General features: G+C 39.0%; 3 protein-coding genes and 1 pseudogene across 5 annotated transcripts; 1 reads left to right on the top strand and 3 right to left on the bottom strand.

The window, feature by feature from the left end:
• Positions 1-280: 280 nt before the first annotated feature.
• Positions 281-20,304, top strand: GYG2 (glycogenin 2). The gene is made up of 10 exons (XM_026102370.2): positions 281-395; positions 522-694; positions 6,461-6,602; positions 8,360-8,534; positions 9,840-10,002; positions 10,584-10,710; positions 11,690-11,912; positions 13,107-13,247; positions 14,966-15,076; positions 16,691-20,304. Exons 2-10 carry the CDS (start codon positions 688-690, stop codon positions 16,850-16,852), a joined length of 1,251 nt encoding a protein of 416 aa, XP_025958155.1. The 5' UTR covers positions 281-395; positions 522-687; the 3' UTR covers positions 16,853-20,304.
• A 4,606-nt stretch (positions 20,305-24,910) lies between these two features.
• Positions 24,911-50,420, bottom strand: LOC112984472 (arylsulfatase D-like). Of its 3 annotated transcripts, XM_064501089.1 has the most exons (12): positions 50,222-50,419; positions 49,932-50,040; positions 47,149-47,218; positions 45,959-46,099; positions 44,825-44,946; positions 43,790-43,912; positions 41,855-42,278; positions 40,625-40,761; positions 38,635-38,769; positions 34,433-34,595; positions 33,325-33,437; positions 24,911-25,813 (listed from the first exon to the last, which is right to left on the bottom strand). In XM_064501089.1, exons 3-12 carry the CDS (start codon positions 47,199-47,201, stop codon positions 25,443-25,445), a joined length of 1,782 nt encoding a protein of 593 aa, XP_064357159.1. In that variant the 5' UTR covers positions 47,202-47,218; positions 49,932-50,040; positions 50,222-50,419; the 3' UTR covers positions 24,911-25,442. The 3 variants fall into 3 exon arrangements, with proteins under 3 accessions (XP_064357159.1, XP_064357164.1, XP_064357171.1); XM_064501094.1 differs by lacking the exons at positions 33,325-33,437; positions 34,433-34,595 and having other exon boundaries at positions 50,222-50,420; XM_064501101.1 differs by lacking the exons at positions 44,825-44,946; positions 47,149-47,218 and having other exon boundaries at positions 50,222-50,417.
• A 2,316-nt stretch (positions 50,421-52,736) lies between these two features.
• Positions 52,737-68,109, bottom strand: LOC112984475 (arylsulfatase D-like; annotated as a pseudogene).
• Positions 68,110-84,922: 16,813 nt separating this feature from the next.
• Positions 84,923-103,152, bottom strand: LOC112984473 (arylsulfatase D-like). Its single transcript, XM_026102364.2, has 11 exons — positions 102,871-103,152; positions 100,533-100,582; positions 97,643-97,792; positions 96,320-96,441; positions 94,750-94,872; positions 91,273-91,696; positions 90,314-90,450; positions 89,225-89,359; positions 88,419-88,581; positions 88,013-88,134; positions 84,923-87,362 (listed from the first exon to the last, which is right to left on the bottom strand). Exons 2-11 carry the CDS (start codon positions 100,556-100,558, stop codon positions 86,992-86,994), a joined length of 1,773 nt encoding a protein of 590 aa, XP_025958149.1. The 5' UTR covers positions 100,559-100,582; positions 102,871-103,152; the 3' UTR covers positions 84,923-86,991.
• Positions 103,153-121,896: the final 18,744 nt, after the last annotated feature.

Below are 121,896 nucleotides of genomic sequence, written 5' to 3'. Positions count from 1 at the left end.
ATAAAGATCTTAGTCCCGGTAAAGTCCTCCAGGATCAGACATGCCGCCGGGGCTCCTCCTCGGCGGGCTCCACGCAACGCCCAACAGCCCGCGGAGCAAGGAGCGACGGCGGGGGTACAATTGCCCGCGCTTCCCCACGCCCCCGCAGCCCTGCCGGGCGGACGACCCGAGACAGGGCTCGGTAACGGCCCGCGCTGTCCGGAAGCCGGCCGGGCGCAACGGCCTCAACGGCTGCGGCGGGGCGGGGCGGGGCGGTAGCTGCCGCGCGGCGGCCAATGGGGCGGCGGCGCTGCGCCGCGCCGCTAGGGAGCGCCGCAGTGCCGCGGTCACGCGTGGGGCGCTGCGCGGACGCGGGGCGCAGCGCGGGTGGCGGAGGCGGCTGTGCCCCGCCGCGGGTGGGCAGAAGGAGGGCGGCCCGCGGGGAAGGAGGGGGGCCCGTGCCAGGAGAGGGGGGGTGCAGGGTCGTGTCAAGGCTGCCCGGTAGTCCCTGTTGCTAATGCCATTTCTCTGCTGCTGCGCAGGAAGGCTGGAGTCCCCGTGGACATAATTCGCCTCGCACTGTCCTCAGCAGGAAAGAGGCTAATCCCCTTGGCGACTTTCCAAGTGCGCCGGGGCGCCGAGGGCAGGTGACAAGGGCGCAGAGCCCGGCTGGTCTGCGACAGGGCAGCCCGCTCCCCGTCCTGCAGCATGTCTGGTGAGTACGCTGGCCGCCCGAACCTTGCCGAGCAGGTGAGATCTGATTTCCCAGCACCCTGCTTCTTAACATGCGTTGTGTGTTAAAAAACAGGACTGTGCGCACATCGGGCTGTGTGGGAGTGGGCTGGGTCCCTTTCGGGGAGCCCAGGCCCTCTGCGGCCTTTTCCCTTGCAAAGGTGCTGCAGCGCAGGCGAGGGTTTTCCGTATTCTGTTAGCACAGAGTACTGTGCTGTAATTAGCTGTCTCAGATTAGGATTTAAACCATCTGGCTGGTGGGATGAAAGAGCTAAACTCATTTATCTATTCTGCTTATAAATATAAATTAGCCTACCCGGCTTTCTGTGAACTTTCCTGACTGGTCACGACATATCATGGTGATACAGTTGGGGTGGGCATTCTCAGTCTGAATTGGATTGAGAAAACGCATGTTATATCCCACCAGCAGCAGTAGTGATTTTGTTTTAAATTATCATTAAAAACATGAAGCTGGTTTAGGGCTAGTCACGTGGGGTGGGTGGAAGTGCTTTTTTGTGTTTTGATTGTGCTCTCAAAATTCAGGGAATAGTTGGGCAGCAGCTCCCCAAAGTTGGTTTTGTTGAACCATTTGAAGGGTGTCACTGACATACATTAATTCAAACTTGGAATTCACCAGGCCCAAAGACTGAGATGTCTGTAGCCCATCATCTCTGAATTAGAGGTTTGTTTAAGACTTTTTCTGACAGGAGGATGGAGAAGCTGGAAGCAGCTAACTTCCTGTCTGAAGTTCTCTATCCTGTCCTGTCAAAGACAGATTTTCCAGGAATGGCTTAAGCAAGTCTTGCTATTTTTTCAGACTGCTATATTACTACTTTGGGACCAGTTTTGGGTGCTATGCATTATGCCTATTTGCATTTTATAATATTGGTGCATTTTATTTTTCATGAGATCATTTATTGTCTGTTGAATGAAAAAAATGCAAGGTCTGGAAGTAGAACCTAAGTGTTCTCAATTGAAAGATATTTAATAAAAGCTATACAAAATGAGAAATACTTCCTCTCTGTATAGCCTTCCAAGATAATAGCAGGAGCTATGTCAACTAAAATTCATTGGTTTTTTTAATAATGAATGGTAGAGAATCTGTTTTTCGGTCAGACAGAAATGGTTAGACAAGAGAAATATTGCACTTGTCATCAAATGTCAATTTGTATTCCTTCTTACAAGGGTCTGTGTAAAAGTGCTGGTTGTGCCAGCATGATGTTCATCAGTAATGTAAATGTTTCTAGTATTGGGCCTAGACTGAGGAAATTCAAACATAGAAACTCAAATTGCCAGCTATCACTTGATTACTATGGCAAGAGCTGCCTCTGTGCTGAAAACTTGTGTAAGGATTTCTGAAGATGCTATGACATAGCCGTTTGCATCATTATTCATTTTACCTACTTGGAGCAAAATACTTCCTACTTGCTTCTAAGATTGTGGATGTCATCTGGAGCGGAGCTTTCTATTCCCCACGCTTCTATCATAGTTGTGCTAGGCCAGGGAAGTGGGAAAGCCTATAACTTTCTTCATCCTTGCAGTAGACTAACACATCTGCATTGAAATGTGCTTTTGGGGGAAGACGCTCGGGGACCTGTGTGTGGGAGGGAAAGTAACAAAATTGTTGCAAAAGACTCTGCTAGTTGCAGCTGTTATGTTGCTGTCTCTTGGGATGCCAGAAAAGTGCATTGGGGCTCACCAGGCACAGCTCCAGGCCATGGTGTACTCGCCTTGCAGAGCTTGTAGCTTTGTTATAAGGAGGCAGAGGTGAAAAAAGAACAGCAGATGGTAACAGAGAGAAATTTAAGAAAACAGTGAGAGAATGTTGGTTAGCATGCAAGGCAGTACATACTACCAGCCTGCCGGAGATTTCTAGCTATTGAGTCATCTCCTCTTACTTTTATGATGAAGTTGAGAATGGAGAATTTGGAGAATGCTTGTATGAAAGTTATAGCATGAGAGTCTCTGGTCTCCTGTTGCAGTTCTGGAGTGGGCAACTTGCTGTATTTTGTTAGTCTAGAAACATTTTGATAGCACGAAGCTGTCATTGATAGCATAGCAGCTATTGCTAGAACACATTTATCCTTTTTCTGTCTACCAGAAGAAAGACAGAAATATGTTTACAAATCAATGTCTAGTGGATTACAAAAAGCTCAGACTTGTCTTGAGGCTGGCAGGTGCATATGGTTCATTTGGTGCTTATTACTGTGAATCACTCTTGATTCTCACTGGTACCTGTTTTTCTCTGTCTCCGCTTTGTTTTTCTTTTTTTTTCTTTGAACATCAAAGCGAACACCACTCTATGCCGAGCTGCCACAGATTCTAGGTAAGGTTCTGAGTAATGCTGCCCTAGAATTGGTTTTCAGGCTAGTTAAAGAATTTTACCTCAGGCAGTTTTGTAGGACGTACAATCATGAGTAAGTAGCACAAGAAGTCAGGGATCTTGGATAAAAAAGCTGTAATTAGTTTCACATAAATCACCCTGGCTGTTAGGGTGATTCACATTATTTTTTGCTGTCTTTTCTGCATTGCTGTCTGTTCTTGCAGAGTGGTCACTGAATAATTCACCAAAGTTGTTTACTTGAAAATCCTTGGTTTGTTCTGACCAACTAATGTTAGGTATTAAAATGGAGGAGTCAGTGCTGACCATGATGATTTTGAACTTTGTATTTTCATATGCTGTGTGCTAATCTAGACAAGAGAAATCAGCAGAGTTATAAATTCATATAACATGGTTTGAATATGTTTTTAGTCATCAGCTTACTCTTCTCATAATTCACAGAGTCAATGATATTAGCAATAGGGTTCCACAGCTTGAAAACAATTTGCTTGAAATGTTAATACAGTTCGCACTAGGTGTTTTCCATGAAAAATCCCACTGTCAGTCATCATGAAGAATTGAAAGTTTTACAAAAGCTGCATTTGTTGCTTAAAAAAAACAGTTGCAATGAATTTTAAATACCCACACCCTTGGCCTTTGAAATTAAAAGATCAAATATTGCTTCTTTTCCAGTTTAAAGTCAGTGAATGAACTCCTGGGTACGCTATATTTAATACAAAAATCTCCTTGATTTCAGTTTAATAGGGATTTCAGGCAGATGGTTAATTTTCACAAATCTATATGAAAATCTTGTCCTTAATTTTCAGCTTTGAAAATAAAATAGTGATAGGGACAGCGTTTCAAAGAACAGTCATTCTAAACATGGAAAGTCAAGCTATGCTTCTTCCTTGAAAATACAGACTAGATGAAAGAGCAAGTAGTGATAAAATCTTTTGATTTCTACACCTCCAATGAATCCTTAATGGATTAGTGATGGCTCTGTATGGTTTTGAAATAGCTAGCATATGCTTCTCTCTTTGCACCAAAAATATTTTAATATTGTATGGTTTCAGTCAGTGGTTTGATTATCTGTTTAATTATCTCTGTAATGATTTATTCCATTAAGAACGCCATAATATGTATTTCAAATTTGATTTTCAAAAGAGAAAATTGGTTTCTTTTCTTTGAGAAGTATTAGCAAAAATTTCTTAGAAACTGTGTTCATTTGGCAGTTCACTTCCTTGTAGTTCTTACCACAACTTTGGCCTGAAAAATACAGGGCATGAAAGTGCGTGTAGGATGTGGTAATTTGCCATACCAGCTTGCTGAGCTGTTTGATGAGTAGCCTGTGTATTTTTAGATTTATTTTTTATATGTAAATATTCAGCTTCTGTAGGTAAAAGAATTTGCAGAAGCAATAAGAAGATTATGTGTTTAATTTTATGGTTCTTACTTAAAATAGTATTTTAGGATTTAAACTGCTACTTGTGTCATGGTTGGCTTTTTGTACTTAGCTCACCCATACTCCTCTCAGTACTTGTTTTATTACCCTGTTTTGGTTGAAGATGTTTCTGTCCTAACACAAAAATGGCTTTCTTTGCTGAGTCTTTGTATCTTTGTCGTTTGAGAATTACTTTATTGCTAAAGTAGCCTTCAGAGGTTTTTTTTCCTTGGGTTATGCTTGTATTTATTCATTTAACCTTTTGGAAAGTTGTAGTAGGAGCAGTTCACTTGCACAGCTGTCCTTTCAAACCAGTCCACGTAAGCACCTTCTTATTCATTGTTTCTTTAACACCCATAACTTGCTGGAGCAATTATGATAACAGGAGGTTCAGATGCACCCACACTCAAAGCTCCTTTTCACTTTATTTCCTTCCTGCAGGTATCGCGATTAAAAATGCTATTGGAATTTGCTTAGTTGAGGGATCTGCAAACTAATTTAAATTTAGGACAGGTGATTCAATCTTTTGGCTAAGGTTAATGCTAGTGGGACTCTCATCAGTTATAGGGATCTGTCTTAAGATGTCAGCAAATGCACGGTGTATTGGGCTTGATCAGAATTTGGGCCTGGCTGGAGATGAGTGGGAAGCAGAAAAAATGCTGGGAAAGAGGACAGCGCCCCAATGGGTCTTTTTCTTGGGGAGTTATCAAATATCCAAACCTGTGTTTTGCTCTGGATTTGAAGAGCAAGAAAGATATGAAAATATTTAGTATCTGAGAGCTTATAGCCATCCTTCATGACATACCTTGCTGTTAGGTTGGAGGTTTGGACTCCCTTATTTTGGCAGTCCCTGGCTGAGGCAGCTGTGAGGTCATTTGCTGGGCTCTTTGCAACTAGCTCTGTGAGATTCTTTTTGAGTGTCTCTCACACAGCCTGGAAACCATGAGACAGGGGATATTTTTTTTTTAATGCCTTAATAACATGATGGTGGTTTTAAACAAGTAGTTCAAAGCAAGTATTTGTTGAAGCTGTATTACACTCTGTAGAGCTCAGCAGAACTCCCCTCATCTGTCTGACCCAGTGAGCTTGTTTTGGTTAATTTTGTGGCCTCTAACTGCAGTATTGCTTCTGGTCCGAGACATACCATTCACTTTGCTAGATTTTAGATTCGAACTCTCTCCAGAAGAAAACCAATGAGGGTGGTTCTGTCAGACGATAGAGCTGAGGAAGTGGTTCCTGGTGATACTGCCCCAGGCCTGATGTCTATACAAAATACACCATGTCTGTTACTGCACAGGGCTAGTAGCTTGCTTCCTTTATCTATCATAGCTTCTTTTCCCTGTGTTTCTTGAGTCCGAGGAATGGTCCCACTTTTCTTGGAGGTACTTGAGGCAGGGGTCCTTAACACCTCCCCCAGTAGTAATTTCTCTGAATTTGTCAGTAGGTGCCAGTTCTTCTCACTGCAGTGCAAAGAGGGTATAACAGAATTATGCCTATTTAGTTGATTCAGTGAAGTCATGGAAAGATGGACATTTTTGGCTAACACTTAACATCCACTGTTTTTCTCAGTTTTGGCACTGTAAAAACAGGAAAATCTTGTTTATCAGTTGTATAATACTATGTTAGTTAAATGTGATATCCAAATATTTACAAGTCTGCTTTTATGATTTGGCACTGTGATTAGGCGGTAAGACTTGAGGGATTATTTGTTTAAGGTTAGTCTGAAAACTTCACATCTGGTATTATGAAAATCAGGCAAACAAAAAATAACAAAATTGAGAAATGTGCATTCTACAAACATGCTCATTGGATTTTCTATTCAGTTTTGTCTTCTGGGGGAGTTTGAGAAAGAAAAGAGCTTATCACAGGAACGGCAGGTTGTTATAAGCTGTAGCCTGTTGGTTAGCCAGAGGAGAGAGATTGTAGGAAGCTGCCAAAAGAGCTTGTGTTAAAGCTGTAAAGTGACTCTTCTGAATATTTGCTCACAGTAACAGATCAAGCCTTTGTGACCCTTGCTACCGATGATGTTTATTGTCAAGGAGCTCTGGTTCTTGGACAGTCCCTGCGGAACCATAGGACATCTAGAAAATTGGCAGTACTAATTACACCAGTGGTTTCCAGTGGGATGAGGTAAGAATTCATGTGTTCTTGGAGGCTGATAATATAGAAAAATGAACAGTGGCATGAAGGATTTTAATAGGCTTCTGACAGATTTCACAGAATTATGTCAAGAAGTTCCCTTTTGACTAGCAGTTTCTGGTTGGGGTCCCAAATAACATCTGCAAGTAACATGGCAAGCCTGGTAAGAATTCACTGGCAGAAGTAGAGCTTGCAGTTGGAAGTTGAATCTCAAGCCCTTAGTTGGGAACACCAGTTGAAAGTTTGGGAATTATGGATTTAGATTCTTGCTTTTGGGCCAAAATAAAGGCACTAGAGATTTTTTTTTTTTCCTCCAAGTATCTCTATTTTAGAAAGAGCAAGATACTTACCACATGAGAGATAAGACCCCTCCAAAAACCTTAGGGGCTCAATTTCATGTGACTGATTGTTGTAGAATATCATTGCACAGCTGTCATGATGGCAAAATACATTTTTTTGCCCTTTTTTAAAGTCTTTCCCTAACTTGGGCCGTGATTCTACAGGCACTATAGAATTCTGTGCGCAGAAATCTCATTAGATCTGCTGAACTCAAACCCTGTTATTCAGAGGATCATGTTGCTTGTGGAAAGGAACATGCCACACCAAAACTACTTGAGCTCTTGGTTCTGCTGTGGTTTAGGAAGTATGCAAGCTCCTGATCTTTTTTCATGCCACATGAAATTATGTGTAATAAAGCTGGCTAAAGAAACATATTTTCCTTTTTTGCTGTGACTAGGGGTAAAGAAGTCTACTTTTCCAGGATTTTTAAAATACGTATTTTGTCAGAACAAGGCAGTTTTCCAGAGGTAATACTGGTGGAAATATATTTGGGACCTGAGTGGCTACTTTTTCTAAATCCATTAATTTTTCATCTGTTATAATGTTTTTTTTTGACCAAGGATAATATCTGAAAGAGTGCTTCACTGAACTGTGCTTCTGAAAATCTGTACCTGCTCTTAATTCTTTCTCAGTTAACTCTTGTCCCCTGAAGACCAGACAAACAAAATCTAATGACTCTGATAATTCATCATAAATGAATCTAGATAATTGGGGCAGGCTTTTCTTTTTCTGTGTTTGTATGACATCCAGGACTTTGTGAGTAATAGTGTAATGTGAATAAATACGCTATGTTTAAAAGACTCTTTTTTTTTCTTGTGCTTTGAAGGAAAATTAGCTACTTATAGCCTATAAAATTCGCATGGAAGGTATGGATGGAAGAAAGGTGTCTTGCTTAAAAGTCTCATTTGAGAGAATTTGCAAGAGTAATAAAGTGTATATTGTCTGTTTTTAAAAGGTGTAATTTTCTAGCTTGATTTACTTAGGCATAATACATGCAAATAACTATGCTGACATTGCATGCCACATCCTGTACAGTGTACAGGGAACACAGCATGTTGCTTGTCTTTAGAGATAATTGTACAAGATGAAAGCAGCTTTAATTTCTGTGGTCTTTCTGTAGAAGATTAGTTAGCTACAATAAGGTTTAGTTTCTCCTCTGTACAGCATCTGTCACTTTTGAGATGCACAGGCCCCTTAAAGGAAGAGGTAATAGTTTATGCCCTGATAGTTATCACTGCACCAGACTGTCTGTTTACAAGGACTCTGCACTTTAGATTTCTCTTTCTAATCAATCTATCTAATCTTTGTTACAGTAAATGCGTGCTGTATGTCACTATTTTCATGCCGGTAATGAACTCTGATGAACCTCTCTAAATTCCCCTGTTTTTCTCCACTGCTTGCTCTGGTAGGTCTGTCCTCCACAGCGTGTTCGATGAAGTAATTGAGGTAGATGCACTTGACAGTGCTGACTCGGTCCGTTTGGCTCTGTTACAGAGGCCAGAACTGGGTGTAACCTTCACTAAGCTTCACTGTTGGACTCTTACTCATTACAGCAAATGTGTCTTCATGGATGCAGACACTCTGGTGAGTACGGCAGGAGCTGTGGCAATGTCTGCATGTGTCTTTAAGAGCCACTCTGAGCATGGGATACTTCCTCGTCTGACAACGTATTGGCATATGAAGTGATCAGATTCGCTCAGGGTCATGAAGTCACAGAAGCTCCAGCTGGCATATTTTGGCAGTGCTCAGAGTTTTGCTGTCTGCATGAAAACTAATCTAGTTTTGCAAGTAGCCTCAGGACTGTCCTCAGAAGATCCCATAAACATACTGTATGCAAACTGGCTTCTGATAGTTGTTTAAAATACATCTCTCTTATGTACTTCTGTCTGGTCAGAAAGGCAGGCCAGTTTTAAAACAGAAAAAAATCAGAAACAGTCACGTAATTTTTTTTTTATAGATACCAAGGTAAAAATAGCCATAAATTTTTGCAAGGAGAATCATGTCAGTTTTTCCCTGCACTTATGTGGTTCATTTTGGAACCACTTGTAATTGAGTAGAATTATGTCTGATTTTGAAACAAAATTAAATAATTCTTCTCAGGGGATAAGATGGAAAGCCTATGATTTCCTGCTTTATGTTGCAGTTAAAGGAAGAAGGCAAATACTTCATGGAAAAAAAATCCAATGAAATAATGATCTTCCCAGTAAAATGATTTATTCTCTTACTCTTCTAGGTAGCTCCTTTGACAGACATTATGGATGGAGCCCAGATTTTCAGTGATTGTAAAGCTGTCTTTCCATCAAATTTAAAAGTGATTTGGGCCTTAATCTGATTGATCTTTCCCACTTCCTTGTGAAGCTTAAAAAAAACCTCCAAAACAAACCTCTGAGCTTAATTTACATTTGAAAACCAGTAACAAGAGATGATTTATTTCTGCTACTTCTGTAGTCAGGCTGTTGCTAACTCAGATTAGTTGGATTCCCAGCTTTTACTGAGCTCTGTTGCAGTTACTGAGAATAATGGGCTTTGTTTTAGGTCTGGAAGGTTGAGCTAAGAAACAAGGAGATAGTGTGTGTTTTCATGGTATGGTATAATATTTAAAGGGACCTGCTGATCAGCTCTGAAGCTCATGAAGTAATTTCACTGGGCTTGCACTTTTTGTCAGAGAAATCATGGAGAACCATATTTACCACCACCATATCTTATTTAAAATAGAGGTTTTGACCCTTAGCAGATTTTGCATTGCCGCTGCTTTTATGCTTTACAGGCATAAAATACAGGCTTCAGTTGGCCAAACTACTAATTTATTCTATCAATGCTGATTTAGCTACTTGCATGTTCTAGAAAAAAATTGCTATAATGATTTTTCCTCTTCCTGCTATCTCCAAGGTGTTATGCAACGTTGATGAACTGTTTGATCGAGAAGAGTTTTCAGCAGCTCCTGATTCTGGCTGGCCTGACTGCTTCAATAGTGGTGTATTTGTGTTCCGACCGTCTTTAAAAACCTACAACCTTCTGCTCCAGTTTGCGGAAGAACATGGCAGCTTTGATGGTAAGGGGCAAAGATGGTAAGGGGCAAGGCATAGGAGGTGAAGTGCAAGAAATCAAATTCGCTTTTGGTCAGCCAGCTCTCCACAGCTTGCATGCTATTTAGTGGAATGGAAGAAGGAAAAAGTTCTCTGGGTTTTAAGAAATTCTCCCCCCACAAAAATTTAAGGTGCAGGTCCTTGCCTCTTTATAGTATTTAAGGCCCATTGACTTACTGTGGACTGTGCTTCCTAGAAAGTGTAGTGTGAAGAAACATTATTTCTGAGTCTTGCTCAGTAAGTTTTAATTTTCCTGACTCATTTAAGAGGGAGGGAGAGAAAGAGCCAATCTTCAGTCTTTTGCTGTGAGAGAAACCAACTGCCCTTCCTACTCCCTTGTTCTTATGCTACAGCAGCATTCCAGTTATACTGAGATTGTACTGGACTGGAAGTGAGTGGTATAGTAGTACTCATTTGTATCAGCTCATATGGCTGTATCATGCAGTTCAAGTTTTTCCATGAACACTCCATCCTTGGACATGAGATTCTGAAGTAAATTTCAGTGTATGCAAACATAGTAATGTTGTTTTATAATTTTATTCTTCAGGGGGTGATCAAGGCTTGTTAAATAGTTTCTTCAGTAACTGGGCAACAACAGATATTGACAAACACTTACCTTTCATCTATAACTTAAGCAGCAGCGCTGTATACACCTATGTTCCTGCTTTCAATCAGTAAGTAGTAACACTTGTGACTGTAATCTTCTGTAGGTTATTAATAAGTGCTTTTTTATAAAAGAGAGTAATAATAGCCCATTCTGTTGCTTATAAATTACAGTACTGAAAAATGGCCTACTATGTAAAAATCATGCAGTGGAAAGCTTAAATGCAATGTGAATCTGCGTCTGGACAGATGCAGAAACCCAGAGCTGAGTGCAAAAATGAAAAGTGACTTAGCAACATTTGGGTTGCTACACTGTCTCATACACTGTTTCAGTGAAGCTTTTCTAATATTTGACAGTATGTAGTATGTTACTTTAGCATTAGGTTCTGAAAGCTTTACTTTGAAAATAGTTCATTCTGTTTTTCAATCAGTTACATAGGAAGCAGTTTTTGGGTTTTTTTTCTTTTTGTTTTTTAAAAAAAGCATTCCCAAGGTGGTTCTTTGAAATAAAATACATACTAATAACTGTATGGCTTTAAATACTTCATTTAGAGAACCCTTCCTGGCAGAAGGCAGGTTGTTTTAAAGACTTAATGTGTCATGAATTTACTCTTCCAGTTGCACAAAACACTTTTATTGGCAGGTGAACTTACAATGGTGTATTTATGAGTCATTTTAAATACTGGAACAGTAATAACCAAGTTTCTTGATCTGGTGTTTGAAGTGGTATTTACTGGCTTATGAACACAGTGTACAAGAGAGCTAGAAGTGGGACTGCATGAGCCTTTTATTTTCTTTCATGAACTTTTTTTTACTAGAATTAGCAGTTGGAAGGAAATGGCAATGCAGCCTTTTATTTTCTGTGTGCTAAATAAAATAGCTTAAATTAATGAGAGGGGAAAATGTATTAAAATATATTCATATTAAATGTGTCACTCTGACAAAATGTCAAAATTACCTGACCAGTGAGAGTTAAGGATGTTTCTTCAGCAGTGTGTGTATTAAGTCATTTTTCTTTAAGATATAGATTTGTATATTTCATTTCTACAGTTTTGGTAGAGATGCCAAAGTTGTTCACTTTTTGGGGTCGGCAAAGCCCTGGAACTACAAATACAACCTTCAAACAAGGAGAGTTATGCAGGATGGCACCACCTCTGGATCTTTGCATCAGCTGTCATTTCTTGCCCTCTGGTGGAACATATACAGTGCCAGTATATTGCCTTTGTTAGAAAAACCTCAAAAGATGGAAGAGTCAGAAGCTGAGGAATGTAAGGTAAGTAAGGAGGAGTTAGTGGGAATCTGCTGAAATCACAGCAACAAAAATTCTGAAAGTTATGTATTTGTTATGAGTTTTGGGAAAGAATCACACAAGAAAAGATGATGTTTATTCATTGCTAGTAACAGTAGTGACTTTGTTGAAGAGTCTAAACTGACAGTTTAGGAAGGATTTTTAGTACTATTGGGTTTCCAGACATTTCCTTCATCTCTCTTTTTAAGGAAGAGTTTGTATGGGAATGTATGTGTGTAAATAATTCAAATTAAGCATAAAGCATGATGCAGTTTGGTCACAGAAGGTGATCATCAGGCTATGAAATAAACAAGCTTCTACTGATTTTTGAAGCTAATCTTATTTAGGCCATAAAACTGGCCCTTGAAATACAGTGAAGTTTACCTTTTCAGAACTGCATTGTAGCTTGTTTTATGATGGTCACAACAAATAAATTAGACTTACAAAAGCAGTGGTAATTATGTTGGGATATTTTATGCTCTAATTGTACATCCTAAAGCATTTACTGGGATCTTTACACTTTTTTTCTTCAAAGGAAGTGCGGCAGTATGCGTTTTTCCTGAATAGGATAAAATATCTGTTGATAAATAGATGACTTGGAGACCTGCAATATTAAGTAATGAGTAGAAAAAGTAGGATATGGTTTTAATTTATTATCCATAAATTACAATTTGGGTCACCTTTACACATGTGTAAATACATTTTCTTAATGGGGTTTTAATATTATGTTGTTACCATCATTAAACTAATTGCATAGGCCCATAAGATCTGTTGAACAGTTGCTATCAAAGCCTCAGAGAGGAATTTGGCTTATAAACCTCATGACAAATGAATCGGAAAGCAGAGGAGGGAAAGGCAAATTTTTGATCTGATATTTCTACATGCTTTATTTTTTTTGTCTTTAATTGTATAAAGAAGTAGTATTTCAGCTGAGGCAGCATAGCATGAAAATGGAAGTACGTATTAGTCACCTCCTGATGATGGTGGCTGTTCTCTTGAGTTTCAGAAACCTAAACTGCAAGATGCTCTGGTCTGGGAGTACAGACTTTGATTTTATTCACTTCTTATTCCTTTAATGTTACAATCCCTATAAGGAAGTGAAACTGTTTTCAGTAAATAGGATACCAATTTTTATGCAAAATTTTATTTCAGTGGTGAGATGTTCTTGTTTTTTGTTAGCACACATTCAATGGAGTTGAAATTATACTAAAGAAGGTCGATCGTCCTGTGGCCAATTCACTGCAAATGCCTGCGCTTCCAGAGTGGACATATGAAACATACCCCACAACATGTTCACCTGAGGAACTCATTTTCAAAGCGGTAAGTATGTTGTGTATTATTATATGTAATAACAAAATAAGTTGATACACTAAAAAAAGATTTTTAATTATGCTTCTGATCCTGGAGATTGTCATCTTCAGATAAGAAAATTCAATGGCTGTAGCTAATTAGCACCAGAAATAGCCTCAGGAAAATACATTGTCTTTAGTCATGCATGCTTGATACATCTGGAGGTTGAAAAAGTTTGCACTGAATTTTGCAAAGAGATTACTTATTGAAAGTTATTAGTTACTAAATAAAACGGAGTATAAAGAAGTTCTGTTACCAAAGTGATCTTTCAAATATGAATACTCTACGAATGAATATATTTAAAACTAGAATCCTTTATTTTACTCCTGTGTAGAATATTTTTCTTTTTACAGAAGTGTTGACTCAGAAAAATGCTCTTTACATTTCTTTGATTTGGACAACATAAATAAATTCTTAGTATGATACTCATGATCACTGCAGGGGTCTTGGTTCTCTTGTTACTCTTCATATATTTGGGTATTTCTATTGCACTGACTCCTTATTTTATGCAGGAAGTAAATTGAACTTAGTAGCACGATGTTTCTACAAATGTAAGTCATTAAATGTTGTATGGTAAACTGTGTTATGCCAAGGTAGGATTGGGAGAAAATAATGTTTACATTTGTAATGTCATCTGCTATTTTAACTTATGCATTACTCTCTAGTAAGGTCAACAGACGAAGAAGGTTTTTACCATGTCCATTGCCTCAGCACTTCAGACTATAATTACTCCATAAAATAAAACCGTAGTCTTTCTTCCTTTTTTTTCCACCCATAATGTGGAAGAGCTGAAGAAAAATATCAAGAATAAACTCCCAACCTTATATCTTAAGAATAATTTATTTGCAAAGTGTGTTTTGTCTTGGGCACCTGATATATCTGACATTACTGGAAATGCCCAAACAAAATATGGACACATTTTCCAGGTGTGTGTTTGGGGCAAAAAGTAATAATACTGGCTTAAAATAGTATAGTTCAAATTTGAACAACTTTTATTTTTTAATTATAGCACAGTAGGATTGGTTTATCAGAAGATCATGTTAATTAAGGATTAATAGCCTGATTCTCTTCTCTCTCAAGCACTATTATTCCACTTCTTGTTGTAATGAGTAATCTTAAGGAATTGTCTTCCTTTTGGTGGAAGAGACTTCAGAATGCAGGCTGCTTATTCACTTATGTTTTGATAAGTAGCAGAGGCGAATATTTCAGGCAAGATTTTGCAGTCTTTCTATTTACCTCTCTTCTGGAAGGCATTGCTCTGTTTTCATTCTATACATACAAAAAGCTCTTGAGCTATGGAGCAGGCTAGTGTGCTAAAGTGAGATTTTTCCCATTTAAGTTTGGCCTTGTGGAAGGTAGGTATCTAGTGTAAACTAGCTTTACAGACTGTTTCTGTAGTCACTGAAGAATGACAGGCACTCTTGAACTTATTTCAGGATAAGATGAGCTGCCTTCTGGAGGTATTTAGGCTAGAATGATTATAGTAGGAGCTTAGATTCAATGCCATTTTGATAGCTAAAGCTAGTTGAGATGAATTTTGTCCTTGGTGATATGTTCATTCCTTTTCCTCCCATCCACTGCTTTCCTGTACCCCAAGACTGAAATTGATTTGTTTTGCCTGAATTCTTGTGGTAAGGAAACTCTGGAAAAAGTGTTCTCCTGATAAAACCACAGTGTCTGTATTTTAGCAACCTGTTTGTGAAGTGGAACAACGCAGTTCTAATGCGCATCTCTCTGAGCCTGACAGATCTTCAGAACAACATATGCTTCATCCAGCATTTCAGAAAACCTCAAAACTGGTACATGTGACTTTCTGCATTGTACTCTTGCTGATAATTGCATGCATGTCTTTGCTGCCAGCATCATTTCGGGAAAGATCAAGTACTTATGATGCAATGTACAAATCATTTTTTGACTCGTTTAGCTGTGCAATTTCTTAACCTCCAATACTGGGGTATGATCCCTTCTTACTGGTTATACTTTTTAGCTATTAAATGTATTTTTTCCTGCACCAGCCCCCAAATGATAAATGCATGGTGTTAATTTTAGCCATCTAATAATACAATCAAAGCTTTTTTCTCTCCCTCTCTCAGAACATGAATATAGTGCAGCAGGCATGGGACCCAAGCTATTAAGCTTTGCTTTGTGGTCTTGCACTAAATCTGTCTGAGGGCAATGTGACAGCATGGCTAGACTTGGGACTGATGAGGGTGGCAAGGTGTCAAAGAATTGGACCTTGTGAAATACAGACCACAGTTGTTTTCCTAATGAGGCTTTTTTATAGGTAGGTTAGGAAGCACTATGATGAAACAGTTCAAGACTGAGAAACAAAACTGCAGGTGAAGCTCTAGCCCCACTGTAGTCAGGAGTGTTTTGGCCCTAGCTGAAATTCTTCACTACTAAAAACATGATGTTTCCTCTCCTGATGTTAATAACATCCAAGGCCGATTATAACGCATGCTATTGGTAACTAAAGGAGTTTTCATGTGATACTGGAGTTTTATTTATATATACACACACACACACACACACACACACACACCCCTTGAGAATTAAATACCAAGTATTGTTGCCTATTTGCATATATAGGGAGGAAGTCTGAGTTTCTCAGAGCGTTTGTTCATGTTTCAGGTCAGGTAGACAGGGACCCAAGCAGCCTACATATGGTAGGATGCAGTTGCCTAAGCGTACAAGGTATTTCATTGAGCCAGCATGACATTATCTGGTCTGCAGGTATAGGTCTTGTGCAAGTCCTATGCCCTATTTGCTCAGAACTGGCAAACGTCATAGATATTCCAAGGCATTTGGGCAGTTTAGGCAGTTGGTTTCTGCCCATTAAGTTTTATTCTGAAGCATCTTTATAATCAATTTGTGAGGGCTTCACTTGAAAGGCTGATTTACACATTATTCTTAACATGAGATGAGTGGTTTGCTTTTGAGCCTCTCAGAGTTAATTTATATGGATAATGTGATTCATGTCTGATAAATAATGTTCATCTCATTGGAGAACAGTTAAATGCTTCACCACAAACTATAGATACTTATGTTCATGTGGAGGCCTGTTGAAGACAGAATTTGCACAGATACTGGCTTAGACTTTGGAGTAGATACTCCACTCCAAACAGGCCCTATTTATGACATTCTTGTTGCATCTGTTGCTGTGTGCGCCAAGTTGTGAGTTAAGACAAGTAAAATAAATGTTTCTATGTGCAAAGATATGATAAATAGTAAATCTGGGAGAATGAGATCACATTATCAAAATAAGAATGAATATTTGAATACTGTTCATTTGTTAGCTTGTTTTTTATTGGGACTATTAAAAGCAGAAGTTTGACTTTTAAGGTTTCACTTCACGGCACAGAAGTGAAAACAACCAAATGACAGTTTTCCCACTGTTCTGCTTCTTCCCACAGAATGAGGTTACATATGCTGTTTCAGAGCTGTCTATTCACCTCAAACCAGAAGAACCAAGTGCAGAAGATGAACGGAGAAAATGGGAGGAAGGGCGAATGGACTATATGGGGAAAGATGCTTTTGAACATATCAAAAGGAAGTTGGACGCATTTTTATATTAAGATGAAGTGTACTGTGATGGCCATCATCTATGTCTCTTGTATAAATGCAGTCCTTAGATATTTGGTTTTCTTTGTAGTTTATTTGACACTAAAGTTAAAGGTAGATATGGGTCATTATATATTTTGAGAGAAGATGAGCAGATACAGACTGCCGGTTTTTAACTGTTTTGTGTGCCTCAACTTTATTGTTCTCCATAGTGCCTACTAAAGTATAATGCAGAAGTGAAATCCTCTGAATTCAAAAGTCTCATATTTATCATTCTCCCCACCTCCTCCCCACAGTGTTCTTTAGTAATGGTCATGACCACTGAGAAGATGCTACAAAAACTTTTTTGAGTTAAAATCTTTTTTTCTGGAACTAAGTTAACGAATCCAAGGGCAAACATGATGTAGACTTTCATGTGAGAGAAAAATGAGCGAGGAGATAAAATCCTGGCCTTATAGGAGTCAGCGACAAAACTCGTTCATTTAAGTATAATTATAATTAGAGGAAATTAGGACTTTTTGTCTGAGATCACTAGTGGACATTCTCCCTGTTTTATATGGAAGTTGATCAAGCAACAGGATGATTAGGAGTGGTCTAAAACTCTTAAAATAGATCATGTATGTCAACCTTTTATATCATCACTATAGGATATTGTTGGTTTTGTGTATATGTTAGCTCTACTTGCATATTCAGAGTGGCATAGTCAGAGGAAGAAATGCTGTCACTGTGGTGTAAACTTTCTGGTGCTTTATATTTGTTTACAATACTCCAAACTGCAGTTCATAAAGGCACTATTCTCATTTAACAGAGTTGCAGCATATTGCAGCCAGTTGGAGTGCAACTGAAAACACAGTTGGTACTTGTTTTAGTAAATAGGCCCTTTAAACAATCTTCTAAAGAATAGCTGTGTTTGGGAACCAATACATTGGTGAGTATAGTTCCAGAAAAATCTATTGATGAGCCTCCATTACATTAATTATACTTATGGGGGATTGCTTTGTGAATTTGGGTATTTAGATTTGACTAATTTCAGCAAATGTAACAAACAAGTGAAAGAGAAATGCTAAAAGAAATGCCCAGCAAATGATTCATCTCATTTCTCCATTGATCATAACGTTAATTCACTTTTCCTGGGAAGCTAACCTTCGCATGCTAACACGGTAGGTGCACTCCACCTCCTGTTTTTGTACGGCACAACGTGCCTATGCAGAGATTGCAGTATACTAGCTGCAGTGTACTCATACACATGTGGCATTTGATCTGGGCTAACTATCCCTGTCTCTTAGAGAAATAATTTGTGCACTTCTGAAAAAGTTCTTAGTTTTTATAAGAATTGCTGCTAATATAATTCAAACAGCTTGAAGACTGTTTAAAATGCCAGTCAACAGTGTGAACTAATGCTTCATGCAGCTGTACTTTTTACAGCAATTAGAATGAGAGAAAATTACTGACTTCAAATCATTAACCGAAAGGTTTTAGAATAGGCATGCTATTGTAAAATATTTAAGTGAAAGGAGCAGTCATGGAATACACTTGAAAGTATCAAGATGTAAAATGATATTGTGTGTGAACTGTGCAGTGTTTTGCAAAGAAATACAGTAAGATTAATGATTAGCAAGTCCTTGCACCAAAGTTAGTTATGCTAATATAACATATAGCTCTGGAATTATTTTATTTCCTTGAATTCATGGAAATAAAGTAGAAATTGACATATAAAGTCATGTGCCCATCAGATGATGCAGGGTTAGAGATTTTGTTTTGTTGTGCCAGGGAGTATTATTCTTGACTGACTGGTTACTTTAATATACCTTTCAATTTTACTAAATTGCATTTGTGACATTAGCACTGCCAGCTGAGCAGAATTAAAAGGTGGTGTGAGTTATAATTATTTCTACAGACACTCATAAGCTTTAGAATCTCTCTTGAATTAGTAGAACACTAGTTGGTTTATTTTGTTTATGGAAAAGCATAGCAGTAGTTTCAAGACCCAACGAAGTTTGTGTGCAGTAGGCCTTCACGTAAAGAAGTCTGTTGAAATAGTTAAATGTGGTCTCCCAGTGGATTCTAGCACAACACTGTTGTCACCAGATAGTGAGAAGGGAGAATGCTTTGAATTAAATCCAGAAGTTGCAAGTGCTGTGCTTTGGGCAGTAATGTTTAGTTCTTGCAGGCCTCATTTGAAATCTTCTTGGGGCCACAAGCAGGTTTGGAGGGTATTATGGGTAGCATGTTGCTAAGTTAAAAATTACCTGGAAGTACACCTTACTCAACTTCAGCTAGAATTTCTTCCACATTAAATCATGGTGTAGTCCCAGGTATTTTTAGAGTAAAGAAAGTTAAGAAATGCAGAATTTCGGATGTGCGATTCCTCCTTAAACAAGACACTTTCACTTTGGCAATTCGGAATGCCCTGTAGAGCAATCACTTTGTCTCTGTTCAATTAAATGTTGTAAGATAAAAAGTTGCAGAGACAAAGTGAGTATCACAAAATATCTTGTACTGTCTGGTGTGTGTGTGTGATTTTGTGTGCAATTTTGTGTTTTGTCACTGTTGTTTAAGCCCTACTGATGTGAGAAGCAACCAGGAGGGTTTTTGAAAGGACAAACCCTGAGCTGTTGGTGTCTGTGTGGCAGACTTCTTGACTTCTTTTGTATTTAAAGAGGATAACTTGTGTTTAAATGAAAACCTGCTGATTCTCTCTCCTTCTCTCATGTGCTTAAGAGAGTTATTTCCAGCTAGACTTAAGAGGGTAATTTCATTTGCAGTACAACAATTTTATGGGGTGCTGTTCATGTATAAACAGGAGATAGTGTGGGTGTGCCACAAAGAAAATTCTTGAAAATTTTAGACGAGTGGGTTACTGCACTTTGCTAGTCTACAGGAAAGGAAGACTACTGTTCTTGAAGCATCTCTTTACTTGCTGCCTGGTGTCATGTGAAGGCCTTTGCAATTGCATGCTCTTGGGAAAGCAGAAGAGAGTTTTCTTTGTGTTTCTAGTTTAGTCAGCGCATATTAGTTATGTTTTGTATGGCTGGGATTTGAAAAAATGTTTAGTTATTTCTCTACCTTGATTTTTCTGCCAGGAATGGAAAATTACATTAATAGCAGGTGACTTTATACATTTTCATGCTTCTGAAAATGTATACTTGGTCTACAGAAACAAGTCTACAGCATGCCTGTCTGTTCCTTAATAGATCTGAACCTATTGTTTTCCTAAGCTGTTTCAATTCATGTGACTTTGATAATAACATGAGTCTGTTTTTCTAACTTACATCTCTAATAATTTCACCTTTGTGTGAGAGTATTTAGCTCTGTTTATTAAAGAAAATGATTTATATATTTCTGTTTCCTTTTGTCTCAGTTTTCTTTTTTATCATGGTGGTATTTTTTAATTTCTGTATGTTTTTTTTTCTTTTAATCAGCTCTATAAATGAAATAAAATGCACAGGAATCAATTATCAATTGACCAGTATTTTTGTAGGATATTTAATACTAGTCATTGAAATACTCTGCATTTTTTAGTGTATTGGTTGCAGAATGCTTCAGGTGAAATTCTGTTCATCCTAACTTGGCTGACTCATAAGTAAGTCTTTAGTGCTGACAATTAAAAAAGGTGACACTCAAGCAGTTATCTTGCATCTTGGTATAAACTTTCAATAGGTTATAATAACAGCATATCATATAGCAAAGCTAGTTTAAAAAATTAGCATGATATATAATTTATTTTAAAATCATAAAGGCTAACTGGAAAAACACTAGCAATGGCATACTATGAATACAGGGGAAAAAGAAGAAAAAACCCACAGTTCCAAGAATTTACCTTAATTTTACTTTAGCTGGTGTAAACAGCCTTTAAACTCTCAGAAAGTGGAAGAAAAAATAATTAAGAAAGCCATGCTCTGTTTTGTTGATTATTTTTAATACAATTCACATGTCAGGGCAGCATGATGTTAACTGCTCTGGAAAAGCATGTGTTCCCTAAACGCATTAAGATAAACTGTAGGTGGTTGCCTTTTAAATGTGTAATGTCAGAAGCCAAGTTACAGCTGGAAAACAAAAAGTTTAATGAATGCATATGGTAAGGTGATTTGTTTTATTTTAGGCCTAGAAAACTGATTTTCAAAGCCTATTAGTATTATTTAATATAAATATTAATATTCATTATTGAAACACTGTAGAAGAGAAATACAATAATGTGGCTAAAGAGCAATCCTTATTTTAGAGCTTTTGTTTGAAAATGATTGTATTACTTCATTTGGAGCAAGAGTGATTGTATGTGGTCAGTGGGTATCTGTTATAAGTTTTGTTCAGCTGCAAGATGTATTTTTCTTGAAACCTCCTTAAATTATTTGTCTTTCAAATCATTTTACTTACAGCTTTTATACAAATGGCAGAAAAGAAGCCAGGGCCATCCAGAACCTGAAATATCCCACTTACCTTAGAAATGTGGGGTTTTTTTTTTTTTGCCTTCAAAAAAGAAAAGTATTACAATATAGTAAAGCAACAAGAAACTAGTTTTTTTAATAAATTTGATTTTTACAAAGTTGTTTTGAAGTAACATTATAGTGAAGATATTTTACCAAAAACATCCAATTTTATTCAGTTCAACTTACTGGATCAGTTTAGAAACTTGTTCACATATGCGTGTGTGTGTGTGTATAAACTTGCAGTCTGGCTTTGAGCTAAAGATTTTGATTTTACTTCTTCAAAATTCAAAGTAACAAAGGAGACCCTCCCAAATCCCCCTTTTTGGGGTGGGGGCAGTTATGTAAATGCTGTAAATATACAGGCAGTTCCCAGGAAAATTCAGGCTGAGCTCAAACTACTTTTCTCCTTTTATCTGGTACGTAATTATTTTGCTTTCCCAAAAGATGGGACCCTGTGCACTGGCATTCCACTGGGTCCCAGAAAAGAGCAAATCGATATGTCTGTTGTATTTAAACATGGTGAAGCAAGGTATCCTTAGAAGTTTATTTCTCACTGCTGTGAGACTTCTCATTTACTTTGACTCAGTGTAATGTAGTGATTCTAAATGTCATTTAATAATGATCAAAACATTCAGCTGGACATCAGCTTCATAAGACATGAATGTCAAACATTTATACAATTCAGCCACAGCTCTTTCAATAAAAAGAACCTTCATTTGTTACAGTGTTGCTTCCTTCTTTATGGTGTCTATATTTAACCATGTGTGGGCACATTCTCCTATGGTTAACACTGGCTTGGAGGTTTGCCAGTTGTCTTGGGTTTTCTTGACAGGTGATTTTATGTGGTGGTAGGTTTTGCCCCACAAAGGGAGAAACAAGGGCATAGGGAAAGGGAAGGAGCAAGTGCTTCATTTAACTTTTTATCTTTATAATTTTTTTGAAAAAGCTTATTATAGATGATTTTTCAAGCAAACCAAGGAAACACTTAGGAGTTTTTTTTCCCTGTATTATTCAAATGCAGACAGTTTTTGTAAAAGCTTTTTATGCATTATGCACTTTATGCAGAAGTGTGCACTCTGGACAACTCTAAAGTGTCAGATTCACCTAGTTTATGGGAAATACACATTCCCCAGGAGATCATAATAATTGGTTATGCAGAACAGGCATGCTCTGGTTAATGTGCATGAAGAGGAAGAGATCAGCAACCACTCCATGGCTGGGATTTGCAGGAAACTTAGGTAAAGCAGTTTACCGGCTTTCCCTGCTTACCACTATCTCCTCAAAAACTGAAAATCTGATTCTTTTAAAATTCACCAGCTTTAGCTGGTGAATGGAATTTAGGACTGAAAATATTCCTAATAGTTTGCTTGGGTTTGGCTTTTTTGGGAGAGGGGGTTATGCTTTGTAATGAAATTGTGCATCCTATTTGGTGCTTCCCATTACTTTGTTCTCCTTGTCATCTGCTAATTACTTCTCTGTGAAATGTCTGACCTTTGTGTGTCTGTATGGGGACAGCCCCTTTCTCCATGTCTGGCTGAGCTCTCTAGCAGTGATTTGACAAGTGGCAGTTACTGTATGTTGCCAGGCCTGCCCCTGCAACCCCCAGCCCCTGTAGCTTTCCACAGATGCCAGCCAAGGTGAAATCACCTGTATTTGGGTGTCAGGAAAACAACACGTACATTCACATGAGTCCTTAGCATCTGACTGTGTGACAGCTGAACAAATTCACCTTTCAGGAGAATGAGGTGTTGTACAAATGTTGAATATTTACCTTTTTACAGGGTGATTCTTTCTTTTCAAATCTATTTCAGCCCCTAAGTCCTTGATACCCAGGTGCCCTTTACACTTCCCGTTGGCCAAATGTCACTGTCAGTGCTGAGGGCAGGATCTGGACACTCCCGCAGGAGTTTTTATCTCTCTACGGGCAGGCTTGAGTGATGGGACTTGGTATAAGCCAATCTGTGTGTACCCTCTTCACATGCTAGTTCTTCGTCTGGCTTTCAACCTGGATGGAAAACATTCACCCTGTTCAAACAGAGTTCAGGCTTTTTGCTAGTACACCGAGCTTTCCAGCCTATTAACAGGAGTTTGGATCTATGCTTAGATGCTGTGTGGGTGCTTGAACACCCTCCTGTCATCTGGTAAACTCTTTAATCAGGGCCTAGTCTGTGACTGGGCATGTTCATGTGTATAAACAGTGTGTGTGTGCAGGGGGGAAGCTGATCTGAGAATAGGCTTACACTCAACTGACAGTATGGATGTTACCTAACAGACTGGTGTGACTGTAGAAAAGAACTTCTGCCTTGGTTCCCCACTGAGCAATAAGATTTCTCTCCATTTCTGAATTGGCCAAACTGGCTTTCAAATTAATGGTCTTCTATGCTACTTCCCTTTTCTGTGAAACCAGTGAAATGCAGCTGCTCTGGTTTTAATCCCTGTCAGCCACAGAATATGCCACATCTTCTGACAAGTTCTTAGCAAATTTGAGTAGATTTAAATGCTATCAGGTAGTAAGAAAAAATGCATTCTTAGGGACTTCTGTCAGGTCTGACATTAATCTGTTCTATTGGTTGTCACATTAGCCCTTTGATCTATGTGGAATAATTTCCACATAATTTGCATGGTGAGCTTTTAGTCAGAAGGAAGGTAGTACAGGAAATAAAGAAATGCCCATTTAGCTTTTGGGAGACTTGTATTTCATGCTACACCATGGTCACAACCTGTGCTGTTTAGAACAAAATAACGTGGTGGGAGAAGTGACATATCAAAGAGGGGGTGCAAGCCAGGAGCTCGCTTGAAATTACTGCTAAAAGTTCAAGGAAACAAGTCACCTAAAGCATCTGCTGTGCTGCTCCTGCCTTCCCTTGTTACCTGTCGACCTTTAGTTATGTGGCAGGAGTGAACAGCCACCGTTCAGGAGGCCTTGTTTGAAGTTTGAATCCAACTCTCTGGCATGCAAGTCACTGGAAGCAGAAAATATAGGAACCTCTGCTTAAAAATGGGATTAGACACAAAAACCCTGCAAGAACATAGTTAGAATTATATATAGCGAGATGAATTTAGTTAACCTGAAGGCAGCAAGAGAGGATTAGATATTTTAATTCCCTACCTTTCCTTAATGACTGCACAGAGTGCTGACACTTGTGTGGGTTGTACAGTATGACCTATACACTGAAGTGATTAGTGTGTGCAGTGATTTTATTTTTAACACCTTCTACTGAAACCAGACTGCTGTCTTCCAAAACAAAGCCCATTTTTTGTGGGGCAAATTAGCTGTCATGAAATCAGGAATGTTATCACTAAAGTAGGACTCGCAGTTTATTGAATTAATTTCACTGACTGTGAAATTTGAGAGCAATCTTGTCAAGGTGGCTGGTCATATCCTCCTGGATGATGATCTTCAGCACTCCTGCAAGTGAGAGGGCTGAAGTCGATATGGAAAATGTATGTCAGTAGTAATTGCTGTGGTTTAGCATTTTAGAATAGCTAGACACTGAAGTGCTGAACTTGAGATTGTAACTTTAGCTACCCAATTTTTAAACATATTTGTCAGTTTTTCCTGGGAATTCTTACCGTGACAAATAAATGTACTGATGAGGCATGTAAACAAATGCATAGATGAGGCAAAAGATTGCTGACAATCAGTAGGTGTCCATGTCTAGTAAATGTTTATTTCTTAGAAGCTAATGTGTTTTGGTATGTTTCCAAACCAAATGCACAATTTTGTTTTTATATACAAGACAGTTTTTATAGTAAAAAGAAACAGCCTGAAGTGGCATCTCCTCCTGGGCTCAGGCCTGTTGCCTTAACAAGCATATTACTTGTACAAACAGCTGTCCTTAAGGTTTGATCTGCTATCATCAATAACTTACTTGAATTTAAAATCAGCAAGGAAAGAAATTCTGGTTCACTATCTGGGCACTTAATCCAGAATGATGCACTTGAGGGACAGATTATACAGGTGACCCTTAGGTAGAATATGTTTGGAGAGGTTTTTGTCTTTTTTTTAACTACAGGCTTATTGAAAAGGCTGAACAAAAGGCATCAGAAATGTCCCTTTCACTTATTCCAGTGTAATTTGAACCAGATCTCTGTATTTAGATTGAAGTAATTTGAATGTGAAAATTATATCCTTTTTTTCTTCTTTTTTTGAGCTAGTCCTTCTTTGATTTTGGTGTTAAAGTATATCCTCTGCCTTGTTGCTTTCTTTATCACACCAACAGGATGGGAATGTCCCACAGCATGGCTGCAGCCATGGCTTCCACATATTATTGTAATGAGACAGTTGCTGTGGGACTGGAGTCAGCGTCTTACGATGCTCTTCTACGGCGTTTCCTATTCTCCTTATAATGGTGTCAAACAAGGGCTCGGTGTCAGCTGATAGAGGATGGGTCTCTGAAGGGTCTTGTGAGAGATCAAACAGCAATGGAGGGTCATGATGGGTTATACCATCCCTGAAACATGGGCAAATTCCTCTTCTGAAACAGCCTCCAGAATCCTTTGGTTGGAATACTGGAGTAGTGTAATGAGCTTTCCACACAGTGCCACCTGGTATGAAAGAAGCGCATTTTATCAGTTTAATGGCATTAGGAGTCAGGGAAGGTCCCTAAAAGATTGGTTAATGTTTTAAGTTACATCTGCTTTGTTGTTCCTAGGGCAAGCATATGCCGTGGCTATTACATTTGGCAGAAAGGGAGCTGGCCAAAAGGCAGGGATTCAGAATGGTTTCTGTGGCTCACAGGCCTGCCCAGGCTTTGGCTGCTTACTGGGCCATATATACTATCTGGATAGCTAGGTCTAATATTTTGAGTCTCTGCTCCTTTGCGGTGTCCATTTTGAACCCCACATGCCTCCTGGGGGAAAAACAGAGGATGTATCACTTGACTTCTGGGTGTAGGTACTGGTAGGTTCTTCTCTTGGCTCTGTATATCTGAGCAAAGAAGAGCACCTGGGTGGGAACTGATCACAGCTTATTTCCATGCTCAAGTAGCACACTTTCAAACAGGGTATTATTTGCAGGCCACAAAACCAACAAAATCTGGAGTATAGTTTTTAAGTTAACATGATGAACAGCTAGATTGCAGCTTTACATCTTGTATTTTAGCAAGCCGTTGTATGGACACACTGGGTTTCCAAATGCAGATCTGTAATTCGAACAGCACTGAAGAATTAGAAGGAAATAAAAGGAGACTATGCTAAGAGTCTGGCTTATGATGAAAAATGATAAGGGGCTTGGACTAAATTGGAATGCAGCTCAACAGCTGAATTTTCCTTCCCTTTGTTTCTTCCTTCCTTTTCTCCCCATTCCTCACTCTGGTTAGAAAGCACTACACTGAACTCATTCCAAGATGAGGCAGAAGATATGCCCACCAAGAAGACAGGGATTAGACACTGTGTCTGAAAGAGGAAAGGAAAGGGGACATTCAACATTTGCAGACATTTCTGTAATGCACTGAGCACAAAAAGCTGACATTTTTGTTCTGCCTACATGGCGTTTTCTTTTTGGTTCAATGGAATCTGCTGACCTGTTCTTCTGTTGTACCCTGACCTGTTCTCTATGACTGGGAGTCTGCAACTTTGTTCTTCTGTGTCATGTTAACTACACCAGGATGTATTTTATTAATAAATAAAAAAACTTCTTAAATGTAGAGAGAAACCAAAAACAGATATTAAAGCACAGATAATCTTTTAAAATCTCCAGTGGCAGGCTGATTGGCTGTCTATTTATTTCCACTCTGTGGCTTCTACTTGCTGCTAAGCTAAGCTTCTGGGTTCCTGCGGAGGGATGCTGTCTCAATGGTTCTGAAATGTTTTTGCATAATGTTATAGATTTACATGTCTCCACTTCTGAAAATGTGAGAGGAAAGATGCAGAAGCTGGATTCTATAAATGAAATAGGCTCACTGTTCCTTATAGCTTACTATGACTATGTACTCCTCAGCTCTGTTTGGGTATGCGCTTTGCCACTGGCTGGGATATGCTCCCTGTCCTTCTGCTTCAGCCTTTCTCTGTCTTGTGACTAAAAGTGCATTTGTCATTTGACAAAAATGCAAGCATCCTCTATCACATCAGGCTTCCCCAGCATGAGATGGGGCTTTTATGTCTGTTGGTCATGTAGCACATGCACTTGTGACAAAGAGTTAGGAAAAGTATTCTGTGAGTCATTTGCATGCTTCTGGTTAGGTGGCTCTAGTCTGCTATTGATAGTATAGCCAGAATGACTATTTAATAGACAAATGAGAGATGGACAGATATCTTTCTATCTGTAGCTATATCTAGCAATTCATGTGATCAGCAGTCAGAAAAAACAAAGTAGTCACTTATTTCTTTTTCCTGTAATAGTTGAGCTGAATTCCTCATAGTCTATACTCACTTCTCTGAATTGCTATATAGTGTATCTGGGGAGAATTAGTCTGATTTAGCAACATTTTCACATCCACTTTTCACAGCTGCAAATAATTACTGGAGTTGCAGAGTGGGAGACAGCTAGGTCCTTGTTAGTTCATACCCAAGGATACAGTGAGGCCAATTGTAATTAACCCATGTTGGTGAACTGAATAGACAGCTGAGTTTAAAAGAGATCCAAAAAAAAAAAAAAAAAAAAAAAAAGGTGGTGGTAGAAAACAGCACTGATGGAACCAGCAGGGTTTCAGTCATCTCCAAGATGCAAAGGGGGATATAAAACTTGAAGGGAATTAGCTCTGACAGAATTTGAAGGATGTATGTGAATGTTAGGGCAACATGTTAATGTAATATGTCCAAAGGAAAGAAAACCTGCTTCTTCAATCCAAATATCTCTCAGGCCCATCTGGTAACAATCAATCAATTTAACGAGCAGAAGGAAACAGACTGTCACTAATAAGCCTTTTTGTGCTGTAGTAGAGGAAAGGACTCTTTAACATAAAGACAAAGGATTCTTCTGGCTTCAGTGAAGGACTTAATTGATGAGTCCTGCCTGGATGACATCAAGACACAATGGCTTTGTATCTGGCCTATGCAATAGATAGAAATGAACAGATATTAAATATGTAATGTGAATGCAATACACTTTTAAATGAGCACAACTATGAGAAGACTAAAACAGACTCTTAAAAAGTCTGCCTGCCCGGTAGAAAGGAAGAACAGTGTGAACAAAGGATGAGAATTTCAGTCTTGGCTGAAAGTTTAGCCAAACAGTAATATTTGATTAGCCAGTCTTTCACTTAGCTACATTTTGAGAGGCTAAATTTTGGGTTTTAAATATGCCTGCTCATCAACACCTTAATGGCTGATGTTTATACAAGATATGGGTATCATAAGATATCATATCTTATCATAAGATATATATATATTCATATATAAATACATAAAAATATATCTATATTTTCATATAGCTTTTTTTAATTCTAGCTTGCATTAAGAAGGTTAATTTGTTTTGCTGCCTCCTTATTTAACTCAGTGCACATTCCATTAAGGTATTGCGATTGGTTATAAATATGTAGAACATTCATTTTTTTCAACTCCCACCCCCAGCAGTTGTCTCTTAATGGGAAAATTGTAGAAAGGCATGCCTGTGAAATCTAGCTGTGCTCATAGTTTCATAGGAACACAGGCAGCCTCCTGCCCCCCCACACCCCTTCACACTGTATCTATGTCTGCATTAGCTAGTGTGGCGTATTAGGAATGATCTGTAAAGGTGAAAGGGTGGGAGAGAGAACAGTAGTTCTTCAGTCCGAAGTGCCCTGGCTGCCTCTGCTGATGGAATATGCATTTACCATTCCACTAGGGAGGTGCAGCAGTCTGAAGGCTGTATGAGCTCCTGCAACAGGAACTCATTCCAGGAGTGAATGTTCTCCAGGAGTCTCTGCAGCTGGACAAACCTTATTCTGTTAGGCAAATGTGTATCACAGAATGGTTGAGGTTGGCACCTCTGGAGATCATCTAGTCCAACCTCCCTGCTCAAGCAGGGTCACCTAGAGCACATTGCCCAGGACCTTGTTCAAATGGCTTTTGAAATCTCCAAGGAAGGAGACTCTACAACCTCTCTGGGCAACCTGTGTCAGTGCTCTGTTACCCTCACAGTAAAGAAGTTTTTTCGTATGTTCAGATGGAACTTCCTGTGTTTCAGTTTGTGCCTGCTGCCTCTTGTCCTATATATGTATATATGTATTTATGTTTATATAAAACAAATTGAAGAGAAATTTCTGAGAACAGTGATTTGAGTTTCTAATCCATGCTGTGTTTTAGGTAATGCAAGCAGGTGAACTGACTCAGTTAGATATGATAAAGCCTCAAGCTCCTCGCCATTCTGGAGTGGGACCAACTTGGAGCTGTGCTGTATTAGTTGAACCTCAGTCTCTCACATCTCCCGTGACAGCTCTGAGAGCTGGACTGTAGTTTTCAATCTCCCATTCTCTGGCCTGCTGAGTATTAGACATACAGAGAGAAAGAGAGTGTGTGCAGAGAGAGAGCAGAGAGACAGACAGACATTTAAAACAGTAACCCATATTTCTGCACAGTGCACTAACTGTGGGTCTTGTGGAGTGCTCCAGCACACAGCACTCCTGGAGTGCGGGCCACGCCTGGCCCTGCTGGTGATAGAAGTAAAACTCCAGACCTGAGCTGAGGTTGTGGCTTAAATGGACACTGCCATTGAAAGCAAACTGGAAATGAAGCCACTACAGTTGGGGGGTGGGGGTGGGAGGGCAAGGAATCCTCCTTTGGATGTGGTTATTGTGGATGTTTACCTTCTGTGCTCACAGCCATGCTGGTGTTGTGGGCCAGGTGAGGGATCCCAGCAAAATGAGCTGAGTTGGGCTCCATGAGGAGCCCAGTGTGGCAGGCTGGCACCCCTCGGCCTCCAGAGGGCCTGGGCCATGATCTCTCAGCACCCTTACATTTTGGGTGTCCTTTGATATATGGCACTTCAAAACTGGAGCTTGAAAATCAGGGATTTTAAGCAGACCCGAAGTACCAGGCAAACTTTATTTTTGTTAAAAATCTGTCTGAAGCATTCATTTAATGTTTGCCTCGCGCAGAGACACCCCTGAGGCTGCCCCCTCCTGGAGTGCGAGGCGGCCGTTACGGCCGTTAGCGGCGGTGGTTGGCGGTGCTGCGCGGTTGGCAGCGCTGCGCATCCTCCCTGGCCGCGCCTCCCCGTGCCTGCTCCGCTTGGTCTTTTCCCCGGCTGCCGTGTGGGAGGGAAGCAGCTACCGCTGGCCCCGGTGGGCTGCTCTAGAAACCTACGTTCAAAAATGAGAGCTTCATACCTGCCCCTCTGGTCTTCGTAAAAGTTAGGCCGGAGGGAAGCCTATATGTGTGTATATATGTGTATATGTGCTGAGCTGCACAGCACAACGCCGACAGCATTCCCCTGTGATGCATTTCCCTCCTTCAGCAGGCAAAGGTGAAGCACACTCAGCTGTGTGACCCAGCCTGTTAGAAGAGCTTACAGGAGTAAGAGCACCAGTCCCTCCCACTGGCATCGTTTCTGTGTTTTACCAGGCTAATGTGCTGTGTAGGAATGAAGTCCTGACAGCAAACACCAGAGGTAGCCCCAAAATGAAACTGAATGCCCAAATTGTTAAGTTTTGGCATTGGCTCAATGAATCTGGATTTATAATTGCTGGAGAGGCCCACTTTTCACAGGAGGAATAACGATACAGTCTAGTGATTTCCACATGTTGCTTTAGCGGTGATGAATATTTTGTATCTGCTCAAGCAGAGGACGGAATCAAACACCTTTGTCTCCTGAGGGGACTAACCACTAGGGATTGCTAAACTGTTGGTGTTGTGTGGTTCAAATGTGATTCCCTCACTGGGATCACTTCCTTTGATAGGCACAGTTATCTGGGTCCATACAAAGCCCCAGCTTGGGAGAAGAAACAAGCTAAGCAAGCTGCAGGTACCAAGAATGCCTAGCTGTGATGGCTCTGCTGAGCAGCAGTCCTGCAAGTAGTTCTGCCCAACTCCCTTTGTTCTCCATGCTACACTAAGGATGCTCTGTGGCCAGAGGGAGATACACATATGTGGACTGTAGGGTTGCAAAGATCTGGCCACTGAGCTAATAGGTAGAAGAGAGGCAGTTGTGGCATCTCTTTTGCCCGTATTTTAAAAGAAAAAAATGATCCCTTTCTCAGTTCTTAGACAAAAATTTTATAGGCCTCTTCCCTCCAGAGAAAATAAAGAATTGAGGTTCCCAAAGGAAAAAAGCCCTCTCCTAGCACTTGGGGAGGAGTGTCAGTGCCGATGGAAGAAAAGGATTTCAGAAAAAAAAAAAAAAAACCCACAAAACCTCAGTGTTTCCTCCCACATGTCTCCCCCTGAGCAGTATGTACACTGCTCTGGAACCTCACCCTGGAGGGATTAATTCAAGTACTGTATGAATTCTATGCCTTACACATTTTCCCTTGGAAGAAGTATCTAGATTTATCTCTGGGGATCAAGAATCTAAAAATGAAATTCCATCACAGCACCTAACATCACAGTCTCTCCAATTTAGTCTTTGTCCCTTTCCTCCATGTTCCCCATCGGCCAAGCTCAGTGACTTCCTGCTCAGGAGCGATGCTTCTGTGGAACTTGGTAAGTGATGCCTAGACACCACCTGTGCATCGATAACTTGGGCACTGACCCCAGGGTTAAAGTGGCAGTGTGATTAAAAGTTTGGTGTTGCAACCCTGGCATGTATTTATGCGCCAACATGAAAGACTGCAAAGTTCTCAGCTGTTATCCTAATACTCGTGTGTTTCTAGGTGAATAGAGAAGTCTGTTCTGGAACATTTGGAAGTACAAATAAGTTTTGTGGTCTTCAAGTATCTAATGGGTATTTGAAAAACAAGTAGATTCTTGGCTTGATACTATTAATCATGGTATCAGAAAGTATCATAAAGAAGATGCGAATGGTATGAGAAAGATTACTCGATTAACACTTTGACATAAGAGGGTTTTCCCACTGAGCTGCCTAAGATGATCTCAGAAAAGGTGAGTACTGACAGTACTGTTCAAACAGACAGCATATTGTCAACATAACAACAGCTAAATTTGAACAGCTGGAGATGGCAGAATGCCCTATGATTTTGTAACTATTATCTAATTGCAGTTCCACAAGAACTCAGTATTTCTTCTCTCACTTCATAGAGAAAACAAAATGGAAATTAAAGAGGTTCATTCAAGTCTCTGAAGGATGGGAAGATGGATAGATATAGCCTACTCCATTGCCTTCTGCAAATCTCCAGTTGTGCTGAATGAAATAAGTTGAATGCAGCATCACCACTAATTCATCAGCTTTAATCATACTCTCACATCATTCAGTCACAGAAGGGGCAATTCATCTCAACTAACTTTAAGTTAATACAAGGAAGATTTTTATATCTGATCTGGTCATCCTCAGCTCCCTTTACAGCCAATGGAGAGAAACAGGCACTTTTAGGGGTGACTGATTTGGCCCAGGTGTCTTCATGAGGAGGTGATGAATCACACCCTATAACCATCTATTTCTTTTCAGTGACAATAAAGCAATAAGCTCAGATGCAGACACTCGTGTTTGGTTACATAAATGCCTTCCTCCATGCTGGGACAGGAATTAGGACACAGCTACCAGTCACTAGCCCATTCTCAATTATACCTTAATGGAAGGTGTCATCAGCAAAGATTGGGTGCTTGTTCAAAGCTAAGAAAAATATTATAGCTTCTGTCAGCTTGCCTAATTCCACAGCTGAAAAACTGAAAAAAATAACATAGGACTATTGAAAATAAACAAACTACTGCTTAAGATAAAGACCCTGTGTGTGCAGTTCCTTTTTTCTAATCTTACACTCAAACTGATACCAAATACTTTCACAGCAAGAGCAATAGATACACAACAATATGGAGCTTCTTCGTGCTACCCATAAAGCAGAACCCTTCATCTCAGGGAAATCAGGAGAGCTAAAACCCCAGCCCTTCTGCATCTTGCAGAAGAACTAAGACTTTGAGGTTCTAAACTTACCCCCAATGTTTTTTTTAACCTGTTACTCTGTTGGAAACTAGAGGCCATTACATCATCTCCTCTGATAGGCAGGAGAGGGAATGCTTATACTCACTGTCCTTTTGGTGCCAGCGCACTGCGTGCAAAAACACACCACAGTAGTGAAACATGAACTCGTGCTGAACTGTGCCTTGCAGTAAAGGCAGCAAGGAGCGTCCATCAATTACCCTGGTGGAGAGAATGGAAGTCACCTAACTGTTTTAAGAATTTCAGTTTGTAGTTGGAGTGTGAGCAATACTCACACTCTACATATGTGGCATTAGGATTTCAAGCATCATTGATAACACAAGCTGCTATTTAGCTAATGAGCCCTGAGATTTTTAATTGTGCGGATGGGTGGAGACAAAGGATTAGTAGTTACTAGCAGTTTGTGCATTTACAGTAGTACACACATCCTAGAGAGATAAGTTATCATTACTGTAATTTTCCTGGGAGTAAGTATGTGATAACCACAGAGAAGGCAAGGTTCACCCTTTCAAACTTGGCTGCCTGAAACTGAAATCACCAGTAGCTTTGTGAGCTCAGGGCTTCATAAAAGAAGTTATTCTACTTACTTAATTGAGTTACTGCAGGTTTAGTTACCCAACGCAGGGACTTTTGTGCTTTTTGCTCAAATGGTTTATCCATACGTCATAACTCAAACAGGTCCCTTCTCTCATTTGCTCTTTAGAAGAGTCTAACAGATGCTCAGAACTGCTTACTACTGAGGAGCCTACTTCTCCCCTCCTGGCATCCAAAGGCAGGCCATGTGTGGGCCCCTCCCTACACCCAGCTTCCTACTCTTCGAAAGGGCATAGCCTATTTACTCTAACAAGGCCAACCAGCCTTGTGAATCTCTGTGGATTTTTCATGGAAAGTATAATGAAAAGTTCCTAAGAAAAGAAAGGGACTTGGAAAATGATTCCATCCCAGTGATCCAGTCAACCAGGTGATCTCAGTGATTAGAAAACTGGCTTCAGGTAAATGACACTTTTAAAAACATATTGTTTTCCTTTGCCTTTTCCATAAAATCATACAAGACAGGGAAAGCTAAGCAGAAAGAAAGCTAGAGAACTATGCGGTTTAGAAACAAGCAGAATTTAACCTGTGAATGTTAGGCTGCATGATATTCTCTCTAAATCAAGAAAGGGAAGCAAAAATGGTTTATGAAGTAACTTTTGCACCTGTCCTGAGGCACTGCCCCTCCAGCCAGCTGAACCACTGTTGGGAAAATGTCCATAAGGCTTGTCAGTTCATCGATAACTATGTCTGCAGGCAACACTCCTGGCCATCTAATTATTCCTGGGACACGGATCCCTCCTTCCCAGCCTCCCATTCCTTTTCCACCTGTTAGAGAGAAAAAAAAAGGAAAGTACTAAAAGAGAGATGAGATGAGAATGAAAGATATTATACATGCATAGTAATTGTCTAATAAAGGGTTTTAAACCTTTCAGAATATTCAAATACTTCTAATGAAAACACACTAAATCCTGGAGAACAGGGAACAGAATGACCACAGTGCAACTCCGTTCTTCACAAATAAGTATTGTTACTCTCTTTACATTACACTACTTTCTTCTATGGCACACATGGCAACCCATCATTACGCAGCACTTCTGGCAGAAGAGGAACAATTCTACCCTCTGATGCACAAGAAGACTTTCTGACCCATACAATTTTATGTCATATAAGAGAATAATCTCTCCACTGCCTAAGAACACGCACAGGAAAAAGGTCTTTTATTAACAAAAAGCAAATCTGACTCAATGTCAATGGAAGACAGCTTGCAGTCCCACCTGGTGCCTGGGAAAGGAGGCTTAACACAGGGAAGCCTGATTGTCAAACAGTTGAAAATTAGAGGTAACAGGAACATCACAAAGGGATTTGCAGACCTGGAGTGCAGTGAAGGTGATTAAGATAATGTTTGATGACCCTCCAGGAGCTTATAATCCCAGGGATGCTTTCAGGTGATCCCAAAACGAAGAGTGCAGAACCCATGCAGTAAATGAGGAAGCTCCTTAAATAGTCTACAGTGACAAAGACTTTCTATCTGCATTTCTGTTGAAATAATCCTGAGATAATCCAAGAGTCTTTCTTTCTTTGTTTCCTTTGCATTCCTCTTATCTTCTCCTAAATTCGGCCCCTCCCCCCATGCATTAACTCTCCTATAACTTGAAATATTCATTGCTTTGAACATTATTTCAGAGTGAGAACCATTCATTTATTATAAATATATATATATTATTGATGTCAAGGATGGGCATATTAACGAAGCAATGTGGTTTAAAGACAGAACTCTGACACTCAACAACCCAAAGTTAATGGTCCAGTTAGAAAACAAAAATTACAAAACGTGAAGCTCAGGTAGCTACATAACCTTTACTCTGCCCTGTTGCTCCTCCTGTCAGGGACAGAGAAGCAAAGTCATTGCTGGAAAGTATTGCAGGAAAAATGGCAAGCAAAACTTGAAGCTGGTTTATTAGTTCAGCTAATAAGCCAGCAGCTGTGGACTGCTGGCTGTGTAGTTTAAACGAACCTCTTTGGCTCTGTTAGGCAGTATAGGTCTTTGCTATGGAGGAGATGGTGCTCATAGTCAACAGCTGAGAGGTAGGGTTCCCAGACCGTGGTGTAAAAGGCTGACAGTGTGGCATGATGGATTATAAAGCAAGTCCAACCACTTGTGCAATAACTTTTGTGCTGTGTATGATAAAGGTTAGTATCTTGTGGTTTGTTATTTTGTAGTGGATGTTCTCATTAGCCATATGCATGGCTTGTCATTTGGGAGTTTTATTGTTTTTTTGTTTATTTTTATTGACTGTTAACAATAATAACATCTTACAGCAGTGAGTTCTATGGATATTTATGAAATAAATAAACTACTTTTTTATAATCAATTTTCAGTCCATTGCCTTTTAGTTTAGACTGTGTATTCTGTCTAAACAGAACACTGTTCTGCTGCTATGAGAGGATAAAAGGGAATGCCTTTCTGTTATTTATTTCTAGGCTGGTATTGTATCTCCTGTTACTTGCCTTCTATCCAAGCAGGCATAATTTCATCATAGCTGTCATACTGATATCTCTATCTAATCAAATTCATTTCTCTGGACTCTCCTGTTGCTATTATACTTGTTGTAGGATAGTAGAAGTGAATACCCCCAGATTCTGAGGTATACAAATGAACCTGTTAGCCTTTTTTGGTCTTTCTTGTCTGGAAATTTCATATCTGGAATTGAAGGTTAATTTAGCATTTAGAAACATTAGTGGGTGAGATCCAGAGTATTCCAAGCTCTGTCAAACACTGCTTGTGTGGCTCAAGGTAACTTAGCACTAGACAGACAAAGTGCAGTTTGATGCTGAGCACCTGATTTTTCTTCTATAGGGAAATAAATGATGGCAACTGATCTCAGGCTTCATTGTGGAGTAAGTGCCAAGCTGCCTGAGCTGTCATGGTGACCATGCTGGGCATGGGAAGGTTTTGCTTATGGGCCTGGGCAGGTAAAGGGATAGGTTCTGAGGATCTCAGTCAAGGTTCAGGAATCTCGTCAGGTCAGGTGTCATAAAAATTTTATGGGTTTGGTCTCCAGCCTTTGATGAGTCGCTGTACACTTTCATGCAAAAGCAGCACTCCCTGAGTTCACTGTGTGCAGTGAAGTACAGAGAAGGGTGAAATGACTTTATCCAAAGGGGATGGAAGAAAGAGATCAATGACAACCAATCTGTGGTGTCTCTTCCTTGTTATTCCATGAGGAAGACCAGCTTCATTTCCTAATATGTGACAAAGGAGGTATAGAAAGCCAGCAGAAGGGAGCTTTTCCATTTAATAATAAGGAGAGAATTGGCAGACAATGTCAAAATGATGAGAGTGACCATTAAAAGCTAAAGATAGCAAGGAGGAAAACAGCAAAATAAAAACAATGAATTCCAGAAAGGCAGACTTCAACAAAGCTAAAGAACTAACAGCTAAGAACTCCTAGGAGACTATTTGTGTGTGTGTGTGGGGGGGGGGGGGGGGGCAAAATCATGTAATGAGAGGCAACTAATGATGTGAAATAGAAATCAAAAGTAGCATTAGGAAGAATGAAGAAAATGACTAGTTACTATTCAGTGGGGAAGCAAAGCCGACAGAAAGTTGAAATGTTTAATGATGCTTCGGTGTAAGCCTTTGATATAAAGATGAACTGTTATTGGGTAACCAACATAGTCAGCGCTATTGGCCATTAGGTAAGATGTCAGCCTTGACTAAGGATAGAATGGTATAATAATACATAATATAATATAGAATGAAGTAGATATTTTCAAATGGACTAAAGCTGATGAATATTTGGAGCATTTGATAGCATTACCTGATGGCATTGCAGATTTGCTAGAGGTTATGTTTGAAAAGTTGTGGAGGATGGCTAAAGTATCAGGATAGAAAAAGGCAAGCTGTGATGCCTATCTTGGGAAAGAAAAACAGAGAGTAATAGACTCCTTGAATAAATTCTGCTACGAATAATTGTATCATTTTAAAGCACCTAGAAGGAAATGAGCATATGAGTAACAGTTCTGTTAAGACCAAATCATGTCAGATAAACCTAATTATTGATTGTAACTATGTTAAAGCAGCATATCATATGAAGGGAGGGGAAGCAAGAGATATCATAGATCTGCATTTTCATATTGCTTTTGACACTGTCATAAGCCAGTTATAGAAACATAGTCTAGATGAAACACCTATATAATAGATGAGAAACTGGAAAGCTTTATCAAGAGAATAGTTATCAGTGACTGTGATCACTGTCAGTGTTGACATAAATAATTGTCCACTATGAAAATAGAAGGATGTTTGGAGTAAGACTCCAAATGGTGTGTCCTGGATATGATACTATAACATTTTCAAGTAGTGTCTTGGGTTGTGGAATAAATAGCCTGCTTACTATATTTGCAGACAACATTGAGCTGGAAGGGATTACACATGCACTGGAGTCTAAAGAAAAGATGAAGGAGAGGGGAAAGTAACAATCTGGAAATACATGATGGCCTTGAAACAACAAGGTGTTGCAAAGAGGAACGAAACTTGTCCGTAGATTGGTGAATAGGGCAAGATTTCCTGCTTAAACTGCAGCAAGGAAATCCAGGCTAGGTACCAGGAGAAAATATTCTAGTAGCATAGACAATGAAAACTGGTATAGTTGAGGAATTACTGGAGGTCTGTAAGAACAGCTTAGACGATATAGCTGTCAGGAGTAGCTTTGGTGATCCTGTCTGGGGACTGAAGGATGACTAGCTGATGTCCTGAAGTCGGTCTAGCCCTACAATACAAGATTGTTATGCTAGCATATAGCTTTGTGAATATAGTCTATCTGGACATAGTTTATATCATTTTATTTTTAAGAGAAAGTCTTACCTTTATAGATACCATTCCATCCACCTAGCTGGGCATTTCCACTGTGAGCCTCCAAGGATCCTCCATGATCAGATGCAAAATAAATGAATGTGTTATTCTTCAAGCCTTTTTTGTCGATAACGTCCAGAAGCCTTCCTAAAGACACAGTAAAACATTGTAATTATGTCCTGATTTTTTTTAGCTCTTGAGTCAAAATACATTGAAGACAGAGTCTTTCCGTTGACTTGAATGAGAAGATATAGACAAAAGGTCTTCTTCTATTTTTCTGTTACGAGCTACTATGAACAATACAGAGAAAAATCATGCATTATGGGAATAATAAGGGCCCAATGGAAAGCAGCTAAAGGTGACCTAAATTTGGTTGTGGAGTCTACAACAAGGAAAACAGAAATTAAAAACAACTGGAAAATAAATTGAATTAGTGATCCCTTATTCAAACTGCTTGGCATACACTGTCATCTTTATGCTGTAAATGCTCAGAGCTGAGGACTGCCTCCATTGTGTAGTTGCAAGCATCTCAAAAGTGCTTAAGTTACAAATAATAGTGCTGTCTAGACTCTTAACTGTAGAAAACTGCTCTGTCTCTGTTTTCATCATGAATTAAACAAGGACTTAGGTCAGGCTGCATGCTATCAACCAAAATCTTCTCCTGCTGTCACTGGTAAAAACTCCACAGAGTGCAATTCAAACCTAACTTCATAATGGTTTTGGTACCACTAGCAATAGAAGTTTATACAGAGTATGATTGTTCTTCATCCCCACCCAGTGCATGAAAGTATCTTCACCAGGAACAGCTTCTGTAGCTACAGAGGAAACAGCAAAAGCTGAAGTACGCAAGGAAAAGCATGAGCTAGTGAGCAGTTCATTTGTCTAATCTGTTCTGCTTTACAGACTTCCTGTGTCTCCTTGGTCAAATTACTTAGTGTCCTTAGCTAAAAATAGACAGCTGCCCAATAAAGAATTTGAATTGAATCTAGGCATCCTGGTTCCAAATTAGACCCCCAAATTTAGCTGTCTGACCCTAGAAACTTCTGTCCTCAGTAGCTTCTATCCTGTTTTGCCTGTACATTCCTTATGCCCTGGCACTTTTGCTACCCAGCTCTGAGCAGCTTGTGCCCAAAGTTGATTGATGCCCAAAACTTAGGTAGATGAGTGCCAGAGTCCTCTAGTAGGGCTAGATCTTGCAGGGGTTCTCAGGCTGTCCATTACAAGCAATTGGGCTGCTCACAAAATACCATTTTTTAGACATGGTTATTGGAGGAAGAATTAGTTCAGGGAGCTTGGCTGGGACAGGAGGTGAATACTTAGGCTGTAGGTCATTCATTTACTATTTGTAAATGTAAATATTAGCTATCATCTCCCTCCCTCCTACTGAAGCAGAAGGGAATTACAAATTACAGCTCAAGTCTAAATCCAGGCTCTAAGTGCGAATAATTTTTTAAATGAGCTTAATGAACTTATTAAGTGAAATTCCACAGCTTTTTAGTTTGAGCTTTTGGCTAGGAGGGAGGAGTCTGGAGTTGTGTTTTCTGCTCCCAGGATTCTTCAATAAAAAGGAACAAATATACAAACTGATGACTATCTAATGTAAAGTCATCAGCAGCACCAGGTACAACTTTTGAAACTAGATGCTGGTAATTTTTTTAACAAAAGGGAGCTGGGGAAATGTCAAACATTGATTAATAACATGATAAAGCACATACTGGATTATTTGACTGCATTTATCACTGTTCTGAATTTATCAAAAAGTGCAGCACAGAACTGTGTTAGTTGAAGAAGAGAAAGAGAGAACAACCCTCACAAGAATAGGTTGCACTTTTATCTTAAGAAAGAAGGGTGGTAATGGAATGGCCATCTTTGGAGCTGGCTGTATATCCAAGGCAAATTCACTGATTTTTGTCATATATAAATAAGGACTTCTGTAACTGCCTCTCTAATTTCTTTTCCACATTCAAATAAAGGAAGGACTTTACTGAAGAAGACCACTCACCCACCATCCAGTCCATCTCCTCAACATTATCTCCATATAGGCCATGTCTGCTTCTTCCCAAAAACTTCTTTGTGGTAATGAGAGGAGTGTGAACATGTAAAAGGGAAACAAAGAGAAGAAATGGTCTATGCTTGTTTCTGAAATCAAAGAAAATAACAGGAGTCATTTCTCTGCAAACTGTTACTCAAAACAAAATATGGAAAACCCCTCAAAATGTAGCAGTGACACAGTTGTGATTAGTATCTAAAATAAAATTTTCAGATTGCACCATCTTTGCATTTTTGAGGTTTTGGGAGACAGAAGGGATTAAAACTCACCTTAAAGATTTAGGTTCTCTGTTGAGATCAAAATAGTAATGGACTTTTTTTCTGGTTCTAAATTAGACATGCGTAGCATATTAAATAAATAAATCTGGAAGTTCTTAGCCAAAAGGCTGACACACTGTCAGAGACAAGGAGAACAGGATTCATTTGCTTAAACCTAAACATGGGTGTCACTGAGCATCTCAGACATCCTCATGGCTTTGGCAGATATGACACTGGACCTACAAGGGAACCATATCCCTTCAAGAATGGCAGCTAGAAGCCAGGCAGGCTATCCTAAGACATCTGAAATTATCTATATTCAGAGTTTTACAGAAAAGAGATTTTTCTCCAACCTCCAATTTCACATAAGAAATAAAGTCTTAAAGAAATGATATAATCCTAATCAGGGATATGCCCAGATTTGACACATGGCAGAACTGAGAATTAAATGCTTAGTTTAGTTTTAGTTGAAATTATCAATGTTTGTGTAAAGGAAGGACATCTTTGGAAAAAAGGCAAGACAGAACAAAACTCAGCAGCACTCTCCTGTTTGTAAAAATATTAACCTGCAACACTTCATGTGACAATCCATCCATCAAGTCAAGATCATTTTTGCGTGCCTACTGCCAGAAGGCCCAGTCTTTGGACAGGACCCCTTTGTATTATGTAAACAAGTCCTGGAAAGAACAAAATCATCTTCCCATTCCTGAGGAGCTGACAAACAGCATGTAAGAAAAAAGACAGCAGTTGGATGCTGACAATTACAGGAACATGCAGAAACAGCAAATTGATGCTGGCCAGCATGGAGTGAACTAGCCAGGAGTAGCTAGTTCAGCATGCCACCTGCCAACCTAGTGCTGTATGACACAGCAATAATATAATTTAAAAAAAATCATGAAAAAGTAATGTGATTTTTGCTGGTTACCTTTCAATGAATGAAATTGCCTCCTTAAGCATACTAGAAGTGATTTTTTCTAGCTTCATTGGTTGTTCAGTGATATCATGGTTTCTCATCAGGATACAGTTCCAGTACTTGGTGAATCCATAGCTGGAGAACCAGGAAATGAAATACAGGGAACCACAGATGGCCAGACATATAATTATTTTCCATTTTACTGAGAATAAGTTGGTAAGTTTTCCAATCAGAAGCGTAAGCACTGCAAGAATGATTATCTGTGTGTATAGCCAATAGGTATCTTGCAATGACTTGGCCAGTTCAGGTTCATCTGTGCCTTGACATTCATTCAAAAGGGTAAAAGGCATGCCATAAAAATAATCAAAGCCATGATTTAAAGGGTGGTGGCAGTGATCATAGCGGGATTTGCAGTTCACGCCCAGATGCCACTTCCCTGAAAATATAAAAGAAAGATGTTAGATCCAAAGGCATTACTCCTGGGTACTTCTGCCTGTATCTGTAACAGGTTGGTGGTGCTTCTCTGTTATGGCCCAGCCACGGAAGGAGCAGGTGTGGAATGCTCACACATGCTGGCATTATCTGACTACAACAGCTGGTTTTCCTCACCTATCTCAATTAAGAAAATTCCACGTAGGGTAAATGGCCCAGCTTGGAGGCCTTCCTGAATGAGAACAAATATGGTTGTGATATTTGGTGTTTTTTATTTCAATACGATGACCTAGCCTCGCATTAGTCGTGGGGGGGAGGAGGGGAGAGCGCAGGGGAATCTTCTGTGCCAGAAGAAGCAGCTAAGTGCAAAAATATTAGCTAATTTACACACCAGTTCAATGTGACCTTCGCATTCAGGAAGAAGTTTCAACAAGAAGGTGTACACATTGGCTTTACGTGTCTATATTTATCTTAAAATAAGTAGCAAAAAATGGGCCATTCTAATTATCAAGGACAACAGGAGTGATCATGTCATATATTGCCAATGAGCCTTAATGAAGTCATATTACAGAACAGTGTAATTATCCTGACACTGAAGGACAGTCTGTAACCATGGGCTTAGGGGCTATGAACCAGACAAATAACTTCCGAGGACTGCTAACCACATCTGTGCTCATGTATATGGATGTATTTTATAGCATCAGCTAAACCAGACTGCAATGAGCTAGGGCAAGTCCTCCCCTTTGCAGAGTTTTTTTGAAGCCAGTACATAACGAAGACTCACTTCAGTCCACAATTTAAGAACTAAATTACACCTCACTGTGGGGGAACCCAGCAGAGGGATGAAATTCACAGTAATTATAATTAAGCACCTAACACCTTTGACAACATAGAGTTTAAAAATGAGAGGTGCTTAAACACACATCCTTTAATTGCTATTCAGGCAAAATTACCAAAGAGTTAGTACAATTTTCTTTCCTGAGCATGGGTTCTGATCCCAAACCCACTGAAGTGTATGGAAGTCTTTCAGCCTTTTTGTCTCACTTAGCTGAGTTGCTTTTTGCAGATAATGAAGGTCTTTTTAGAGTCAACTGTGATAATAAGAAGAATGCCTAAGTACAGAAAATCCAGCTATCAGATACAATTAAGAACACTGTAGTGTCTGACTACCAACTGGCAGACATTTTTCTGCTTTAATAGATCAGTTAATATCTCTGTGTTTTTTTTCCTGAAGCAGTTTATACTGAGCAAATAATTTTTTTCCATTGCATTTATATCTGTTTGCAGTGTTTATCTATGCATTCCATGTGTCTTCATTTTGGATTTATCACATATGTTGCCAAGACATTGGAGGTTGTGGATGGGATTTTAAAAACCTTGCTGTTTTTGAAACTTATATAGACAAGAAACTGTAGTTATCTGATCCTAGACATACTGTCAAAGAAAAATATTTATGGAAACAGCCTCATCTGAATAACAAACAATGAAAAGGTGGCATATTGCTATGCCTCATACCTACAAGTGCTGTCGAATAACCTTGCTGGTGCAGTATTTTGGAAAAAGTGGTTTCATTTGGTGGGAGCCCACCAGAACACCCATTCCAAAAAAGAATACGCCTGTCAGTGCTGGATGCCATCCCTGGAGAGGAGTAACAGCATTTAAATAATTCAAGTCATTTTATCTCTGTTCAGATGATTCTTTCTAATGAATGTAAGTATGGGATTCAGTTCCCTAAGCCTAGTACTTTTTTATAAGTCATTTTATATGCCCTAGGTTATTCTGATTGGCATTCAGAAGGATGTCTCTTCTAAGTCTTGTGTCGTATGTGCTAGTCCAATGCAGATATCTCACATATTCTAGGGTGTCTAAAATAGCACTAAGATGCCTAGGTTTAGACAACTGAATAGCTGCCTTAGGTATCCTTGTCCTTAAAACCAAGGTTCTATCAAAATACGTTGTAAAAGGCATGAAGAGTTTTATATAGAACAGCAAGTTTACAGAGCCAGCTGTACATACTTCCTAAAATTACAGTTCACGATTACATTTTCCATAAATCTAACTCCTTAGCAAGTCAGGATCATACCAGAAGAGCTACATTGATGATTACTGACATAGAAACTGGCTGAAGTTTTCTATCGTGGTTTTGAAAGGTTGGAGTAAATCTGTTTTAAAACTACCTTATTGACAGCTGTTCCATCGTCTGACATATTTCACTGTATTTGTCAGGATATTCAGAATATTATGCTTTTCTTTGCTTAATATAATCTTAATACTACAGTGTATACTGTGCTTGTACAATTACCTTCTTCATCTTTCCACCTTCAGGTAGAGTCATCTATGTCTGTGTTGTTATATAGCTACATTAAAGGTATTTAATGTGGGGATTTTCTCATAGAAATCAACCAATAAATCTAGTCATCTTTGTTTTTGCCCTTCTCTCTGAGGCCCAAAAACATCAGATTAACTAATCTTTAAAAAGTTTATCTAAGGGCATTTTTAATAGCAATAATGGCTAGAGAAACTGCAGTGAACCATTAGGGAGAATCCAACCTGATCTGATGGGGTATCTGCCCGTGAGGAAGGCTGCTCTGCTTGGCGTACAGACAGCAGCTGCAGCAATGTGCTGAGTAAATTTCACTCCTTCCTTTGCCAGGCTGTCAATGTTAGGGGTCCTAAAGAGAAAATCATGTCTCTGACAACATGTATTACGCAGATGTTCTTAGTATCCCACTCATTGTCCCTAGTTTTATTAAGTACATCACCACCAAAATTTCAAATCTCTTTTTAGCTACAACTCAGCTAGGAAAGCTTTATGTTACATATTTTTGAAGACGCCTTGATTTTTCTTAAAAATGAATTTTCCATTGACGAAGGTGTTTTTGTTAATAACTACACAGAAAGAAAAGGCAATTCAGGTCCATCCCATATCAAATGCTCAAGCAGCAGCGTGATAAAAGACTGCAGTAATGCATGGAGGACAACACAATTTGGAAGATGATGGTAGGTTAGATTAAGTAGAGGATATTTTGCATTCCAAAAAAGTGGTTTCATTATCATTTAGTCTGTGGCAAAAATAAGACTTTGTTATTTTTAAAGTTTAAGAAATAAAACTATAACTTACTGTACCTTGAATGACTGAGAACAAATATTAATAATTCTCTTTGCAAACTCAACATGTGCATGCACACAGACAGAGTGTTTATTGACATTTATTTGTATAAAGATTGATAACTGCACTAGGGATGAATATATGATACAGACCGAGCTGTCATTCCATCACATGCCTGCTAGAGTTGTTGTTGGATATTAAGGACTGAGATTAAGATTTGATATTTTAACCCTTGAGTTGGTGTAACTTACAAAGTATACATACCAGGAAAATATAGTTCATGTGTACCTTTACAAAGTTCTGACTGTATATGATGAAAATTAGAAGTCTAAGAAAGTCACTCAAGCATGCTTGTATAATTATTATTCCACTAGCACCTGCTGTAGAACATTTATTTTTTATGCTTTGAAAAGAAATATGTCTAAATAAATTAATCTGTTAAATTCAAAATATGTATGTCTGGTGTTGCAGTGGCATTAATTAATAATAGATTTTCTAGTACTAAGTGTCATCAGCATTTTTTACACTAAAATTCACCAGGAAGGGATAATTTATTCTGTTGAATACATCCTTACCTTATTGTATCATTCCCATAGCAACCTACATCTCCAATACCCAGATCATCAGCCAATATCAGTAAAATATTGGGTTTTGAAGCATTTGATACAAAGGTTCTTGGAAAAAGGCATAAAAGTATCCAAATTTTTAGGCAGCTCCTGAAATTCAAAGTAAAAAAATAATATTACAAGAAGTATTTGTAAGCTTTCTAACATTTTAAACTATTAGTGTTATGAGGAATCAACAAAGATGCAAAGAGCTACCAAATACTGTCGGCAGATGGAGCTCCTGAACACATAGAAGAGTTCCTGAGTTTTCTAAAAATCTGTAAATTTTTTTTCTTTTACACAGGAAATAACTTCTTGTGTGCATTTCTTTATTGAGATTTGCATCGATCTCAGCAGGTGTTTCTGACAGAATGAGTGGTTGGATACTTGCAAGTTTAGTGAAGTACCCTTGAGACAAGCTGTTGTGTGTCATGCTACATACTTCTGCTAAGGCTCCTTGAGTCAGCACAACTGGTTTGGCTGCACACTTGGTTATGGTATTAATGGCTCGACTACTGCACCCAGTGCTACACACAGCATCTGGAAATCCAGGCTTCAGCCATGCGGCCATCTGCAAAATCAAGGTTGCAGCAGTGGGCTTAACCTTGGGCATCTTCCTAGAAGAACCTAAGAATATTTCAGCACACAGCTTAACTGCTCAAGGTGTTTGCAAGAGACAGCTTAAAGACCTGAAATACAAAGTATATTCTAGAATATATCTACTGACTGGTAGATAGGCTTTCAAAGTCCAGGCTGAGTTCACAGATTTGGCAGGTAGAAACACTGCCCTTTCAAATTTATAATTTTTTTTAGGCTTAGTAGTTCTCCAGGGGGAATAAACATAATGGTATTTTAGAACTGTTTCTGGACAGTGATTAGTAATTCATATTAAAAAGTACTTCCTTGAATGTGTTAGATAGTTTAACAGATACCACAAAGTGATGAATTCCTTTTAATTCTGTTATATTGTACATTATAAATACTCCTAAACCTCCTGTCTTATAAAAATAGGGTAGTGGACTTCAAAGGCCATCAGTTGTAAATCTTTATTATCTGCTCTTAGATTCTCAATAAGCTTTTAAAACAGAGAAATCAGTTAACATTTTCTTACACACAACACTTGAAACCAGGAAAGACCCTCAGTGAATGTCTTTTCTTACCATTGTTTTCCCTGGTAAACTTCTTGGCTTCCTCTTATGTGTAGCAGGTGCATAGCTGGTTACGTAAATTCTGGTGAAAAAGGGAGAAAAAAAAATCAGAGCCAAGCAGCTCTGGTCATCTTGTCTGTGAAGTTAGCCGTTAACTACCTCGCATTACCACAGTCATACGGCCAATGCCTGTGGCTGGTAATCGTGGAGATGGACTGAGCCACTAGGGTTTGCTTAGGCAATCCCTGTGCTCCTGAATGCTTGCAGAGCCCTGCTGAACTGCAACTACAGATAGGGAAGAGCACTTCTGAGGACAAGGAAGATCAGACAGCACAGGGCTCAGTTGTGCAACATCCTGACTGTTCTCAGCTGCCATTGACTTCAGAGGGAGTTGTGAGTGTTCAGCAAGAAGGCTAAATGCCCAAGATTTTAAACAAAAGTTAAAGATGGCAATTATTAGAACCATTGGTGATCACTGAAAGGAAGGTTTCCATTAAGTTGCAAACAGTAGGCAATGGTAAGTAAACCTAATTGGTCAAACTTTGTTTTACCTCAAATTATCTTTTAAGCTCCAGGAAGAGAATGCAATCCTTATTGTGAGCTTAGAAACTATAAAGCACTCCTCAAAGAAAAGCCAGCCTGGAAAGTAATCTTTACAGTGAATGTTTAGGGAAAGGATTGTCTTAGGTTTGGAAAAGATCTAGTATGTTCAAGGAGGTACTTCAGTCTAAATGTTGCTAATCATTCTCCAGCAACTTAAATATCATTATGATTATTGCCTCTGAAGAATTTCTAAGCCTGATGTCATTTACAAGTTTAACAGGCCAGTGTTTCTACCTGCCAATTCTATGAACTCAACCTGGACTTTAAAAGCCTAGCCTTTTAGTTCCTAAATGTTTATTTTTTGTCTGGGAATTCTATGAGTGGAAGCAATTTCCTATGCTTGTCGAAATAACCAGTATAACTAATCTGTTTGGACAAAGAATGGTTTTGGAAATGCACTCTTAGACTAAGGTGTCTGCAGAAAATGTTGCACTGAAGATGTAAAAATCATGCAGAAACACATGATAAATTGGTTCCACAGGGACTGGCACAGGCTTATCTTAATGCTGCAAAGTAAATCAGAGGTGCCTTTTATTTTCTTCCGTGTGGAAAAAGATCAGAATTTTAAATGTCCAGTCCATGGGAAATTCTTACTTTCCCACACTTCTTTCCATTTCAGACCAGCACAAGAACAAAGATGTTCTCAGTTCCATTAAGGAATAGTTTGAAGCATAATAATAAGCATACTTAATTTCAACAAAAAAGAAGATGTTTTGCTTCCATTTTGATTTTTTTTCTTTTTATAATTGCAGAAGACACATTTGTAATCAAGAAGTCACTTCTAAACACAAAGTAAAAGTTCCTAAAAGGTTCCCTCTTGACTTATGAAAGACTTGTTCTTCCCCTCCCCCCCCAAATCAGTCCATTCTCAAATGGGAAAAAGCAGCATTTTCTGAGAGAATTTTTTTTCCACCTTTAATGGTATGTAAGAATGCTATGGTTACTTTGTATGCCTGCAAAATGATAAACTGGGCAGAGCAGGACATAATCCTGCCCTATGAATTTCAAAGAATGAGCCATAGGATAATAAAACTTACTAGGAAAACAGTATAAAAGGGCTCAGATCTCAGTCCACTGATGGCTTTTACAAGTAACATCTAGGTGCACATCTGACTATGGCCAAAATGATATGCCTTAAAAAATTATGCTTCTTGTCTGTACCCCTGCTTCTTATGTGCTTAATCTCTGTTAGATGTAGCATTTTCCATATGGTTTATGGCACTCCTGCCTCTATGTGCAGGTTCCCGAAACATACTACTGAGACTCTATCCTGCCTGCTCACCGGCCGACTCAGAGGTTCATGGAGAAGCAGACAGCCCCCTCTCACCAAATGTATTGGCTATGTTTGAAGAAAGATTTTGTTGCCAATGCAGATGCCACAGGGCTAGTGTCACGATTCCAAAAAAGGCTGTATTAAAGTGAAGCAAAGGACTCACTGCTAGGAGTTATTATCACTTATTTGGATGATACTGGTGCCTCTGAATCACAGCCTAGCAGCAATTCCCACTGAAGCACCAAGGAACTAATAGCCCCATGCAGCACTGAGGTAAGGATAAGGCAAGTGCACAAAGGCATTAACCTGGGAGGAGGAAGAGCCAGCAATGGCTATGGCCATTATCTGTAATGAAAATTCTCCATGGTGCTTTAACAAAGCCGGCAGGGCTCTGCCTTCCCAGCAGTTGGCAGGCAGCTTTGTGTTTAAAAGGACTGGGGAGTACCTGAGTATAAGCCCAAGCTATTGCAATGAAAATGTTCTCAGTCTAGGTTGAGTAACTGAGGATCATTAGAGCTCCTGTAAGCTGTAATAGCGCAAAAGTGCCAGACAGATCTGAGCGTCTAAGAAAACCCTAGATATCCTAAAGGTGTTCATAAGTTTTCCAACCTGGTACAGTAGCTCTGCTATTTCTGCTTTCTCGTAATAGGTTCCAGTGGCACAGCCACTGGTGCCAGCAATTACATTGTTATTTAGATAGAGACTTTGTACAGCCCCATAGGAAAGCTGTGAACTTAGAATCAGGGAGTTGCAGTGGTCCTAAAAGATATTTGGGTCTTATGCGTGTGATTGTGGCATGCTGAAAATTAGTGCTGTCTGGTTTACTGCAAACCATTTCAGGAACACTACTCTTACGGAGGGGCTAGAAGAAATAGAAAGCTTGTAAAAAAAAAGAAAACATTTAAATATGCATATTCACCTTTTTCTTTTAGGCGCTGATTTGTTTTGAAAGTAGAGCTCTCACTGACATCACTATGAGAGCATGGCAAACACGGTCCTGGGCCCTAGAGCTTGTTCAGTTTCCTTATCTGTTAAATAAAAAAAATCCATAAAAGCTAACAAACACCTGCCTCTAGAAATAAGCACAGTTACTCACAGAAATCCAAGAAAACATCAGACTCTAATTCCCTCTCTAAGCCAGCAAAACACAGTAAACAATCATCAAGACTAATAGAGGCCAACCCCTTTTTAACAACATGGAAAACAAACCCTTGTCTTGATTAATCTTCTTGCACCAAAATTCCTCTCACTCCTTGGCTTGCTTAGCAGCACCGATTCACTAAGATCACTGGGAGGAAGTGAGACTGACTTGATGTTTTTTCCCTCACCGTCTCTTCCCCCAGTCTTCACACAGCAACTGACTGGGATCCTCGCCAGGAACAGCAAGCAAACTGCAACCACCGTTAAAGTTTTACATGAATTCCTGGCTGACCGAGGGCAAAGTATTCTCGAAAACCTGGCATAACATGGCTGCTGCCGTTCCTAGATTCCCTGTTCAGTTAATTCTGTGCAGACTTGTATAAACCCCATCACTGCTCTATTTCGGTGCCACCAAAGAGATGCTATAAATAATGTATGCCTATAAATAATAATGCCTATTCATTTGTTGACATTTCAGGCCCCTGAATACCTTGAATATTAATACCGTGAATGCTGAATTTAACACTGTATTTGAGAGAAGTCAGTAGAAGTCAGTGTGACAGAAAGATGTAGCAGCTTAAACTATGAGATTTGTATAAAAGGGCTGGAGGGAAAAGCATGGTTTGATTTGTTGATGACATTGCTCACGTAGTTTACATTTGGCTTGGTTGATCACTTTGCTCACATTTGGTTATTTTTATATGAGACAAATTGTCAAATTTGTCTACTTTTACCGGTGCCTATTTGATTATAATACTTATTTGGTATGATTACATAACATGTTTGTGATATTTCCCATGCAAAGCTAGTTTCTTGAAAATTACGTCATGCTTTGGGAAAGGTGATTCTTTAAAAGTTGCTAATACTGTAAATATTAATCTACATCTGTCTTCAGTCCCAGTTATAACTGAAGTCTTTTAGCTTTTCTACACTGTTTCCATCATTCTCACCATGTGATCACTGCTGAAGATGTGCCCATGCTGTTGCTGGACTGCCTTAAAAAAAAACACCTTAAGTTTTTCCCTGATAATAGAACTAAGGATTTGGAAGTGGAGGGGGCATTCTGCTAGTACGAACTTTGCATCCTGTTACTCACCACTGTGTTAGTCACCCAATACAGAGGTAACAGCTCTGATTAGTTATTGACTTCAGTAGAACTAAGCTTTCAACCAAGATCTTTTATTAGAGTTACAGCTTGGTGATAAAGCAGAAAGGAGATTATTTTCTCTCTGCATTTTGAGCCCTGTGGTATTTCCTTCCCTTAAAATAACCTGTTTTTGACTGTGCCTAACCACAGGAAGCTGTTTACTTGCTGCTGCCTACAGATAAATTCTCTGCCAGCAACCACATAATTTTGATTCATGGCGTGTTCTATGCTGCCATTCTCTATTTGGCTATTCTCACGTATCTGACTTCTAAAAGCAAATATTGGCATTCAGATGTTCCTTCTTACATGTGAGAAGGTTTCTGAGGGAACTTCTGAACTGGCAGAGCAAGTAAAATGTTTGCAGGAGCACTCCTAGGGGGTGGAGGGGAAGCTATCAATATCAATAATCAGTTTCCATTTACTTTTCCAAACCCCAATTTCTCTACAAAGTTTTACCAGCATGCTTATAAAAACCTCTGACTCCATCTATCCTCTGCAGAAAACAGTCCTTAGTACAGATCAAGGTACTAAAATCTCCGTAACTTCACTGTGAATTTCAGTGTAAGCAGAAAGTCACACATCACCTTAGAAAAATCTGGCTAAGGTTACACCACTAATTTTTGGAACTCATGTTGTCAAGATTCCTTTTTCCAAGTGGTGGCTTGTAAACAGTTTAAAATTAAGTATCCTGCTACTAAATATTTTTACAGATTAATTCCAATGACTATCTCAAGTGAACCTTATTTTTCTAGAACTGACTTTGAAATAGTGTAAGTTATTTATCCAAAACATTTTTACTGGCATCTTTTATTCAGTAAATTTGTTATCCACCAAAGTAGTATACAATAGGACCTCATTCTGAGAAGTAAAACATTTATCTCCTTGTTATAACTGTTGTAGAGTTATTTTGGACTCCAACATTTTGTACTTTATACTATCTGTGATATGTTATTGTTACTCAGCTAAAGCCACAGATCTGTTCCAAAAGCTCTTTACAACTTGAAGAATATCCTTCACTAAATCAGATTCACTGTCTCATGTGTTTAAGTGTACTTTATACAGCAGTATTTTTATATTAGTAGACCAACAGAATTTAACAGTATTTTTGCAGAGACAGAGAAAGAAGAAGAGGAAGTAATAATGACTCAAACTCCTATGCTGGCTAGAGTATGACCATGACTTGGGGGGCCCATATGTAAACATCCAGGGTTATACAGAAGTCTAATATTTCTTACTGGCTGCCTCCTTACCACCATACACTATGCTCTCTGCAGAGTTTTCCAGTTGTCTTCCCTGAGTGGGCATAAATTAGACACAGTTTAGGAATATACCTGTACAGTTGTCCCTTAGGTGCAAATCTGAAAAACTGTTCTCTTTTCAGGCCCTTTTCCTCTTAGACCTTTGCCTACTTGTGAAGGGAAAAGGAAAAAGTCTCTGTTCAACATTCCTTTTCTTTATTTTCATGTACTTTGCTTCCAAGACAAAAAATATTTTATTGGGCCACAACATAAAGCTTTGTCAGCAGAGAGCTCAGAGCCACAGAACGTATTAGTAGGCATCCATCTCACAAACTGTGTATGCTGTCACCTGCTTTATCACACCAGCAGAATGGGAATGTCCCACAGCATGGCTGCAGCCACGGCTTCCACATAATGTGGTAGAAGGAGAGCTGCTCCGGGACAGGAGTCAGTGTCCTGCGATGCTCTTCAATGGCTCTTCCAATCTTCATTATTACAATGTCAAAGAGGGGCTCAGTGTTAGCTGCTAGAGGTTTGGCTTCAGAAGGGTCTTGTGAGAGATCAAACAGCAAGGGAGGGTCATGATATGTCACACCTTCCCCAAAGCATGGGCAAAATCCTCTGTCATAACAAGCTCCAGCCCCAGGTGGACGAAAGACTGGGGTCACATAATGAGCCTTCCAGATGGATCCACCTGGCAGGAAAGAAATGTTATGGAACAAGTAGAAGACAATAGAGGAAAATGGAAAGTGTCTTCAAGCAATAGCAATACAGCTATTTACGAAGGACGCCTCCTCTCCTCACTACTTCTCTCACCCACACTCATCAGAAATCAGGTTCTCTACACTCAGTACTGATTTTGAAGATGGCAAACATTAGAAATATGAAGAAAACAACAAGACCCATGTACTATAATGCTAGATAGTCTGTGTTCTCACTGCACCTCCTATAACCCATTTCTTGTATATTAGTTATAAATATTTCTGTCCTGTGAGACACCTCCAGCTGGCCAGAGTCATTGATATGTCATGCATAATAATTTCAAGAATATCAGAGGTCAGTATTGATAAACATCCATCATACAAGAAATTTATCAGCTAGGAAGATGGCTATCAAGAGGAAGAATGCTTATTAGGTTTTGCAGTTAGCATGAAACAAACATTTATACTCACTGTCCTTTTGGTGCCACCGCACTGCATGCAAGTAGGACCCACAGTAGTGAAACAGGAACTTGTGCTCTGACTGTTGAACTCTTCCTTGCAGTAAAGGCATCAAGTTCCGTCCATCGATTACTCTAATGTGATGGGGAGAAGGGTATTCAAATGGGGGCAAACCTGACAGAATGAGCTGCATACTTATCACTGTCCTTGCATTGGTTGTGCTAGAGAGTGCTAGAGAGTTTACATAGTAATTTGGCCATACATCAGCATGTCAAGTTAATATTTTAAATCCCTAGGCAAAATGCTATTAAAAAAAAAAAAAAAAAAACAGTAGTGTCAACTCATTCCATTTAGCAATATGCAAACAATCTATATTTAGAGTTTGATCAACAGGAAAAAAAGTCCTTTATTAAAGAAGTCATTGCTGATCTCAAAATTGTTTCAATACAGCAATTTTCAAAGCAGCTTCATGAAAACTCTTGAACAAGGATAGGTTTAATGACTTTAGGAGGAATTTGGAAATTTCCATAATTCAAGAACTACTCTGGTCATGTAAGCACCTGTGGGCATATCTGTCAGAGTTCACTAAAATCTTAGATACATTAGGATTGAGGCTGAGGAATATTTGTGGGATCATCCAAGGATGATAAGCTTCCTAAGAAACTCAGTGACCTTGGGGCAGTTAGCTATCCTGTCATACTCTTCTGTTGAAAACATCTCACTTTATGTTAGTCTCAGTGTGAAGGTTTCAGTCTCAACTACAGCAAATATTAAGCAAGCAAAAACCTCAAACAGTTTCATCTAAAGATAGAATAATCACAGCCTGGAAGATGCAGTTGGAGATGTGGGTTCAGGTGTCCTGGAAAGAGGTCAGTGTGTTTGACCCACGTGACCTACATATACACTGAGTGACATACTCATCTGGCCATCTCCTCTTCATGGTGATTAAATATTAAAAGCTGAAGTGCTTCAGGCTGAAATCACCAAGTTTACTTTTTTCTTCCTGTTGAAAAAAAATTTGAACAAAACCAAAAGAGATTATCTTTCTATAGCTTTTCTTTAAATGATTCGCACACATATTTTGAAAGCCTACAAGAGGCAATGGTTCCTGATTTCACAGCACTAGAAATGGCAATAAAATGACAAAGTCAAAAATGTTGTCTTTTCAAGACATCGCAACTAGTCCTTCAATCACACATGGCATGTATTTTTTCCTCCATTAGACTGGATTGGGAAGGGTGGTGAGAAGAAAAACAGTTAAGGGAAAAGCACTCTTGAATTTCCTACCTGTATTTCTGTTCCCTCCCTTATCACTATACCTGCCATAGGAATTTTCTGCAGTCAGGGACCTTTATGGTGTCCAGTGGTCAGTAGCCTGCTCTTTTTAGTTCAAGCACTCAGCAAATGTTTTTACACACTTTGAGATATCAGAATCTTTCCTGCACCTATGAAATCTATAGCTTACTTCATCTCCCTATTGTGTGTTGTAACACACACATCACTGCAACAGGTCAGCAAAACCCACTGTTTTTAATACTGCAAAACCCACTGTTTTTAATACCGACCTCATCATAAAAGCATACACAAAATAACAATCATTGACATCACAGCAGATGACAGAGTGAGTATGTTTTCTTGTCTCCATACCTGTCCTGAGGTAATATACCTCCAGCCAGATGAACTATGGTGGCATAAATGTCCATAAGACTTGTAGGTTCATCGATAACTATGCCTGCAGGTAACACTCCTGGCCATCTAAATACTCCCGGCACACGGATCCCTCCTTCCCAGCCTCCCATACCTTTTCCACCTGCAGTGGAATAAACCAACATATAGCAGTTCCAAGGCAATCACGGAATTAAATACAAACCTATTCACTGGTTTGTTATGTTTGAATGTACAGAAAAAACACAGTAATACTCTGCTTATCCAGATTTGACTCTTTGCACTGGATTTCACATACTTCAGACAGGCTGAAATGCAATCTAGGAAGATGGTAGGAATAGCAAATCTTCCTTTGAAAATCATGTACTCCTCAACAATAAAACAACTTACATCTGTTACCTTCCATTTTGTGGCCTGCCTGCATTCACCTGTATTATTGAACAGCTTCACAGCAAAAGAGAAGAGGGGTTACTGCAAACTGGAAGAACTCACAAGACTGGAGAAATACTTGATACTCTCTTTAAACATAACCAAGATTTAGGAACTATTATCCTGTTTTAATAAACACCTTCAAAATTTTATTGCTTCTCTTTCTAGCCATGGTTTCCCTTCAAAATATATATGCTTAACATTTGCATTTTCCTATGTCTTATGCATCTCCTCCATTTTTGAAATTGAGATTTGGACCTGACTTTCTCAGTGCTTAATGCAACATCTCCAAACTTGGAAGCAAAAATTTGAACCTATGAAATCACATCATACACCCCTTACTTCAAAGGGCAAGGAAATGCATTTTCCCAACTTGTTACGAATAGAAACTAGCCTAATAAAGCATCTTGATATGAGGTGCATGAAGACTATTTATCTTACTCTCAATGCAGAAACCAGCTCTAATTCAGGTGTTCAACATGGCAAAAATATTGTCCTTGCTAGATCCCATCAGGCTGATGTATCCATCTTGTCATCCAGAAAGAGAAAAGAAGCAACTTCTCATGTAAAGACAGGAAATATGAAATGAAGAGGACCAATGTACTAAGTGAAAACCTTTCCCTTTCATAAGGGCCAACAACCTCCTTCGCTCAGCAGTGCATAGCATCTGCCTTCTGGAAGCCAAAATTCCAAGTCTTTGACTTCCGCTGTGCACTGGGGTGTAGTTCAAGTGCATTTAAATTGGAGGAAGCCCGATTTAGGAAAATTAAAACATCAGAAGCTGTGCAAGAAATGGATGGTTCACCGGTGATAACAGGGCCTGAGACATGAATCCTCCCCAAGCGTCTCTTGTCACAGCTTCATGTCAGGTCACAGGATGAGGTGGTCTGACCAGGCAGGGCTGTCAGGGTGGGTGGGAGGATTCATACTTTCTTGGCATGAAATAGAGACATATTCTCTTGGCATGAAAATGTCACTGCACTACACACCAGGCTGAAATGTGTGTCACAGTCGAAGGGAGATGCAAGAAGTAAAGGGTAAGGTCCTCTTTGACCACCAAGGCCAATGTAAATGGCATTTGAACTTTATGCCAATCACTGTTTTTGGGTAGAGTATGAAGACATACAGGGACTAAGTTGTTGTTGCACGTCATGGCACAATGTGCCCTTACTCTATTCCATACTGATTAGCTGGGCAGGTAAGATTTCTGGAACATAATGAGAAAAAGAAACAAGCAAATCAGGAAGAAGTCCTATTGTGAAGAGAAGAAAAAAAATATATATGTATCAACTAAATAAATGCCAGGAACTTGCACTTTTTTCTGTGGCTTTCATTGAGAAAAATAAATGTCTTAGAGGTATCAAACTATAAAACACCTTCATCATGGAGATAAGTAATAATGCTTGCATCTTACTGAAAGGAAAGGTGACTTAAAGATTAAAGCACCTCTGCATGACACCTGTATTTCATCTAGAAAACAATGCAACTCATTCTATCCTTGATGGCTTGAGCAAGGCAAAATCATTATATATCTGTTGCTAATCTTCACATAAAGTTATACTGTATTTCCTACCTTTATAGATACCATTCCAGCCACCTAGCTGAGCAGATCCATCCTGAGCCTCCAACTGTCCTCCATGGTCAGAGGCAAAGTATGTGAATGTATTATTTTTCAAACCTTCCTTTTCAAGAGAATCCAGAATTTTGCCTTAAATTTAAGAAAAGATACAGCAAGGTTCCTATTAAGCAAATACAAAGCTCAAGACATTTATAATGTTTTAAAAAATAATCTTTTGCCATGCACTAGAAGTTTTTAATAGTTTAGACTTCTTCAGATACCTTGGCTTTTACTTTCTCCTGCTTTAAAATACACAAGTATACATCTGAAACAAATCTTTCATGACAAATATGTACCCACCATACAGTCCATTTCTTCTATGTTGTCTCCATATAAACCATGTCTGCTCTTCCTCAGAAATTTTGCCATAGTGAAAAGTGGGGTATGAACATGTAGAAAGGAAATGAAAAGAAGGAATGGTCTGTGCCTGTTTCTTTAAGAAAAAAAGTTGTACACTTGGAATATTAAAAAAAAAATTATATTCATTCATGCACAGACACACACATTGGGTCTAGACTGTACCCACATCCAACATATCTCCATTGATCATGGTTAGCAGTTTTCTTACTGCATTAAACATAGGAAAGAAAGAACATGCTCAGTCAGACTGATTATTTTAAAATTCCAATGTGTGGACAGGCATAGCATGTACAGAGTGCTTAAGTGAATTAAATGCACTACTCTGATGCCTTTTTAATTAAATGCAACTGGATGCAATCTCATATTTAATATTTATACAGATTTTCTAAGGGGGTCACTTACAGTTTTCAGCATATTTGTTTCCACAGTCTTGAAGAAAAGAAGTTACTTTCCTGTTTTAGAGACAGAACTGATATGCAGAAATAATTACCCAAGGCTGTGCAGGCAGAAGAGGAACCTGAGGCTAGAACATGGACCATCTTAACTCAGCTTTCTTCTCAAGTGTTTGAATGCCGTGAAAATGATCTTCAAGCGTTTTTTTGATTTTTAGCAGGAATAATTGTGTAACGTGCAGCGGTCTATCTAGGTTTTTTATAGGGTTTATGAGAAACAGCACAAATGAAGCTTGTAGAGTGAAATGTTTAATTTAGCTGGTTAATCTTGGAGCAAATGTATTATTTACAGATTACAGCATATGGTGAGTTGAAGCAGTTTCCTAATCATGTATCACTTGGTTAAAATCCATCTCATTTGCTTTAAGTTCAGATTCAAGACAGTTGCAACTGAAGTGTGAATGAATTGGGTTTCTAAATAGAGAACTTTGGTATGAGTTTCAAAGCAGTTATCAAGACACAGCTCTAGTTTCTGGAGAAAATACTCTATTGCAAGAGCCCAGAGCACTCTGCTCCCTTTAAAGAAAACTACAGACAATCAGTTACCTTTCGATAAATGACACTGCCTCCTTCAGCATGAGAGAAGCAGTCCTTTCCAGCCTCATTGGCTGCTCAGTGATATCATGATTCCTTATCAGGATACAGTTCCAATACTGCACAAAGCCATAACTGGAGTACCAAGAAATGAAGAAAATGCAGCCCACCAAAGTAAAACAGGCAATTATCTTCCAACAGATGGAAATCAAACCAGTCAGTTTTCCAGCAGTGAGAGTGAACACAGCAAGGGCAATTATCTGACTGTAAAGCCAAAGCTTAGCTTGAAGGGCTGCATCCAGCTCTGGAGGTTTGTTTTCCTGACAGTTGTTTAGAAGTGTGAAAGGCATGCCATAGAAGTAGTCAAACCCATGGTTTAGAGGATGGTGGCAGTGATCATCGAAGGATTCACAGTTTACACCTTGATGCCACTTCCCTGAAGGTTTTAAAGCATGAAAGAAATTAGAACATTAATGTAGACAACTCAAAAGGAGCCAAGGTAACACCGTGAGCAACCGTTTAGGAATTAGGTAAAAATGTTTTGGATAAAGGGTATCAAAGCACTCCCCCACTGCACAAGGATGACGGTTAAATTCAATGCCCGATCAGGTGAATGTCATAGCATAATGTATGATTCCTCAATTGCCTTGCAATAAACAGAAAAATTCGCAAGATGCTCAGGTAGTGATGAGGATCACATAAGGATGGGGTTTCATTGGCCTTCAGTTAGAGGATTGAAGGCACTCTAATTTGCAGACTTCTTTAATATAGTCCCTTTCTAACTTTCAAGTGCTTGATTTGCAATTTCATTAATAATCATTAACATAATATTACAAACTTACCAGAAGATCCAGTCAATTTTTGGCCAATATTAACAAATATCTTAATCACCAGGCTCAGGAAGATGATTTCCCAAGCATGTCTCTACTCCATATGAAAGAGACAAAAAGGTGTAAACCAGCCTTTCACTCTACTCCTGCCTTGTCCACCAAATTGAGTGAGCAGACAAAAGCTGTTGTCTGCTTGGAAAACCTGCTGGATCAGAGGACCCCAAGGTTTGTTGCGGTAGGTAATCTCAATGTAATTATAGGTTCAGTCAGGAAGACTGCACTTAATTAGCTCTTGATTCAACATAGCCATGTTTGTTTCCTAACACCGGAGATGGCAATGGATTTGGCACATCTGGCCCAAACACTGGTTTTAAGGAAGCTAGTGTTGACTCTACTTAGTCAATTCACATGAAGGGGTTCTTTGCAGAAGCCTCTATCACTTGAACAGTAATGAAAGCTGAATAGAAGGGAAGAAAGACACTTTGCTAGTAGATTTTAAAGATATTTGACAGAGGAATGATGGATCTTGAAGATCCTGAGGTCTGATCCAGGTTACAGACAGAAGGATGCACTGGAGTGGTGTTTCCTTGACACTTCTGCAGCTTAGCTTCATCTGAGGAAACTGCCACAAGACTCAACCTCACCTGCGAGATACTCATGCTTTATGAGCACAAAGCTCTGCTCTGTGGGTACAAACTTTCTTGTTTGTACCAAGAAAACAAAATTCTCTGAGTGGACCAAACATTGAAAAGTTTTAGGCCAAGCAAAATAAATGCTCATTCATTACAATCATGAGTCAGTTTTTAATCTCTCCTGTTTCAGGTGCCCTGTACCATCCTTAATATTGTTATAAAGTCTAAAGTGTAGAATTTTTAGTCTTCCTGCAAATATGAGTATTTTATCCCCTCCATCTTTTGGAGGATTCATATCTATGAGTAATGGACCATTTTGGGTGAATACAGCCCCCAGATTTCCTTCATATAACTAGGTCATTCTTCAAATGCATGATAAAACAGTTTCACTTACCTATCAGTCCAGTGGTATAACCTTGTTTCTGTAGCAGCCTGGCAAAGGTTGTTTCATTTGCAGGGAGCCCTCCTGACCCTGCGTTCCACTGCAGCGCTCAGTACCAATTGCTGGAGGCCATCCCTGACAAAAATAATCCAGGTCATTCTGTGCATGCCTTTCCCTCTGTGCGTGCAGACTCTGGGCTGCTCTTGTCAGCCTCTGACTCAGGTGCTTCACCTGAAGCTAATGGAGCTCCTCGTAAGATGTAAAGCCAAGCATGTCTTGAAGGCAGTCACATCACATTATCAATACTGTATCTATGTACTTCACGTAGTCAGGAGTTGTATTTTAAAACAAATATCGTTTGACACCAGTTTTACCATCAAATTGAGAATAAATCAGTGGTGACAGTATATAGTAAGTTTTATTTTCTGCCTTTCTGAACAACTGCGATAATTCAGTCTCCCTGTTCTTCATCTAAAATGAGAGATAACAGTTGCATTTCCCTATCTCAGAATGATGTATTGAATATAAATACATTAAAATCTATGATGTACTCAGAATAATAAGGGTTATATGCTTGAAATAAATTTCCTCACCATGTATCTTTAAAGTCTTACAAAAAGGCTTGATTTCATTGTTGCTAAGAATTTGAAATAGAATTCCTACTCTGCAGGTGTAAATCTCAAACTTTCGGCGTAGCCACAAGGGTAGACTGTCTTCTCTGTATAAGCTGTAATTGTGGAAGTCAAAGGGAAGTTGAAGTCAACATTAAATTAGCATGACTCATGCCGGAGATGTAATGACTACAGAAGTGACATGTTTAGATGAGACACAGTTCACCTGTTCACTGATTTTGCACTTAGTTCTCCTAAAGTAAGCATATAAGTTTCCTATATAGCTCCTAGCGAGAGAAGGATACCTATAAAGTTCTCCAAAAGGTGCCTAAATAGGTGTGGAATGGATCCCATGTTTCATTTTCGGTGGAGTTTTGTGTCTTTCTGCACTATGGTGGCACTGAACTTGCCCTTTTCTTTTGGGACCCTTGTTTCAGCCCCTTGCCTCTAACCATCACTGCCAAGAGGAGTTCCAACAGTTAGCACCATGCTGTGTTGCAGTAAGGAAGTAACAGATATTACTTAATGTTGTTGGGATTTCTCCATACTAATCTATTTGCATCATACACATCTCCCACATCTTATAAAGTAAGGTTAAAGGTCTGTCAGCTGGTGAGGCAGTGGTTCCCGTTCGGAAGTCATTTACCTAAAGTTTGAGCCACTGGCAAAGTATTTTCTATTGCAAGCCAAGGAATAGCTGATTTATCTTCTGTTCCAATACATATTGTGTATTTTAGTGCCTCTGAACTGTGCATAGAAATCTGTAATTTAAAAACAGGCCCAACCTGATCTGATGGAGTATCTGCCAGTGAGAAAAGCTGCTCTGCTTGGAGTGCAGAGCGGAGCTGTGGCAATGTGCTGAGTAAGTTTCACTCCTCCTCTAGCCAGACGGTCAATGTTCGGGGTCCTAAACAACAGTTTCATGTTATTAGAAGCAAGGTAATATCAAACTTATTTTAACAGACTGTCAAGAAAAGCTAGAGATTTTGAACAGTTCCTCAAAAAGCTCTTCTCTGTACATGCTCCAGGACTGGTGGGCTGTGGCCACTGGAGAATCCATTCTTGGGACACAGCCATAGAGTGTATTTGGCAACCTGAAAAGGAACTTATAAATTGTTGGCACTGTTCAGGTTGAAAATAAAACTGAAATGGAGAGACTTACCTAGAAAAGAGATGGTACTCCTCTATTCCAATAATTCCAACAGGTCGCTTTCAACAGCCTATCTGCACCCTGAATTTCAGAGTTCATTGAGCCAGAGAATCTTCCTGGGAATCTAGAGCTCTTGGAACTAAGACTTTTTTGTTTCATGTTGATAATGCATGCTATTTATTTCATAATACAGTGATACCTTTACATATTTACACTTATATGGGACCCTAGCTCTCCCAGAAGAATGGACTACATACAACATCATGACAAGTGTAACAGGCCTCTCAACCTGTCTTCACCACCAACAGTGGAGGACAACAGAGTGCCAGACACCCATTGCTCTGCACAACCGTATCGACATCACATTACAGACAAATACCCAGAGAATCACAACAAAATGGTGCAGCACCTCTTGGAGGGCATCAGTCGAGGTGTGTAAGAAGTGCTCCCAATGCCCATTCACTCTAGCTTTGCCTTTTTAGTTTTGAAGGAATGCAATCACTAGTTTTGAAGGAGCATCATCATGCAGTGACTCATATGGCTCAGTCCACAGGAGTCAGGATTGGAGGGTATCAGAGGAGGCAATGAGCAAGTGGATTAGGGATTCTGGAAAAGCACTGGGTGGATAGCATAAGGCTAGACTATATACAAAAAAGAATGAAGAAATTCATGCATGAGAAGGAGAGAAAACAGTAACCGTAACACTAGAGTCTTTGATTAAAAGATTAAGAATGTTTCTTATTTTATAACTAGGTTTAATTACCCAGGATAGATGTTTTATAATGTTAAATATATTGTACCGAGAGATCTTTTACCTTATGGTATTGTTCCCATAGCAACTTATATCTCCAATGCCAAGATCATCAGCCACAAACAGAAGTATATTGGGTTTAGAGTCCATAGCTGCAGTCCTGCCAAATGTGTTCCAGAATAAACACGAAATCAATGCCATTACCAGGTATCTCCTGAAATACAACAAAGTAACTTTTTACATATATGACTTGTAAGAAGTTGGAGAGAGATGGGAAGTGCTGGCAGGAAACCTGAAGCATGAAACACAAAGTAGCAGAAAACTGCATTTCCCAGCCACACTTTCACTAGGAAGTGGGAGGGTACAGTTGTACTGGTTCTCCTTCTTCCATATCCTTCAGCTGGATGACTCTAGTCAGAGAGGTTGCGGTAGCCTTTCTACAGCTCAGGGAACGAGGACATAAGGGAAGACTATCATCTTAGTCTTCTGGCCTAGGAATTTTCATCTTGAATGAGTTGCATACATTTTAAAATCTATCAGAAAACTCTGAAGAGCTGAGAAAAAATGGTACTTCTATGATTCATAAATTACATGCAAATTGGGGTTACATTCCAAAATCGTTTTGGCATTTCCTGAATATTTTGTCTCCAGTGAATAAAGAAATTTAAGCTACTTTTGGAACAGAACTGAAAAAAGTTAAACAACTCCCTGCCCCTCAACTCAAGCATACTTAACCTGAAACCATCTCTCCTGCTGCCAACTCCATCCCATACCAGAATCACCTATACTAAATATCTGACAAAAACAGAAATTGCTTTTTTTTACACATACACATCACACTTTTTACGTAGGTATGTCTAGAACATTTGAAGCTACCTACTTCTCCAAATAAGTATTCAAGGTTGCTAGATCAACAGTCTTAAGACCTAATCTGGGATTGGTTTTGCATTTGCAGAGAGTTATCATTGCAATACATGCTAATTTTGCCAGACACAGGGCAGCAGCAGCTCTCTAGCACAGAATGAGAATGCTCCTGAAAATCATTCCAGGATTTGCAGTTTTGGAGTGAAGATCTTATATAGAAAAATATGCTTTTGAATAAATAAGTAACCATCACCTCAAACTGGCTGAACACAACACAAGATTTTTTTTGTAAACACGTAAGAATTTTATAAACATAAGAGATTAGTGAACTCCCAGTAGTAAATATGTAACCAGTGGCAATAGGAATTTAATCAGAGCAAAATTCCAGCTTTTTTTTTTTTTTTTTTTTTTTTTTTTTTTTTACAGTCTACTAATAAGTTACAGCAGTGATTTGCAGAGCTGTGATGAAAACTTGCTTTACGAGCAGTTAGGGAATTCTGTTCTATACTTGGATAACTTATTTTAAGTAAGGGAGACTTTCCTATTTGCAAATGTAGTATCTCCGAGGAGTTACACAGTGATGTACTGGTACAATGAATGCTTTCAAAGTGCTAATTGGTTCAAGTTAAGAGCTGCAAGGGGAGTTCTCTAAAGAGCACTGGAAATAAGCAGCCCCTGACAGCCCATGGCAGTTACTCAGGCATCCTTTCCACAGTGAGTACAAGACTAGTGGTCTCCTCCTCTGCTTATCACACACAAAAGAGAAAGAAAAAGAAATCTGCTTTCACTGATTATTAGAGCAGCATCCTAGTGCTTTGTTTTCTCATGGTGCTAAGATGGATGATGGATATTTTCAGATGCCAGCAGTAATCCTACATGTGGGTTAAGATAGGGTCAAGGACAAATTCCATCTCAGGTAAACTACTGCTTATAGTTCCAAGTCTATATGCTAAGATGCTACATAGCATTACAGTGCATTATAAAACAACTGCGCTCAGAGCTCAGTGATCATCTTTTGGCAATACCTGGAGCAAGAGTGTTTAGTTACTAAACATTAATAAACCTTGAAAGCAATAGGGTTGAAAGGAAGTAGAACATAACACATGCATATATACATCTTTTCAGGATTACCTAGAAAGCTACTCAGCAGATTCTGGAAATGACAATGTTAAAAGGTATATCCAGAGAATTTCACTTGGGAGACAGACCTCATTATTTAAAAACACTAAGACATTAAATCAATATGTAGTTAAGATAGTCCTAAGAATCATTTTGGCAGCTATTACTACTAAATGATTTAACAAGGTCGGTCTAATGAATCAAGTAAGTGCAAAAAATTTGGAAAATGCTGTGTAGCAGCCCACTATTTATGAAACTTTTAAGTATGAGACATAATATGGATTTACAGCATAAATGAACTCACATAGCTTTACTGACAATCAATGATCTTTGAGTACAAGTTAGATACCATTGGCATAGGCAATCAGATGTTGAAAACCTACTGAGCTGTAAAATTTTGTCTCCTATACTTGCCTTAGAAGTATTCTCTATGGTGATACTGCTGTGCTTGGTGCACACCTAGAGAATTAAAGCATTAGGAGATTATAGCATCCTTCTGTTCAAGAAATCTGCTCCTCCTCCATGATTTCACAGGGAAATGAACACTATATGAGAGCCTGGCACTTTAGACTACTCACCTAAGGACTTGTACAGAGGGAGAGGCCATTTTGGGACAGTGTGGAGCTCACAGTCAGAGAGGGAGAAAGAATAAAAAGAGAAAAATGGTGACACAATTTTTAGTACAGCTGTATTTCAGAGTATTTCACTTGTTGATTGTATTCCCAGATTAAAAGTCTATCCTTCTGAAGTCTCATAGCACAGAAAAAAGACAAACCTCCCATTTCAAAAATACCTGCCTGTGACCAAAATAATACTCTTTCCTGTAGTCAAACGATTCTCATGCTCCTGCCTAGTTCCCAGATGTGGCAACACCACCACTCACTCTGGGAATCTACCAGAGTAGAAAGGAACATCCCATCCTAATAATGTTAAGAGCCATACAGTTTTAAGAGTAAAATTGAGAATAAGCTCTTGATAGTTAAGCTGAAAATCAGTAATCAATCACAGCAAAACAATTTACTTTCTTTTTGTGTTTTTCTAACTTCAGATACTGTAAGAAATTATTTACACACCAAAGTAAAGCAAAAAACCTGCAGCACTTCTAACTCACTTTTGTTATATTAAAATAAATATCAGGACAAACCCTTCCAACTAATGTGTGGAGTATAGATCGCACATGTATGTTGCTGCCTAGCAGTTTGCTGAAAATAAGCACCTGTTTTCTACCTTCTATAAAAATGTACTATGCAACAGGTTAATCACATTCAACAGTATATCAGAGTATAATAAAAAAGGCTAATTTGACATGCTCTATGGCTTTGGAAGAAATATACTCAACATAGCACTATGCTGTTCCATCTTGTCCTCCCTTTCCTCCCTCTCTCCCATAGCATCCAGGCATCCAGATGTTCTGGAGGGGAGCAGGCAACAAGCTAGGGCTGAAACAAGGAAGAAAATCTCCCAGCTGGCTTGAGCAGTCAGTACTTGTGGCTAGCGAGCCAGAAAACAGCACTGTTCATCAGCTATAAAACAAAGGATGTCCTTGAAAAAAGGGTGAAAGTCTGAAAATCTCTGAAACTGAGAGATTCTCAGTGGTTTTTCTTCCGCTTCCCCCCCATTCTGCATTCTAAGGGAATGAATTGCAATAGTGTTCAGTACGGGATTTAATTTTTACCGCCCCAACTAATATTAGTACTTATTATCCATTACCATGATTATGCCACTGCGTTACCACCTAGCTTTGTACTTTGTCACTAACCAAAACCATGCTAGCAAGCAAGCTGAGTATGTTACTTTTTAGTGGCTATCCTGTGTTGGCCGGCAGCTGCACAGCTGCACCCTGTCTTTGGACACCAGTGGATGGGAATGCTCTAGCAAGGCTGGACTACAAACTCATATCTTTGCACTTTGTCTTTGGCAATCTCTGGTCTAAATGACCTAATTGTGCCTTCAGGCTTCAAATGACTCATCTATGAACATACAATTTTCCTTACAGCTGAGATGATAGCAACATGCAAGGATGGAAAATTGGAGATAGAAACAAAGCAAACAAATGGCATGAAAAGAGGGGCAAATATGAGCACTGCTGCTAGAGAAGTAGTGAAGATCACATGAAAGCAATCTGGAGGCAGAATATGCTTCCTATATGCTATCATAAAGCCGAAGTAACTCTAGTGAAGATAGCAATGAAAGCAGATTACCTGCCTTTCACCACCAAAAACTTGAACGGATTTAGTTTGAAATATTAAATAGGAATAGAAAATTGAGATGACTAATTACTGTATCTTCCCCACCCTTGTTTTTGATATTTATGATCCCATGAGTCAGATCCTTCAGAAGGCAGACGCCCTGGTTACTGTCTGCTCCAGAAGTTAACAAAGGAAGACTGATGTGAGCAAGAACAAAGCAAAAATGCATTTTTGCTTTGAAAGCAAGATGACATCTGAGAAAAGCACCGTTTTGCCAAGTTCCCTGTTTCAGCCCTCCCTTCCCCATAACTCCTTGCCATGAAACAGCCGCCTGGCCTCGGCCCGGCTCCAGCCTCCAGCAGTACCGCACCTTCTGCGGAGCAGCTGCGGCCCCTCTCCCAGCCCCCATCTGTGCCCGGCCCTGCTGCTCCGCGGCAGGCGCGGGAAGCCTGGGACTGGGCTGAGACTGGACGTGCGGCCAAGGGCTCCGTTACAGGGGTCAGAGAGGCAACGAAAGCAAACTGCAGTGTCATGAGGAAAGTGCATGCTGGTGTGTGTAAGGGAAGGAGGAAAAGTTCCTCCCTGGGGAAAAATGGAAAGAACAAAACAAAACAAAACAAACCCAGCAGCTCAGTTTATACTCACTTCATACTCACTCGCTGCAGGAAATTTGCTCTCTCCCATTTCTTCATCTCAGACTTTCTAATCCTTCTTTCTAATGAGAGGTTTTCAGAAGCACTGCTTGTATTTGTATCAGAATAATTGGTGGGTGCCAGTCTCTTTTAAAAAGCATTTCATCCTGTCTGGCACAAGGGAGGACTTCCCCGCCCACTGTTTATAAGTGCTGGATAAGGAAGAAATGTTTTAAATGGAAAGGGACGAAATGTTTTAAAGTAATATTATAGTATTATAGTATATATAAAGGAAAAATATAGTCTCGTATAATAGCAAGACCAACAGAAAGGGCATTAGTGATAACGGAGTGGAAGATCGTAAATCATAGATGGTGAGGCTGCAGGATGCAAATGCACTGTGCTGCATAGAAAACCTTGGCCTCTGGCTGGAGAAATTGCCCTGTAGCTGGAAGCAGGATGGCCACATCTAATGCAGATGGCAAGCCGATAGCCCTGCTGAGAGGGCTGTAATCAAGGCAAATCAATGTGGCGGTGTCACGTGGGTGCATGGGTACCAATTCTGAATGCCTGGCTAAATCCCCACCGTATTTTGTCATGCCATTAATTACCAGTGCACTCACAGCAGGCTTTGCTAGCGCTAAGGCTGTAGTTAAATGGTCATCAGCCAACATACATAGTGTTGCTGTTGAAACAGTCTCATCTCCCCGCAGCTCTGTCTGCAAGTTTTCACCGCTGCCAGCACTGGGATTCATGCAGTTGCACAGTCTGGCTTGCCATACAACTTGACAGGGCCAAGGGAGTCCAGGACCTCTGGTTTTACTGGGTACATATATTTATGGTGGTTTAAAGTGCGGGTATAAATGTGTCATGCTAAAATTGATTGTATAAACTGCTCTATTTGGTCAAAGTTAGAAGACAGGAATAGAGATGCTTTATGTAGAGGTATTATTGGGAGTTCTAAAATGCTCAGAGTCAAAATAAGTATTAATATAAAATATCACTGCAAGGTGCAGAAATCAAATGATCAGAACTTAATAACTAGGCCTTTGTAAAACCTATTTGTGGAAAAAGTTCACAGTGTCACTAGTCGGTGCAGTGTATGAATGCCAAGAATGGCAGTAGGGACTTGAATGTTCATCTGGGTATAGTAAGTAGTGATTGCATTTTTTTTCTTCAAGAACCAGCAACTTCTGTCCAAAGAAGTAACTGAATGTATTCGCTTGGGAGATGCTCATGGACTGAGGCAAAGAAATGAGAGTGAAAACAAGGAAGCAGCCTTCAGCACAGATAAGAACAAGGAGGCTCCTGAGGAGAAAAGGTCAAGGAGCAGATATAACTAAAGCCTCACAAATGCTAGAGAGGAGATTTTTCTGAGACTTGGAAAGAACGAGGTGATGATTGTACAATGCAGGAAGCAGCAGAAAGTTCCTGGATTGCAAACCAAACCTGAAGGAAAGGATCCACTCTGCAAAAAGGCTCATTGAAGGAAGGAGAGGTTTGTTTTTGAACCTTCTGCTTCATTGCCTCCCCCTGCAGATCTGCTCATGCTGTTCCCTATTCTCACTGATAGCTGCTACCCGCAGAAAACTTCATTCTGACCAGCCAGGAAGGTCCCACCTCCTGGTCTTTCTGACCATCTATTTGACGAGTTAATTTTGCATGAACATTTTAGTACATATTTTTGTTGATTTAAATCAGTTTTTGTTAGCCTACATTATACATTGTGGTTATTTTTCTTTTCCACAGAACTGAAAACTGCATTTTTTAATCTTAGATGTATTGTTCTATTAGGATGTCATCTCCAGGGTTGTTGATTACGTCTTTACAGGTGATTTCATTGTTTTTTTTTCTTTTTTAATTTGATCTCTTTAGCTTGGGGTTTACAGTAAGGCTGTTATATTTGTAGTCATTCAAACCAATCTATTTGGCCAGCTGAGTGAGATATTCACTCTCAGTGACATGCAGGCACCGAGCGCGCCCAGCATACAAGTATAACCAGTAAGAGCAGCTTTTACTTGAACCCTCCAGTCATCCAAACTTAATGGGTGGGACAGCTGCACAGAGCAGAGCTGATCTGTGCTGAAACTTTCATGTTTGCAGCAGCTGTGTTAGCAACTTCAGGGAGCGCCTACAAGCGCCAAGAAAGAGTGAAGTGAGACGTGTGATCCGTATCAGTAGCATCTTCGCTGCCATATATAAGAGGCCCAATTCCAGATCAGTACCCTGTCACACAATGCAGAAGCAGGATGACCTGTGCCCCTACATGTTTGTCTCTGCCAAGTGGACAGCAAGGATGAGAAATATTGGCTGTCTCAATGAGCAGTGTTAAAATTTGTGTATGCGTATTTCATGTTAAAACAAATGCACTGAGAGTGTGCATACTGATCACGTTAGCTGGTGGGCCTCGAGTGTGGGCGCCCAGACCACCTGCCCCGCTCCCGGTTGTGCTTGGCTGCAGGGCATCCTTGCCCACCCAATGCCCCCCGACCCCAGCCCAGGGGTACTTCAAACAAATCTCTGGGTACTTTAAATAAATCAAAATCTGATAAATACGAGGCCACAGAAACTGAATGCGCTGAAAAATTCTATTTTGTTTTAGAAAGGGAGAAATGGAGCAGGAGGAAAAAATAAACAAGAGGAGACAGACTGAAGTTACAGATGATCCATGAAATACTTTGCTTTTTCTCTGTCTTGTTCTTTTATAGGCAGCTGCCTTTTTCCTATATATTTTGACCCAGATATTAGGTAGCTGAAGATGTGCTTATTTGTTATGTCAGTTCAATCACCATCCAGTCCATCTCCTCTGCATTGTCTTCATAAAAAACACTGCGGCTCTGTGTTAGAAAGGGTTTGTGGATATGTAAAAAGAGATCGAAAGGAAAAGAATGGTTGCAATGGTTTCCAAATTAAAAAAAATAATATTAAGGGAAAGAAGAACTTACTTTACATACCTAGTATTTCTTTCAAGTTATGGTTCCTCTTTAAGAGGACAGTTTATACTGTTAATCATGCAATCATTACAGTAACAAATATTAAATTCTGGAGGGGGTCAAAAGTCAGTAAATCCTAACTGCTTTGCAAATCATATGTGCTTCTGATTTTTTTAACTCTTCTCTTTTGTCTTCCAGTCACATGTGGAGAAATTCCATCACGTCTGTATTCTTAGCTGACAAGCCAACACAGATCTGCTGAAGCCCAGAGACTGATTTATTTTATGGCACTTGAGCACTTGCCCTAAGCAGTACAGCCAAAAGTGGGAAGACTGGCAGGTATGATGAGCCCTTCCTGCAGGTGCTGGGTGGAGAATACAAAAAGCCTCCTTGTAGTTCTTACATGGGTCGGTAGCTCAAGAAGGTACAATCGGATGTGACCAGATTGTTGGGCCCATGATCAAAGTGGGCATGAAATACTTGGCATATGTTCTGTTGCTCCAGAAAGCCAATCTGCTCTTGCCTTTGCCTGCAATATTTGAAAATGTTTTGGTCTTCTGAAAGGAAAAAAGTATTTCTTTAAGTGTAGTCTGGACAACTTTGTACAGAAATGTGAAAATTTTCAAAAGTTTTGAGTGCCTGAAAACAGCTAATGATCATGGAAAGGTCGAGGCTACTTTCTCCTTTTTGGAGTGAAGACATAATATTATCAATAATATAAAGTCAGTTTTACTTTTGAATCTTGGTTTAAAACAGTTAACTTACTGATTATTCATTTCTCAGACATTTAAACAGAGAAGCAAGACACTCCAGAATCAAAAGTATATTTGCAGGGAAATATTCTTTAGCTTTCAATAAATAGTGCTACTTCCCTCAGGGTAGGAATGAAGTCATTTCTACCACCACTGATTGTGCTATAATTTCATGGTTTCTCATCATAACACTGTTCCTGTATTTTACAAATCCATAAATCGACAAGTAGCTGACAAAGAATATGTCAAATCTGGTGAGGCAGCTCACCGTTTTGCAGCTGACTGAAATCAAGTCAGTAAGTCCACCTGCAGCAAAAGTGAGTTTAACAAGGCCAGTCATCTGAATTTAAAGCCAGAGCTTCACACTGAAGGCTTGCTCCAGTCCTGGAGGCTTAGTTATCTGACAGCTATTTACTAAATGAAGAGGTGTTCCATAAAAATAACCAAACTCATGGTCTAAAGGGTGATGATAATGCTAATTTTGGTTTCACAGCATGCACCTTGATGGTGGCTTCCTGAAAATACACACTTTTACAAATGTTAAGAATCAATATTTTAAAATGACATTCCTCACTTAGAACCCACTAGCTCCTAGCATTTCTTTTATTTTCCTTGATAAAGGTCTATAGAAGTTGGAGGACCTCTGCATGGCCTTGTAAAATGGATCGCATGCAAGAGAGAGGTATATACCAGAATCTGGTATTGAAGACACCACATTTCCAAGGTGCAGTAGAATCTCTCTGGCCTTTTTTGAATTCTGCTAGATTCAGGAAATGGAAAAGAAAACGTGGTGAGCAAGGGATAAAACAACATTCTTGTTTTACCCCTATTATCTGGAAAGATGCCATGTACAGATGAAGTAAAGAGGTTGGGATCTTAAAAAATTTGGAACGATACAGGAATAAATCTCTACAGATATGTAGATGGGTGTTAATTATTAAATATGTGAACTCTGAAGTGTGGTAGAAGTAAATGTAGATTGATTACATATGTGTTTAATATCCTTTTTATGAAAACAGTCAGCATTATTAATGGCTATCAGACAAGCCAACAGCCCATGAAGAAGAGTGTGCTGTGGGAAAAGCTAACAGGTAGCCAAGATATCTTTATCTCTCTTGTAGATATAAGTAGCTTTAAATAGGAATTATGAGATTTCATGGAGTGAATAAACATAAATAACCAGTTTATAAATATTTTATTAATTTTAGCAATGATTGATAAAAGATGAATGGACTGCCTAATGCTGATTTTCTTTTAGCCAAATATTCTACTGTTCCCCATACTTGAAGAAACTCGACTCTTTAACAAGCTCATAGGCTATTGGTTGTGAGTACAGATTCAGAACGTTTGAGTTTTGGAAGTATCTAAGTCTTTTGCTGAGTTTAGTAAAGTAAAAGACTCATCCTATGAAGGATGTTGAAGTGTATGAATGAGAGAAAAAAGTTTAGCATCAATGAGGTAACAATGCTAATCAAAGGCAGATCATGAACAGCATGACAGTAAAGTTTGCTCTTTATATAATATTACTGGTAATTTACTTAGATTTACTTAGAGATTAAAATGTTTTTGGTTTTTATTTTTTTTTAGAGAGGGTAGAAGTGCTCAGTCAGTTAGAAAATACTATGATATGACATTTTAATGGAAATTATGAGGCAACTTCCTGCCCATCTCTGTGTTGTGCTACAGACAATTGGTATGTGAGGCTTCTTTTTTTCTTATAATTCTGATTTTGACATTTGCAGGTACAGCCATTCATTGCTCATGTTTTCCTTTGTCCCTGAGATGGCATTTGACAGAAAACTGTCAGTCTTGCTTGAGATAATACTCCAGTGTAGCCATCACAGATGCCACTTTAGGTATTTGATGATAAGAAAGTTAATCCATGGTGCCAGCTAGATTCTGTGTGTTGCTTTGTGGTCTCTACAGAATAACCCTTATCCTGAAATACTGAAAACTGTTGGTGGTTACATGTTGAAGTCAAGCTGAAGCATTTGGCCAATGTATGTTCATGAGAGTTCAAAACCAGCTTGAAAAAAATTCAAGCTATTCTAACAGAAAAGGAAGATTCGATGCAACCAACTTAAGAAAAATAATGCTTCTTTTCTTCTTTAAACTTTGAAGATCTCTTTTTTAGTATTACGCACAGATTTTTTATGCCAAATTTTGAGCAAAAAGAGATCAGTAGATTTCGAACAGCTTAATTTGCATGTGCAGATGCTGTCTGGTACTCTGTTGCCCAAACTTTTTTGGTGTCTAAATTTAGATTTTGGGGTGTTTGGAGTATGCCCTTGAAATCCAATCTCAAACATTTTTGATTTCTGTCATCTCAGGCAATGACCAGTATAAATGCAACTAGATGAAAATTGTATTGTGGATAGGCAGTAAAAATCTGTTTTAGCAAGAGACTTCTATTGAAATGGTAGTGCATCCTTCAGGGATTAAAAAAAAGAAAAATGGACAGCTCGATTAATATTTGATGGGTTGGATGTTTCCAAATCTTGCTTCTAGTCTCCTATAACTTCTGAAGAACCTTCCAATGTGGTATTTCTGTTCCTGAAGGACCAAATCTACAAATAGTATAATTTGACATAGTTATATAGATTTAATTTGGTATAGTCTAATCTGAAGATATCTTTTCAAAACTAAAGACATGCATGCATGTTTACCCAACAATACTAGGTAAGTTAACATTTTATTAACACAACAGTCTTGAGAGATCTGTTTAACTGAATACATAAGCATAAGATACTTACGTTAGTTTTGATGCATATCTGTTTGATGTGCATCTGTATCTATTACAAACTTGAAGTAAGTCTTGTTGCTATAATATTTTGGCAAAAGTGGTTTCACTTGAAGGGAGTCCTGATTAACTGCTAGTCTATAAACATTTGTTGTCCAATGCTAATGTCACTAGATCTCTTTTTCTGCATGTCAGAGCTTGCTAGATTGAATAACCAGCCCTTTGTTGCTTTCACGTGTTGTCTAATTCCTGAAAGAAATGCAGCTGATTGATACAATATTTCTGCTGCCTGCCAGGTTGACCATACTGCCAAAACCTTCTCTTAGTTTCATTGCTAAATTACCCACAAATGTAACAGGGGAGTAGAAGTAACAAAGATACTAAATTTCTACATGTTCTGTGAAATTCAGCAGCTAAGTAGATAAGAGATCCAAATTACATCTGCCAAGAAAGGAAATGATAGACTATGAGTTTCATGGTCTGTTGGCAAATTTCAGAGTTATCCGGTCTGTTGGTCTGCAGATTGTTTGAATTAAGTATGAAAGCAAGGCTATGGTTTGGGGCCAGATAGTAGGAGGATTAGAAAATCCACAAATATATTACGGAACAGAACTGTAAAATATCCATCAAAGGTCAGTCTTTCATTCAACAGGATTTCATTTCATTCAACAGCAATGAGATATTAGTCAATCAGGTATTTTAAAAAGCACACAAAAGGCCTCGTCACAGAAATCACTGGCCAGATGCCTGGCTCCCACTGGCATCTGCAATTGATGTCAGTGGGACCTCTCAGCATGGGAGTGGAGGAAAGTATCTCTTTTGCTCCTCCAAGTATTTACACACTGAAATCATTGCAGCAGCAAGCTCTGGGGAGCTTCTCTTAAAGGCATATAGTTATTTGTTTTTTGGAGCTTTCTTTCTGAAGATTTCATTTTGATGGGATAGCTTTTCTTGAAAGAGGGAATTTGAGAAAATAAAGTAGTTATCAGACTGTTGACTCTTTTGTGCGATGAACAAACTATGATGCACAGCTCACAAAAATTGTCCTGTAAACCATCCATTTTGCCTGTAATTCTGCCTGGAGAGAATGAATAGAAGTCTATGTAGATTTACTGTGTTACCTACAGGGCTAAGTGATTTCAGGTTTCTGAAATGGAGTCATCTATTACAGGAAATAATATCCACATTTATTCACATTTCAGTCCTTTTTGTTTGTTTGTTTGAAGACTGCACATCAGCAGAGACTACCACTGTCTTCCACATGTAGACTCAGTTGCCTCCACTTGAGATGACTGATGGTGTCCACAAAACAGCAGTTAATCTCCTCTCCCTTCATGACTCCCCAGTACTCCTAGCAGGGAGAGAGCAGGAGCCCATTGCAAGGAATAGGGGGGGAAGTTAGAGCTAGAACATGAGCAAAAGCTTCACTAACCCCTTTCTAATTCCTTGAAAACTAGTCAGACACAGGATTGATCTGCCACCAGTCTCAAGGAGAGGTTTAGAGGCAAAGAAGTGAGAAAAAAAGGCAACACTGACCAGACTGAGGACCTGTAGTCTCTCTATTAGTTCTTAGTGGAATGCACATTTATTGAAATGGGGAAAAAAAACCCATCTTCATAGATGAGAGGCTTCCAGAGCAGTGTATCTGTCAATGTGTGAAAGTGCTGCAGAGCTTTCAAAATTAAATATTCTTATTTGGCTAATGAAAGTTTCTTGTGATGTGCTTATCTAAGCTATCATAAGCAGAGTGAAGCTGGGAGTTATACAGTCTGGAGGGCTAGTGTTAGTGTTGTAACACAAGGCAAAACCTTGCTTTCAGGCATTCTTTATCCTTGGAGGCTACTTAATCAACATTTACCAATCCATATTTAAGTATTCTGCCTAGAGCATAAATCATGTTGGCTATACTTTTTTTTTCTTCTTTTCTTCTGACTAGTCCATTTTAGTGAACAATTCGGTTGATGCACTTCTCAGAGCTTCAAGGGACCTTTGCTCCATGGACCCTTATTCCACGGTTGTTAACAGTGAATCTGGTGTTACTGACAACAAATGTAACCTTGAAGTTTGTAGAATTTGGTAGTGGTAGAATTCCCTGATGTAGTTTGTATCTATCTAATGAAAATGTGCTAGTTTATACAAGACACGCAATGCCCTATCTTCCCTTGCTATGTCATGAAGGATGGTTTGATTCAGGAGAGCAAAGTATTCTGTACAAGAAGACCCAATCTGTAAATTTCAGAGGCTTGCAGAAAACAGAAGATTTATTTTGCAGGTGTGAACAGTCTGTCAAACTTACTTCACAGAGTAATGAAGACAGCATTTCTCCTTTTAGCTCTGTTTTATTTATTGGATTATTTGTTTAACTCCTGGATTACTTGCTACTATCTGGTTAACTCACAGCCTCATAGAGGCCTTCCCCTTTTGTTTCAAGTGATGTATAAATACCTCCTATACATTTTTAATGACCCAGTGTTGAGAAATACTAAGTGCTCAAACACTCCTCCTGAGGTTAAGCATTGTTGGCCTTCCGAAAACAACAAGCAATTCTTATTCTATCTCTACAAATAAAAAGTAATAAACCAGTTTGTACTGCTTGGCCAAGAAAAGGAATTGGTAACTGGTGACTGAAGTTAATCTAGAAATCTTAAAATAGTGATTTATACATTCTGTGAAACTACACTAAAGGCATAACACAGGACAAATAATCACTTCCAGTTATTATCTTCATGTGCTCAGGCCAGCATCTTAGTCAAAATGTCACCCATTGTCATGGTCATTTTTCTATTTAAATTAAAAAATACATTGTCATCTGCAATGTAGAGTTTTCTCTGTTTTTCCTCATGATTATTCCTGCCCCAGTAGGAGATTGTCTCTGAAGGAGGATGCAAACTCATTTGTAGCAAACAGGGAGTTCCCTATCATTAGTCAAGAGGACGTATTGAGCCCAAAGAGGTAGCTGACATTCTCTCTCTCCAGATCTTAGGTCTTTAAGTCAGGTCTGCAGTGGACATTTTCATTTACTTGAGATCTTCTAACGAGAATAAGTGCATATTTAAACAGAGCTCATCCTGTTTAAAATTCAGCAGTAGCACTGACCACCTTCTGTATAGTACCTGCTAATTAGAGCAGCTACTAGCAAGTAAAGTTTTGGTCTGCAGGCTGTTCTCAGTCTGAGAAAACAGCTTTTGATTGCTACCTGATGTAAATCTCTCTCTGGTTTTCATCCTTTACTCTTGCATTCTCGGCTGTATAATAAGCCAGCTTCAAAGATACAGGAGATAATCTTCCCAGTATGGACAGCCTCTGGAATTTAAACTGGAATCTTGGCTGTAACTTTGAATCCCTTCAGACTGGGAGGAATTTGCAATCCAATTGTGTCTTCTCATCAAAGTGACTATGATTGTTAAATTTGGTGTAGGATTCGGTGGGTATTAGGCAAATCTTAAGCAAAATTTATGTGTCACTGTCTTCTGGAAACTCAGTAGTGTCTAGTCTTTAAATCAGTGTTCAACTGGTGACTGTGACACAGTGAGCAGCTGCATGTTAGCTAGTGAGACTAGCACAACTTTCATGCACTTTCAAGATCAAAATGTAGGTAGCAAATAAATGTAGGAAGGACTTGGTGGCTACTGAAGTGTAATTTTCATGGTGATAAATGCTAAATTTCCACCCAGTTCCCATTCCAGGTGCCAAAATAGCCTTTGTAGAGCTCACCATTGCTGCTTTGAACATACATATCTTCAAGATACCTATTGTTCCTTAGTTTGGACTTCCAAGATCAAAATGTGCCTCATCATGCCTCAGTCCTGTCTTCAACCTGTCTGAGGTATTGCATTATTCTTTCTGGCAGGACACTGGCAGACACTGACTGTCTGCCTTCATTAGACACAAATCTGTGTTTTTCCCGGAAGACCCGAATAAGCTTGCATCAATGCAATAATCTATTCATATGGGAGACTGGGATTTGTATTTCACTTTTAAGAGAAAGTGAAATAATTCCAGTTCAAAAACTTTATGTACCCTTCAAATGTTTGAAGATGTGATCAAGGCCTTAGTTAAAGAAAAACTTGTTTCTGGATTACAGTTAAATGAGGAAGGAAAACAAAAATCAGCCAGAGATTTCCTCCTGTTGTGACCATAGCTCAGCAACTGGACATGTTTCAGGCTTCTGCTTTATAGTAAAAAAAAAAAAAAAAAAGACAAACTGTGAGAACTGGTTTATACCACTGGCGTATTGAAGCCACAGCTCAGCAGTTTCCATGCCACCGAAGTCTGTGAACCTTGCTTTTGAATAATATATTGTGATTTTTAAGTCGAATGATGTAATTTGTTCAGGAAAGTCAATCCTCTTTGACAATCCAAAGGAAGAAACTTTGTAATTACACTCTTTTTGTGGAGAGGACTGTTGACCCACCAAATTTCTTAAGAAAGAGGTGTGTTTATTGACTTGTATCCATTAAGAGGCACAGTACCAACCAAGTGTGCTATATAGAGGATGACTTTAAGTCATCTTTATGATGACCTCAGTATGTTTAGCTGTCTGGTTCACAACATTCTCTGTATAACTTAACCAGCTCCAGCCAGGTGAGTCAGTAGCCCCTTGGGACTCCCCGATGGGTTCTAGATGTCTTCCGAAATGCCACAGAGTCTGGGAAACCTGGGGGTTAGACTTTGGTCTGTGTTTGGTGGCTTTTCTGCTGAAGACAAAGAATCTATCCTCAAGGAGAACAGAAAACTCAGAAATCCTCTGCGCTAAGTTTTATCCGGAGGGGAGATAGGAACTTGACACAGTGTTCTGACACACCCAGCTGTTCCTGTAGCATTCTCCGTTTGATATAGAGAGTGTGCAAAAATTGGATTATTAACTCTAAACAGGTGTGTCAAAGAGAAAAGTGCATCCCCACTTCCTTCAACATTTTTCTAATTCCTTTCAAACTTCTCCAAACTACTTCTACGCAAGCTTGACACTTGACATATAACATGTTTTTATGCTTTGTCTCTGTGTTTGTTTTTCTTCTGAAATTAAGCTAAAGAATTGTAACTGATATTTAGAACACTCTCTTTCAGTTCTCCTCACATCAGTTTATGCTGCTGGTGACTCAAAAAGATTAAGAAAGGGAAACAGAAAAACACCAATAAGCCACAGTGCTTTCATGTTTTACAGATCTTACATTCACGCAATGTTTTAAAGTATTTACAAAATATGTAAAGTATTTATATTAGATACTTAATATAATGTATATTATAGCATAAACAAAATGACTACTTTTGTCCTGTTATGATGATAACATAACTAACAACATTCTACTTCGAAATACAATGGAGTAAAATTTTTTTCTAGGGAACTTTTTTGTTATCAATCAGTAATGTGTTAATTGCTATGCAATTTATAAGTTTTATACCTCAGAATCATGTAAAACAAAGAGGAATAGCCTTGTTCTTATTTTCATCTTCCTATCAGATGTGGCAATAATAAATAAAATAACAATATTTAAAAATCCTAGTCCCAAATCTCCTGAAATCTGTAGTTTTCTCTGATTTAAATAGGCTTTTAAAAAGTTGAAAATGAAGAGCAATGGCAACAAAATGGAATAACCTCAGAGCACAGATCATAATAGGTTAGAAATTATTAACGATTACATCTTTTTGTTTACAAAATAAATTTCAATGCTCTGTCAACACAGAAAAAAGCCACTAGCTCAGTGAGAAACTGCAACTCTCACTGCCACAACAGCTACCTAATAAGCAGAAAAGAGGGGGAATGCCTGAAGTTGAAATGTGACTCTGAAAAAAAGACTTTCAAAAAAACTGCTGGCAAGAAGAGGTTAAGAAGAGCAAGGAAAGAAATCAATTCCTGTGGTATTTAGGGAATGGACAGGATATGGTACAGTCTCGGTAAGTGAATAAGACTACCATAAGGAAGTACCTGCTTTAATCATACACTTCTTGGACAGCTTGCAAACTGTCTGAGCGACTCCTTGGCTAGTGCCAAATGTGTGTGTGAAAGTGGATGTTCATTATACTTACCTTCAAGGGGAATTATTTTGATGCACTTTTTGTTTTTAACTGAAAAATGCCAATTTGGGTCTAATAGAACTGCTTGTAAGCCCATATCAGATTCATCAGACTATCTTGTTTGAAAAGAAAATAAAACAGATCTTAATATAACAAAATGTTAATCTTAGTTTTTCAAAATAATGGCTGATCATTTTCCTAAAACAACCAAAACCCACAACGAAACAATTTTCTGGTGTGATTTCTATTCCACTATGAAAAAATAAGGAGTTTTTATCATTAAAACCTAGCAAATTGTTTAAAAATAAGTTTTTGTTTGCAAACCACAATATTATCAATCTACACTGTTCCATTACTGAGAGTGAGCCTTTCAAAGATAATAGGAAGACTGCTATTTGGATTATGCATTATGCAGCCTTTATGTTACTCTGTTACAAAGAATCAGCATTTGTTTTGGGAGCCCAGCAATATTTACATACTTAGTTGCAGCCAAATGACAGTTAGGAGCTCACATTCATTTAAAGGCTAGCTTTTAAAAATTTGGTTCTCTGTGCTACAACTACTCCTAGGCTCAACTCTCACAATTATTATCCAATTAGAGTATATTAAAATGACCAAAAACTGAAAGTTGATCTACTGAAGAATAACTAGTTTCTCATTCTTCTTCCAATTTTATTTGAGGTTTTATAAGTAACAAAATATTTTTTAGATATATGGATTTTGTGTTGATAGTTCTTTTAAAATATCCCCTCACTTTGCTATGTCAATATTTGGAAACAACTAGCTTCAAGTAAGCTTGCATACGTCTAGCAGAATACTAGACCTTTTTTGATCCACTTTTCCTTTGTGTTCTTTGGGAGCAATTCATTTCTGTTGGCAAAATTCTTATTCTCTGGCATATGGTTCAATGTTGTTGAGTTTATTAAAATTCCTAATTCCTGACTTACTAGAGACAAAATAAATCCAGTCTCATGATTACAAACTTTCTACAGCCCACTGCTCCCAGTATATCTTGTGTGGACATATACATAAAATATCTGGAAACTTTGAACCAAAAAGATAAAAGCAGTGCTTGTGGAGCAGAAATTGTAGATTAACTCAAAAATCAGTGAGTTATTTTAAATAAAAAACTTTTAATTTCATATAAAATATATGGTTTCTTTCTCTAAGCACCTACTTTTGTCCCAAGAAAGATAAGTACAATTCTTTGTAATCTAATGATAGGCCAATATGGATCAAGGTGTAATCAGATTGTTATGCATTGTTGTGTTCCTAGAATGGTGTTTTAAAGTCACAATAACCGACCTTAAAAAATATTTATCAAAAGTTACTGGGTATGTGTTGCATTTTTCTTCCAAGTAGGGGAAAATAACTGCAATATTTTCACTTCCACTATGTAATGACCAGTAGATCAGAGTGCTCAAGGCTGCACCCTGTTAAATATTACCAAAATGTGCCCAGCCAGATCTTATGGTGCTGCTGACAGACCAGAAAGCTGCTTTGTTCAGGGAGGATGGAGCAGAGCTACAACAATTGGTTGCATTTCACCCCTTTTGCCAGGCTGTCAGTGTTGTAGACTGTAACAGGTCAAGTTGTATATTAATACAAACAGGTTATAAGTTGATGGGTACACATGTGAAGTGTATTAAAAGAGTAAAACATCTTGTTACTAATGCTATTTTTTCTATTATCGCCATAAAGTTCTGTTCTCTGTTTTAGAAGAAGTACATGCTTGGCACAGGGAGCTTTCACCTGTGAATAACACAGATCAATTTAATGTCTGAAATAAATTCAGGAAGTTCAAACTGACACTTCCAGGTAGAAATCTATGGGGATCAGTTGCTTCAGCAAAGATCTCTGGTATGGTTGTAAGCACTGTGGGTTGTCCAGCTGGGTCTGGCTGCCTCCCTTCAAAGTGGTGGGTCCTCTGTAAGTCCTGTGCCATAGCTGCCAATCTCATGAAGATACCCCGCATATCCTAGGGCAGCTCAAATGACATGAGGCATGTTTTACATAGGTGTTTCTATGATGTAGTTGGCTAGATATGAACTAGACATCTAAACTCTCACTATGGTGGATAATATCTGCAGTGATTCTGCTTACCAAATCCAGATATTTGTCTTAAGATGAAGTGGATAGCTCACTGACTTGTATTTATATGCATGAATGAAGAGTGTATCAAACTAGAAGGCCCCTAGGGTGGAAAATTTCTTATTTAATGCCTGTAAAATATTTAGACCCAAATAGAGCTATATTAAACATTCCCATGTTGTACTGAGAGGATCCTTACGTTATGATTTTGGTCCCATAGCAAGGCAATGCCAAATTCATCAAGAAACTATGGCTGCTCTCATCCCATGAACTTCTCCAAATAAACATTAAATTAGCATGGGGTGTACTACCCAACAGCATTTTATATGTATGAATGGTACTGAAGAATGGCTGTAGAGAGCACCTGAGGCAGCAGATTCCCCTCAAGGGAACAAGCAGTTTTGTGAAATGTGGGCAATCAGCTATGTAGCCTTCTATAAATGAAGCATAGGATGTTTTATGGATGTCTGCATTTATCCTCTCTGCCGGCAGGGTTCTCTAATAACTGGACTAAAATAGCTCTTATGGACATAGATAATTTCATACAATTTTTTTGTACATTTATATCATGCTTTCTAAATATGTTAGAGCCATAAACAGCTGCTAATGTGATTTAAACACTGCTAAATCAGAGATTGTATGGCTTGTTTCCATCATTCGTTCAAAGTTTCTGGGTGGTAAATAGCAATTTTGCTAAACTTACAACACTGAAAACAAATGAGAAAGCTCTTAAAAGCTTACCAGTTTCACAACATTTCACGGCCCTCAGTTTAAAAAAAATCACCATTTAAATTTCATATGTAAATGAGTGGCTGTCATCTCACAAACAGACGCAGAGCAAAGCATTTGTAAGGAAAAATGTAATATTAGAGGAGATTAGTGGGCTTGCAGCTGTGAAATAATCAGCTACAGCATATGCGTTCTTTAAAGCTCCTGCTTTGTGAAAGAATGAGAGTCTCTTCACATACCTTAAAAAAAGCATTAATAAAAAAAGATGAATAATGGTAGAAGAGCTTTGTTTTTTACAGAGATTTTATCAGTGTTATGTGAATCTCCTTGAAAATCATTTTAGCTGTCTCTGCAAGTGACTGAGGAGTTAATATGACTGGCAAACTGGTGATAAAATTACCCTAGAAAACTTATTGACTGTCTGGTGGGTTGATATCTCTGGAAGATGATCAATGACTGGAAATGCCCTGTTACACATGTGGGTACACCCTGTCATTGTGCTACTGACTGTAATTAGCTTCTAGTTTTGTGCTTGGCTATGTCTATGCTGTTATACTCACTCAGCTTTCCCATGGCTGGAACGGTTGGTAGCACAGGTTAACCACTACTAGACCCAGACAGCGAGAGGGAAGATCAGGTGTTGTAAGAGCATAACTCTCCCAGAGTCTGTAGTCCCAGTGTGCCTGGGGCTGATGGATATAGGGCATCTGCAGTACAAGTACTGCACTCTCAGTGGTCTACAAGGGGTGGGAAGTAGCAAAAGCCTATCAAGTTTGAGTTGTATTTTGAGTGGGTGGTCCATAATCTCCCCAGCTAGCCTGTGCATGGGTGAAGCAATAAACTAACCTGAAACCGCTGGGCAGGTCCAGTGTGACTGATCACAGACTGACTGGATTGGTGGCGGGTGCCACAATCTAGCTATAAATGCCCCTGGTAATAGAGACAGTGGGGGGACATCATTACATGGCTGTCTGACCCCACGTGGTGGCAGAGGCCCCTGGGTGAATGGTTACATGCTGGTGCCCAGCTGATGCCCAGAACCTGATCCTGGGGCCAGAGGGAGCGAGAGTCGCCTTTCCCCCTGAGTTGGACTGTGCCAGCTCACTGGGATGGTGACTGCGGCAAGTCTCAGGTGACTATAGCTGCACGTGTGTGTGTGTGTGTGTGTGCAAAGCTTTCCCTGACACAGTCCATCCCTTGCTTGGTCCACTTAAAAAACTGAACTTAGCAATTTCATGTTATCTAGTGTTCCTTTTCTCCCATGACAGTAGGTTAGACTGGATTTCTAATTTTAGGTGTTTAAAGTTAGGTAATATCAATTCCATCATAAGAATCTGAAAATACTGGCCACTGTTGGGAAACGCTTGAGTCTGGATCTAGGGAATTCTGGTTTGTACCTGTATTACTTGTTCTCAGGAAGGGACAACTGGATGCTGGCACTGCAGGCAAGAATTGCACAGTGTTTTATGTAAGTATAATAAATCTTTGTGAGAAGAAAAAGTAGTGGTATAGTTTGGTGAATGTAACGTTAGAGTTCTCAAAGAGAAAATTAACAAGTCTAAAAATATTGTTCTTCTGTTGCAGCTGCACAAGAAAGTAGGGTACCATTGTCTACTGACTACCCAAAAGGAGAAGACAGTATGATTTTGTGAAGGCAGTCTTTATTAATGCCCATGAGTATTACATGTGCAAAGCTCATGTTACCAGGCTCTGACTATTTGTTGATCCTATGGCACTTTGTGTATCACCAGGACTAATAACTGTAGCTTCATGGGCAAACCCCAATGGCCGGGATAAATTGTAACTCAGATGTTTTCCTATACCCTAGTTCCAAATGGATATCCTACAATGGTATGCAGTATTTCTGTGCAAAAAAGACTAGTTCAATCACATAAAGATGAAGCAGAGCAAGACTTGAAAAGTATTTTCTTGGCAATATAGTATTGCGAGATGCCTATTGGGAGAACATTATGAACAGGTCTTATACCCACATATTTTAAAAGGTGTTGAAAATTTGAGATGATGTAAAACCCCAGCTAATAAACTGGTTTGAGAATGGAAGGTCTTGGAAAAAGACTGAGGGAACTGAAAAATGTTAGTTTTAACAGTAATTTTATGTAAAAAATCCACTGGATATTGGAGATGAAAAAACCTTTAAATCTAGCCAATAAAGAACCAATGAAATCAAATGACCATTGAAATGAACCATTGAAATCAAAGGAGAAATAAAGCACACACACTTAACAACGGAGAAAATTAAGCAGTAGTCCAGTGCCCAATGATATGATGGATTCACTTTATCTATTGAAGTTTTCACAGTAAGACTGGAGGCCTTTCTTATCGATAGCAGTGAAGGAGCAACTGGGTGAATGAATTATAACAGTCTGTGAGATGCATGAGGCCAGAGTGTATAATATATCTGTACTTTTAAACCATAGGAATTTATTTACCTGCAGATCTCCTGATGAGTGGAATTGTGTGAAAAAAGTGGAAGAATAAAAACTGATGCCAAACACATTTATCAAAGGAGATGAACAAGAGAAATAGGCCCTAGCACAACAGTTAGAGAAGCAGTAAAAAATGTAAACTAAATCTGAGGGGAAAATTATGTTCTCAGATACATACGTATTCAGATATACGAGTGTATACTTATCGATCTGGACAGGTATATTTTATACCTCACAAGGAAAAACACTCCCTGCAAGGCCACCTTAATAGGAGCAACTATTTTAACAGACAAAAAAGGGAAGAACAGGATTTATAGCAGCCAAGGAAAGGAGATAGATTAGCAATACTAAATATTGGGTGGGATGAAGAATGTAATTTATGAAGCAAGAAATACCTTTATTCTGCAATTCTTATTTTGAAGGTAAATTAAAATTTGTTAACTTTCACAATTATTATTGGACATCTTTCAGAGTCTTGTCTGAATCTGTTACTTGCCAGCAGGAACCAGTTATGACTGAGATATGGGCAGCAAGAGAACTTGTATAATTCTGTGCCAAAACAACTAAGCTGGTTATCAGTGTTGCATTTCTGCAACATGGCAGAATGTAATGTCACTATGCCCTCCCCAGTGCTGCTCAGGGAGCTGCGTGCAATGGTAGCTTTGGAAAGTGAAAGTCCTTTCCATCTTGTGCTTCCCGTTGGAAGAGGCTGGCACTGATCAGAGGAATCCCATCCTTCTCAGAAAGTGCTGACAGCTGTTATCTGACTTATCACATTTCTAGGGCAACTGCCTCACCAAGGCACTTACTCCTGATCCAGAAACCCCAGGCTTACCAGATGCCATCATCAGTGCTGCTGGAGGAACCAGCAACAAAGAAGGAAGGAAGCTACATTTAAAGGAGATGCTGTGTGGAACTATGGGAAGAATTATTTTGGAGCAGGAGGGACTGCAAAAAATATTTTACAGGGGGCATCTTATGCATTGCCAATAAAGATAAAATTAAGGGAGGCTTTGGTGGAATGACTTAGAAATTTGGAACAAAAGCCAAAGTTAAGCTTCTAAGTTATATTTACAAACAGCAAAAGATAAGTTATTTTGTTACTGGTATAACTCTGATGTTGGCCTACTTCAGTGCATTTGAATTAGTCATTCAGTTGTCAGCAGGCAGAACTTAAAACATGCTATTAAGAATATACTTCCTTGATCTCTCCATGGCAGTATCCTGCCTAATGCAACTTTTACCAAATATACTGCCATCCACTGGAACAATTCTCAAATATAGAATCCATTAAAAAAAATATTAACCAACACCACCAAAAAGCATTCTTGATCTAAAAGCACTTCTGAGGAATTAACATTTTGTTCTTTTATAGATCAGCAAGTTTGTTATCACCTTCCTTATCACACCAACAGAAAGGGAATGTCCCACAGCATGGCTGCAGCCATGGCTTCCAGATAATGTTGTACAAGGACAGCTGCTCTGGGACTGGAGTCAGTGTCCTGCGATGCTCTTCAATAGCTCTTCCAATCTTCTTTATTACAACGTCAAAGAGGGGCTCAGTGTCAGCTGCTAGAGGTTTGGCTTCAGAAGGGTCTTGTGAGAGATCAAACAGCAAGGGAGGGTCATGATATGTCACACCTTCCCCAAAGCATGGGCAAAATCCTCTGTCATAACAAGCTCCAGCCCCAGGTGGACGAAAGACTGGTGTCACATAATGAGCCTTCCAGATGGATCCACCTGTCAGGAAAGAAGTAAGCTTTGCAAAGGTACTGGCACTAGAATACTGCATGTTTTTCTAGAGTTCATTTTTTGGGAGGAGGGCTGCATTTCAGCTTTAGACTTGCTAGTTTATATAGTATTTTAATTCAAAATTTAAATAGTACAAAATCAAATCAAAAAGGTAAAATGGAGATTTCAGTCATATTTTTAAATTCCTGCAAAGTTTCCAGCAAGTGTCACTTTTGCCTGACCTTTTCTTCCTATGGAAAAAAAGATTTTGCCATTTCCTTATTTAAGTAGCAGAAAGACATCTACAGTTTTGACAAGGGACTGAGGCAAGAACTCCATCAGGCAAGGATTACATGGACTCCCCAGGCTTTGTATTCAGAGGTGGGCGAGAACTGGAACCCACATGCTACAGAGGGAAAACCTGTGAGCTGCCAGAATTTTTTTTTAAGCTCCAGTATTCTGCCTGGCATGATAGGCCTCATGCCACGTGCCTTGAAGTGAATTCTTTCTCTCACATAATTATAGGTAATGATAGTGAGTTATTTATCACCTTACGCCTGGAACTACTTAGAAAGTTGCATTTGCAGAATACCCATGCCAGGCAAATCTGCCCCCCATAGATTGAACCTGGTTCTTGGGAAAAAAATTTCAGTACTCACTGTCTTTCTGGTGCCACCGCACTGCATGTAAGTGAACGCCACAGTAATGAAACAGGAATTCATGCTCTGAGTGCTGAACTGTTCCTTGCAGTAAAGGCATCAGGTCCCGGCCATCAATTACCCTAACAGAAAAAGCAGAAACCACCAAACTGGGCTAAGCTGTACTTTACTGCATTCTTTATGTACACCTTTTGTTGGAAGTGACAATGCTGAACAAAGAAGATTTATGACTAGCTGCTGAATCTCAAATGTAAGAAAGAGATAAATGGACTGTGGTAACATTTATAGGTCTAGAAAAGTGGCGGGAGTGGGAAAGAAATCCTCAGGTTTTCAAACTGTTTCCAAATTGGATTTTTCATCATCTTGGGAAAAGAGAAGGAGTAAAGACAATTCATAGAGTTCGTACCGGTCCTGGGGTACTACTCCTCCAGCCAGATGTACTACTGTAGGATAAATGTCCATAAGGCTCGTAGGTTCATCAATAACTGTGTCTGCAGGTAACACTCCTGGCCATCTAAATATCCCTGGGACACGGATTCCTCCTTCCCAGCCTCCCATAGCTTTTCCACCTTTCATTAAAAAAACAAATTTTGATTAAAACAAACTTTTCATTAAAAATAAAGAGAAATTCTAGACCATTGAAATTGTATTAACATAAACTGACTAATGTTATCCGTTAGCCTTCCTTATCTTTTCGGTTTTTCCATGAAGCTCATTCTCCTCAATATCAGTGACAGTATGTTCACTACATTAGAGCCCTCAAATGACCTCACCCACTTACTCCCTTTTGTTGGTTTACAGACAAAAGCATTGTCTCATTAGAATTTGGTGTGGATAAAATTTTCAGACATGAAATGATTTCCCAACATAGTTCTTTTCTCTTTCTTACAATCATATAACATACCTGCAAGAGTTCGTATGTAAGATGCAGATAAAAATATTGAACAAGAAGTTACACATTCTTAATCAAAATTAGCTTGTGATCAGTTGCCTCAGAAGGAAGTGCCAGTTGGAGAATTCATGCTTAAAAAGAACATCTGTACATACTAGCATTGTCTAGATTTTTGAATACATAATTAGAATAAGACAAATTCCCTTCTAAATGATAAAACACCATTAGTCCTTGAGCATATGGTCTTACTAAGCTTTAGAGGTGTCCTGAGTACTTAATTAGTTGTTCTTGGATTGTCAGCATCCCCTGACAGCTCTTACCTCTATATATTCCATTCCAACCGCCCAGCTGCCTTTTTCCTTCTTGTCTTTCCAGCCATCCACCATGATCAGAGGCAAAGTAAACTAGTGTAATATTTTTCAAGCCTTCCTTCTCAATAGCATCTAGAACTTGGCCTGTAACCACAGGAATGTGCGAGTATTAAAAAGCAAAAACACAGCTTACACCACTTTTATCATCTGACTTGCAAACATTCATCCATATAGTTTCTTGTGTAGGTCAACCTATGTAGGGCTGCTTAGTGTTTGAAAGAAATATTTTGCAGGATCAAGATTTATACCTGTGATTTTGGAGTCTATAAATGCATGGAAAATTTGTAATGCGCTATAACTCCTTTATTGTTAGCATTATAACAGAAGAGTCACCTCAGTCACAGACATGATATGTATGCATATGTACCTGATTTTTATCCCTTTTGCAAAGATAGCTACTTTTCATCCTCCATGATTGGATGATATATAACCTTCCTTCCCCTTCGGAAAAAAAACAAAAAAACAACAGGCTGAAAAATACCATGAATCTGATTTCTGGAGCCATATCAATTAATACTTATAAATATTTCTGGATTTGTGAATGGACTGAAAAATATTCAGTATTTTACTGAATATAGCATTGACAGACAAACAGCCTCCTGGTTTACATCTGGAATTAATTTGCTTATCAGTTTTATTCCTTTCTGACATGGCCTACTTAGAAAAGACACAGACATAAGAGGCTGAAATTACTTGATCTTGAATAATCATGGAAAACTAAATAGTTCTCAGTCCATATAGTGTTTAGAAAGAAGAGCAGCTGCTTACCTTTGGCAGGAGCCAGGGGGACATGATTAAAACTTAGTAAACACTAGACCAAAAAAACCTGAATGAGCAGAAAAACTCATTTGGTCCCAGATCAGAGAAAAGAAAAAGCCAAAAGTATGGGCCAACAGTGCTCATACAATGACAGGTATTCATGACAAACTTAGGCCTTTTTTCTTCCTTGTTCTTTTAACAATAACTGCCTTTTCTATTATACATTTGGATCCAGATATTAGGTAGCTGGAGACGTTGTTATTTGCAGTGGCAACTTACCCACCATCCAGTCCATCTCCTCTACATTGTCTCCATATAAACCATGGCTGCTCTTCCCAAGAAACTTCTCTGTGGTGAGGAGAGGGGTGTGGGCATGTAAAAAGGAAAGAAAGAGGAGGAACGGCTTGTGCTTGTTTCTAAAAAACAGAAATCAACACTTTGTTATTAGGGAAGAAGGTCCTTGATACATACAGAGGTCATTCATAATGGAAATTGGTGTTATGATTTGCATAGATCTTTCAGCAGTGACTTAGAAAACATCTTACTTTGTAAGATATTAAAAACCAGTGGTTATGATCTGTCCCACAGAGTAATATTTAACTTACATAAAATGACCCTCTTTTTTCCCTGAATCATACCTAGAATGATTTCACATAGACACTCCACTTTCTCCTATTGCAAACCATCACAACGCTACTGAAATCAAGGGAGTGGATGCATTTCCTGCCATCTGGTTTCCACGTGTCAGTCCGTATGATAAGACAACCTCATGGCTCTATTTCTCCTCTGCTAGTTTTGAGCTTTCCTCCACTCTTGTCCCTGCACACACACATATTTCTGCCATAAGCTGCTATCCTTTAAAGCAGCAGTGATGGTCTAATGGGTAGAAATACATATTTCCTCAAAATTGCTTAGAAATATTCAATCCAACATGTGAATGTTTGGAAAAGTTATGAGTTTTAGCAAAGCTGAGAATAACAGATATCTCTAAACTAACTTTTGGTTTAGTACTGTAATATCGTTATTAATGATACCAATAATTAATAATTATTAGTTATAATAATATTATCATACTATATAATATTATAAATATTATAAATTGTATTAAATATTATAAATATATGACATTAATAATATTATAAAAATTATAGAGAAGATTTCTCATGGGAAAATGCTGCTTAAAAGTTGCGAGACATGCAAGAACTGGAATAAATGTGTTCAAAGGAAACACACTTTACCTTTCAATAAATGAAATAGACTCCCTCAGGATAAGGGATGTAGTCCTCTCTGTCACCATTGGCTGTTCAGTAACTTCATGGTTTCTCATCATAATGCAGTTCCAGTGTCTTATGAATCCATAACTTGAGAACCAGGATGCAAAGAACAGAAGACTAAACCCAGCAAGGCAGGTCACTATTTTCCAGCTGACCGAAATCAAGCCTGTAAGTCTTCCTAGGGCAGAAGTGAGTGTAACAAGACCAATCATCTGCGTGTAAAGCCAGAGTTTCCTCCTAAATTCTCTGTCCATCTCTGGAGGTTCTGTTGTTAGGCAGTCACTTATTAGCGTAAAAGGCATGCCATAAAAATAACCAAACCCGTGGTTTAAAGGGTGATGACAATGGTCATTGAAGGATTCACAGTTAACACCTTGATGCCACTTCCCTGAAAATACACATTGTTAACATGTAAAGAAATAATATTTAAAAATGAGCTTTTCCTACTACAAAACATTTCTCAAAAATATGTTTTTTTTCTACCTAAGTTATTCATTCTACAGATATATTTCGAGTATGAACTGATGTAACGGAGTATATCGTAATGACTGATGAAAGCAAACCTCTATAGCATATAAATTTCCACTGGAGTTCCTGGTGATTCATGCCTCAAAGCTTTAGCCAAATGTAAAAAAATGGAGTAAAATAGGAGCTAAAAATTGAGAAGCATCCAGATTTTCAGAATTTATCAAGAATGTATCTCCTTCTTGGAGACCTGCCAGGCATGAAATAGGAGGAAAAAGTCCTTTTGTATGTACAGGGAAAAATAACATTGTTCTTTTGTCTCTTTACCTTCAACATACAATGGAGAAAGCTGGAAACCTTTCAATGGGTTCATGTCAGGACTGTGAGAATACTCAATGACATGCCCGTGCCTGATTGATAAGGGGAACTATGGGCTACACAACAGCATAGTCAAATAGCTTGTGGTGCAACAGTGGGTTTGCCAGGCAAACCAGCAGATCCAGAAGAACTTGAGCACAGGAAGAGCAAGATGATCAGGATTTCTTCTCAAGTTATACATATGTAGCTTTGAAGATTGTAATACGTCTGTATACTGGATGAGAATAAAAGGCATTGTTTTTTGCCATTTATTTGTATTTTATCAATTTTTAAAAGTCAAAGACATCAGGAGCTCTTTTCTTTTAAATAATGAAGTCTTCAGATATCAAAAGGAACATCCCATAACCTTTTGCAATACCACTTGTCCTTTATTATGAATATACGCCCATTATGATAAAGGACCCATCAAAATAAATCTCTCACTTCCCCTCCAGTCTGTTCCAACACTTATGCAGAAATTTAATAACTTGGCTGATTTTGCTCAACAAGGGGTGGTAGTAAATGTCTGAATCAAGTGACCAGAATCTCTTTTTTCTCACAAGAGAGATGCAGTTTAGCTACATTTTATGACCTTTGATGTAATGCAGGACTTGGATTCCAGATTTATAGATCTAAGTGAACTTGTTGTACTTTGTGAATTTTACTTGAAAACTGATTTGCAATCAATTCTTATTGTGGAATAAAGAACTGTGCATTTACAGAAAGATATTATCCTAAACAATTTGCTTACGATACTACTAATAGTATACTAGCAGCCAACTCTGAGTAGATTTCAATAGAATTTCTGCACATTATACCAGGAGCAAAAAAATCTACTTTAGAGAAAAAGAATGCTACTTTTTGGATGTCAATATAAGGACAAAGTTCTAATCTAGGTGGATGGATTTCTTTCAGCCAAAATCTCTATTCATTTTGCCTCTTGACATGTGTGCCTTGACATGTTAAGAATGACCAATAAAATGAAACAGATTTGTAATCAATACATAGATGTATAGGCCATAAATACAGGTGCAGATATGGTATCCTTAGATTTCAGTAGCCAGATGAGGTTGAAAAAAGCTTCTGATATGCTGCAAAAGACTCAGATCTAGAGGATAATTTAAATATGTAATTAAGAAAAATTAAGTTTATAATTAAGATAAATTAACCTGTGAGAGCATAAGTTACACAACATTGGCTTTCAGACTACAAAGAATCCTCAAATTGTTTCCCAAGTAAAAGTATACTTGTCACATCAAGCAGCTGGTAATTAATGGTATTTAACTTTGCAGTTAAATTGTTTGTGCCCAAAACAAAACAATCATGAACCTTTCAGGTGAGTCAATTTAGGGCTCATTCACCTGTGCTGATTTGGGCAGACACTGCGTAAGATTTCTTGCTTCATGACTTGAATGTAAAGTTTTTGTTACGTTTGTTAGCATCACTCATCAGCAGTGTTTTCCACCATCACTTAAAGTGCAATTCATCGGAAACTGTCAATCTGGTTGGATTAAGTGATGCTCTTGATATCCGTGATGTGATTTTAACTTTGATGCCTACAGGGAAAATGCTGGCCTGGTTTGCTAGCTAGCTTCTTGGAGGGATGCAGCACAGATTCCCTACAGGACAATACTGTTGGCAAAGTGGAGACAAATGTGATTGTTTTGTTAGTGCTTAGATGCTGAAGCACTTGGCAAATGGACTTGGGCTGTTTTATGAGTATTCTAAAACAGTTAAAATAATATCACTACAAAACTAACAGGAGAAGACTAAGTAATACACAACCTAAAAAACTTGGAGGGCTTCATTTAGTATTGCCCTCTACATTTTAGATTTATTATGCTGAATGAATACAAGCCAATTGCTGCAGAAACTTTTGTTAGAGAATTCAATTTATTTGTGCAGCTGATGTTTTTGTGTATCAAACATAGATTTTGGCTATTGACATGCTCAGATGAGGTAGGGTGAATCACTGAAAAGTCAACTCTGGAATATCTGTGTTTTTTCAGAATGTGAAACTGTGTGACATATCTAAGGTAGATAATTATTTGAAATGCTGAAGGAGGCAATGTTTTGTGGGCTGTGTTGAGAACTTGGTCAGCTATAGTGGCACATTGTAATTACAGAAGAAATAATTGTGCTGTTTCTGTTCTTGAAAGACCAAATCATTTGATATTGTAAACTGATTCTATTGTTTTAAGTAGCAGCTGTTCCCTTTTGTATGACTTGTGAGCTAGCTCTGAACTGTATAAAGCATGAAGATGCATATTTAAGTAGAACTCCTGTATTTGTTTTTATGAAGATAGTCCTGGGACAATTATCATGTTACTAGTAGAATATTATTAAAGAAATATTTTAACAACATATTGGCCATTATGTTTTTAACAACCACAGCTATGTTTGAAAGCAGGTCAATGGTGAAGTTTATTTTCTTTAGCGGACACTTGTTCTTTTAAGAGAGATTCTTTTTGTTCTGGATTTCTTCTTACAAGATATTTTTGGATCAGGAAAGAAAAGAACTACAACTGAGGTATGACCAGCTGTTAACTAAACCAAATGCTTTCAGTGAGATATGCAGGTGAAACTCATTCTATGCCATCTTCAGAAATTTCTCCATACCTATTAGTCCCGTGCTGTAGCCTTGTTGCTGCAATATTTTGGCAAAAGTGGTTTCATTGGGAGGGAGCCCTCCTGAGCCACCATTCCAAAAAATAACACGATAATTGTTTATAGCATCCATGCCTATAAAATATAATAATAAAAAATCTTAGTAAGTATAACCAGTAGAATATTTTTATCAAATATATATTCATTGCTTCCTGGTTTCATTGATTATTACAGTGTTATTTTTTTTGTCCTAACGCTGTTTGTTCAGGGAAACGAATCTATGACACTGGACAAGAATGAGAAAGAGTTAAATTTTTCCATTATATGATACTTATTCTTCTTTGAATGGCACAGCTGTATAGAAGCTTTTGTATGTTCCAGTGGCATCCAGGCTGTATGGACTGCACTGATCTAGTGTGATTGTGAGGGTGGGTAAGAGGGTGAGGAGGTTAAAGCTCAAACTTCAACTTCCCTAAGACTGTTTGGGAACTCAAAACTTCCCTGCATGGTGATGTGGTGGGTTTCTGACTCCTGAAAACAACAGAGCAGCTGTGTAGCTCCCTAGTCTTCTCCTCACTTGTAGGTTTACACCCTGTTATTTGGCATTATATACTGACATAACCCTATCAAATGATGTAATGTGAAACACAATCTGTCATATGCCACAAAACTGGGGATAGAAGCTCAGTCTCCCATGGAAATGTTGAATGTATCTGACCCTGTTGTTATAGTAGAAGAGAGAGTCTATAAACACTTGTGTACATTTTCCAGCTACCTCAGTGGGAGCTGTCAGAATGAAAGTAGGATGATGCGACAGCTTCAAAATGCCTTGGGAATGGAGATGCTGAACATCATTTGCAATAGAACAAGTGTCAGAGAGTTGCTGTTAGGAACACGTAGAGCTATTTGTTTATCGTATCTCTTCATCTCAGGAATACGGTTTGACAGGATAGTATTTTTTCTTCAAAAATAGAACCTTGAAAAATAATACAGCTGTCAAACTTATTTTGTAGGATAGATGAATTCTGATACATAGCTAACAAAGACTTTCCTGTAAAGCACTCACTCTGTGCCTGGACTGGAGGGAGTGGACACGAATCTGCTCTCTTTTACCTGCAAGGCCAAGCTATTTCTGATACCTGATGATGAGTCACCCATTATAGAAATCAATGTAAATAGTGTTTCAGAAATGTGTTGCTGTTCATGTTCTGAGTGATTAATTTTTTAAATGTAACAATTTGTACTAACTCCATTCCTGCTGCATTCCGTGTAATAGAGCACCAAAATGCAACAGAAGTTGCTGGTTGGAAGGGAGCAAGCTGCTCTGCAGACCTGGTTCTTCTCTGCCTCGCTTCCCCCCAGGTCCCTCGGTTGCACCACATAAATACAGATGTAACCTCAGAGTGCCTGATCTAGCTGGTGGGGCCTTGTGTGCCTACTAAGTGAGGGATGACATGTCTGCGGTACCCTTTCTATTTGCACACCCTCCTTTCTTTTGTGCCTGTTGTATGAGATTGTTCCCTTTGGCAATAAAGCAATGTTTAAAGGCTACTTTTAGGTTTAAAGGTTGTACAAGGTAAACCTGATCGGAGGGGATATCTGCCAGTGAGGAATGCTGCTCTGCTGGGGGTGCAAAGTGGAGCCGCAGCAATGTGCTGAGTCAGTTTCACTCCTTCTTTTGCCAGACGGTCAATATTTGGGGTCCTAAAAACAGAACCAACATTATCAGATGTCATTCAGAGGGGCTTCAAAGCTATAGTGATGAGGAATAATAAACTTAGATTTATTTGGGGAAATTTCTTCTATTTGAAGATGGCCCTGTACCCTTCCCCTTCCCCTTCCCCTTCCCCTTCCCCTTCCCCTTCCCCTTCCCCTTCCCCTTCCCCTTCCCCTTCCCCTTCCCCTTCCCCTTCCCCTTCCCCTTCCCCTTCCCCTTCCCCTTCCCCTTCCCCTTCCCCTTCCCCTTCCCCTTCCCCTTCCCCTTCCCCTTCCCCTTCCCCTTCCCCTTCCCCTTCCCCTTCCCCTTCCCCTTCCCCTTCCCCTTCCCCTTCCCCTTCCCCTTCCCCTTCCCCTTCCCCTTCCCCTTCCCCTCTTTAATTTTTTTTTCTTTCTTCATTAACAGTAGGTATCTGGATAAGTTTCAAGGTAATAATTTCTTCTTGTTTTCCCCAGTCGTACAAAGGACTTCACAGAAATGTATCCTGCTGCTCCTGAAGAGCAAAACTCATGCCTAGAGGATGAAGTTATGTTGAAGTAGATGCTGAGCCAGGCAGAGCCTCATCAGCTACCTATCAGAAACTGCCGGTCAGTGTCAGTCAGGGTGAGATTCTGAATACTTAGCTGGATGAGGAGACTGATTGTACCAAATTTGGTTTTGTTCGGTGAAGAAGTGACAAGCTGGTAGGAAGCTAGCAGGCAATAATGTGTCATGATTTTGAAAGAGAAAGCAAATTCTACATCCTTGGGTCTGAAAAGAGAAGTTTTTCCTAGTAACATGGCTCATCGCAGTGATTTATACTGGATTTTGATGCGGTGCTTGGAAAGAATTATGTAAGAGAGTTAAATGAGGTAATGAGGCTTGATATGTGGAAGGAGGGAACAATTTTTCTATCTTCAGGTGTGTGCAAGAGTTTAGTGTTTCTCAACAGTTAAGAAATACACAAGAACTAAGGACATATTCCCAGACTAAACCAGCTCTGGATAGCAGCTCTGGCCCTGGGAATGCCCTCTAAGGTGTGTGATTATCCTGATAGTGCTTTGCACTTACTGTTAGTGGCACCCATGGGAAATCCCCCTATTTTTGCAGTAAATGGACCTGAAGACAGGCCAAATGGTTGAGGACTGGCAGAAGTCTTACACTAAAAAACAGACAAACACTGTTCATTATTATGCTCTATTTCCTTACCTGATAGTATCATTCCCATAGCAACCTATGTCCCCTATACCGAGGTCATCAGCCATCAACAGGACAATGTTTGGCTTTGTGGTAATGGAAAGCTGTGTCTGTGGTGGTTGTAGAAGCAGACAGAAGACCAGGGGCATGACCAGTGATCTCCTGAAACACAGAAGGAAAGAAAGCCAATGCCCTGGCTGTTCATCACTCCTGCTGCATGTGGCTGAATACTGTCCAGAGTGAGCTTGACTGCAGACAATTCTCTACCCAGTCAAAGACAGCATCTTAAAAACTTCCTTCTGGGTGAGTTAGCTTATGGTGGAGATCTGTGCAAAATTTCAGCTTGAGAATGACATCTTCATATTTGCTTCATTATGAAAACCCCACATTTATTCACATTTTAGTCTTTCTTATTTTTCTTTGAAGGCTGCGCGTGAGCAGAGATTGCTGTGGATCCCCATGAATCATTTCAGCTGCCTTCACATATCACGACTAAATATGTCAGTAAGACAGAGATTATTTTAGGCTATCCTCTCCCTCCATGACTCACTATATGATGCTTCTAGCAGAGAGAGCAGCAGCCCCTCATAAGGAACAGTGAAAATTTCTTAGGGCTAAAGTGTGAGCAAGAGTTTCAGTGATTTATTTGTGACTGTCAAAGCTATTCAGATGTAAAGCCTGTTGCCAGGGTCATGAAGAGTTTTGGACGTTAACAAGTGAGAAGGGAAAAGGCAGCACTGACCAGACTGAGGACATACGGTCTCTCCAGTAGTTCTTAGATAAGTGGAATGCTCATTTGTCGCAATAGAGAAAATTGTGGGGCATTTTCTAAGAACGTGAGCAGAGTTTATGACTCATACTTTTGTCTCTAGACTGTCTCTAATACAGCATAGAGGGAGACAGATGTCTAGAAGCTCTGCCTAGAACAGGATCCAGGGATGATTCAAGATCAAGGCATAGGCACTAAGTGAATATAAGTTCCTCATGGGCCTATGGAGCATCTCATTTCTGGATCACTTTCTTGGGCATATGCACAAAAATTCTGCTGGAGTGACGTTATAGGCCCTCTTTGGATCTCATCCTTTGTGCTTGGAAGACATGCATACAACGTGTATCTTTATTTAGACACACACTGTCTGTTCCTCTATTTAGATGTTCAAGACTAGAATATACCTGTAACATGCCAAAGTTTCACCGTCAGCCTAGCATTGCATCATTCCTTTTAGATATACTAGAGATTGGCTACCTACCCACATTAGATATAAACATCCAGTTCAAGCAGCCTACGCTATCTGCAAGAGACCTAAATACTTATACACATATTCCTGTATTGTTGTGTACGGGAGGACAGGGATTTGGAAAGACGCTTGAAGAATATAGGAGGATTATTTAAGAAACATATGAGTTGTTCAAGTGAGAGAGGGCTTCAGGGCTTAATTCAAGGTGTGATTTCCAAATGAAAGCTGAGTTAAATACAAAAGAAAAATTAAAAATTGGTCAGCCAGTATTTCTTTCTGTTGTGGCAGGAGATCTATAACTGGATATAATATAGACCTCTGCTTGGCAGTCAAGAAGTGACAAAGGTGAGAGAACTGTTTTATGGAAGCAGAGCACTCAACATTTTATATGCCTCCAAAACTGGTGAAACTTGCATTTGTGTAAGACTTGCACTATAACAATAAACTGAAACATTTAATGTGGTGCAATTTTTCAGAAAAGGAATCCCCCATCTGGCTGTCAAAATTTTTCTGTTTAGGATTATGCCCTCATTCTGGAGAAGAGCTGTAACATAACTAGATGTGTAAGCAGATCTTTTTCTGCACTAGCACCTATAAAAACAGCCACGTGTGTATTGTATATGCATGACAGCTTAAATCTTGAGTATGGCCCTCTGTTCAGGATGAGGTGTGGGCTGAGGGGAGAACTATTAGGGAACGCAGGATAACTCACTGAGCACAGGACACTGGCTGACAGCCTCCCTGCCACAGCAGCGCATAGAGATGGCAGAGAGCTGGGGAGACTGTAGGGGCATACTCATTTTCTTTCATAATACCCCTGCTCTGGGTGGGAAATCAAATCATTCTTCCCTGCGAAAGTCTTTGAGTAGGTAGAGGGTATGTTAAACTTTGATATTGACTCAAACATACACCATGAAAGGAAAGTATCAGGTCCATAACTTTAAAATCTCCTTTTCTAATTGTTTCCAAACTTCTCAGGAGCATTGTGACTTGGGAAATTATGTATGAAAGACAACATGTAAGATCAGTGTATGGGAAAATGCAGAAGAATGTCGAGGAGATAGGCAATGCAGGCTAGCCAGACCGTTCTGTGGAAAAAGGAGCAGCAACAGGGCATGTTGACCCACAGTCACACGGCTGAGCCCGTGCCAGTGAGGCTCTGCACCTGGGCTTTGAATCGAGATTAGCGATGAGCTCCATATGCTAACTGGGCATGTGTATAGTACGTAGAAACCTCACATAGTGCCCCTCGCTGGCGTTCCTTGCCCTGGACCGATGCTCAGCCGTGCCAGGGATCCCCCGCTCCATTATTGCCTCGATCGGGAAATCTCTGGGGAACCCCTGCTCAGATGCAGAGGTAATAAACACCCCATATTGACCATAGTGTGCCTTGTGTTTGTGTATCCGTCCCTGCCAGGAGTCCAGGCATTGTCTCTGCCTTACCCTTACAATCTTTGCTTTCAAGGTTTGGGATACATTTTAGAAGTTGTTTTGGGAAGCTATTGAACGCAAGCAACTTCCTCTGACATCCTTCTCATGAAGGTTGTGGCTATTGTGTGGTGAAAGGTTTAAGAACAAATAACAAAAAAATCAGCAAATCATACTGTTAGTATACTTTAAATTGTTTTATAATACAGTATTATATCTTTATTAAACTTACGTACCAGTAATATGTTAGTTGCCAATTCATTTCTTCATCTAGTGCATTCAGATCCTGTAAAACCAAGAGAGATAGCATTGTCATGTTTGCATCTTCCTATTAGTCATTGCAATTAGAATGGATAAAAAAAACTTAAACCAAAGCCCTTCAACATTGTCTCTATTTTATTGACTTCAGTTGAGCTTGGATCAGGCCCTAAATGGAGGCGACTAAAGGCATTAATGTTATTTGTTATTGATAGGACATCTTCACTTCTAAGAAGATTTTGCTCTTTTGTGTAGAAAATTTTCCCTTAAGATAGCAAAATAATTCTCTTGTGTTGCATGACTGTACTGTGTATATACTTACTATTCAGTCAGAAAGGAAAAGAAGATCTTTTCAAAATGCAGTCCTCAATATCATTTATTTTTCTGTAATCACAGAGACAGTAATAGCTTGCTGCTTCCTCACAGAATGTGCCAAGTTTCCTTTCAGGCTTGAGAGAGGTATATTCAGTTGTAGAAATGCTAGTCATCCTCTTTCAGTGATGATATTTTCACAGAAGACACTGAATTTGTGTCCTCTTTTTGTTTGACTTACATTCTAGCTTAGCCTTTTCCTCCTTTAGCTGTGTTAGATTTCTGGATTTGATGATATTTCCCCCCTCTTTGTACAGCTTTGTGCAAAGGGTTCTCTGGGGCTTTCTCTTTTACGATCAGGACAAGATGAACTGTTAAAAGGATTTAAAGTAAAGGCCAAATGACCTTGGTTCACAGGCTTTAAAATAGACTCCTTTTGAATTTACCAATGCTTGGTTAAACAACATTGAACTATCCCAAGTGTCCCAATTTTATAAATTGTGTTGGCTTAACATTTCATTTCCCAGAAATGGTAGCATTTAGCAGTTTAGTTAATATCTATCTGAGCAGGAAATATTAGTGTTATGTGCTTCTACTACTTGGATTTTCTTAATAGTTCTTACACTCTCTGAAATACATTTCATTCATCTGTGCTATGAGCTTCAATGGGGAAATTAAGATTTCTATGCTCAGAGTTTTAGAGGAAAGGTGATATTCACATGAGATTAGAAAATAGGTGTTCAAACAGCTATAAACATTTATTTGCAAACATCAGTGTTGACACAGCTCTGTCTATGGACACTCAGTTTCCTGCATCTGGATTTGTGCCTTTGCTGCATCCTAAGTTTGTATAGGAAAGATATTGGAATACATCTCAGCCACCTTTTACACACACATAGAATATGCCGCAGTAACAACTGAAATAAATGGAGCTGGAAATATTCAAGATGAGGTGTAATTATTTGTCACTAACTGCCCGCACTTGACAAGAGTTATATTGACTCAAAGCACAGGATGGAGCTCTAGGCTGAGTCTCCTCAGGAGCTGCCTATAAAATAACAGTTATTATACAGAGAACAGTTTGCTGCACTGAATGATATTACCCTTGTCAAGTCATTTACTTCATGTAAGGCAAGAGCAAAAGGAGAATATGCTGTAGGTGTAAGAGGGAAAGTCAAAGCAGTTTGCTCTGTTCCTCATTGTTTTGAGAAGCTGGAGGGGGCCCTAGTCCTCACACTGCAAGGAAGCTCTTCCCGTGGGCGCCCTGAAGGTCCCTGGGCTGACAGGAAGCCCCTGCCCCATTCAGCCACAAGCAGTTTGGAGAATACTTTTTGGGACCTCCACCCAGTGTTCCAAAACAGCACTTAAGCCATTGTGCAACCAGACAGTCTGCCTTATTGTCTGAAATGAACTCAGCTTAAAGCAAAACTCACCAATTATTGATCCCCCCACCAAAAATTAGGTTCTATCCTGTTCTTCATCCGTTTTAATCATTCAGGGGGGTATAGCTAGTAGAGCCTTCAGAGTATAGTGATTTTTTTTTTAATGACTGAACTTTTAAAATCTGTCTTTACTTTTCTGCCAAAATATTCAGAAGACACTGACACTGACCAAATTCAATTCTAGAGAAAACATTCGTATTTTTAGATACACTTTTAACACAAACAGTACCCATTTGTGGCATCAGTTTGGCAACACTCAGTGAAAACTCTTGCAGGTAATCTCATTCAATCTGGTACTGTACAGTCAGAGAAAATATATTCCAAAAATACCTAATTTATAGACTTGACACAGCTAAAATAAAAGCCAAAATCATGAGAAAAAGTTGTCTGCAGCTGACTGCTTTCACTTTGTATACAGGCATCTATGTGAATAATGTTGTTGTAAGCGGAAATGCCTTCTAAAGGCTTTTTCAATATATTTTTATCTACTAACACACTTCTCCAAACACCCACTAAAATTTTCCTGTGCATTAGCAAACATAGAAAGGGAGCAATACAATACCTGGTATCAAGTTACTCTCTGGTGTGGGAGAATGGCTGGCAGCTGGTACACCCGAGTGTGAGCTTAGTTTCAGTCAGCTTAAATCTATTCCAAATTTTTCAGCAAAGCAACTGCTACTACAGCACCACGTCCAACATCTGTTTCTGAAGGCAGTCCTTAAATAATCTACCCTGTCTGCTCATGCGCATTTCCCCACAGGAGATCTTTGTTAAACTGGAACTTTCAAGCTGTTGGATGGTCTAATTTATGCTGGCGTTCCTTAAGCTGCACCTCCTATCGCTGCCTGTACAACAGTAACATTCATGCACACAGGCAGTTTGGATTAGGCAACACCAGAGATTTAGGGAAAATGCCTTCTGCTCTGTCACTGCTTTCTCAAAGGAAGCAAAGGGCCTCCTGCAAGCCTGACACACGCTAATGAAAAAAAAATATAAATAACAGTTCCCAATAAATGTCACCTTATTTCCAGCAAGGAAAACAGAAAAGTGCTATACTGATGAAGCAGCAATTGCTTGTTTGCAGGAATAGAAACTGAGAGAATATCTTTGCTTTATAACAGCCTTGAGGGTCTGCAGTGATAACAAGAAGCTGAAAAGCAAAGTAAGTTAAAAGCAGTAAAAAAGCAGTTTTAGGGTATGGGGAGGAAATTCCAGGCTGGGACCGGAATTTGCTTTCCCTCAAAAAGGAGACACTGGGCTTGACTTGTGAGTGCTTTCGGGTACAGGGTGGCCCCATGCTGTCATTGCATGTCTGTGCTTGAACGGGCTGAATCAGCCCCCAGTCCTTGCCCTTGGGCTGGCTTGGACAGAGCTGTTAGAGACTTCTTTTGGTAAAATGTGCTGGAACATGATGGATTCATAGGAAGCAGGCAGGATTTTCAGATATGCAAAAATCCTGCAACTTTCTGCAAGGCTACATTTCATCGCGTATCGCTTAACACAACTTTCAAGGTTACATTCATCTAATTTTTCCTGAAGACAAACGTTAGATGGTAGAATTTCTGCAGAATGACTTTATTTCAAACTATGTGAGCTGCAACGTGTTCCTATTAACACAGCTAGTTTATTGCTGGGAGAAGTCATGGCTGCTGTATCTACATAATGGGACCTAACAATATTTAATTTTGTTTTGGGAGAACCACTACAGTTGTTTAATATGTTACCTAGATCCATCCATGCCTGAAAATACCAACATTTTAGAGCTTTATAATTTTTTAAAACATAAAAATAATGCACTCAGTGGTAATAAACTAGTATTCATCAAGAAAATGTGTAATAGAAGGTAGAAAATCTTTCTGATACCAATTTAGTTTCTTATTTTTATTCACTGACAGCAAACTTTGCTAACACAGGTGCCTGATGGTATCATGTGGCATTTTCAGACTAGCATCTGAGTTGTTAAAACCAGCATTTAAGACTGATAGCTTTTTAAACACAAACATAAAGAAAGCAGGAAATAAAAGTTATAGTACAAGCTAAATACATCTGTATCCAACTCCTCCTTCCACCACACTGCTGGCAAAAACCGCTAGAAATTATCCGCCTGCTCTCCATCCCTAGCATGTTCATGGCCATGTTGTATTTTGAAGGAAGTAAGGAACGCAGCACAGCAAACCTATGTGGGTGTGAGAAGATCCAGCACATGCTGATCTTTTCTGTGTTTGCATGTGAGGCCAGAGGAAGGAGGCCACGGGGGCTGTTGGCTGCAAGTTTTGGGCAGCATGCTGGTAACAGTGCACAGGGATCCTCCAGCCCCAAACTGTCAGCAGTGAGATGCTGTATGAGCAGCATCTGCAGGCTTAATGATGAAAAAACTTGTGTGGGGTACTATGACGTTGCAAGGTACATTGCTCTTTTCATTTTGAACAGCTTCAGAACAGCTCTTTTACACAAACAGCTGGTCTGAATGTCCCTCAAAGCCATCCTGAGATACTGTGACAGCAGCACCCAGCCTCTGGCTTTTGCATGAGGACGTGGCTCCCAGTGACACCCTTGTGCACTGAACCTCTGAGCTCCTGCAGATGGTGTCAGAACTACAAAAGGGGAGAAAATTGTAAAAGCTCACTCATATGGGATTGCTTCAGGTGACTGGTGCAATGTAGGAGTATGAGGCAAGGACAGGAACATCCTTCCTGCGGCTTTCACGTAAATGTGATTTTTGGAGGAGCTAAAAGAATGTATTAGTCCCCACACTGTAGTCACCATACATATATGCCTTTTGCTGACTTCCAAGGCAGTTCAATACCTTTTCTAGTCATAACTGAAATGAACAGATTAAAACTACATGCTGGCTAATGCTTTCTTTCTTGATTTTTTTGAGTCCTGTTGAACCCAATGTTCTGGAAGAGCATGAGATGATATCGAACTATAGCCTTGCATTATTGACAGAGAATTTCCGGGGCTTTCTTGTGTTAAATGAGAAGGAATATTTTTGTGAGTTATCAGTGCTTCAGGCAATGGCAGTGCTCAGGTTGGCTTGCCACTGGAGTACTTCCAAGGCTAATTACAGCACCCTACATGATCCCCAGGAGGTTGGGGGCTGGCTTGCTCCCATGGCGGACTAGGGAGGTGCTGGCAGGAGGACGGAGAGTTGCCAGTGGTGTCTCTCTCTTTCCACTGCAACATTTCCATGCTGGAACGGTGACAACTGGCATACATAGGAGATTTGATGTGTCTCTGGTTTTCCTTCTCTCCTTGCCACCTGCCTCCCTATCCCCACCCTCCCTTATAATCTACAAGGCAGAAAGACCTGTACACCTCCAGAAAACTTCCGATTCGCCTTCACTCTGTCTTTGGCACTTTAGGATTCTTTAACACATGTAGGATTTCTTGTTTTCTCTTGCCCTCTGCTGTTGCATACAGATTTTGTAAAAAGAAAGTACCTCAGAAGGTGCTTGATTTTTCTGTCCAGGTTGCAGTCCCATCTGGGCCCTGCTGCCTGTGACAGAATCTTTTGCAGATAGGGTGTCCTCCACAGCTCTCCTATTATTTCTTATGTTTTTTCCATGAGTTCTTGTAAATTGTATAGCATTTGTTATGGAGAACCACAAACTGTAACTGCTATGTTATCTACTAAATTTAGAGTTTAGCAGAAAATTGATTACATGCTTACAGTTATACTTCAGTGTTTTTTATATAACCTAACAGAGAAAGAGCTAGACCAGATTGCTACCTGAGTGACAACAAAACCCCACACATCACAGGAAACAATTTCAGCAGATATGAAAAAACACTTATTCTGCACACTTTGCCAGACGTGTAGTGTGAGACCTTTCTGCTGTTAGATACCCAAAAAAGAGTTGCAGCAATGTACTATAAGACTCATTGCACTGACAAAAAGACAAATACTCACTTACACAGGCCAAGAGCAACTAATGGAAATTAGACTGCTGACATAGTCCACAATAAACACTGAAAGAAAGGTAGAAAAAACTTTCAAAATAAACTCTCAAATAAATAACTTAGCTTGTTGAAATCTGGCTACTGGGAATTATTATCTAGCCACAGCTATATGTGGTGAAGATAAAGGAGAGAGGGTAGTTTGTGTGGTCTAAAGACATTCCTCTCACAATGACAACTTGTGTTTATTTTGGTGTTTGAAGGAGAGAAAAATTAATGCTGTCTTACTGATACTATGTGAAGAGGGAATTTTCAGAAGGGCTGCGCAAAGTTAATTCTGTTTCCATCCCCTGTACTAACTAGCTTTACCTATTTTCTGTAGTGAAATCTTTCAGAAGTCTGCAATTACTCAGACTTCAGAATAAATGTGAAATTTTCTTTTAGCTGCATTTTCTTTAAAAAGAAAAAATGGAGGAAGTAGCACTTACTGAACTTTTTAAAGTACTCAATATCCAAGTGTTTGAAGTCCCAAGGTGGTAGCAGTTTGATACTAAGATATGATGATGAAGAGGCTCCCTCTAGTGACCGATTTATTTTGAAATCTTGCTGTTCTAGAGAACATTTGATTCATGCTCTACCTTTCTGAAAATCAGTTACCCCATATGCAATGATGGAAAATGGTGTGATGTCTTAGAGCTCTCATTTACACTAGTTCTTCAAAGACTGAATGCCTCAGAGCAGTTGCAGAGCCCTAGCTGTGGTCCTGTAGTCCCTACTGAAACTTCATGTCGTCAGAAGGGAACTAAATTTGTGCCCCCCAAGGCTGCTCTGCAATGTGAGCCCAAGTGCAGTAAGTGAGGATGACTGGGAGAGTCCCTTCCAAAGTGCACTCCTGATCTGGACTAAAGCAGTAATGTAAATGCACCCATTATTATCTAAATTCTGCCAGGGTCTGACTTAGAGGACTTATGAGTTTCAGACAATGATTCAGACTACTTAGGCACCATCTAACCTCTCAAAGGATCTAGAAATCTGTCTGTGTGTCCATTTTGAAAGACAGCTTCCCATGCTGTCTCACTAGAACTGCCTCCTTTGGTCAGCACAAATGGCAGGGGCCAGCTACTTGCATGTAGGCATGATCTAACTCTTCAGCTCAGTGCAATGGGGACTTAGCTGAAAAAAATGGAAACATTTTGTTCTGGTCCCTGCTCCAATGCTTTTTGGTGGATTTTCTATTAAAATCAGTGAATAAAGTGTATAAAAAGCACTTAGAACAGGAACCATGATTCTGGAGTTCCCCTTCAGGAACCCCAACTTTTACAAGAGAGATGGATGTCAACTCTGCTCAAAGCAGCTTATAGCCTTGTATAAAGTAAGTAGTTAGAAGTGAAAAGGAACCATGACCATCCCGTCCAGCTGAAGAATTGCCAGCAGATGATTCCCAGTGAAAAAAGAAACTACCTTCTCTTCCTTGTGCTTGCTTGCCCAAAAGGATACTTAATTTTGGCTCCTGTGGCCCTCTTGCTGCCCTGGGTCCTGTGTTTGCTTTGTTGCAGACTTACGCCTGCTCTATGCTGTTGGCTGCTTCCTGCTCAGGAGCACGCAGCCCTTGCGTTGTCCCACAGAGGTGGCCCCTTCTGGGTTCCTCTCTTGAGAGAGGGCCGTCCGGCTCTTCTGGAGTGCCATCATCGCTCCCGTGATTGACCTCTCCTGACTGTACAGGCCATGTGTGCACCCACAGCACTGGGAGCAGCACACTGCTTTTTAGGACCTGCAGCATACAAGTTAAACATCTAACACAGGCAGGCAGTCTCAGGGCCTCTCTTCCTGCTACTGCAGTGAAGATAGTGAAAGCCTAATGTGTGAATATATGTGTATGTACCTGAGTTTACAGTGCCTATTATTTCAAATATTTATTTTTATTTTTCCATGCAAAATGTAAGGGGCAAAATAGGAGATTTAGAAGGGTTTTGTAGGCAGCTGAGGTTGCTAGACTGAAATTGCACAGAAAATATTAAAAAAAAAAAAAAAAGCAGAACAAGGATGTTTCACAGGCAGTAAGATCAATAAAGAGCAATGAGCTCTAGGAAAAATTCATAGATTTTTTCTGACAGTTTGATAGCTTATGGAGATAAGACGTATATCTAACATGTTCCTAAAAAAACATGTGCTTTAAAACTGCTTAAATCTATCAGAGGTTGGGATAAAGCACGATAGCATATGTGTGAGGATCAGAAGATTTTACCTGATCCCACATTCTGCTGTTCTATGGTATATCCACCACTATAGCTGTTCTTGCAGATATCAGGAGTTACAATCTCAGTGGGGTGCTATTCTAGCCAAGGGGGTATGGTTAAAAATCTATATTATATAGTTTTCGATTGTCTTCTGATGCTGAGACTAAATACGTTCATATAGGTAGAGACTGTCTAGAAAACATACTATGAGAATTTTACAAAATATTTTTACTAGCATGATAATTTGTAAGATAATAAAGTGAAAAACCACAAGCCACTGGTGTCGCTAAGCAAAAAGAGCTGGATAAGGCACCCATGGGGTGGCATAGATTTTCTGTGTTTTTATGAACTTGATGTGAAGTCAGGTATTCCTTTGTGCTGATATACTTTACTGTAGATGTTCACCATCTTTAGTTCACTTTAGTTTGAGTTGCATGCTATAGTTTCCACTGCTTATCAAGTAGCAATTAATAATAATGGATATAAATAATTGGGCATTATATGAAATTCCAGAGAATAAACTTGCCTAACGACTTTGAGTATTCCATATTCAAGTCAATTATTCTGTCTACTAGAACGTGATCATTTAAACCCATGAGAAAGGAAATCTATAATGCAACATCTGCAGAGGGATAAAATCTTAGAAGTCAAGGGGTTTTGAGATACCTTAAAAGCAGGGACCTGCAGAGCAGATGTTACATATAGATTACATATGGGTTGTAGGGGACAGAACAACACTGATGTTTGCCTGCAAACAGCCCCAATAGCAAAGTCAAAAAGTGATCCTGAAATACATTTTGTTAACGATTATTATCCTAGATTTACGGAAATGTTGCTCCTTCTTACCACAGTTCACAAATCAAGTTAAAACTGCCTTCAGTGTTTTTCTGGCAACAGCCACAAGCTGCAGTTTCTGAGTTTAGTCAAAAACCATGACACAATTTGATTTCAAGCCTACTAATTATACTCTTCATCACTGAGAAAACAATGGAGAGAAAAAAGAAGACTGACCTGTAAATTCAGAGCATTACAAATAGTTCTAGTTAAATCAAAGTCCTTTAAAATATTGCTATTGTATTCCAAGCTTGAAAAAGAGTACTTGTCATTCAGAAGTGAGAATCCACTTCAGAAAATAGATCCCCTTACCTATTAAAAATCACATGAATTGTCCTTTTCAGTTACAACTGGTTGAGCACCAGAACAGCTCCAGGGTTGTAAAAAGGGGGAAGTGTGGGTTTACAGCAGCGGTATTGTTTGCACCCTCAGGGAATGGAACTTTGCTCCAGAAATCAAGGGTGGGAAAATACCTAATAAAGCCACAGAGAAACAGCTCTGCTGCAATGGTCTGCATAGAACAAATACATGGATTAAGAGCTCTGAAATGTTTTTATATCAATGGCATTCTTAAGCCAAGGCCGTTTACTACAGACTTCTGCTAGCATAGCTATGTTGGATGAGGTTGAGAAAAGTGCATTTTTGCCAGTTGTGGGAAAGAAATGGCTAAAACAAACTACATTGGTAGGAGTCAAGGGTTTAGTACAAAATGTATCCGCATCAGGAATGATTTGCTGATACAGTATTGCTGATATACCACATTCAAGTGTTCCTACAATGGGCGTGGTCTCACACTTTTCACTTGTGAATATAAGGTATCTTTTTATCACATCTCACTCTAACATCGGTAGATTTGGGGGGAGAAATGAGTAGACCAACATCAAAATATGCTTGCTGTGATCTGGAATCCAAATACTGTAGTATCTCTAGGCTTATACAAAAATTAAGAACTATATATATATATATTTTCATTGTTATTTGGGCTCTTTCTCTAGGCCAATTACCTAACAGTTTATGAAGACATAGATTTAATTCCTTTCCCCCCATGTACACCTGACATTTTAATATGTCTGATTTTCCTACCTATTCCCTCCCTCTTGGATTTGTGCAGCTTGTAATTAAGTACAGTAGAGCCCTTTTTTAAGTATTAGTGAACTGAATTCTACTGCCAGTGTTCTTAGGGAAAGGTCACCACTGTAGGATAAACCCACAAATGTAATTTGAAACTTTTGTCTTTGGCTTCCTCTAAACATATCTATTGAAGCATTAAAAATGCCTTTGAAATTCACAACAAGTCTCTTTTATTTTCTTATTATGGAAAGTTAGGTAGCAACTTTATAGTTGATGTTCTATTAAGCAGATTTACAGAAGCAGAATTAAAATGCCCTTTTTCATTTTTATAATGATCGAGTCTCTAATATTCAGCAAAATACTTCTACAGAAAACAAGTGACATTTCCCTGTATTTTTAGTGCTATGTATTTAGTAATTTTTGCAGACATTTAAAAGTCTTTTTATTTTTAATTTTATCCTGCAAAATATCCTGCAGGTTAACCTACTTGGGTTTACCGATGAAACGAATCAGATTTCCCACAAACTGCAGACTTCCTTCCTTCCCATATTGCATTACAGACACTGGCCAGTTTAAAAATATTAAACAAACCAAGAGTTTCCCCATGTAGTTTTATAACTTAACTGGTCTCCAACCAGAAAAGCAGACATAAGTGTTCAACTACACCAGGTACTTTAATTCTGTTGCGCTGCCAAAGTCAACCTTTGTTTCCAGGGACTGGTGAATGAGAGAGAGTCGTGCTGGGGTTTGGAGCTCAAACTCTTTTAGATGGTCGTAAACATAGGGAATCATGAAATTCAATGGAAACATCACACTGGCTTCAGGAGACAGCCCTGGAGGCTGCAGTTCCCCTAGGCATTCCTGGTGACCCTCCAGAAGGCTGCCCTTACTTTTAGAAGCAGAGGAGGGATCTTGAATGACACAACTATTCATGTCTGTGCTTTACGGACTCTACATTAGTGAAATTACATCTTGGCAGCTCTAAATCTATCATTAACATTTTTTATGCATTTTTGAGAATGAGTTTTTTTTAGTATTTTTATAAATATGTGTGTGTGTATGTATATTTATATGTACATGCATGCAAGAAAACTAAAAGCAGAATATTAACAGTGAAAACAGGTCCTGATGCAGCAATTAGGACAAAATTTATTGTGCTATAAAGTTAGCTAGTTTGTTAGTAAGTGTGGAAAATGTATCTGAAGAAAAACTAATTACCATAGCCAAACAATTTCCTGGAGTGAAGAAAAGATTATATGGACAGTGTTTGGAATAATTTTTATGTGCATGTTTTAGCCATTCATTGATTTTATGTAACAGCTACGATCTGTAGTGTACTGACAGCTTCCATACTTTCAAAACAATGAGAAAATTTTATTATTCATTATTTAGGCTCTGATATTAACACTCAGTTTAACCCTACTGTATTTACTGCTACACATTATAAACTGTTCAAGGCAGATACTGTCTAAAATGGTAACAACAACAAGGAGAAAAAAGGGAAAAATGATTAGAAGAAAATTACTTGTGTTCTCCTGAACATTAAGTAACTAAGTAACATTACACATTTCAGGTATACAGAATTAGTATGACAGTTATTTCAGTTCTCCCAGCTTGTTGGCTTGTACATAATATTCAGGAAAATAATCTTCTGAATATAGAAATTAAGTTTGCTTTTTTCCAAATGTTTTAGAGGATTAAACTATAACATGAGCTCCAACGCGGGGGGTCACACTTGTGGGACTATGGTAGAAGTAATTGATCTGGTTAAAAGCTGCATTCTTTGAAGAAACCTTAACTTTTGCCGCCTCTGCTACCAACAACATGTTGCATATCCATTACACTTCCAGCCTAAGACTGCCCACTAAAATATTCTGAAAAATAAGTAACATGCAGCTCTTTGAGACATACCCCATTTTCTGTCACTAGCATATGCTGTGCTGAAGCCTTTCTTCCAGGCTGGATTTTGTTAACACGGACACCTTGGTACCTGCCAAATCCTGTTATTCTGGTTTCTTATATTCTTTGATATCCCATTTCAATATACCAAGTCATTTCATCTTTCCTTAAAACGTTCCAAACACTGGAATATCTCCTGGCTTTAATGTTGGTGCTGTTTTTAAACAGTTTGTGAATTCATTCAAGTTGTTTTCTGAGAGGGTGTTTTCACCACTGGAGGGCAGAGACACACAGCACTGGTCAGCAAATATAAATGCCTTGATCTACAAGGAAAATAACTGGTTTATTGCTTTGGCATCCAGGGGCTCTTCCATCTTTCTCCTCAACAGGAGTGTTCGTGGGAAGTGGAGGTAACCCAATACGGCTCTCAGACAAGAGGTGAATCAAAACAATGTAATTACCTTGCTTGGCCTGCAGACAAACACTCTTCCATCAGTGTACCTGAACTTCAGAGTTCATTTCAGCCCGGATAGTAAGCTTGTGAATTATTTATTTTGTTTTTGTGTGTTTGTTTTTATTTTATACTAGGCTGATCCAAGACATTGGGCTCACATGTTCTCTAAAGCTGGGAGAGTTGAAGTCTAGCTATGCATTAGGTAGCCTTAACATCTACTCAGGCATTTTAATAAGCCTACTTTCATAAGACTTTTTTTGGATTTTTCAGATATTTTGATGAGCACTTGTCCTCTGTATCTCCGCTTTGCAATCTATAACTCTGGGATCATGATACCCACTTTTCTGATGTTTTAAAATCCTTTGAGAGAATTTTCATATATGCAAGAGTGCAGCATCTAGGAAGAGGTAGGTATTTAAAATACAATTAGGCTGTTCCTAACCATCTGGTGATATAATTAAATATGGTATGGGGAGTAGTACATTATTGCATCATCTCAAGGTTAAACCCAGTTTCTTGGTTAAACTTATCTGAAGGTTTATGCACTGTAATTAAAGGATCTATAATTTAAAGACTGAACTTAAATTCTAAGACAACTTCTTTTCCATGTATACAGTGGACATAAAATGCATGAATGGTGGATAGCCATATATATTCTTTGCCTTTCAGAACACCTTTCTAACATAACTTAATAAAATTTGTCTGCTACTGAAAACAACATCAGACAAACAAATGTTGTTGCAGACAGCTCAGGTGCAATCTAATGGCATCCTTAAGTCCTAATTAAGGACTTCAGTGGTGCACTGGGCTTTAGGTGGCATCCCTGGAGTCAAGGTGAGTTTTGTTCTATAACAATGTCTTTTAATTTCAACCTACACATCCTTCTGATCATTCATCAAGCTGAAGGGTATTAGTTCCGATGTGCTGGGTATATTCTAGTTTGAGTTTGAGTTATTGTATATTCTGCATAATTTAAGTCCTTAAGTCAATCCTCTTTCCTAAAGGAGTCTGAAATGCCATACCAATCACAAAAGAAAGACTTGAGATATTCCACAGGCTTTGTTTTACATTTCTCAATGACACCACTAGCCAGGACGCTGATGCAGTACCCTAACTGAATCAACACCGAGGTTTTGCAGCACTGTGCTCTTCCTTGGCAGGTTTTGTAGTAGGCATCTCTGGTAGTGCTCTGTAGGGGATTTAGGGACTCCATGTCCTTATCTCAAATACGAGGGCCTACTGTAGCAAGGAAGAATAGGTGTTACTGATTATGCTGTCAAGAAAATTTTGTTAGCTTTGAATAAGATAAAATATCTGGAGATATTTTTCTAGTCTGTTCACTCTCATTAAGTTGTTCTTAGTCTGCACCCTAAAATCCTGTTCAGAAAATAATTTCTTTTTCCTCCAAGAAGTCACTAATTGCTATCTGACCCCTAAGGCAAGAAACATTAGGACCCAGTGAATCTTGTTTTAGAAACACCCAAATGATGAAAATAGAGGGAAAAAAATCTCCAAAATTATATGCAAAGAAAAAAAAATCAGAAGATAAACACATCTTTTCACAAAGCTGAATTTTTATATATTCAGAACAGATTTTAACTTTCTCAGAGTTTGTTAAAAGCATTAGAGGAAAAACTCATTCTATTTAAAAAAACATCTGCTGTAAAGAATTCCTCCTTGAAACAGTTAGCTTTCACTGCCTCCTGCCATGCACATCAACAGCTTCACTTCAACTCAAAATGAAGCAAAGAATAACAAAATGGGAACAGACACAGGCCCAGTGTGTAAATCCACGGCCCAAACCCTATTTATTCCTCACTTCTTGGCACAGTTCATCCGATAAGAGTGAGAGGGGGAAGACCAGGAACCTAAACTTTCGTGCCAACAGCACTGCCTACAGCCAAGCACCTACAGCCAGAGGAAACCTGGAGTAGAAAGGGTGACTTTAACCTACCACAGCTGTGGGGAAAGGCATGTTCCCACTCAGCTGCACTGACACCAGGCCTGGTCCCAAAGCAGAACCTGAGGAAAGCTATTGTTCTGTGTCGAGTGTGTTAGTGCTGCTAGAAACATTGCAAAGGAACATGGCGTAGAGGCTATTTGGGAAGAAGGTAAAAGCCTTTTTAGCTTCCTTGCAGTCTGACTCTGCAGATAATGAGATGGACCTGGGAAAAACTGAGGATTTACTGTTTGCTGTGCTTGTTTAGGGCATACTTTCACTGCAGAGACCATTCCAGTGATTGGCATCCAGCTCGGAGAGTGCACATTGGCTTTTGCTTCAGTTACTGTCTTTCCTGGTGCTATGTTTTCGGCTTGTCACTGCTTGTGTGGTCAGGCCTTTAGATGAAGCATCCCCTAATTCTCTGTACTACAGCCAATGAACTGATCCATGTGAATTGCAGGGTGGTGGTGGTGGGCAAAGTGTCATTTTCTGAGCATGCTGCAGGATTGTGGGAGGTGCTGGAGGATTACCAGCTCTCTGGCAAGGCCTCCTTAAGGAGCAGGCAGCTTAGGTGCTAGCTTGGGTGAGATAGACAGGAGCTGAGAAAATTCTGCAAAGACATCTTACCTTCTGCTTGTCACCAACTGAATGTTGCATTGGCCTAGTACTTGAATAGGTGGCTAAGGAAATCTTTGGCCCAATGCCATACTTTTGAAATAAGTCCTGGTAATACCAGGGAAGTTAAAAAAAAAAAAAAAAAAAAGGTAGAAGAGTGCTGATGTGGTGATGATGTTTAAAAGTGCAGGAAGATTGACCTGAGTAAGGCTAGGCTAGCTAAACTAACATTAGCTGTCAAACAAACCTAGTGTTTTCCTTTGTGATTGCTAGCTTGGCAGGTGATGGTAAGTGCAGGATTGCAATCTACATCCAGCTTTGAAAGGCTTTATATAATGTAGCATGACATCCTGATTTAATAAGTAAATACCCCACAATACCAACCAAGCATAGCATACGTTAAATGGATTAAGAATAGGCTAACTGGCAGATATTACGAAAGGTAGTTGTCAGTGAGGAAATGTTATTGTAAGACTCGTGTTTATAAATATCTGCCTTAGATCTAAAGCAATCGACACTGTCAATACGACTTGGAGTACAATATTACTGCTGCAAATATTTGCTCCAAGGACTTGAAGAAGCCTGAGCATTGATCAAGAACAGACCGTCCCACACTGTGACCTGGGTTGCTTCCTAAGGTAGGCCCTTTCAGCAAAATGGGTTTTAATATGCAGGGCATGCACAAGTAGCACCATGAAAGGCAAGCTGTACTGAACAAGAAACAAATCCTGAAAAAAGTGGCTTTGAAAAGGGACTAGTGATTATAGTGTGCTATTAATTTGGCATGATCGGCCAAGAAAACTGTAGTGGGAGGAGTATGTGATCTTTGAATTTATACATGCAAAAAAGTAGTAGTTTTCTAGCAAAGTGCTGGAATACTGTTCTTCTGTTAACTACGTTCTAAAAAGAATTTTAGAAAAATTGGAAGAGGTATATAAAATTAATTTTAAGATCAGAGAACATAATTTACACTGGGATGCTTTAAAAGGCTCAATTAAAGAATATACCAAGAGGTGGCTCCAGAAGAGTGTTTAAGTTCCTTTAGGGGGGAAATAATGAATCACTAATGTAATAATGGTGAAAATTCTTAACACCAGGGGCTGGCAGCAGAATCTAGACATCTCCAAACAGGAAATAAGCCACCATTTTTCAGTAATAAAGGTGATCAAACATAGGAACAAATTATTGAAGAAGGGATGGAGTCTTCTTGTGCTGTGTTCAGCGCAAGCTTGGATGCATTTCTGGAAGAAAACCTCTAGCCAAATAGAAGTTATTGGCTTAACACAGAAATAACTGGATGAAATGTAAGGGCCTGTAATACATCACAGGTCAGATTGGATGATCTCATGGTCCCTATTGACATTCAGGTATGCAAGTCTCTGAAAATGCTGTTACCTACGATGTTCAAGCAGTTTGCTGTAGGCAAGACAGCCTAGACTGTAACACACACGAGGAACCAGTACTATTAAGAAGTTTTGCAGGAATCTTTTTCATTCTAAAATAAAACCCACAAGTTCAGTACAGGAGAAAAGCCAAACTGGCCTTTTAGAAGGAATGACCTTCTTGGACTGTTTGTCCTTGGCAGCGTTATAATAATGCCTAAATAACAAATAAGGTGTTGTCCAGGCAGGGAGCAATTGAAAGCTACTGCTGTTCTTCTGAAATAGTTTTTATTTTGTTCTTCCAACTTACTGTACTTTTTTTCAGTCAAGTCAAATATGAGCATCTGAGAAAATAATTATGTCATATTTCTCATGCCAATACAAAATGTTCACTAATAAAGCTGCATGTATGTTATTCTCCATTCATAAAAGTAACCCCCCCCTAGCCATGATTGATTCTGCAGATTAGTATAAAGAGCTCCAATTTTGATTTCAAACGGAGATGGTATAATTTCTCATTTTTTTGCCCTCTGTTTAGTATTAATACATGACTTTTAATAATCTAAAGTAGAAAAATAATAGCAAATATTTCCTTTAAAGTGGCTCCTATAACTGCATATGTGAGCCTCTATGTGAACTATAAATCCTGTTACAATAATTATCTTTTTAAAATTATTTTAGCATTAGCCTTAAGTGGCCATTCAAGAAGCCAATACACTGACTTTAGTGAGAGGACGTCTGCCTTAGGTTTTACAAGATCCACTCAGCACAGTTGTATACTCAAATTCTAAGAGCCTAGGACTTTCTTAACATGATCTTTTTTGTGGAATGCAATTTTTTCAGGGGTTGTAAATCTAAATCCTTCATTTATTATACATGTAAATACTAGATTTGTATGCATAAATAGAGCAACTGAAATAACCTTTCTTCCTTTCAACCATCTGCAGATTTAAAATGCATGCACAGTTTATGTACTGTGCTGGCATAAGGACATCATACAAAAGGACTCTGTATTTCTTATGCTAATCCATTTCTCATGCTAATCCATATTTACCCACATTTTGCAACTTCACTTAGGAATCTAACTTTCTGTAGATAAAACAATTCCTCAGCTTTCCTCCAAACTCCACTTTCCTGGAGACCAGCTTGAATTTCTTCCCACAAGTTTCATGCAGTATATTCTTTGAGCAAATCTGAATAGACAAAAACAGAAACTCAGACGTATTCCAATGAGCCATGGCTACATGACTGAGCCTTTTCACATGACTGCAAATATCTAGTGAGTATTTATTATTAGACATCCCAAACAATCCTTGAATTTAAATCCTTACAGATTTTAATGTGTGATTCTTTGTAGGCGCTTGACTGAATAAACCGTTCAGTTTTCAGTTTTACATGTCCAGTTGGCATTAATGTGACAAAACAACCTTTATATAGCTTCAAAACAAACCTTCAATTGCTCTGCCACATCTAAAACAGCAACACTTGCATATACTGGTTCTTCCCCAATGAGAAGCAGTATGTCACAGCAATGATGCTGTGAAGCAAACTTTAGGCAGCAATCTCTGCACGTGATCTAGTTATCTGGAAAATCTCACGAAAGGTTCAGCTGATTTAAACATTGTCTTGAAATAAACTGTGGAGAGAAAATAACAACAATAACAACCCCCTCCAGCTTCACCATTCCAAATAATGTTTTGCCAAATGCTTTGCTATTTATTGACAGTTTTAAGCTGTAGCTCTGGGGTCCTTGTTTTTGCAAGGAAAATTCCAATCCAGAGTAGATCTTAGTAACGAAGTTAGTGTTGTTCTTACCATTACAGCACTTAGATCATGTTAGCAGCATCCTTGCTGGTAGGATGCTGGTAGGACCATTTGGAAATATCTATTCTCTGAATCTGACAGTTTCAAAAATTTCTTTGTAGCCTGTCAAGGGAGTGGATGAATACTGCAAAGATTCCCCAAGAATGGCAGTGGGTACAAGGTGGATGGAGGTGGTTGCTGGTCTCTCAGCTAGGCTAATGGGGACAAATAACATCATGTGGCCTTTGTGCCACTGTAGGACAACCTTACTTGAATATACTCTCTCTTCTCTATTTTCAAGAAAGATACACCTGGTAGCTCCCCCATTTCATATTCTCTGACATTATTTTGCTTTTACTGAGCTCTTGTTTTTAAGTATCATTCAATCTGCTTGCCTACTTTTACTCCTCCTATCTGCTGGTGCAAAACACATTTTCTAGAAATGCTCTGCTTCATTTGTCTGTCACATGTAATTATATGAAAAAAAGAGCAAATATAAATGAGAGATGGGAGAGAGGATGGTAATTGAGTAGCATTTCTTCTTCCTGCCTCAGTCCTATCAAAGGATATGTTTTCCTCCCTGTTGGGCATATTTTGCTTCTCTCTATACAGTACAATTTACGTTCACCCATTAAGAAAAATACATACATGCCCTAGGGTTACATGTGGCAGAGAGTCAGAAATAATTTAGTCATGAGATCATATCTGAAGAGAAGTACATTGTCACTGTTTGATGTTCTGGTGGTGTTATGAAAACACTGATGCATTTTTATTAAAAGAAGCATTATTGTGATACTGCTGAGTAGTCAATGTGCTATTGAGTACATGGATGAGAAATAATCAGAATTAGGAAGTGACATGTTACCGACAGCTGATGATGAAGTTATACTTGGAACTAAGACTGGAAATGACATTGACAGCACATTTCATTTACATGAATGCTGAATTAATCACTGCCCTTAGCTAATGCATTTACCAGACTTTGTGACAGCATGGATGAAACCTAGATTCCTTTGTGTTTTTATTTCCTTGCATTTACATGGAAAAATGTATTATGTCACCCTAAACTCTTAACTCAACTAGTCTGCTGTGCCAAAGGGCTTAGAGAGCTTTCATCCCATTTTCTCCAGGAAGTTAGCTACCAAATTTTACATGCTACATTACTGATGAAAGTAATATACTAATCACTTGGTAGTTTCTTGTTTGTACTGCTGGAAATACTACATGGAATACTGGAAGAGATAAGGGGTAAAGGCAGAGGGGACCATAAAATGGGAAAAAGGCAACATGAACTGTGTTCTTTAAAACTGCTGTCATATGAGATGACAAGGCAGGGGAATATAGCATGGTGTAAGGATGTTTTGCAAAAGGGAAAATTATGTACAACCTGCATTTTCCTGTGTACTCCTTGTAGGACAATGAATACTAAATATAGCAAGTTGCATGGTTCTCTATGAAGACTATCTTTTCCATCATTAAACTAAAGGGCAAAAATCAGTTCAAATTCTAGTTATTATCCTATATAGGCTCCATCTACGTGATCAAGGAGCAGAGACCAATGCACAGATCACTTACTGGACCTGTAGCCTTGGTGCTGGTGACCCTACACCTTCAGACGAACTTCAGTCTGATCCCGGGGACTGAATGGCTGAGAGCTGTTGGAGTATATTAGGTGTGTTCCTACAGTGTATCTTCCAGTGTAGTTTCATCTGAAAGAAATCCAGTTTATGCATGCCAGGACGACTCCACAATGTAAATCAGTATGCCATGAATATGAACGTGCAAGGAAATTGCTTCAAAAATTGTACTAAAATACTAACAAACGTATCCACTAATGTAGCAAAATCATGACTTGATCCATTTATGACTACAATACAGGGGAATGTAGTGCTTGCCAGCTGCAAAACACTATCCTTTAATGTGCAGGAGGCATTTTTCTAAATCAATACCAAACATGATTTCAGAAATACAGTATATTTACAGCTTTTGATGTGTTCACTTAGTGGCTTGAGGCTACGTGGAAAAAAATAATTGTTATAAACTGCAATCTTATGCTGTCCATTCTTCTGTCAGTTGTAGAACTGCTTTTCATAATGCTAATTAAAACAACGAGCCTCAGTGAAATACACTCACCTCTTAAATATATTAATATATTATTTCCTGGCCCCGGAGGCCCGGACAGCCCTTGCTGTCCCTGGCCACCCTGGATTCCCCAGCACCTCCCAGCCCCATCTCAGCCCAGCCTAGCACGGTCAGTCGTGGCGCTGAGATGCCACAGCAGTACCGGTGTTGGCTTCAGCCCCTCCACGGCCTGGCCCTTGCCCAGCTCCAGCACTAATGTGACTAATGAAAACAGGCCCACGCTGTGCTTACCCTGACTTCCACTTACTGAAGACTGTAATGTAAGGACAGACTAAGGAAAATGTCACCCATTCACCCGAGAGAATATTTTTGCTAGCATGGTGATGAAGTTTGGAAAGGGCTGAAGTGCTGCCATTTTTCTAAAGCTGTGGAAAGTCCAGGTGATACAGCACTCCCTATTATGGTTATGGACCCAGCAACTCCATGTGAGGATCAGAGGAGAATATATGTGTGTGAAGCATCCAAATGTGACACTGTAAATACGGTGTTGAACTTTTGCAGAGAAATATGCATCAGCAGCAAAATTCAGAAATATCTAATGGGCAGTAGTAGGCTAGTAACTTTTGGTGAAAATTACACATAATTTTTACTATGTTTCACACTATTCTTAAGATGTCTTTCATAAGAATTTAACACTTTATTCACAAGCTGTGTGTTATTCTCTGTCTGAATGTTGATTGATAACTAAATGACTGAGCACTGAGACTGCACATGTACAGCAGCTGTAGCAGTCAAAGCTGTGTGAGACTTCCCAGAAAGCCTTTAAAGTATAATTCTGGCTGGAACAAGTAAAACTGATATGCAAGGAACTGAGTGCAGTTTGCTTCAGCATTTCACTACTACTCTACAATTTTTGTGCACGCTGTGATAACGCGACAATTTCTGAAACAGGATTCATGCTAGTCCTGGTAATCTCAACAGAACTCTTGTTTTCCCTCAATTCCTCCTCTAATATCAGTTAGCTATGTTGTTTTGCTACAAGTCTTAACCTGTTTGGGACGTTCCTACCCTTCCTTATCCCCCAAAGGATGTGAATTGATGATGCAGTGTTTCCTGCATACATAATATTTGTAAATAGCTTTGGGATCCTTTAGAGTGAAAAATGATATTTGAATGATAGTTATTTTAACTCATCCGTAATTTGCTACTTTAAGGGAAACCCATTGTCCTACTTTGTGTTATGCAATTGTACAAAAAAAAAGATTGATTGTCATGGGGGAATTAAAACAGTCTGTATTGTTAAGTAACTATATAAACAGTTCACGTCCATTATTTGAACTTGTGGATAGTCTCTCTATGTAGTTCTCTA

The sequence above is a fragment of the Dromaius novaehollandiae genome, chromosome 1 (assembly GCF_036370855.1).
Source record: "Dromaius novaehollandiae isolate bDroNov1 chromosome 1, bDroNov1.hap1, whole genome shotgun sequence".
In the NCBI taxonomy this organism is placed as follows: domain Eukaryota; kingdom Metazoa; phylum Chordata; class Aves; order Casuariiformes; family Dromaiidae; genus Dromaius; species Dromaius novaehollandiae.
This window is presented reverse-complemented; position numbering and strand designations above follow the sequence as displayed.

What these genes read in the sequence shown, in the direction of transcription:
- LOC112984473 (XM_026102364.2), bottom strand. Translation starts at nt 100,558, where the DNA reads ATGAATTGGCAACTAACATATTACTG. An exon ending in TCTATTTCATTTATTGAAAG is followed by an intron (nt 90,451 to 91,272) that starts GTAAAGTGTGTT and finishes TCTGTTTTTTAG; the next exon opens with AAACAAGCACAAGCCGTTCC. An exon ending in TTGGAATGGAATATATAGAG is followed by an intron (nt 88,582 to 89,224) that starts GTAAGAGCTGTC and finishes TTTTAATGAAAG; the next exon opens with GTGGAAAAGCTATGGGAGGC.
- LOC112984472 (XM_064501089.1), bottom strand. Translation starts at nt 47,201, where the DNA reads ATGCACCTGCTACACATAAGAGGAAGCCAAGAAGTTTACCAGGGAAAA. An exon ending in TATGGGAATGATACAATAAG is followed by an intron (nt 44,947 to 45,958) that starts GTAAGGATGTAT and finishes TTTTCTCTTTAG; the next exon opens with GACCCCTAACATTGACAGCC. An exon ending in GCGCTGGCACCAAAAGGACA is followed by an intron (nt 25,814 to 33,324) that starts GTGAGTATAAGC and finishes CTTTCATACCAG; the next exon opens with GTGGCACTGTGTGGAAAGCT.
- GYG2 (XM_026102370.2), top strand. An exon ending in GTGGTTTCCAGTGGGATGAG is followed by an intron (nt 6,603 to 8,359) that starts GTAAGAATTCAT and finishes TTGCTCTGGTAG; the next exon opens with GTCTGTCCTCCACAGCGTGT. An exon ending in AGGAACTCATTTTCAAAGCG is followed by an intron (nt 13,248 to 14,965) that starts GTAAGTATGTTG and finishes TCTGTATTTTAG; the next exon opens with CAACCTGTTTGTGAAGTGGA.